The sequence below is a fragment of the Argopecten irradians genome, chromosome 9 (assembly GCF_041381155.1).
Source record: "Argopecten irradians isolate NY chromosome 9, Ai_NY, whole genome shotgun sequence".
NCBI classification, from domain to species: Eukaryota; Metazoa; Mollusca; class Bivalvia; order Pectinida; family Pectinidae; genus Argopecten; species Argopecten irradians.
In genome coordinates this window covers 29,082,576-29,206,423 of record NC_091142.1, presented here as the reverse complement: position 1 = coordinate 29,206,423, position 123,848 = coordinate 29,082,576, and the positions used below count along the sequence as shown (strand labels likewise).

The 123,848-nt window shown below is 35.5% G+C and overlaps 5 protein-coding genes and 2 long non-coding RNA genes across 13 annotated transcripts; 4 read left to right on the top strand and 3 right to left on the bottom strand.

Annotated features, from left to right (window-relative positions):
* Positions 1 to 1,806: 1,806 nt before the first annotated feature.
* Positions 1,807 to 13,930, bottom strand: LOC138332009 (cytochrome P450 4F12-like). The gene is made up of 4 exons (XM_069279925.1): positions 13,363 to 13,930; positions 11,839 to 12,011; positions 4,074 to 4,275; positions 1,807 to 3,397 (listed from the first exon to the last, which is right to left on the bottom strand). The coding sequence occupies exons 2-4, from the start codon at positions 11,998 to 12,000 to the stop codon at positions 3,258 to 3,260; spliced, it is 504 nt and encodes a 167-aa protein (XP_069136026.1). The 5' UTR covers positions 12,001 to 12,011; positions 13,363 to 13,930; the 3' UTR covers positions 1,807 to 3,257.
* Positions 13,931 to 20,704: 6,774 nt separating this feature from the next.
* On the bottom strand, positions 20,705 to 33,975 carry LOC138332006 (cytochrome P450 4F6-like). 3 transcript variants are annotated; one of them, XM_069279920.1, is made up of 13 exons: positions 32,461 to 33,975; positions 31,488 to 31,660; positions 30,715 to 30,916; positions 27,860 to 27,987; positions 27,021 to 27,145; positions 26,563 to 26,625; positions 25,863 to 25,986; positions 24,902 to 25,034; positions 23,874 to 23,997; positions 22,736 to 22,931; positions 21,581 to 21,657; positions 21,116 to 21,181; positions 20,705 to 20,844 (listed from the first exon to the last, which is right to left on the bottom strand). In XM_069279920.1, the coding sequence occupies exons 2-13, from the start codon at positions 31,650 to 31,652 to the stop codon at positions 20,727 to 20,729; spliced, it is 1,521 nt and encodes a 506-aa protein (XP_069136021.1). In that variant the 5' UTR covers positions 31,653 to 31,660; positions 32,461 to 33,975; the 3' UTR covers positions 20,705 to 20,726. The 3 variants fall into 3 exon arrangements, with proteins under 3 accessions (XP_069136021.1, XP_069136020.1, XP_069136019.1); XM_069279919.1 differs by having other exon boundaries at positions 32,558 to 33,975; XM_069279918.1 differs by having other exon boundaries at positions 31,488 to 33,975.
* An 8-nt stretch (positions 33,976 to 33,983) lies between these two features.
* Positions 33,984 to 42,352, bottom strand: LOC138332007 (cytochrome P450 4A24-like). Of its 2 annotated transcripts, none has more exons than XM_069279922.1 (13): positions 42,180 to 42,352; positions 40,388 to 40,571; positions 39,840 to 40,041; positions 39,372 to 39,499; positions 38,837 to 38,961; positions 38,549 to 38,611; positions 37,970 to 38,093; positions 37,585 to 37,717; positions 36,973 to 37,096; positions 36,375 to 36,570; positions 35,801 to 35,877; positions 35,294 to 35,359; positions 33,984 to 34,617 (listed from the first exon to the last, which is right to left on the bottom strand). In XM_069279922.1, the coding sequence occupies exons 2-13, from the start codon at positions 40,547 to 40,549 to the stop codon at positions 34,518 to 34,520; spliced, it is 1,500 nt and encodes a 499-aa protein (XP_069136023.1). In that variant the 5' UTR covers positions 40,550 to 40,571; positions 42,180 to 42,352; the 3' UTR covers positions 33,984 to 34,517. The 2 variants fall into 2 exon arrangements, with proteins under 2 accessions (XP_069136023.1, XP_069136024.1); XM_069279923.1 differs by lacking the exon at positions 42,180 to 42,352 and adding an exon at positions 40,988 to 41,099.
* Positions 42,353 to 44,995: 2,643 nt separating this feature from the next.
* On the top strand, positions 44,996 to 48,705 carry LOC138330925 (uncharacterized). Its single transcript, XR_011209624.1, has 5 exons — positions 44,996 to 45,127; positions 45,872 to 45,947; positions 46,341 to 46,476; positions 47,526 to 48,029; positions 48,419 to 48,705. It is a non-coding gene; the product is annotated as an uncharacterized lncRNA (long non-coding RNA).
* A 476-nt stretch (positions 48,706 to 49,181) lies between these two features.
* On the top strand, positions 49,182 to 50,440 carry LOC138330926 (uncharacterized). Its single transcript, XR_011209625.1, has 3 exons — positions 49,182 to 49,404; positions 49,685 to 49,760; positions 50,372 to 50,440. It is a non-coding gene; the product is annotated as an uncharacterized lncRNA (long non-coding RNA).
* Positions 50,441 to 54,089: 3,649 nt separating this feature from the next.
* On the top strand, positions 54,090 to 97,002 carry LOC138332003 (cytochrome P450 4A25-like). Of its 2 annotated transcripts, none has more exons than XM_069279913.1 (13): positions 54,090 to 54,248; positions 58,133 to 58,296; positions 58,982 to 59,183; positions 59,634 to 59,761; positions 79,039 to 79,163; positions 79,725 to 79,787; positions 80,064 to 80,187; positions 80,587 to 80,719; positions 93,832 to 93,955; positions 94,941 to 95,136; positions 95,379 to 95,455; positions 96,003 to 96,068; positions 96,463 to 97,002. In XM_069279913.1, exons 2-13 carry the CDS (start codon positions 58,135 to 58,137, stop codon positions 96,560 to 96,562), a joined length of 1,500 nt encoding a protein of 499 aa, XP_069136014.1. In that variant the 5' UTR covers positions 54,090 to 54,248; positions 58,133 to 58,134; the 3' UTR covers positions 96,563 to 97,002. The 2 variants fall into 2 exon arrangements, with proteins under 2 accessions (XP_069136014.1, XP_069136015.1); XM_069279914.1 differs by lacking the exon at positions 54,090 to 54,248 and adding an exon at positions 55,793 to 55,866.
* A 334-nt stretch (positions 97,003 to 97,336) lies between these two features.
* LOC138332004 (cytochrome P450 4A24-like) lies at positions 97,337 to 114,233 on the top strand. 3 transcript variants are annotated; one of them, XM_069279915.1, is made up of 14 exons: positions 97,337 to 100,603; positions 101,053 to 101,095; positions 101,941 to 102,104; positions 102,733 to 102,934; positions 103,561 to 103,688; positions 105,006 to 105,130; positions 108,390 to 108,452; positions 109,590 to 109,713; positions 110,216 to 110,348; positions 111,093 to 111,216; positions 112,198 to 112,393; positions 112,688 to 112,764; positions 113,227 to 113,292; positions 113,644 to 114,233. In XM_069279915.1, the coding sequence occupies exons 3-14, from the start codon at positions 101,943 to 101,945 to the stop codon at positions 113,741 to 113,743; spliced, it is 1,500 nt and encodes a 499-aa protein (XP_069136016.1). In that variant the 5' UTR covers positions 97,337 to 100,603; positions 101,053 to 101,095; positions 101,941 to 101,942; the 3' UTR covers positions 113,744 to 114,233. The 3 variants fall into 3 exon arrangements, with proteins under 3 accessions (XP_069136016.1, XP_069136017.1, XP_069136018.1); XM_069279916.1 differs by lacking the exon at positions 101,053 to 101,095; XM_069279917.1 differs by lacking the exons at positions 97,337 to 100,603; positions 101,053 to 101,095 and having other exon boundaries at positions 101,965 to 102,104; positions 102,738 to 102,934.
* Positions 114,234 to 123,848: the final 9,615 nt, after the last annotated feature.

The window sequence follows — 123,848 nt, the reverse complement described above, 5'->3', positions numbered from 1 at the left end:
AAATGAAGTTGTTTATTTCATGAAACAAACTTCAGTCAAAAAGTGACTGGAGTTATGAATTTTCACATACCGGTAAGGAGAAAACTTAAGTTTTGACGAATTAAGTCTGAATATTTGTTTCGAGAAATCGGGGCCAGATCTTTTTGTCTTTGTATTAAATTAACCCAATTTGTCATATATATCAGGCTGTCTGGTTGTTTGGTGATCTGCAATTATAATTAAAAAATTCAATTATCTCATTCATTTGATAGGAATTTTAAAGATAATTGTACACAATTTCATACCCTTGTAACTTAAATGAAAAGTGAATAAACAAATCTTCAAATCATGAATTTGTTTGCTGAAAGATTGAACTGTATAATATACAATTTGTATCAGTATAATTATATTGTATATTTTAATATGTAACCGGTAATGCTTAATTTATTGTAAAATAATTACTTGAGAGATATAATAAATCATACTTTATTATTTCTTTAATTGGTGTCATTTGTTCATTATACACGGAATATTAATTGTTTCCCCATGACTATCATTTAGCAATTGAAATGTCAGTAATTATAGCTAAATGATTCAGAGTGCTAATATTGAGGCTAAGATAATATAATTGTAATATAATGTATATATTCTGCCATATACTGGGATTCTTTAATGGTGTTACACAGTGCCGAAAAATATGGTAATTTTCATATATCAATAACAGATGATTAGTATTTTTTCAATAACAAAACACACTACTAACATCAAAGAAGAAGTAAGTAAAGTTGTGAAAAACACAGCAATTCTTTTCATTTAATCGAACAAATCACAGACAGCAGAATAAAATGACCAACTATACAGATGTAAATGTTTTATTCATAAAATATAATTATTACATTGACATTTGAAAGGACAATTTTCGTTCACTGTCACAATCATTTAATTGTTTGATAATTTAAGGGGCCGCGGTGGCCGAGTGGTTAACATGTCCCGACATATTACCACAAGCCCTCCACCTCTGGGATGCGGGTTCGAATCCCATGTGGGGCAGTTGCCAGGTACTGACCGCTGGTCGGTGGTTTTTCTCCGGGTACTCCGGCTTTCCTCCACCAACAAACCTGGCACGTCCTTACATGATTTTTGCCACTTTTCGCCAATTGTCAAGTTCATGATCTCATGGTGCTTTACGAATCGAGTCTAGACCAATATCAACTGATTATATTATAATTGCGAACCCTTGTAAACAGCCTCTCAAAAGATTTTCTAAATCTAATACCGGATGATTAGGAGATACGATTTTGAAAATGTGTCGGTAAAAGTAACGTCATTATTGCGGTTTACATAAAGTAGTTTTTCGTGGTTGCGGAAAATGTAAAGTAAAAAAAGTAACGTCATTGATTGTTGCGGTTGGGATAAAGTAGGTTTTATGAGTGCGGATTGTCAGATGAGTCCTAAATGGACGAAATGATACCATCTGGTGCAGCTTATCTCCCTTTTCGACTTATTGCATCGATTACTAAATTATTTATAATTAGGTGCCAGTCAACTGTGTATCTTTTTTACATCGTTTTTAGCACTTCCATTATTAATCCCAAACGACCAATAAGAGATTTATCATTAAGACCGAGTCGGAATCAGAATCAGAAAGCGAATTGAATGTCAGTACTATAGCAAGTATGAAGTAGAACTAAATACATTACAATGGATTTCGTATTCTTATTCGGATTCGAAGTCTTAATGAGAAATCTCTATAAGAATCATTCAATTATCAAAGGTCAATTCAACCTTTATTTATTTTTTTATTTATTTTTATTTATTTACTGTGTTATCAATCGCCTGTAGCAGTAGGGTTCTCTGTAGCGGCTACTAGGGCCTACTCTTATTACGAAGACTACAGAGTAACACAATACACATCATGTATTTTTATAACGGGTACGGGTGTGTTTCGTGAGGTGAAAAATGCTTCATGATCTTCATGATAATTTTATATAATTTTCCTGTTTGTTGCTACACAGTTTTATAATAACAAATGAAGAGTTAAAGCTGACATACCATTCTTACATATACATACCATTGCTAATATTAAAACTGATCAATACGGAACGGAAACTTAATTGATTGTCTTAGTGATAATAACATTATACGCAAACATCTCCGAAACACTCTGAGGTCATGGAAAATGGCAAATATCATCCGCCCATTATAGCTATTGAATGACCAAAAACCGCAACCCCCATTTTTTACTTTATGCAACCGCAACCTCATCCTTCAAAAATTCAATTCAGTATTTCATGGAAATTTCTTGACTCAAACAAATGTCATTCAGTCGGGGTGTTTTTAAAACATCAACACACAAATGGAAAGTGTTTATATAAAATAATATGGCTTAAAACATTATGAAATTTTGATTTGTTTACAAAAAAATCGGATTTCGATTTTTGTCGTGGAGTGTTTTAACTCCACAAAAAACATCGACAATATGCGAAACATGCCTTGAATTCTTCAATGTGTGCTACAATCCGTGAGCGACTCAGTTTTTTGATAGATTCTCTAGAATTTCGTTATTTGACAATTTCGTGGACCTACCCTCTCAATTTTCCATCACCTTCCGGTGATAACCGCAAACTCTGCGTTACTTCAACCGCAATCTCCAAAGTACGGTTGGACACGGTGATGTATGTAGATACGTTCATTCAGATGCGTTTTCGTAAGGAGCATACACAATATTCCAGGGGTACTACAACTGTCGTTACATTCACCCATGACCATCCTTTCTTGTCAAAGGGTTACTATCACAGTCGTGATATCCCTCCCTGGGTCATCCTGGATACTTCAGGGGTCCTTAAATCCACCACTGAACTATAGTAAAACGGAAGGATTTGTGCGCAACAACAGATGAGACGGATAGTTGTATGGCTTTCACAGAATATGAATTATGATCAAGAGATGGATATAACATCAGTGATAGTGACCCATGGAATATCGAGGATGAGGGTCAATTCAACGACAGTGATCGTTACCCCGGAATTAAAGAGGATAAAGGTAGATATAACGACTGTGGTAGTAACCCATGGAATATAGAGGATGCTGAAGGAGATACATGTAACAACATCAAACATCAGTTTTGATATATGACGATTAAAGCCAGCTTGGCTTTACATTTACATAAATTATAACACACATATTTCTCTTTTTTAAGAACAAGAATGGAAAGAACTCAATTAGAAATCCACTTAGTATTTTATTTTATTACAATTTAGTAGATTTCGAGTATATTTCTAAAAACTTACCAGAAATATATCGAACACATTGTTGAAAGTACCAACATATGATTTCAGGACATCGATGAGAAAGGCAGGGTTTAATAAACGTCGATTTCTTTCCCAATGCTTGCCAGAACTAACCAACAGACCATTTCCTATTTAGGCGAAAGCATAAATAATATTCTGTATTTGCATATTACAGAGTTATCTGCCCTTGCGGGTAGGTATTGATTGTGACGTCATGAGTTTGCGAGCGTTACGTCATACTTTTCCTAGAAAACGACGTGAATAGTGCTCACTAAATAATGACGTAACAATCGAAACCTACTCTCAAGGGAGCTACATGTAACTCTGTAATATGCAAAGAAAGTCCACGATTTTATTTAAAGATGCTCCGCCGCCGACAGAGCATAAACGATACCCATCATCTGAACAATAATTGGTGTTTAATCGTGCTTATATGTGTCTAATTAACACAAAAATACATATAAACTAATTTGATTTGCTTTTGGTGCATGCATAATCAGTACTTAGTTCCATATAGGGCAAAGTGTTATGGATTTTTTCGCGGCACTATTATTTTTTCAAAATATTTTATCTTAAATTAAAATAAGGAGCTCAAACATTTTCAATGGTGGTAATGGTGTGAAATAAGTTACTTTTGTAAATGAAGAAAAATACTTATTATTATTTTTGATAGGGAAAATACCTTTCGTCGGCTCTGGAGCATCTTTAAGAATTACTCTCTACATTTGATTCTTTCGAATACAAACACTGGTCCACAATTAGCGACTGTTCTATCCTCCAGCAGTCACTAACCAATTCACTAACCAAGCCAAGGAAGAAATGCGAAGTAGCCTCCTCCAGTCTGCACGGGTTTGGGTTCAGCTGTCTTGAGAAGAACCTTGGCTGTCTCCGGGTGACAGAGCGAAATCACGGGGTAGAAGAACATTACCCAAAACCCTGACAGTCTTTTCCCTGTCTCCTGGATCCCCTTGTCAACACGCCGTAGGTAATCTGTAAACTCTGGCATCTTTAAATATAATATTGTAATTATTGCAAAGTGTGGTCGTTATGAAAGTGATACAAAAGCGTAGTCGTTTATAATATGATATAAAATTGTGATCGTTAAGAAAATGATATAAAATTGTGATCGTTATGAAATTTATACAAAATTGTGATCATTAAGAAAATGATATAAAATTGTGATCGGAAGGATATTTTTCATTGACAATAGGTTGACGATCAGAGCAATATCAATACTATTGTCTTTCACTTAGGGTAGGGTTCAATGCCCAGGTCAAGCATATTGGGTGTACTTCTAGACCACTATCTTAAGGTCACAAAGCTATTTGCAACACATTGTGCTTTGTGTATAATGACCACTTTCACTTGTCGCTTGGATGGTCCTTATAGACATGTTTGACTGTCCCTTGAGTGGTCCTTATAGACATGTCTGACTGTCCCTTGAGTGGTCCTTATAGACATGTTTGACTGTCCCTTGAGTGGTCCATATAGACATGTTTGACTGTCCCTTGAGTGGTCCTTATAGACATGTTTGACTGTCCCTTTAGTGGTCCTTATAGACATGTTTGACTGTCCCTTGAGAGGTCCTTATATATATGTTTGACTGTCCCTTGAGTGGTCATTATATTCATGTTTGACTGTCCCTTAAGTGGTCCTTATAGACATGTTTGACTGTCCCTTGAGTGGTCCTTATAGACATGCTTGACTGTCCCTTGAGTGGTCCATATAGACATGCTTGACTGTCCCTTGAGTGGTCCATATAGACATGTTTGACTGTCCCTTGAGTGGTCCTTATATACATGTTTGACTGTCCCTTGAGTGGTCCTTATAGACATGTTTGACTGTCTCTTGAGTGGTCCTTATAGACATGTTTGACTGTCCCTTGAGTGGTCCTTATAGACATGTTTGACTGTCCCTTGAGTGGTCCTTAAATACAAGTTTGATTGTCTCTTGAGTGGTCCTTATATACATGTTTGACTGTCCCTTAAGTGGTCCTTATAGACAGGTTGGACTGTCCCTTGAGTGGTCCTTATAGACATGTTTGACTGTCCCTTTAGTGGTCCTTTTATACATGTTTGACTGTCCCTTGAGAGGTCCTTATATATATGTTTGACTGTCCCTTGAGTGGTCCTTATATTCATGTTTGACTGTCCCTTAAGTGGTCCTTATAGACATGTTTGACTGTCCCTTGAGTGGTCCTTATAGACATGCTTGACTGTCCCTTGAGTGGTCCATATAGACATGCTTGACTGTCCCTTGAGTGGTCCATATAGACATGTTTGACTGTCCCTTGAGTGGTCCTTATAGACATGTTTGACTGTCCCTTGAGTGGTCCTTATAGACATGTTTAACTGTCCCTTGAGTGGTCCTTATATACATGTTTGACTGTCTCCTGAGAGGTCCTTATATACATGTTTGACTGTCTCTTGAGTGGTCCTTATAGACATGTTTGACTGTCCCTTGAGTGGTCCATATAGACATGTTTGACTGTCCTTTGAGTGGTCCTTATAGACATGTTTGACTGTCCCTTGAGTGGTTCATATAGATATGTTTGACTGTCTCTTGAGTGGTCCTTATAGACATGTTTGACTTCCCTTGTGCGACTTTTACAGACAGTTTTGACTGTCTCTTGGGTGGTTTATATAAACAAATTAAAGGATACATGTAACTTGGGTGGTCTTTATAGACATGTTTGACCGTCCCTTGAGTGACCTTTATAGACACGTTTGACTGCCTTTTGGGTAGTCTTTATAGACATGTTTGACTGTCCTTTGGGTGGTCTTTATAGACAGGTTTGACTTCCCTTGTTTGGCTTTTATAGAAAGGTTTGGCTGTCCCTTGTGTGATCTTTATAGACAGGTTTGACTATCCATTGTGTGGTCTATATAGACAAGTTTGACTATCTATTGTGTGTTCTATATAGACAGGTGTGACCGTCCATTGTGTGTTCTATATAGACAGGTGTGACTGTCCATTGTGTGGTCTATATAGACAGGTGTGACCGTCCATTGTGTGTTCTATATAGACAGGTGTGACTGTACATTATGTGGTCTATATAGACAGGTTTGACTGTACATTATGTGGTCTATATAGACAGGTTTGACTGTCCATTGTGTGTTCTATATAGACAGGTGTGACTGTCCATTGTGTGTTCTATATAGACAGGTGTGATCGTCCATTGTGTGTTCTATATAGACAGGTGTGACTGTCCATTGTATGTTCTATATAGACAGGTGTGACTGTCCATTGTGTGGTCTATATAGACAGGTTTGACTGTCCATTGTGTGGTCTATATAGACAGGTGTGACTGTCCATTGTGTGTTCTATATAGACAGATGTGACTGTCCATTGTGCGGTCTATATAGACAGGTGTGACTGTCCATTGTGTGGTCTATATAGACAGGTGTGACTGTCCATTGTGTGGTCTATATAGATGGGTGTGACTGTCCATTGTGTGGTCTATATAGACAGGTGTGATCGTCCATTGTGTGGTCTATATAGACAGATGTGACTGTCCATTGTGTGTTCTATATAGACAGATGTGATCGTCCATTGTGTGTTCTATATAGACAGGTGTGATCGTCCATTGTGTGTTCTATATAGACAGACAGTGTGATCGTCCATTGTGTGTTCTATATAGACAGATGTGACTGTCCATTGTGTGTTCTATATAGACAGATGTGATCGTCCATTGTGTGTTCTATATAGACAGTGTGACTGTCCATTGTTGTCTATATAGACAGGTGTGATCGTCCATTGTATGTTCTATATAGACAGGTGTGATCGTCCATTGTGTGGTCTATATAGACAGGTGTGATCGTCCATTGTGTGGTCTATATAGACAGATGTGATCGTCCATTGTGTGTTCTATATAGACAGGTGTGACTGTCCATTGTGTGTTCTATATAGACAGGTGTGATCATTGTGTGATATAGACAATGTGATCGTCCATTGTGTGTGTTCTATATAGACAGATGTGACTGTCCATTGTGTGTTCTATATAGACAGATGTGATCGTCCATTGTGTGTTCTATATAGACAGGTGTGATCGTCCATTGTGTGGTCTATATAGACAGGTGTCATCGTCCATTGTGTGTTCTATATAGACAGGTGTGACTGTCCATTGTATGTTCTATATAGACAGGTTTGACTGTCCATTGTGTGGTCTATATAGACAGGTGTGACTGTCTATTGTATGTTCTATATAGACAGGTTTGACTATCCATTGTGTGGTCTATATAGACAGGTGTGACTGTCCATTGTTGTGTTCTATATAGACAGGTGTGACTGTCCATTGTGTGTCTATATAGACAGGTTTGTACTGTAAGTCGTCCATTGTGTGTCTATATAGACAGTTGACTGTATTGTGTATAGACAGATGTGACTTGTCTATATAGACAGGTGTGTGTGTGTGTTCTATATAGACAGGTGTGATCGTCCATTGTGTGGTCTATATAGACAGGTGTGATCGTCCATTGTGTGTTCTATATAGACAGATGTGACTGTCCATTGTGTGTTCTATATAGACAGATGTGATCGTCCATTGTGTGTTCTATATAGACAGGTGTGATCGTCCATTGTGTGTTCTATATAGACAGGTGTGACTGTCCATTGTGTGTTCTATATAGACAGGTTTGACTGTCCATTGTGTGGTCTATATAGACAGGTGTGACTGTCCATTGTGTGTTCTATATAGACAGGTGTGACTGTCCATTGTGTGTTCTATATAGACAGGTTGTTGACTGTCCATTGTGTGTTCTATATAGACAGGTGTGACTGTCCATTGTGTGTTCTATATAGACAGGTGTGATCGTCCATTGTGTGTTCTATATAGACAGGTGTGACTGTCCATTGTGTGTTCTATATAGACAGGTGTGACTGTCCATTGTGTGGTCTATATAGACAGGTTTGACTGTCCATTGTGTGGTCTATATAGACAGGTGTGACTGTCCATTGTGTGTTCTATATAGACAGGTGTGACTGTCCATTGTGTGGTCTATATAGACAGGTGTGACTGTCCATTGTGTGGTCTATATAGACAGGTGTGACTGTCCATTGTGTGGTCTATATAGACAGGTGTGACTGTCCATTGTGTGGTCTATATAGACAGGTGTGATCGTCCATTGTGTGGTCTATATAGACAGATGTGACTGTCCATTGTGTGTTCTATATAGACAGATGTGATCGTCCATTGTGTGTTCTATATAGACAGGTGTGATCGTCCATTGTGTGGTCTATATAGACAGGTGTGATCGTCCATTGTGTGGTCTATATAGACAGATGTGACTGTCCATTGTGTGTTCTATATAGACAGATGTGATCGTCCATTGTGTGTTCTATATAGACAGGTGTGACTGTCCATTGTTTGGTCTATATAGACAGGTGTGATCGTCCATTGTATGTTCTATATAGACAGGTGTGATCGTCCATTGTGTGTTCTATATAGACAGGTGTGATCGTCCATTGTGTGGTCTATATAGACAGGTGTGATCGTCCATTGTGTGGTCTATATAGACAGATGTGACTGTCCATTGTGTGTTCTATATAGACAGATGTGATCGTCCATTGTGTGTTCTATATAGACAGGTGTGATCGTCCATTGTGTGGTCTATATAGACAGGTGTGATCGTCCATTGTGTGGTCTATATAGACAGATGTGACTGTCCATTGTGTGTTCTATATAGACAGGTGTGATCGTCCATTGTGTGGTCTATATAGACAGGTGTGATCGTCCATTGTGTGGTCTATATAGACAGGTGTGATCGTCCATTGTGTGGTCTATATAGACAGGTGTGACTGTCCATTGTGTGTTCTATATAGACAGGTGTGACTGTCTATTGTGTGTTCTATATAGACAGGTTTGACTGTCCATTGTGTGTTCTATATAGACAGGTGTGACTGTCCATTGTGTGTTCTATATAGACAGGTGTGACTGTCCATTGTGTGGTCTATATAGACAGGTGTGATGTCCATTGTGTGTTCTATATAGACAGGTGTGACTGTCCATTGTGTGTTCTATATAGACAGGTGTGACTGTCGATTGTGTGGTCTATATAGACAGGTTTGACTGTACATTATGTGGTCTATATAGACAGGTTTGACTGTCCATTGTGTGTTCTATATAGACAGATGTGACTGTCCATTGTGTGTTCTATATAGACAGATGTGATCGTCCATTGTGTGTTCTATATAGACAGGTGTGATCGTCCATTGTGTGGTCTATATAGACAGGTGTGACTGTCCATTGTGTGGTCTATATAGACAGATGTGACTGTCCATTGTGTGTTCTATATAGACAGATGTGATCGTCCATTGTGTGTTCTATATAGACAGGTGTGATCGTCCATTGTGTGGTCTATATAGACAGGTGTGATCGTCCATTGTGTGGTCTATATAGACAGATGTGATCGTCCATTGTGTGTTCTATATAGACAGGTGTGACTGTCCATTGTGTGGTCTATATAGACAGGTGTGACTGTGTGCCTCCATTGTGTGTTCTATATAGACAGGTGTGATTGTCCATTGTGTGTTCTATATAGACAGGTGTGACTGTCCATTGTGTGTCTATATAGACAGATGTGACTGTCCATTGTGTGTTCTATATAGACAGATGTGATGTCCATTGTGTGTTCTATATAGACAGGTGTGATCGTCCATTGTGTGGTCTATATAGACAGGTGTGATCGTCCATTGTGTGGTCTATATAGACAGGTGTGATCGTCCATTGTGTGTCTATATAGACAGGTGTGACTGTCCATTGTGTGGTCTATATAGACAGGTGTGACTGTCCATTGTGTGTTCTATATAGACAGGTGTGACTGTCCATTGTGTGGTCTATATAGGCAGGTGTGACTGTCCATTGTGTGTTCTATATAGACAGGTGTGACTGTCCATTGTGTGTTCTATATAGACAGGTGTGTGACTGTCCATTGTGTGGTCTATATAGACAGGTGTGACTGTCCATTGTGTGTTCTATATAGACAGGTGTGACTGTCCATTGTGTGTTCTATATAGACAGGTGTGACTGTCCATTGTGTGTTCTATATAGACAGGCTTGACTGTACATTGTGTGGTCTATATAGACAGGTGTGACTGTCCATTGTGTGTTCTATATAGACAGGTGTGACTGTCCATTGTGTGTTCTATATAGGCAGGTGTGACTGTCCATTGTGTGGTCTATATAGACAGGTGTGACTGTCCATTGTGTGTTCTATATAGACAGGTGTGACTGTCCATTGTGTGGTCTATATAGACAGGTGTGACTGTCAATTGTGTGTTCTATATAGGCAGGTGTGACTGTCCATTGTGTGTTCTATATAGACAGGTGTGACTGTCCGTTGTGTGTTCTATATAGACAGGTGTGACTGTCAATTGTGTGTTCTATATAGACAGGTGTGACTGTCCATTGTGTGTTCTATATAGACAGGCTTGACTGTACATTGTGTGGTCTATATAGACAGGTGTGACTGCCCATTGTGTGTTCTATATAGACAGGTGTGACTGTCCATTGTGTGTTCTATATAGACAGGTGTGACTGTCCATTGTGTGGTCTATATAGACAGGTGTGACTGTCCATTGTGTGTTCTATATAGACAGGTGTGACTGTCCATTGTGTGTTCTATATAGACAGGTGTGACTGTCCATTGTGTGGTCTATATAGACAGGTGTGACTGTCCATTGTGTGTTCTATATAGGCAGGTGTGACTGTCCATTGTGTGTTCTATATAGACAGGTGTGACTATCCATTGTGTTGTCTATATAGACAGGTGTGACTGTCGATTGTGTGTTCTATATAGATAGGTGTGACCGTCCATTGTGTGTTCTATATAGACAGGTGTGATCGTCCGTTGTGTGTTCTATATAGACAGGTGTGATCGTCCGTTGTGTGTTCTATATAGACAGGTGTGACCTTCCATTGTGTGTTCTGTATAGACAGGTGTGATCGTCGATTGTGTGTTCCATATAGACAGGTGTGACTATCCATTGTGTGTTCTATATAGACAGGTGTGATCGTCCATTGTGTGTTCTATATAGACAGGTGTGACTGTCCATTGTGTGTTCTATATAGACAGGTGTGATCGTCCATTGTGTGTTCTATATAGACAGGTGTGATCGTCCATTGTGTGTTCTATATAGACAGGTGTGACTGTCCATTGTGTGTTCTATATAGACAGGTGTGACTGTCCATTGTGTGGTCTATATAGACAGGTGTGACTGTCGATTGTGTGGTCTATATAGACAGGTGTGACTGTCCATTGTGCGGTCTATATAGACAGGTGTGCCTGTCTATTGTATGTTTTATATAGACAGGTTTGATTAACCATTGTGTGTTCTATATTGACAAGTTTGACTATCCATTATTTGTTCTATATAGACAGGTTTGACTGTCCATTGTGTGGTCTATATAGACAGATGTGATCGTCCATTGTGTGTTCTATACAGACAGGTGTGACTGTCCATTGTGTGTTCTATATAGACAGGTGTGACTGTCCATTGTGTGTTCTATATAGACAGGTGTGACTGCCCATTGTGTGGTTTATATAGACAGGTGTGATCGTCGATTACTTACAAGGTGAAGATGTCCCCAGATTGGATGACGTTTACCAATCGACAGAATTTTCTCAGACGAAAATAGAGCACTGTTCATACGATGTTTTCTTAAGAAATTCCCTCCTTTCCGTATAAGTAACATTGCCAATATTGTAAGCAGTACCAGCACTGAGAAATCCATGGCTCATTGACCTTGAATATGAAATATAATTAGGATTAGGGGTCATCTTAATTACCATTCTGTTTGGTAGTTTTATTGCTTTTGTATTAAATCATAGAGAAGAAACAATTACAGATACGTGACACTTTTGGGATATTTCCGTGTTTGTAAACAAATTCTAAAAGTTCACTATGTCAAAATAAAGGTATTAATTCATTAACATTTTCAGGCGCACATGACACTGTCAGAACGCCATATTAGGGAAAATGAAAGTAAACAATTTCGAATTAAAGCACCATTCCACACGCAATCAAATACTCTACTTCATGTGAACTAGTTATACTTCTAAGCATGTTCATGTTTTAAATAACTACTTTATTGGAATCGGAATATGTTATTTTGACATATACAAATTGACACGTGATTGTAGCTGTTACGCACAGAATTCCTACAGATAAAACTGGCCAAAATTCAAATGTGTAATATACAATGTACCTCTGATTGTGCACGGATGTATCAGCTATATGTACAGTATAAGGAATGTTAATAAGGCGTGTTTTTGTGTACAATAATAAAAAGGTCTTTTGGATAACGCAGAGATGAAATACCATAGCCTGACGTTCATTTTGGTATAAACAATATAATAATATTTGCTTTGTTTGCATTTGCTTCTTTTTCAATTTTTTTTTAAACAAAAATTGTCCTGATGCGCCATAATTAAAACTACATGTAATTTCCCTGCCTTGGGCCCCTAGCTTACATAAACTATATATTTTAAATATATTAAATACATTAGCTACAGAGTAATTTGTGCATGTAGTTTATATGTACATTATATGCGGCCACATTGGTCTTTTTCTGCACGTAGTCACACAGAGGTAGTTTGGTTGTAAAAATGATTTCAAGATTTCAAGATTTTATTTTTAACACTCAGACACATAGGATATGTGTAACATCATGAGGAGGCATACAAATATAATTGACAGAATGGACAGATAAATTTGGTAATTAACAGTTATATATACATACATATGTGTATAATAACACCAGTCACACACATACATAATAATATTCTCATACATTTACGTGTGTGTATAGTACAATCTCAACCAAATAACGTGTGTGTCTACGTGTATTTGTTTACACTGGTACATGTACACTGTAATTACATGTGTGTTTGAATGAAACCTGACGTTAAATACATGTACTCACTAAGCTCTACTTCATATTGAAGTACATTTACATGCTTATGATGAAAGTACATTCAGAAGCGCTCCCTTATAACATGCATACCTATAATACATCATTTACTGTCAGAGGTGGCACACGTAAAACATCATTCAATCTCTCTACTATTTGACATAATAGTATACGTGTACGTACCTTGAGTTACTGGACACTAGACTTCTGTCGTCAGCTGATCGTATATACAAGTACTTGTACGTGTGTGACACAAGGTAGACGTGCGCCTTGGTAGTGAGACGTTTTTATGTGTCCCGGTACACGGATTATTTGATCACATGTGTTTTAGTATCTTGTGACCAATGTTAATGTCTATTTTTAGACGATGCAGTACGAGATAAACGACTGACTCGCACTAAAGTGAAAAAAAAAAAAAAAAAAAAAACCTCACCCCCTCCGTACACATTCAGGATGCCCTTTAACACACGAAGAACACAATGCATATTTAATTGTAGTTCAGCATGACTCCCTTTTGTAAAATAACTGGTAAACCATTCAGAATTGTCAACTTTTACGCATTGTGCAATAGCAGAGAATTGAAATGAGTATTTGTCACGGCATACACTTTTTTTTCAAACCTACTATGGATGTTAAAATATACCTTGAGATTTGACTACGATAGCATTTTCTGTCTTTCCAAGTAGCTCATCGTATGCCTCAAGACACATTTAATGCTGAAAACATTATCCATAGTCTGATTGTGAACACCCAATAAGAAACTGATTTACATCAGACCTAGGGACATTTCTCGACCTTTACCACTTTCCAAACAGTTAAATTTGTAGTGTGTAGGGAACAGAAACTAGATCTTAATGCATTTTGCCTAAAAAATTACTTGACCTGAGATTCACCTAAAATTCATTCGAAAATTACCTGAAATTAAGCTCAAATTCACATAAAGAAAACTTCAGGTCAGTTTCAGCTCAAAGTGACATGAAAAAAAATCATGACAATGTAGGTAATGGTTTTGAGATCAATTTCATATGAGAAATCTTCATGAAAATTAAGGTCAAAATTTTCAAATCCATTTCAGACAACTCTTTATTTTTCATTCAGAATCTGTCAACCTTTGACGCGGATACTTTGTTTACATTTCATTATTTACTTTCCATCGTTTTCCATAGCCCGATTCATACATTACATCAAAATGTTCGTTAACAACCGAAAATGTCTTTTATACGGTGGCTGATTTATGCCATTTCGTCTTTTCGTCTTTTCGCCCCGAAAAGACGAAAATTAAGTATCTTAATTCTCGTCTCTTTGTCTTTTCGCCCCGAAAAGACGAAAATTAACAAATTTAAATTTCGTCTTTTCGCGGCGAAAAGACGAAAAATCAATCACACGAAAAGACGAAAGTGAAGCACGCTAATTAGCGCCTTTAATTTTCGTCTTTTCGCTTCAAAAATCTCGTCTTTTCGTCTTTTCGCCACGAAAAGACGAAAATTAACAAACCTTTAATTTCGTCTTTTTGCCCCGAAAAGACGAAAATTAACAAACCTTAAATTTCGTCTTTTCGTCTTTTCGCTCCGAAAAATTACAAATTACAGATATACTTTGTAATCTTTCATATACGATAGAAATTATAATTATGATTAACAACATGTCATGTATGTTGTCAAAAGTCTCAAAATGTCTTTTCAAATAATACACAGTACATTGTACCTACTGATTGACTGTTATAATTAACTGTATTTGAGCAATTTCTTGGTACAAGTCCCTCCTTTAAACTCAAAGTATTCACGAGTTGTCTTTCATAAAAATAATTTGTTAACAAGTTGATCCGTGGTTCAAACGCTTACAAATATTACCCGCCGACAACTTTTTTTTGTGTAGTTGTGTAGGGGAGGCAACTCCTGTAAGTACTATGTTTAGCATCTTAAGTTCATCATGTCCTAACATATATACACGACAATGTTTTGATAAGCGTAATTGCTAAATAGGGCGATTAGAACACAGAAAATAAGATATTAATGAATTTTAGAAAATGTATCAATCACGCTAAAAGATTTGCGGAATGATGAATCTGTTAGTGGCACGTGGCATATGCCACGTGTGAGAAATCTACGTAACTGCTGTACAAATATACATGTTGACTTATGTTTTGAAACTTCTAATCTTAGTTATTGATGAAGATACTTGTAATAATATCAATTTAACAAATCGACTGTTATCATAAACTACTTTGATGCTTCCATATTGAACAATTAAGTCAATATTAAGATAAAAAGATTTCAAAATGACTTCCACACCGGACCGGAAGACGAAAAGACGAAAATTAAGGTTTGTTAATTTTCTTCTTTTCGGGGCTAAAAGACGAAAAGACGAAATGGCACAAATCAGCCACCGTACTTTTACCTTGAAATCGAATTAAAAACTATGTGGATGTAAAATGTTAACAAAGTATGATTGTTTAGAACAGAAGCATCACGTCTTATCGCCTTATTTCGTGTAAACCTCACCAACAATCCGAATTATATCGGTGGTCATAGGTGTGAGAGTGCCTATCACTTTTTCTTCCAGTGTATAGTGTGAATGGCAGAATTATTTTAAGTATCTTATTTCATACTTAAAAATCTTGAATGTTGTATATAACATTGTATGTTAGGAATTTTTTTTTATAAGTTGTAATAACTTTTGCCTGATCTTTTTGTCTTTTGTATTGACAATAAAATATTTTTAAACTAACCTAAATCCCCGTTAACGAACACATATAACATTAGGCTGGTGTATATTCATTTCAAAATATTTTATTGCCAACAAACATAGATCGATTATATATCAACAACTGGATTGAACAACAGGTTAGGCCTATTCCGAATTCGCATATTACAGAGTTATCTGCACTTGCGGGTAGGTATTGATTGTGACATCATGTGTTTGCGAGCGTAACGTCATATTTTTCGGAGAAAACGACGTGAATTGCGCTCACAAAACAATGACGTAACAATCGATACCTACCCGCAAGGGAGCTAACTCTGTAATATGCAAAGACGGAATGTCAGACACACTATTTTTTCGAAGTAAATTATCCTGTCAAACTAAAATTGCTGAGTGAATTTGCGACCTTCATTGGTCCTATTCTTGCTGCAAATTTTCCTGAATATCTTTTCATTATGCATAATTTTATCATAATTCAAATTACTGGCATTGTGTCGACTTTGACATAATAAAATATTTAACACCTTAGACAGCAATTAATGAAAGCGTGGCATAAATGTCTGTTGGAAATTATTTTTTCCGCTGGAAGAAATTTCACTCTAGGGTCGTTTATTGATGTCCTTTGGGTAAGTTATTGTTGTAAGTTCAGATGACCCGAACACCCATCGGTCGATATCACGATATACCCTCTAATACTTTGTATTAACATTTGGCTCGTGTAATCGAATACACAGCTCACAAAATTGATAGTAACCATCGAAATCTGCCTGGTAATACTTTCTCCATTGAAAATATTGCTGGTATCTTGTATGGTTTTTGGCGAGCTCATTAAGATACAGCCCCAAGTGTTCCGAGTCTTTGAAGTCATTTGTGTCTATGTATGATCCTGGGGGCAAGTATAGAGAATACACATTAGGAAAACCGCGAGTGATAGGGATAACATTAAGTTTCATTCTGTAAATATTAAAACTCTTTTCTGTTACATAGTCTTTACAAAGAGAATTTTCAAACGATAAGTAGAATTTATATTTCTCATCCAACAATGCGAAACCTTCGGTACGGTTCAAAGGTACTGCGTGCCTACACTTTCCGTATACGTCCACAGGATGTGATTTCTGCAGTAAGTCGACGTAATCTTCCCTTCTACCATGCGTCAGACAATGTGACACAAACCAAGCTGACAGCGCAAACCTTTTCCTACGCTTTGAAGAACGGTTTGTGTCAATGACACGACTAAATTTTGATGTCATGTTAGAAATACGTGTGGAATGGTTGAGGTTTTTTTCAAAGCGGCAATACAAATTGGGTATATCTGAGTCCCTGCGGTAGGTAACTGTCCAATTAAAGAGGCTATTCCACGCCCGGAGATTAGGGTAATATGCCATCGGCTCTCTGCAAACCAAAACCCATATTTGCCCAGGTCTCTTCTTTACTGGCGAAGAGTGCGGAAGAGGACGATGGAATATCACAGCATCCTTATCATAATAATCCGGTCCATTTCCATAGGACATGGAGCAGTTTTTAGGACATCTCTGAACTACATTATATCTTCTTAGATAGGGCGGTGGGTTGTAATAATGTATATGTATTTGTCTGTTACCTGTGGTGGATTCATCAGGCGCACTTACAGGTTCTATACCATTTACATATACAGACTGTAGTCGTTTTTGGATTTGCATGATATAAGCTAAAACTTTTCTGGGCGTGTTAGTGATTGGGTTAGATTCCAACGTATAGTGCATCACAACGATCGGCATTGTCAGAAGTAATGCTGTGTAGAAAAAAACCCTGAAAGAATTTTTTTTTTAGATATTATCATTTTAATTACAGTAAACTCTTTCGAAGTGATTAGCCCCCGTTTAAGATAGTGATATTTGGATGCCTATCACTTCTTACATTGTAGATGAAATTGAACATAACTGAGGTGATAAAAAGCGTGTATGCATTGGGCCTAACCTGGGGTATCACTACATTGACTCCTTAATGACTTTACAAAAGCATATACATCGATTCCTTTTGACTATTTCTTGCAAATGACGGTTGTAAATTAAGTCACGAAAATATGGCATAGATGGAGGCGTTCCAATCAATTTCAAAGTTCAGTACATTTACACAACCCTCCATGTTTTGGCACAATTACAACAGTTGAACATTTTGTCTCCACACGAGTCTTTATTCTATGTTCAGTGTTAAGTATACAATATGACCATACGATATATGTGATGGTTAAACTACTTTCCTATATTTACATTTTCTCTGCAATATGTCACTTTACCAAGCGAAGTTAGCAGTCATATAAGTTATGAATTTCAATCGCTTATTATAACGTCATTATCATTGTGACGTCACAATTCTCGTGATCACGATCACGGAAAACGGCTGTTCAAACGGATGTTCCATCCTTGACGATAACGAAAGATTAATTCATGATGGACGCAAATCCCTTGGTATGTCAACATAAAACTGTAACCAAATGTAAATATAAGTATTGAACGTCTTTCATTTGGCATTTATAGCCAATATGAATGCCAACTGGACAGAGGCAAATCCAACATGAAGCGCCTCATGAATTTTGCCTTTGTCCAGTTGGCATTCTTATTGAATATGAATGCTAACTGAAAGACGTTCCACGCTTTAATATGCCGTATATGCATGATGTAATTTACAACCGCTATATGTTTTGCAAACATTGATTTAGCTTTTCTTCTCACTAATTTATAGTCACTTGCAATTACAAGTGAAAGTATCGGGTTTCCCCTTTGTTTTATATCATCCAGCTCGGGGAAAGTGGTTTGAACAATTTCTGGTTCTCTCATGCGAATTTGTGCACATGCTAGCTTTGAATCTCCCTTGATATCGTGCAGGCAATTACTCATTTCTTGTTTAAGTTTGAAGAATGAACTAAAGAAATATCTATTTACGCATGGATGTGTAAATTCATAATCTAATCAACGAAAAATCAATTAAGTCTAGATATAAATATGGCGATAAATTTGCTTATATGATAGACAGATATGAACGATTATTGTCTTTTACTATCAAGTACATAATTATGTGTCATCAACATCGAATATTCAATAACTGATTGTATGAAAGAGAAGATTATTCTAATCTAAACATGGTCTTATCAAAATTCTGTACAGTGGTAAAAGGGATTGTCCTCAATGTTACACATGTCTATTTGAGCTATTTTTTCATGTGTTAACCTAAGGTTTTTTCTGGCACAACATCAAATTCACATTATAAAAATCAAAAACTTTTTCGGAAAGGTAGTGTACCTTGAAGTCCGTTTTTGTCTAGAGTTTGTTTCGAGAAATCGGGAAATAAATTCGACATTTTTAAAATAGTTCATTATATATTATGTACTTACTTGGGTGACAACGATGTCCCGGTAACCTTTGCAAGTTTCCTGAGCATTGTGTATATAAGATTGTATGTCTGCTTTCATGAAATATTGTACGCCTTCTGTATCATGTAGTATTGTTTTAATGATGAATTTAAGGAAAATGGCTTTAAAATACGATGTTCGTGCCTTTAGCTATCATAATGAATGCATGAAATACGCTATATATGGAAAGCGGAAATTTACTCGTAATACGAGTCAAGATAACAAAGTCACAAACCCTTGGGCCTTGAAATAAACAAGTTAACACTTATGTGTTAGGTTTTGGTTTCATTAGTTTAACATCATATTAACAGCCAGGGTCATGTAAGGATGCGTCAGGTTTTTTAGTGGAGGAAAGCCGGATCACCCAAAGATAAAACACAGGCCAGCGGCCAGTACCTCAGAACTGATCCATGTGGGATTCGAACTGTCGACCTAGGGGTTTTGTGGTAATATGTCGAGACATCTTAATCACTCGCCCGTGCGGCCCCTTACATTTAGTTTCACATGAAACTTTTATTTTTTGCGTTCAACAGCGTGAAATTGACGTGATATTTTCGCGAAGAAGTACACGTAATGAGGGACTAGACTGAAACCGGTGTGGCCAAGTGTTTACGATGTTCCGACAAATAAAGGAATTTTCTGCTTAATTTATACTGTACTCACCTTTAATGCATTTATTGCGTTAGAGTGCATGCTTATAGTCGCACATGTAACAGTTTTAAGCACATAGTGCTTCTGAGATAATACATTGTCATTTTATACATAGAATGTGTGTTGTCTTTATAAAAATGTAAAGCATCAGATAAATCAAGATGATTTAAATTTTCCTTTTGGACAGTTTTACCTGGATGTTTACCTGGATGTATATTGGACACTTTTACCTGGATGTATATTCACATGTGGTATTTTGATTATGCAAATTATTGTCATATATTTACAAAAATATAAAAAAAAACACCTGAATACTAGAATTTGTAAATAGAAAACTCAATTTAAGTATAAAATTATCATTTGATGAAATTTGACTTTCGAGACAACCCCTCGAAGTTCTTATCGGTGTCTGTGTCGGTAGTCAGTGTCGGGCAAAACGAGATGTGTCTAGTAGGACGTTACGAATCAAATTAAACTGAAACATCTCACAATCGTCACATTCTTTAAAGTGCAAAGAAAACAAGGAAAAAAAAATCCAACATTGTTTGATAAAGTTTAATTACCAATGAGTGATTTAGCATTTCCATACGATTTCAAATGTAAACATTTCTTTTAAAAAAGTGGCAATAATTCAAAGCAATGATTTACATCAGCTAGAGTGTAATATATAAATATAAAACATTAATATGTTACATTTTCCAAATTCTATGAAAAACAACAATAACACGTAATGTTGCGTCAAATGGATAATCTTGAATTAATGACATCAGGATAATTTGATAAAGTAATATTTTAAATAAAGTAATTTTCAAGATCCCTTCTGTGCGTTTCTCTGTTCTAATCTAACCCAAATCCCAGAATTTGACCTCTGTATCCCTTCGTATGAAACTTCTGGCGTGTGTTCATTATCTGGCATGATACGGAATCTTTGGAAATAAAAGATAACCACTTTTGATACAACATGGACATGACTTACTTATATGTATAATAAGTTAATAGCCCGTTTCTGAAATTCGATACTTAATTATCGTTTTTTTAATTTCAATTGCATGTCAGTTTAAATGCCATAGAAAAAGATTGTAATTAAACAGAAATCAAAGTGTTATTTTATATGCTTAATATCACAGACTTCATAGCTAAATTATTAATGCCGAACTTAATCTTTACCAACTGACGTCATTGATATAAATACTCTACCTTTTAACTAACTTTGCTAGCGCAACTTTCATCTCATTCATGGCAAAATTTTGGCCAATGCAGTTTCTATTAATAGGTAGAAAATACAAAACAATATATCATAATTATACACAGACATATGATAAAAAAGCATAACAAATGCATTAATAAATACTCATTTCAATAAGTAAGTAAGTCATTTTCAGATAAAGAAATCGCGAAATTTTGTATTCGCGAATAAAACTGAACAGTTAAGATCGCGTAATCAAATACTCGTGGAATATAGGCGATTCACAGTAACTTGTTTTAGGCTGACGTTTTAAATGTTAATTAAGATACACATTAATTAAAGCTGGCTAATATTAAACATTAAACTTTTATATTTCAGCTGTTTCCCTACTTTTTTTGTCGAAATTGACACCACATTGTTTTGTTTATGGATTTGCAATAAATGCATAAAGAAGTACACTTGACAAGCGTCCATACCTTGGCCCAGCTGAAAACGGTACAAAACTGTATGGGTCTCTTATGGAATCGTCCAGAAACCGGTCAGGGCGAAATACCTTAAGAGGATAAAAAGAAATGTGCAAACCGTAAATAATTCAAAGGTTTTGTCTAATTTACGAGCTTTGTTAAGAAAAAAACTAAAACCTTCGAAACAAGTTTCAAGAAATCTAATGTGAAATGAACAGAAATTCAAGAAACTTTCGATCACATGACAACAATGACCTACATTTTGAGTAATTTCTAAGCCAACATTTACAATAATCCAACATAGAATGTCAAGTCATAAATCATAGATAATGACATAAATCACAAAGAATATGCCGATTTATTACATTTTTTGTAGTAAAATATGAAGTTGTGTGATGAAAATATATTCATATTCTTTGAACGAAGTGAAAATATAAATTTTGATATTTTCTTTCCATATTGACCACCATTTGAACACAACATTTACTGTGAAAATATCGTTTTAGCGAGAATACCTTTTTTGAAATAATAAACCAGAAATATGATATAACGTACATCGTTCCTAATATTTGTTGGAACACAAATGTGTTGCATTTGATTATTTCATATTAATTTGTGTCCAATGTTTGGAAATAACTTAATTTTAGGTAACGATTTAAATTGAGTTAGTACATATGTATCGTGGCAGATTGAAATACAGTACTTATATCAGTAGGCCGAATATAGACCTAGGCAAAGGCATAAAATTGTAATTATCATAATATTCCCTTATGATGAGCAATAATTATGTTTAATCCCGTAGAGTAGAAACTTTGATATTTTTACGAGTGCGAAGCACCACTCGTCTCCGTGAAAAATATCAAAGTTTCCACCCTACTCGATGAAATATGATAATTATTCACGAAGAAGCAATATATATCCTATCTTTAACTATGCCGTCTTTGCTTAGTACAGAACTAGCTACCTAGCGGATGGGTAACAATTGTAACCTCATTACTTTGTTGTCGCAATTCACGTCGTTTTCTCCGAAAAAAATTGACGTTACGCTCGCAAACATACGCTCGCAAACATATGACGTCACAATCAATACTGACCCGCAAGGAGAAATAATATGCAAATACAGAATATATGGATCACAACGTAACGATTCTGACGTTACATTTGTACCTCTGGATCTGTCCACACATCCTCTCTGTGGTTCATGGCGTCAATTAGAATGGTAACTTGGTTGTTGGGTGGGATTATAAGTCCGTCTAATTCTGTCTCGTGTGTGGTTACCCTGGAGATCAGAGGAACCGGAGTGTACATCCGTAATGATTCCTTGATAAATAGGGATACTCGCTGTAGTGCTTGTATATCTGACCTTGAATGAGAAAACGACCATGTCATAAAATGTCACATTTGCTGATAAAGGCTTTTATCCGAAAAAGATGGCAGTACAGTAATTGTGATACCGGCATCTAAGGTCAGTTTTTTACAAAAGTTTTCCATATGATATTTTGATGACTAGTACCGTTCTGATTATCAAAATGTCCCGAGAAAAACTGTCAGTATTTCTATAATATGTTTCTTATAATATCCTAATAATTTTAATTTTAAATCCTATTTTTATAATCAATATAGAGCACGCGCAGGTATAATTTCACGTGGAGCTAATTCGATGTGTTTTAATATACAAAAAAAAATCTGTTATTGTTCAATATTTAAGTTACTATCGATTTTATAATACACAAATGTTTTATTATTCCAAATCTATGTTTGGATAATAATTTTGGTAATCTAAACACTTCTGAATTTCAACATACACATGTATGAGCGTAGATAAGATGCACCAATATATCTTTTAACATAATTTGTCGTTAAATTATTATCACATAGCCCGCTTTTGATTCACAGCATATGCCACTGGTGAAAAAGACTATAATTTTAATCCCTACTTCCTTCTTCATCTATTAATACCGATTCAAAATGATTTACCTTTCTATGTCATGTTTTTCTTTTCATACCAGTTCCCAATGACGGTTTGTTCGACTCACCGTTCTATGTCATGTGTTTTCTCACACTTCTCACAACACCTCGTCTATTTATTCTGTATTTGCATATTAAAGAGTTAACTACCCTTGCGGGTTGGTATTGATTGTGACGTCACGTGTTTACGGGTGTAACATCATATTTTTCAGAGAAAACGACGTGAATTTCGCTCACAAAATAATGACGTCACAATGGATACCAACCCGCAAGGGAGGTTACTGTGTAGTATATAAAGACGGATTACCAGTTCCCAATGATGGTTTTTTCAACTCACCATTCTATATCGTGTTTTTCTCCCACCACTTCTATCACCTCGTCGTAAACTCTCCTCTGTTCTTCCTGATTCTGAGAAAGCAGATATGTAGCCCAGCCAAGGGCAGCGGAAGTCGTGTCGTGTCCTGTAATGTTACATGGACAGTTCTTTTTAACTCAGTATACAGTCAAATATCTAAGTACAGAACATGGGACAAAAACCAAGAATTAAGTGTTCTTAATATACATGTCAAATTGTGTTGAAATTGGCTATTTGAGACTCTTAGAAATTATCCAAGTACACGTGGGGTTTTTTTAATAAAAAAAATCGCATATATTGCATTTAGAAATGTATGGTACATAACGAGATATATTCTGTATAAATTGAGTTATCTATCCTTGCGGGTAAGTATTGATTGTAACATCATCTTGTGAGCTGTGAGCGTAACGTCATGCTTTTCGGAGAAAACGACGTGAATTGCGCTCACAAAATAATGACGTAACAATCGATACCTACCTGCAAGGGAGCTAACTCTGTAATATGCAAAAGACTGAATTCATTGATTACAAACACATGTATGTACTAAAGAAACCATCCCTACCCCCCAAATACACGAATTGACACATTCATAGTACTATATTTTATTTTTAATTCCCTTTAAGATTACTGTAAGCACATAACGTATGGGGCAACATAGTCAATACACTACATACTTATACCATGTGAGTCGATTACATGTATATAGTCTTTTTCGTTACCGAAAGATTAGAAAAGAGGAAATAGAGGAATGGAATATACGAGTAAAGGATACTTTTAGCATTGCCAATAATCTATGGTGGCCGGTTAGGACCACCTCATTATCTCGCAACCTCGACTTCCAAGTTGCGAGATTGCGAGGTGGCCCTAACCGGCCACCATGATAATATTATTCAGCTGCATCTTTTTATTGTTTCTTATTTTCTTTATATCACGTAACACTGATTTAATCCTTTCCACCAAAATAAGAGATTATTAATAAAACGCAGGAACAGTTAATAATGATAACTAACCAGCGAAAAGGAATGTGTCTACTTCGTCCCTGACCTCACGGTCGGTCAGTCCTGCACCGTTCTCATCTCGAGCGGTCAGCAGGATGTCCAGGAAGTCTAACCGCTCTTTATTTGGTTTCGAAGAATTTGATACCTTGAATTAAAATATTGACAAATAAGTATATTAAGTATTATAAATCTCCTTCATGTGTGGATATGAAAGAAGGGGATATTCTATCAGAGAGTCACACGATAGTGTAAACGTGAGGCTTCCCGCAGGTTTACATTTTATGATCCCTCGGATAAAATATCCCTATCCTTCATATATCCACAAAAAAAGTATTTTGCACTTACACCTCAACATTTTTATTTCGATTTTACAATTATTATAATCCGACATTTTGAGAAAGGTTTGAAGACAACCTCGACTTATCATGGAAAATACGTGATATTTTTTATGCAAATCTATTTGTTTGGTTTCTTTGTAATAAAGCCAGCATACTTTCTTATTGATGCTCCACCCCCAACAGAGCATAAATGACACCCATCATTTGAGCAATAATTGGTTTTTAATAGTGCATATACATGTCTTATTAACACAAAAAGTAATTTAAAATGATTTATTTTGCTTTTGGTACATGCGTAATCATTCCATATAGGACATAGTGCCATCGAATCTGTTCGATTATTATTGATATTTTCATCTTAAAGTAAAATTAAAAGCTAAAACGTTTGCAATGGTGTTAATGGTGTGTAATAAGTAACTTTTGAAACTGAAGAAAATACTTAATCGCCTGCTCCTGTTTTTGATAAAGGAAATTTGTCATCGGTGGAGCAATTTAAAATGACGTTAAATGCTACCAATCAGATTTTCGTAACGTCACTTTCGTGACGCAGTGACGTCACAAGAATGTATTGCAAAGGTTACCATGTAATACAACACTCAATATTTATGTTTTATAAAAACCACATAGACACATACCAGTGAAGCCTTACGATCCCTGATGACTTCCTCATCAAACTCGTGTATGTATTTAGTATGTGAGAAATACTCTTTTCCAGCTGCTGACATTTTGAATAGAATATCTGGATACAGCCATGGCCTCCTGTTTATTCGAGAGAAAAACTATATATGAAATGATCATTTTAAGTAGATGGTGTTGCATTTTATCTTTTCTTCATTAGTTATCTATTTGGAAATTGACATATCATTAGGGTAGATCCATCCTCGATACTCCAGGGCTTCCGATCACTTACGATCTCTGCACCCCTGGACTATCTCATAGTGAAATTGAAGGCAGCTCAGCGAAAAACATTTGACCAATCACAGGCTAGCAAGTATTTCATTTGAAGACTACAGAGAGAGCGACGCCTAACATCAAAGCCACAGAGTCAACCGCAGTGTAGCGTTATACGGCTCTTTTGATGTACATCAAATGACTAAGTTACCTGTTCTATTCTATTGCCTCCAGTTTTACTATGAGATAGTCCAGGGGTGTAGAGATCGTAAGTGATCGGAACCCCTGGAATATCGAGGATGGGGTAGATCATACAATTGAAATACAAATGTATTGTGATTGCAGATTGACATGTTGACAAAAGAAGTTTTACGGAGATACTTAAAACATCCAAAGCATTATATTCTTTACAAAGTACTGTACACACTATTTCACATTACTTACAAGGCTCTGTATGTTGTTAGATACGTCAGACGCCTCACACCTTCCACGTAAGGATTCTCTTCACTGAAAATAAAATTCAAACTAATAAATGGAAGTTATTATGAGCAATAATATTCGAAAATTGTTATTTGCTTGAATTTCAGACGACGTTTTCGATTGCTCTAGATGCATACAGATACATAGTTGAAATATAATATGACTGTATAGTGTGGTTAAAAATCTATCTTAGCAACCTCTATTCCGTATTTGCAAATCACAGCGTTACCTTCCTTGCGGGTAGGTATCCATTAAATTGTGGCGTCATTCTTTTGTGAGTGAAACTCAAGTTGCTTTCCCTCAAAAGTATTACCTTATGTTTGCAAACACACAATACCTTCCCATAAAATAACTCTATAAAATGCAAATACGGCATATACAAAATAGTAACGCTATTAAAACGATCCTATGGGCTACTATACCTTTGTTCCTGTACGTTTGAATCGTAAGAAAACGCAGACCTCAGCATGATATCCAGAGCGGCAAGAATAAACGGTTCTTGAACTTCAACACTCTTTCCGTCCGATGTTTTCTTTGCCATATTATTCTGCATACAATACTAGTTCGTTAACAAAATGTATTGTTACACTAATACCGTTGTTTCGAAATCCCAAATCGACGTTAGTAAAGTACAATTTACCATCAATTAGACTCACCTTCCTGTGACTCTGACGTCATCTTTTGACGTAAATTTTGTGAGGTCATAATTATCGGAATGTGGGACTAATCGACGGTAAATTGTAATTTATTAATGTCGTTTTGGGATCTAGAAACCTCTATGTTACATACTGGTAGTTATAATTTTACTTTAAGTGAGAAAGTATAAAATCGTTTATTTCTACCAATTTCGGCTATTTTATAAAGCATTTGATTATGTTCATGATGAAGCATCATAGCATATTTCTAAATTTTTATTGCAACAATAATATTTCATCACATATTTTAGGTAAATATTTTATAAATAATATAATATATAATGCTATAATGAAAACTGTGTATATTTATGAATGTTTGTGACTAGCCCGAGATACTCTGGCCCTGACACCAGACTTAAGACATTATGACAGAAAGATGTCTAGGCCTTTGTAACATAATGTCTAAGTCTGATGTCAGGGCAAGAGTATCTCGGGCTAGTTTGTAACGCGTACCACGGTTTTGAAATGAGAAGACATATAAATATAACCAATGTCAAATTCCTTCGATATATGTCAACACAATTGTTTGAAGTTGTAAATGCTGCATAACTACTACAAATCCTTACCAGAAATATATCGAAAACTTCGTTATACAGATCTACATAGGACTTTAATATGTCGAAGTGGAAGGCCGGTGTGAGTAGACGTCGGTTCCTCTCCCATTTACGGCCATTACTAATCACTAACCCGTCACCTATAACGAACGCAAATTCATATTAGCTGCCATAGTGTTATCTGATTAGATAGATAACGTAAAACCAATACATTGAGTATTTGAATAACTATTAAAAGACTATTTCATATGTGGACATTAGGGAAAGGGATAAATAAGTTCACAGAAAACCGCAAATCAATTCTCCATCAATGAAAATTACGTGATATTTTAATTAAGGCAATCTCCGTTGTTTGTGTGCTTTATAGTAAAAACAGCATAGTTTCTGAACATAGTTGAAATTCAAAGAGAAGAATGTAATTTAATTGACGCAGTGATTAAAACAGAATAGCTATGTAATACAGCCTCAGCAGTTAATTGCATGGCATAAACCAGTATTACACCCATAGATATGAGAGATAAACCAGTATAGGCATGTAGGTATGAGAGATAAACCAGTACTACATCTATAGGTATGAGAGATAAATCAGTATTACACCCATAGATATGAGAGATAAAGCAGTATAAGACATGTAGGTATGAGAGATAAACCAGTACTACACCTATAGGTATGAGAGATAAATCAGTATTACACCCATAGGTATGAGAGATAAATCGGTATTACACCCATATGTATGAGAGATAAACCAGTATTAGACATTTGGTATGAGAGATAAACCAGTACTACACCCATAGGTGTTAGAGAAAAATCAGAATTACACCCATAGGTATGAGAGATAAATCAGTATTAGACCAGTAGGTACGGAGATAAATCAGTATTACACCCATAGGTATGAGAGATAAGCTAGTTTTATATCTGAAGGTATGAGAGATAAATCAGTATGACACCCGTAGGTATGAGAGATAAATCAGTATTACACCCATAGGTATGAGAGATAAATCAGTACTTTACCAGTAGGTATGAGAGATAAACCAGTATAGGACCCATATGTATGAGAGATAAACTAGTTTTATACCTGAAGGTATGAGAGATAAATCAGTGTTACACCCGTAGGTGTGAGAGATAAATCAGTATTACACCCATAGGTATGAGAGATAAGCTAGTTTTATACCTGAAGGTATGAGAGATAAATAGTAATAGGTTGAAGATAAATCAGTATTACACCCGTAGGTATGAGAGATAAACAGTGACATGTAGGTATGAGAGATAAATCAGTATTACACCCATAGGTAGTGAGAGATAAATCAGTATTAAACCCATAGGTATGAGAGATAAATCAGTATTAGACCCGTAGGTATGAGAGATAAATCAGTATTACACCCATAGGTATGAGAGATAAATCAGTATTACACCCATAGGTATGAGAGATAAATCAGTATTAGACCAGTAGGTATGAGAGATAAATCAGTATTAAATCAGTATTATTACACCCATAGGTATGAGAGATAAATCAGTATTAAACCCATAGGTATGAGAGATAAACCAGTATTAGACATGTAGGTATGAGAGATAAATCAGTATTACACCCATAGGTGTGAAAGATAAATCAGTATTAGACCCATAGGTATGAGAGATAAATCAGTATTACACCCATAGGTATGAGAGATAAACCAGTATAGGACCCATAGGTATGAGGTCTAAACTAGTTTTAGACCTGAAGGTGTGAGAGATAAATCAGTATTACACCCATAGGTATGAGAGATAAATCAGTATTAAACCCATAGGTATGAGAGATAAACCAGTATTAGACATGTAGGTATGAGAGATAAATCAGTATTACACCCATAGGTGTGAAAGATAAATCAGTATTACACCCATAGGTATGAGAGATAAACCAGTATTACACCCATAGGTATGAGAGATAAATCAGTATTACACCCATAGGTATGAGAGATAAATCAGTATTACACCCATAGGTATGAGAGATAAACCAGTTTTAGGCCCATGAGGTATGAGAGATAAATCAGTATTACACCCGTAGGTATGAGAGATAAATCAGTATTACACCCTAGGTATGAGAGATAAACCAGTATTACACCTAGGTATGAGAGATAAACAGTAAACCAGGTATGAGATAACATTTACCTAGGTATGAGAGATAAACCAGTATTAACCCGTAGGTATGAGAGATAAACCAGTTTTAGGCCTGTAGGTATGAGAGATAAACCAGTATTAAACCAGTAGGTATGAGAGATGAAACCAGTATTAGAGCAGTAGGTATGAGAGATAAACCAGTATTAGACCCATAGGTATAAGAGATAAACAAGGATCACAACCATAGGTATGAGAGATAAATCAGTATTACACCCATAGGTATGAGAAATATACAGATACCGAATAGCGGGTTACTTACACTGGTCAATTTTTTTGAGATTTTAATTATAAAAACAATAAAAATAACGAGAAAACCAAATTTCAGCCGTTTTAAAATCTTACTATTCGCTGTTGAGAATATATATAATTCTCGCGGATCAGGTTTTGCGGTTATAGCAATACCCGCAAAATCGCGAAAATACCATCTACGCGAAATATACCGAATATACGGTACATTTGTATCTCCATATGATAGAATATTATATTTTTTCAAATAAAGTCTGATAAAGCAAAATTATGGTAATGCTTATTAAACATAGAGGTATAGTTTGTATCAAAAATCAAATTGTATGCAAGCTAAACAAAGGTAATAAATGTGACGCAAAGATCTAGTGGAGGACGCCATTTTTTCATCACGTCTTAGAATTCTGGCGTCACGTCATTATTTACTGAAGTCACCGGTTATCAGACGAATAATGTGATATAATCCTTACCGAGCCATGGAGTGATGGTATAATAGGCTTCTCCGAATCTCTTTGGTTTGGGTTCGGATGACTTCAATAAAACCTTGGCAGTCTCCGGGTGACATGTTGTGAGGATAGGAAAGGCAAACAACATCCAAACGCCGGTGATCCTTTTACCAGTGTCTTGGATTCCCCTCCGGACTAAACGTACGTAATCGGAAAACTCTGGAATCTAATTGGGATCCGAAATGAAAATATGGTATCAATTATTTGATAGAATAAAAAATCATGCAAGCTTGATTTAATCTAATTTTTACCTTATAAATTGAAAGTTTTCTTTTACCATTAGTATAGCTTATTCATGTACAAGTAAAATCTAATCTTTGCAATTAGTTCAAAAGCATGAAGCTTTTGGGTTAAATTAAGAATTTTTTTAGCAACTTCGATCATTTACGCATTTACCATAGTCACGAGTCATGACTAGTCTACAAAAAAAAGATATTTAAATTTTTTCTGCATTCACATTATTTTGTAAAATATAAATTCGTTAATTTAAAACAGTTCTCCTGTCAGTATCAAATTACTGAACTTACGATATTACTTTACCATTAGGATACACGCTAACTCTATTAGTAAATAAAATCGTCTTATCATTGAAACAAAATCAGTCGAGGAAAAGCGACAAAATTATTAATAAAACTTGTTTTTACATTTGTTAAATGGGACATATCTTTGACCTCCTTAATGCCACCAAAACTGCAGAGCTGATAAATATATATATATGAAATATAATCAATATTTACCAAATGAAGATGCCCCCAGATCGGATGGAACTTCCCTATGGACAGGAACTTCTCAGAATTATATATCTTAATATAGATCATGTATGTTTTGATGATTGCAATGCATTTCCACAGTACAACACAGATCAGGAGAGAAACTATGGCCAGTGAGACAACATCCATCATTCCTAAGTCTGAAATTCGTAAAATAAAGGAGAATTTGTAAAGTAATTAGAATTTTGGATTTGGTGAGGTCGATCGTCGGCGACCAAGTAGCTCAATTCAATCGTTAAAGCACTCCCGCTTGCACTCGAAGGTGTCAGGTTCGAGCCCCGGTCTCCGACTCGAGATGCACCGCTTGATTTACCAGCGTGATTTTCTAAGAAAGTTGATAGCTTGAACCTGTAAATGTTTTGTGTTGTAAGTGTAAAATGTTACATTATCTAACAATGAAATACAATTTTAATACGACTCCGTCTTCATAGTCATCATTTGTTCATTCGCAATATTATGTAGCAACATCCATTTGATAATGACAATCATACGGACGGCAGTCAGCTGAATCTGTACGATGACGGGTCGTGATTTGTGGGAAGAGAGAGTGAAAAAAACATTGTTAAAACAACATTCAAACATTATACGATATTCCTTTCTATCACTTAATAAAAATGTTGGATTTACCCCCAAATACTGTCAAAAATGCAAATCGGTAAATCAAATATCTATAAATTAAGAAAATACATTAGCATGTGGAGAATCAATTTGCTTTAGTATAACAGAGAATTGATATAAATAACTTCTAAAAATATATAAAAAAATGCTCAAAATACGGATATAATTGCATATTTATACAGAGTAATATTATATATCCTATAGCAAACTATAGAGTTACAATACAAAAAATGATGATTTTCGTTTCGTTTATTCATATAAAACATGAATCCTAAAAATATATTTACCTATGAAAACCCCATGTGCTTAATCGCCATATTACCTTTTTATATTAGTGTGCCTGTGTAATATCCTTATTTCCTTCCATATATGTAGTACAAGTCAGATAGGATACATAGTAAGACGTTACTCAAACATACCTTGTGTACTTGTGTTCAGACGTAGTAGAGATCAGCTGTCAAACACAAACTCGGACGTGTAAACATGTTATCGATACACAAGTCCCTGCTTCTGTCATGTTATCGATTTGAAAAGACCGGTATCCAGTTCTGGACAAGACATCGCGTAATTATACCCCAGTAATTGTTTCCACGTTATGAAAAGTCAGTAGCTTTGAGGTGTTTCTGGTATGTATTATATACCAATAGTAAGCAAGTGCAAAGATCACAAGTGGTCAGGTATGGTGTGATTTTTCTGTGCTATATATACACATGAACTTCAAACTAATCACTGCATTGTCAGCTTTAAAGCACTGTCTAAATATATTCTAGATAATAAAGGACGGTTTTTAATGTGAGGTTTAAAATTAAAATCAGTGTAAATTTTGTGAAACTTACTTCTTACTTTGTAATTACCTAGTGTGTGTTTTCATTTTTAGCATAAGTTGATTAAAGGGCCACTACCTTTCCGAAACGGCTTTTATTTTTAAAATGGGAATGTAAAACGAGATCGATGATTTTATAGAGTCGCAAAAGTTATCAACTTACCGTTAACCATACACTTATAATCACCTTTTGAACAATTTAATTCAAATAAACATAATGTTAATTTTCATGACGCGGGTCGTTTTATGTTTTCCCGCCGTCGTCTCTAATACCGCGCGGTAATTGATTATCACTGCGCCAGAAGGCAAAACAGCGAAATGAAACCCAACTGTTGTCATACATTACGCAGCTTGATATCTTGCGTAAGCTGTATATTATTATCTCATCTTAAGTCATCGATAGATAATGTTATTAGTGAATTTTAGAAACATTTAAATTTTGCTCCGGAACGGTAGTGGGCCTTTAACATAATGTTAATATAAAGACAAACACAAAATCTAAAAGATTACTTTTATTCATTTTTCATTCAAACTTAAACATGATTATCGTCTTTGGTATACACATTCAATATGTATTCTCATTTGTTAACGGTAATAGTATTAGGAATAATTATAATTAATAAAATAGATAAAAATAGGTCACAATCTTATTTTAATGTCATGTTTTATGTCATGTTCATACTGACGAGTCAAGAAAACTTTTAAAAAGTTATTTAACTCTAAAAATAATCAGCATTTTGATCATTGTATTTACGTCTACAGTGATGTTAAATGAGATCATACCATCAAAACATGAAGACAAGTTATGATCTACATGCAGTTCATTTCTTATTTTGTCACCGATTTCTGCATGTGTGTTTTCATCTAACACACATAAAGCATATGCTGCATAAAAACATTAATTTTATAGTGCAGACGCGTTGTAACTTATGTCGAAAGAATATCGGTAATAAGAAATAACAATAAAGAATAAATATTTCGCCCTGTTAATCATCTTTGTATTACATGATGACGTTATATTTCGCCCTGTTAATCATCTTTGTATTACATGATGACGTTATATGGTATTTACAGTGCATTCATATCCATCATATACATGGAATTATTAGCAGTAATGTAACTCATACATAGAACAATACGTTAAGTTTGAAAAATTGAAATATAAACCTACTAAAAAAACTCGCGTGTAAAAGACACTTAGACAAAAATATAACATAAAATTTTGAGTGCAGTTGATCAGAAATCATGACAATTTGTAACAGCGGTAAACATGAACCAGAGAAAAAGAAGAATAGAAAAAAAATCATTTTAGTTCTACTTTGAAAGGCATGTCAATTGAATAAAAATCAGTATTTGAGAAAAAATACAATGTCATTTACAACCAATTGTGATGTCTTCATACGTTATACAATGAAAAGAGAAGAATTCATATCAGTGTATCATACTGGTAAAAGTCCAAACGCAAGAAGAATTCACTGGTAATTCACTTGAATAATCACTTTATCATGAAGTATTTTATTTTGGTACAAATGCTATGGGTTAAACATTGACACGACTTAACGCTTTTCAAGTCTTACATGAATTCCATTTTTAGAACGTGTGACAACTTCATTTGTAGGAATCGGAACATTGTCTGGATCCGGGAGTATTTTGAATCTGAAACGAATATTTAAGTGATAAAGAAAAAAACGGATGATATTTTGTTTCTATCTTAGAATGTGTTTCATGGAACAATTTCAAAATCATATTATCTGAGAACATAATTACATATTTCTTTTCAAATACAATAGATAAGTTTCAGTAAACACTTAAGCTTGTTATCAATATATTTGGCACATCCTATCACGGCAGAGTCACAGAAGAACGAAACAAATGTTCGGTAATTTCATATATCAAATGCACTTGAAGGGAATAGTCGATTAATGAAAACCAGTTCAAATGCGTTCATAAGCCTTCCAAACGTCATTATATATCAAAATGACGGTCAAGTTCTGCTAACGTTACTGTGTTCGATTTTGACCATTGAAATTATGTAAAATTAGCACAGTTCTAAGAATAAATTCTGAAAGCGAGGCTGCGTTTAGAATGTCAACACAGACATAGCTAGCCGGTAGGACGTTTTAGGATTCCTATAATATAAATTAATTAATTCGCATGCAGAGCGATTTTGATGGGAAATTTTATTTTTATTTACCCTAAGAATTTATACTGAATACATCAACACCATTTTATAGACTTTAGCTTTCCTTTGCCCGACTATTCACTTAAATATCTGTTTATCTTTTGTGTAATTATTTTATCAAATCTTTCACATGTATAGCGTATAACTTACCGTTGTACCAATCTTGCAAGAGCAACTTTTTGTTCATCCAGGGCAAAATGCTGGCCAATACAATTTCTGTTGCAGGAAGAAAAATTAAAATGTTTATATTACAACGATACACCTCAAAGTTCCATAATCTACATTGTATTTAGTTAAATGTATTTCGTTAGATGGTCTATTGCTAATCCAACAGGTTTTTAACATCCTGAGCGGTAACACCTTTGTACTTCCATATCTGTGTTTAATTGTATTAACTGTATTAATTACGTTTACAAAACTAACGGGCCTAACGGGATTAATTTCTATCATAGCACGCCACTTAAATGTACGTGCTATACTTCTAAAGCGTTTATCGGTTGGTTACCGATAAATGGTTCAGTAGCTATTTTAAAATTAGTTTTCTTTTATCAATGAAATATTAATTGTTGTTAATTCAACATAGCCGTCTATAGGATGTGAAAACTTTCAAATCAAGTTTTGTAAAATAAGGTATATCAATAACAGTATAATACCTACCTTGGCCCAGCTGAAAATGGCACGTAACTGTACGGATCTCTAGTCGATTCAGTAGCAAACCGGTCAGGTCTGAACTCCTGAAAAACATCATGTAAAATATTTCAAATGTAGGTTTTTTCAGTAACATCGGTATATTTATGTTCTAAAGCGGATGATGCATATACAGTGCTATTTCAGGTTTTAAACAATCTTACAACAGATTAAAGGGTTATTTTATAAAACTTTAGTTTCTTCGTATAGGATATCGTCTTTCAGGATTTACATCTTTTATATGATAATAGTATTATAAAGTGAAAGGTAAAGATTGTGTGAAAATACTTATATATTTGCATATATTAATTAAGGTTCCAGTTAACTACTTATTAAAACGTATCACAGTGACATCTCGTTAACTCGAAGTTGGAGTCATGCTTTAAAGTAAACGGACATAAATATACGGGTTGGAATAAACAAAATACTTCGAATTATGTCGGTTGTTCGAGTTTTTCAAGATCGAGTTAAAGAGCAGTTTAATTAATTGCTCTACAGATAAATAAAATCGACATTGTGTAATAGATGTATTCACACTGCCTACCTCTGGCTTGTCCCAAATTTCGCGATGATGGTTTAAAACGTTTATCATAATCGTTACTTCTGTATTAACCGGAAGTGTGACGTCGCCAAGGTTCATCTCGCGCGTGGTCACTCTAGCAATCATAGGGACGGGTGAGTACATTCTCATTGTTTCCTTGATGAAAAGTGATAGCCTTGTAAAGGTTTGAATATCAGACCTGAATAAAATACAAAAAGCTGTTTAATTTTCTGATCCAATTATAACTGAATATAAGAATAAGAATTATCTAAGTGATATCAAACTCTAGAAGTTTTTGTTTTATGCACAGAACTTATATAGCGGCGATGATATACGTTTTATTGCAATGTCAAGCAATTTTTATGCTGCGATAACAAAACTTGTTCGTAAAACATGGACAATTTTCAGTCCTCCATCAATATATATATACACATATAGATACATTTTTACACAAGAGGAATAATCACCAGGCGTTTTCACATCTTTCATTGATATCATCTTGATAAAATAGAATATTTGTCTAGCAAAGTTTAAACTATGAAAATCATAACTATAACTTGGCAATAGCTAATACAGATATGATATGTCATTGACAACTAACCATTCCACATTTTCTTTGTCTCCTAAAACACTCTGAACTTCTTCGTAGACTTTCTGCTGTTCCTCAGGGTGACTTGCTAAGGCGTAGATCGCCCATCCTATTGAGGAAGCTGTTGTGTCGTGGCCTGAACATTAAAATCAAGGTTTAAACATTTAGCGAAAAAGTATAACTTTGGGAGGATAAACCAAATCGTAAATAATTTGCTACAATGTATGGATTTAGTTGATTTTGGTCTTATATTCTATCATCCACCACATTCATCGTCATAGTAATTTATACATGTATTCTACGACGACTTTCAATATGGATTGCAATTATATTCCAATGCCGGCATTCGTTATTTCATAGATGTTTTATTCTAAAATGCTTTATTACTAAAAAACAAACAATATATTGGATATCAGTTTTATAGATAAAATTTTGCAGCAAAATAGTTTGTTGTTCCTTTGAATGTGCATCAACTCTAGCAAAATCTTAATCATTCAATTAAGGAAACATCAACATCATTTTCAAACACTCATCAGGAAGTGTTACTTGAACATGCCATACGTATAAAACATTTCACCACGATGACAATAAAATGGGCGGAAGTCAGTACACTGTAGAACATACCCTCGAACAAAAAGGTGTCTACCTCGTCCCTGACCTCAATATCAGTAAGCCCAATGCCCTGCTCGTCCCGGGCTGTCAACAAGATATCGAGAAAGTCCAGGTGTCTCTTTTTGAGAATGGATGGGTCAGCCGCCTATGTTAATCAGACAATAACTCGTGAGGAATATCTGTATCGTTCTAATTACTGAGGCACAGAGAAGCTGTCGCACCACTTCAAAATCATTGTTGACTTTTTTATATCTATTTTTAATTAAACGTTATTTATTTATTTATTTATTTATAATTCATTTATTTATTTATGCATGTATTTATTTATTGTTGTATAAGAAAGTAAACTTTTAGCTTTGTGATTATGTCTTTTTCTAATTCCATTTAGAATACATACCAGTGATTGCCTTCTTTCGCGTATGACCTTTTCGTCGAAATTATGCACATATTTTGCATGCTTGGAATATTCCCTTCCGAGGGGTGACAAGTAAAATGTAAAATCGAACATTAACCAGGGACGCCTACAAGCCCAAACGAAATAAAATGCAAAATAACGTAACATGTTGCATAATGAATGGATCAGAATTAGAATTTCACTTCATATTAATTTTGTATTACACACTACAAATCCAAATTCACTCACGCAATCTGTTATAAATATATTGTATTCTGCAAAAGTGACAAAATATCATTGGCATTGCGCGCTCAAGAAAGATGTTGGATGTTCAGTACCATGGTAGTCTTGTATTCACCAGCCATAATTCAATATCCTTATATCAATTTCTCAAAAGTGTCTGAGTAATATTTCCTAGAGATTATAAGCGTAAATCTGTATTTGAAAATTTAATATTTAAAGCACAAAACTAATGTATCGTTATAGTTTTGTAATTATGTCATTTTAGTGTTGTCTTCAATCCTGTACACTTAAAAATATTTGACCTAATATATAGCATAGATTCCGTTATACGTTACTTACAGTAGTCTTTCCTGTGATATGTATGTAAGTCTTCGTACTGCGTCAACGTATGGATGGTTTGAACTGTAACATAAAGCAGATATTCAAAAATGTTAAGAGTACACGCAGAAAATTTTTTTTGGAGAATAAATGTCATGTATAACTATATGTATATGGTACATTGTTAACAACGCTGTTACCATCGCAAAAAATACGGACAACTTAAATAAATTTGTGCATGTTTTGGCACTACAATCGTTTGATTTCAATACTAAAATCAGGTCGAATTTTCGAGTTACATGTACCTACCCCTGTTCCTGAACTCTCCCTTCGTAAGACACAGAACATCGTAGCATGGTATCAAGCGTTGCTAGACCGATCATCTCATATATCTCTATACTTTTATTGCCAGTTGTCGCTTTTTCTAATTTGTCCTTTAAAACAGGTGAAATTGATTCATAACTAAGTTATAATTAAAACTAATTATATTTTGATTCAAATTTAACAACATTTTATGACATTTATCGATGTTAAGTTGCAAAGGACAGCTTGTATTTGCTTGTAACTTTTCCTGTTTGTTTGTGTTTTCAAAGAATTTCATGATGTATGAAAAATGCACAAAGCTAAATTTCTTACGTAGGCCTTCATGCAAATTATTCAATGGTGTAATAGGTTTTCCCCCATGACATAAAATCTTTGAAGTTGGATGCCTATCAAAGTTTATCGAAAAAGACAAATAAATGTTTTTTTACAGATATAGGGTATAGGCGATCTCACAATAAAGAATATAGATTTAAGTTGCCTTCATATAAAGTAAGGATTTAACAATCCATATGACTCTTACCAAGAAGATGTCAAAGACTTTATTATAGATGGATACATATGGTTTGAGTACATCGAAGTGGAAGGCGGGCGTCAACAGTCGTCTGTTCCTCTCCCACTTCTTACCATCACTGATCAGTAACCCGTCACCTAATGTTGCAACACAAAACAATCATTATTATTTTTATCAAAACTTTTAACAGCTTTAACTGTTTTTTCTTCGCTGTTTTAACCTTTTTGTGATATCAGCCATTCACCTTGTCTCTACCATTTAACCCCCACCATGCTCACATTTGCCATTTTTTCATACTCAGCCTTATCATACTGTCAAACTACCGCAAAATCATCAATGTTCGTAAATATGAAACAAAAGGATGGAATTCAGAAACATACATCTGTTCAAACCACCGGAAACTTATCAATAAGCACTGCTAATAATTTGGTTACGTTTCAGAAATATCATGAGTAGCAAATGCTGGCTGAAACCTACCTAACCAGTCCAGCAGTGGATAGTAAGCTCCTCCTACACGTTTAGACTTGGGCTCCGAAGACTTGAGGACGACCTTCGCTGTTTCAGGGTGGCAGACAAAGATCAGTGGGAACATGAACATTATCCAGAAGGATATTACCCGAGCTTTTGTTTCTCGAATTAATTTGAAGCAGATTTCCGTAAATCCATCGATATGTTCAATCTAAACAAGATAGATAATGAATATGTTGTATTAAGAAAGTAACTAGATTATTTTCTTACCTTCAATTTAAGATAATACAGGGGTCTTGACACCCTCCAGATTCAATTTATATAGAAAGGAATAACGTGCAATTTCATAAATTCCGTGACTTGAACATACAAGACAATTTCGTCTGAGATCATGATATAAATATTACGACCTTTGCATGTGAAAAGTGGTCGTTTATTTAAGGATTAATTTAGATTTTATCTTATGCCGGCCCGCATACTGGTCATAATGTTATTTTAAATTACAGCTGAAGCAGCTTTAACAGTAACTATTAATTGTTAATGAATGCATCACATACCAAATGAAGATGGCCCCATATTGGATGAAATTTGCCGACCGATTGGACATTCTTCTCGGAGTATAGTTTGATGTAGGTTTTGTATTTCTTTATAACAGCAAAGGCCTTCCATATACATATGGCCGCTAGCAGTGTACCAGTGATTACCAAGTAGGCATCCATGATGGTTTATGGAGTTCAGGCACTAGAATGTAAAATATATATACACAAATATCCGTTATTGATTAGATTGTAAACATTATTCACTGCTTGACCAGTATGACATCCTATCTATTTAAAGTAATGAGGTCAGAGTTAGTCGTGACGACAAATCTGATCTGATAACAAGTATTGGTCAGAGCACTCGACCATTCATCTGACCGTCCTCTCACTATATCCCATACCGTCTGTCCCCTAGCTGCATATCCTTTCTCCATCCGTCCCTCTCTCCATTACGTCTGTCCCCTAGCTGTATATCCTCTCCCCTCCCGCATATCTCCACTACGTCGTGTTAATATTTACCCACGTATACGTAATGATTAATTATTACTACCAATTTCGATAGTTCAAACGTGTTACATCAGTTTAGCACTAAGCGATATAATACAGATTGATACTCACCACAATGAAGGTTGGTTTCATTAACTTCAGTTACGATGTACAGATTTAAACAAACATTACCTAAAATACAACATTAGAGTAGGCCACTATTGATAGCGGTCCGCCCCCTATATCCCCGCGTCTAAATTGATAAGATATCACAGTGGTTATAATACTTGAGCCACTCTCCTGTCTAGTTTTGTTTCTGCTGGTAGTATCGTTCGTTTTACTCCATTTCGAGATTCTACAGGGCTATTGGGACATATTTTAAACGTTTAGCGTAGCTCATTTTCGTGTTCACATCTTAATATCGTAACCGTTTTTTAATATGCCGCTTTAAATTTTATAAATGCACGTGACCGGGGACCATTTTCTACCCTGGCCTACTTTAGGGACGACCATTTCCTGAATGCGAGATGGCTGCTGCATGCGGGAATACACGTGCGAATAATGCACGTGCCTCGGACTGTTGTGCGATTACTTTTCGAGAGTTGTAAGATTTTCGTCTACGTTGTATATAGTAAGAGTGTATACTAGCGTATATGCACACTTCAAAACCACACTCTCTACTGAATAAGAGCGATGTCCGTTTCAATGGGTTGACATTGTCGGGATTTTAAATAACTGTATTGAAAAGATCTACTTTTCTAAAGTATCAATAAACTTGCTGTCAATAATACTGTAGGGCCAGACTAATACGTTGTGACAACGACGGTGTGTCTTGAGCAATTCTATTACCTTATTTCTAAATATGTCGAGTCTATACATTCATCGCTAGACACATATTAATGATACTTTATACGGTATAGATTCTGAGTGACAGAACATGATCTCATTTGCACAGACCTGATAAGGGCGAAAGGTCGACTGTTTGTCAATAATTCAGGTTCATAATCTAGGTCGTGAGCAGCTGATTACCAGTAGATAAAATGTACAATGGTCGTGGTGTGATGACGATATAGCATTCACCACAGTATAACCACATACATGTACTAACTATCAGTGAAGCCATACCCCTGTTATTTTATCCTATACATACTTTTACATGTACTAACTATCAGTGAAGCCATACCCCTGTTATTTTATCCTATACATACTTTTACATGTACTAACTATCAGTGAAGCCATAGCCCTGTTATTTTATCCTATACCTACTTATATGTGTATCATATGTTACCTTTTCTCCTTCGGAACAATAATAAGCTGAAATCACCTTCACTTAATCGTAAAACTCGGCGCACCTGTTAGTTGTCTTCACTCGCTTAATGCTGCCACGCAGTTGTTCAGTCAGAAATCAATTATTAGGAATTAGAGACACTTTACACACTTCGACTCTTTGGCGGTCTTTATCGATGTACAGTGTAATGGTCAGTACAAGTAGGTTATGTATACAAAGTGTGTATATACATATGTAGCACGCATACTGGTTTATTAAATGCCAATACGTCGGTTTTGATATACCAAAACGGCGATGGCAAAGTACGTTAAAATTTGACGTGAATTTTGTGACGCCAAGCATGGTCACTTATAGTTGGAACTAATCAAAGGCTAATTGTAATTTATCCACGTTGTGTTTGTATCTCGAAAACTTGGTGTTTAAACACTGATTTACTGATCGCACACTGATTTATAATATTCCGATTAAAAGACTGTTTTTGCTACTAAAATAGCTCCAATATTTTTTTTGAACTTACTAACAATTTGTTTTCAAATATAAAACATACGTGCGGATTAACATACATAGAGTAAATATGACCTTGTTTGGGTGAGTTGATGTGTGTCTTTGTTGGCATGCTTCAGCGAGATAGTGCTATAAAAATTGCAACAAGACACATCGCAAATACACTGCAGTCTCACAAAACATACACACAACTCTCGTATATATAGAATGTTATCCTTAAATGATTGTAGCTGTAATCCCTGGACATTATGTCCAATCAACCAATGACAATACTCAAAGGCTTATCAATTACAAAGTGTAACTATTTAGCAAGCTAAGTAACCATAGTAAGTATATAACAGGCGTGTGTATGAATTAATGAGGACTTCCTTATCTAGTAGAAATAATCCGCTATGAAAGCTACATCAAGCCAGAAAAATAAAGCAATGTTGACACTGCCGTATATCCTGCGCTATTTTATCTGTATGTAATGAAGTTCAAGGCAAGTGACCGCAGTTGACCAAAGACAAATACATAAGGCAACTTGTACTATCTTGATAGTAACAGCGGTACGCACTATCAGCTTGGTCACAGTTATCGTCTTTGTGGTATGTGTGGTTATGTGGTATTTTTTGTGATATTTTGGAGTCCGATATCCTAATAACGTACATGTATGTAAAGGTAATATTTCTTTATAAAATCTATACATGTGCTTTCCAAGAGTGTTATCTGCATTTTAAACTTACTGAACTCTTTTTATATTTATAAACATTGCATTGTCTGCAGTTATATGCCGTGTTTCCTCTGAATACGCAGGGTGTCGGAAAAGTAAGTTATTGCTGTTGAATATTGTTGTTCACGGGAATATAGAACAGTGTCGGATTTGAAATGATGTCGGAAAAGTTAGGTATTGCTGTTAAATATTATTTGTGATTGGCATACGATAGTGCCAGATTTGACAGGATGTCCGAAAAGGCAGGTTTCATTGTATGTTCATAATCAAGAATAATTGGTGCAATTTAATTTTGTCCAGGAAGTGATGATATTAAGGAAATACAACTAAATTCTCAATTACTGTAAACCAGCTTTCACGTCCGATTTACTTTCCAGATTCGCGATCGAAGTAAATACATGAAACACCTAAACATGTGGTGAGATATTTCCATAAATTTCTTTTAAAATGGAAATCGCGATTTTTTGTCGCAAAAGTACGTTGGATCACAGTATTGTTAAATCTGCAAAGAAATAAACTCAGACTTGAGTCTTTTGCTATACAATTTTTCATTTCAGAATACTTTATTGTCGGATGTTACAGACAATCAGAATTGGGCAACAGTCAACATGCCTATATACACCTTCTCCTTACATATTAACAGTACACACAAATCAATATATACAAAACTGTATTTTTATCTAATGATGATGATATCCTAATAAAGTCTATGTTCACACGTTCCAGACAGTAGCACAGCTATGGATATCATCCTATTCATCCTCGGAACCTTGCTTGGGACAATTTGTCTGTGGAAAGTTTTGGAGGTGGTACAGAAATATAGACTGAAAATAAACTTATACTACAACAAGAAAATCCAACCAATCGGGAAGTTCCATCCAATATGGGGACATTTTCACCTGGTATGTAGAAATATTGTAAACAATTTTGCTTTCAATGTTTTTGCGTCTGTTCTGGATGGAGAATGACCCTTTTTGTTTTAGGAAGCGACAACTATAAATATAGCTAGTGTGTCTATTGCTTGTATATGTATGTATAATAATACCGTGTTAAAACATGTTTACCATTTAACTTGTCTTTGGTGATTATGAAACCTGTCCTATATATGATTCGCATATTACTACATATTATGATATTGTTCTGTTATGTAAATGTTTTATTCCATATTTATACCTATTAAGAAATGTCTCTGATAAACCCCATAGCAGATAATAATTGTTTATTTCCCATCTTCTCATCAACCCTCTTGATTCCGATTAACTTTCAATTTCATACTACTTTTCATAGCTCATATTTCTTTACACATTATTTATAAGAATAAGTTACTAATTTTAAGTTCAAACCACCGAACGTTGGTTCTCTATTCACTCACTGTATCTTTATTATCTTGTGATTTGTGAAAGTCGTTTCCGGAATTTTGTTATTATTCTAATTCCATACTGATTTTTCTTTTGTAGGGTGTTCCAGTGATTTTCATGTGTAAGGTTTTCCAGTGATTTCATTTGTAACGGTTTTCAGTGATTTTCAACGGTAAGGTTTTCCCGGATGTTCCATGACAATTTGAATTTCCTATGAGGCTGTATGTGTTAGTTTCCAGGCTTCAACCGTGTCATTGACGTGTGTGCCGAGGTGGTAGCTCAAACAAAGACAAAGATCATCTGTTACTGGATGATGTGGTTCTATCCTGTCCTCAAAGTCGTTCTCCATTCCTCGGAACCTAAACCGAAACACCGAGGAGGGGCGTACTTCAGTTTACTAGACTGGATAGGTAAGGTACATTCAGATCCATCAGAGTTACTTCCCTTCCTTTCACTCTGTCAGTGAGATTTTATGAAACTCGCCAAGACTCGCAAATATACAAGTAAAAAAAATAAGGCTCGTAACATAAAATCACATATGAAATAAACACTCACCATCATTTGTTTTCCTTGTTTATCAAAACCCTCGTTAGTTTCTTTTCAATTTAATCTAAAGCTCGTGATTAATTTCAACGTTTAAAAATCATGAATTCGAGCTTGTTGAACATGATAAACAACTGTTGCTTGTTGGGGGCTACTTTTTATCATATTTTATCGTGTATCACAAAATTTGTACATGTGTTCGATAGATGCATAATGAGGAAGACTACATTTTGTATGACGATGTCAAATGTCGACAATGATATTCTCTATTACACCCTGTTTGATACATATATAAACGTGTAAATTGTTTAACTATATGCGTTGTTATCCTGTTATGATAATCCGATTACTTTTTGATATTGTATTTTATTGTTTTAATGTGGCTTTTACATAGATTTGTATAAAAAAATTCAAAATAAAAAAAAAACTTATTATTTTATTAGCGTCTGATGCTATAAACCTTCCCTATTTTACTATTTATGGAAATTTATGGTTTATTCAATTTATTTCTAATTGAATTATTTGACTTTAATTGTATTATATTTGTTGCTTTGATAATTGAATAAGAATCTATGTTACTCTCTCTTAAGTACATTTGGTTTTTGTTAAAGGTGACGGACTCTTGATTAGTTCAGGGAAAAACGGGAGAGAAACCGACGCCTTCTTACTCCGGCCTTCCATTTTAATGTACTGAAACCCTATGTAGACATCTACAATGACGTTTTTGATTTATTCATGCTAAGATAACATTGACAGTATAACAAATCGAAATTCTCGAAAATCAAAGTAGGTTCAAGGAAAGAATTTGCAATACACATCAGTGGGGATATCCACAAAGCCTTGAATCATAGACTCATTATCCGAGGTCCAGTTGGCACCTAATTAATTGTCTCCCTTTTTCATTCCACTGTTTATCAAGCAACAATAGGAATGGTTATCATAGTAGTAATTTTTTTTAAAATATTAGCATACCGTACAGCGTACATTCGAAGAGTATTATTTATTGATAATTCTTCCTAAATTACACTATGCGATATCAAACGTCATTTTGTTATATCATCAATACTTTTCTTACAAAAGGTTACATTATATGTAAGTTGGATAAGGCGACCTCTAGCGGTAAAATTGTGGAGATATATGACTTGGTGGGATTGGCTACACTTGACACTATGATGGGATGTTCTGTCTCCTACAAATGCAAAATCCAAGAAGAAGGGTATGAAATATTTTCTTTCAAGAAGAATATTAGAATGTATAAATGATAACCATGTACAAATCAATCGATACTACAGAATGTCATCAAAAACCTTGTTCCCGGTTTGTTAAGCCCTCATTGCCGACACTCCAGGGATTACTTTAAATGTTTGATATCCACTCCTAGATTAATTATCTTAGAGTGATACCGAAGGCACTTCAGGAGAAAAAAACTTACCAATTACACACCTGCACAGACATCAAATAACAGTACAATGTTGTTGGCTGTGTTCCTTTGAAGTTGAGTGTAGTTCTCCTTGTCTATCCACAAAACAAAACTCTGCAGGCCTATGATTGATCAGTTTTTTCTCCTGACCTATCTTCAGTTTTACTAAGAGATAGTCCATGGTTGGATATAGCGATTGTGAAAGTAACCCCCGGATTATCGAGGATATTTATCCCCATTAATGTTCCAATAATGGAAAACAATCAAAACGAATATAAAGTCTGTTAGGCATGCTAAATGTGTCGATGTGACCTATGCAAATGAAACGAAATGGAATGTCTAATTGGTTCATTAAACTTTATATTCTGTAAATCGAACCATCCGTTTGTCGAAGCTACATGTACCAGGCAACTGGGATATTTGTCGTTTGAACGGCTTTTGTAAGTTTTTGAAAAGTCATCCATTTAAAAGAATTGCATAATTTCAAGGCTGCCGGATTCCATTATTTTATGCATTGTGTTGAAGATATTAAACTATCCATTCAGGTATTTCTGCAAAACACACATTTTATGTTTTTGTATAAGTAATGTTAGATAGTTTGTAAAATAAATTTAGATAACGTTATATTCGCTCATTATTTTGCAGATCGTATATCATCACTTTTATAAAATCAAATGGATGGATATGATGTTTGAAACACCCAAATTGATCGCGATGAAACTAAAGTAACCATTATCTATTTTAATGTTTTGTTCCTCTACTTACAAGTTTATTATATTGATTGATAAAATGAGGAACTCATTTTTTGTCTCAGTTATAACCTCTGTGAGTAACCATGGTTACAGGTCGCCATGGTTAGGGATGGATATCACGTACCACTTATCTCCAACAGGAAAGCAGTACTACACATAAGCAAGATACATTTACGACTTCGATGAAAAAGTTATCCGCGAACGAAGGAACACTTTGGTGAGTACATATACGTTTTTTTTTTTTTTTTTTGTTTTTTTTTTTTTTTTTTTTGTCTGTTTCTTTGTTGTTTAAAAACCATACTTAAATGCCGCATAACCTGTCTACATAGGATGGTTGCATTGTTGACAATGTTAAAATCACAATTAATTCCGTTCAATTTGTTTCCGGTGTTAAATATTATAATCAATGCCATCTCGTACATTGAGAGATAATAATTTAACTAGTTACCATTATATTTCATCAAGGACCAGATCCGTCCCTCCTCAAAAAGCGCCATCTTGATTTCCTTGACATCCTGCTGACAGCCCGAGACGAACATGGTGTTGAACTGACAGACCGTGAGATCAGAGACGAAGTCGATACTTTCCTGTTTGAAGGTAAGTTTTCACTGTTAACATTGACATATCGTCGAAATCCATAACATAAAATAATTGGTCATCAAATAACAAATGGCGAAATATTTTAAATAATATGCAGTCAAACCTGTCTATAAAATCCACCCAATGGACAGAAAGAAAAAAAAGGTTTTTACTACTCAATGATAGCGAGAAAGGCTTTGATAAATTAAAAAAAAATATATAACAGACAATTTAATTTTATTAGCATTCAGAAAGAAACATATCGATTTGTTTTAATAATCAATTATAGTATTCCAATGTCTTTTAATAACATGCTCGGTATTCCAGTAAAATCGTTAAATGCACCCCTGGACAATCTTTTGGTAATATATATACACATAAATAAACACTATGTATTTCCAAATCAGGTCACGACACCACCGCCTCAGCTATGACCTGGGATATTTACTCTCTCAACACCAAGACGAACAACAGAAAGTTTACGAGGAAGTGAAGAGAGTTTTGGGAGATAGACAGAACGTAGAATGGTAGGAGACCTAACAACGAAACACGATAATACAAATTTAGTTGTTCAATTTAATCTTCTTTAATTAACTTTTGAATTACTACCCAGTCATCTTAGCTAAACTTTATTTTCTCGCTAAACACAAAGAGGAACCACAGAAAAGTTACGAGGAAGTGAAGAGAGATTTAGGAGATAGGCAGAACGTAGAATGGTAGGAGACACGTGACGTGAACTCTGACTTAGAAACTGTGGAGGACACAGGGAAAGAACGCTAATCATCGATGTGTTAATGGCGTTTTGATATATATTATCACATATGACAACTGTTTATAAATTATTGTGGCATGCTAGTATTAATAATTCGTTTAAAGTTTTTTAAAAATAACAAAAATACATGTTAATCTCGTTGACTCGCACTGGTAAATATATCTCGAAAACCACACCTTCTTAATAACATATAGACGAATTTAAAAACCTAGAATAAAACGGATAGATAAATTATTGCCCAACCACAACATAAGATTTATATCCACTATATTCTACAATTTGATAACAGTTCATTGCTTAAATATTTACTCGAAGAATGTTAGTTTTCATTGCATCATTTGAGTCAAACAGATTGAACATACACATAGCAGCCATATTGAACAAAGTAGCTTCTTTTTAAAATGTCTTATACTGATATTACAAAGGTCTGATATCCAGCAATTCAACAGACTGTCCTTGTTCATGAAGGAGTCAATGACAATGCACGCACCAGTAACCGCCATTGCCAGGATCACAACACGTGACATGGAAATAGATGGCGTTAAACTTCCGGTCAATACGGAAGTCAATTTTATAATCCATGTCCTTGACCACATCAAAGACATCTGGGAAAATCCACAGGTAGGAAAGTATGACGATAATCAGGCTGGAAGTAAAATGACTATTTACAGTAGGATGATAATGCAGCATAGACACATAACCTCTCGACATTTTTCAGTATATTTACTCAAGGGCCAATGCAATAAGATTTCCCCGGGATTAAAAACTTTTCCTGGAATCATTTTTATAAGCATGCACTACTGTAATTTGTGATTGTTTGTTCCTTATTTGTACAATGTAAATGTATCATTTTATTGAAAACTTTGGCCATCTTTAACCCCATGTGTCTCTCGCTTGGCAGAAATTTGTCCGGATCGCTTTGCTGACGACAAAGAAAGAGACCCTTATGAATTTGTTCCATTTTCAGCCTGACCAAGGTACAGTGAAAATTTCCTTATCTCTCCTATTATTGAATTGTTAGATTATGCTAATTACGTTTCGTCTTTCTCTGTTGGCGTTACAATTTAAATACATTTTCGCATTTTACGTACGCTTAAAGATGCTCCAACGCAGACAGAGCATAAACGATACTCATCATTTGAGTGATATTTTTGTTTACTATATAGCATGGAAATGTATGAATAATTAACACACAAAAAATAATGTTAAATACCAAAAACACATGTACCTGTTTTTGATGGAGAAAATATGCTTTTCGTCAGCGAGTTAAGAAGTTACTATTAAACTTGATCACATGAACAAAGAAAATTGTTATGAAGTTTTATTTTCACTCTGTGTTGAAATAATATCTCAAGTCTCTAGTTTTCTTTTTGATATGAAAAAGAACAGAAGCGACCTAGTCACTAATTCATTTCAACATCCTTCAGTAAAGTGTAATCAATGTTATTGTTCATAATTAGACCCTTCAATGTTACTCGCTAGAACCCTGAAAATTATGTTTGTAAATAAGAGGGTACAGCTATAGCTATTTCAAAAGATTACATTTCTTCTTTATTGATGTTTCACGCGTTCAAAATTTATATTACAGAAATTACATTGGCCAACATTTTGCATTAAACGAAGAAAAAGTAGCCCTAGCGAAACTGGTTCAGCGGTAAGTACATCATTTCTAATCATCACATCACTGACGGCTTTCACTCTTCCCGTAAAAAGTTAATTAATTACACTATGTAATCAAGCAAAGGAATTAATATTTACTTACAAATTAAAGTAACAGGAACTATCAGAAGATAAACATTTGATTTTAGTTTTAAGTAAGTAAGGTAACAAGTCAATACTTAAAGAAAGTGTGATCCAAATTTCAAGGTGATGAGCAGCTGACATATTTTTGTCTTTCACCAAAAGTTAAACATTTAGTATTACATGTATATTTTATTTATTTAAAACCCATCGCATTTCACGACAATTGTATAGAAAATTGTCAATTTTGAAATGTGAACCTTGGAGGTAATTCTATCATGATAGTTACACAAATAATAAGGCATGTTACACATTTATGTCATGTATGACTTTGCCAGATTCCGGATATTACCAAATCCCGACCACGTGCCCATTCCGAAAAAGGAAGTTATGACCTTCTCAGAAAATGGAATATATATCAAACTAGAAAAACGATGATGATAGTTTACTTGGAATACAATAAAGCTATGTATTGTGAGCCAAATATAAAGCCATTCATGAGCTTTGAACATAATTCATATTTTCGTGAAAGAGCTCGAACATTGCTTCAGATGATGAACGTATGTGGGGAACGGTTAAAGAAAATTTCCAAACACATGTGGATTTATTTTGATGACTGACTCATATTTAAAGATGTTCCACCGCCGACAGAGCTTAAACGATACTCATCATTTGAACAATAATTGGTGTTTAATCGTGTATATGTATATCTAATTAACACAAAAAATAACATGAAATAATTTATTTTGCTTTCGCATAAAGCACATAGTGCCACGGAATTTTTCGGGATGCAATTAATTATTTTTAATATTTTTATCTTGAGGTAAAAATAGAAGCTCAAACTTTTCATTGGTGGTAATGGTAAAAAGTAAGTAACTTGTGTAACTGAAGAAAAATACTAAATCGTCTGCTCCTGTTTTTGAAAGTGAAAAAATATCATTTGTCAGTGGTGGAGCATCTTTAAGGAAAATGCCAAATAACGCCAGTTTTTCTAGCACTAATTATATATAACGCGTGGATATTTTTGTCAAGAGGTACAACATAGGAGCATTACTAATCACAATAATCATGATTATAACAAGTTATTAATGTTCATAACCCATATTCGAGATGATATGAAGAAATAAAATTGAAAAACAAAAATCACCATTGGTCATTATTACACGAAATCATCAAGGTCAGTATTGACAAATGAACACTTTTGTATCAGTTATTTTGAGTTTAGAAAACAACACTTTCTTACATTTATATTTTTGTGAGGTGATGTCGATGTATCATGAAACGTTCGATTTTCTGGAATATTTATACTTTCATTTCGGCTTCGCAGTAGAATGTTAGGCTCTGATAATAGTATACCATTACCATGTACATAACCATATTCAACATCGGTTAAACATGAATAGGGAGGCTGAAGTTAGTTCCTAGTTTCGAGTTCCGTTTAAACAAACGGAACTCGGTACCAGTTTCGAGTTCCGTTTAAGGATTGATTTAAAAATAAAATTTAAGAAATTCAGTTCTTGTGATTGGAACATATTAAAAATGGTGTTTGATGAGTAATTTGTAATCGAGTCAGTTTAAGACGTTTTCAACTTACTCCCGTTTCCGAGTTCCGTTTAAGTAAAACGGAAAATGGAACTTGGAAGTTCCGTTTTATTTAAATCCGTATTACTGTCCACGAAATGATTTGAAAACTCAAATCCGCGAAAGAAAGATACAATTATTAATATGTCCATTTAAGTGTTACACAAAAAAGAACATACATTACTAATGTTATAGACGATTGATATAATACTGATGAGGTGGTTAAATTACACTGGATCATAATGAGGAAGGACTACATATGTATTTCTAGGCTTGCCACAAGTTAGCGTAGCAAACTTAAATCAATGGTATAGGAAACGGGAGGCGGGGGAGAGGGAGGGTGTGCGTGCAGAGGGAGGATTTGCCCTCCCATCATTTTTAGAAAGTGGGGAGGGAGGTACACAAACAAATCGTTTTGCCACACATCCCTCGCAATTTTGGTCGTTTAAAGTTTAAAAAACTATTTCATGACAGTTGTGTCTAGGTAAAATATCTTTCAGACTAGCTATCGGCGACCAAATCATTATTTTACAAAAAAACGCAGTGTTACTACTGGAAGTTATATGTAGTGGTAAGTGTTGGAACATTATTTCCGGAATCATTTTCTCTTTCACCCCACAGTTCATTCAGACCTTTACATTACAGTGATATCGGGAAGATGTCTGCAGCGACTGAGTTTAAAATTTGCATGTCGTTCTCACTTTCGCCCTAGACATCGTCCTTAATTCTGACCTAGACATCGTATGTGTACATCTATGGTAAACAGTCCACATCTACGGGAGCCCATTCAAACTATACATGTATTTGGTCATAATTTTGGGCGGCTGGAGACATTTTATTTCATCCACTTCAAATTTTTGGCAGATATTAAATGATTTTTTTAGATATATATGTCCAAATAATGAGTTTTAGGCTGTATCAATCAAAAAGTAAAACCGTCGAAACTGAAATTACAAACATTTCAGTACACGTAAATGGACTTAAACGCCATCTCACAGATATGGAATATTTTCTCACATGCTATATCATTAAATTAGATTTTACTTGTATTTCCTTTCTTTTAATTTACCTCTATGGAACAGACGGGTCCCATATTGAGACTTTTGATGAAGTACGAATAAACTCTAAGGAATATTGCGTACATTTATTGTTGAATTATCATATTCATATAATGCAATCATGCTTGAAAAAATTTTCAAATCTAATCGAACTTTGGATCAGTCCATTAAGGGTATAGTAACGTTGCTGTCACTTCTGATTGATCGAAACAATGACGCAATTATTTCATTTAAAACATGTGAATTTTGAAGAGATTATCTATTTGCAGAGTATCGATTTGAATAGACTTTATGTTACGGAGATAATAACACAAAGATCGCACTATAATCTGATAATAAACCGCTTCACTGTTGAATTACAGTACGCTCAGATTTTTGTGTTACATGTATATCTCTATAACATACAAAAACTATTCGGGTTACAGCAGATAACTGAAATATGTGTGAGATGTCGCACCGTGTGACGTATTACACACGTTGACATTACATTGTACTTGTAATCGTTGTCCATTTGCAGTTACTATCACCATTGATCTCACGCATAGAAGTATGGACGACTAAGATGAGCTTTACTGAAGTGGCTCAAACTGATTTCCATACATATCGTGCAAATTCAGGTCAGGTTTTATCATGCGGCAAGCGACCTCCAATCGACAAAATCTCGCTTTGGTAAACACAGTACGTCGACTGGAGACATTTCGGTTTCTTTGAAGAACTTAATGTTATTTTAAAATATATAGACTATTCAATGGGTTTTAAATCGATTATTCATAAAGATAAAACCATTAAAACTGACATTAAATACGATCCAGTAAACGTTGGTGGACTAAAATACCATCTCACACGTATGGAAATAAAGTTTATATCACAACTGAACTCACTCACAAACGCATGAACTTAACTGTTGTAACCCATACTGATTTCCATACATATCGTTCCAATTCAGGTCAAATTTTATCACGCGGCAAGCGACCTAGTATATCCAATTGTCAATAGCTATATGGACACATATTTGTTCAAACTCCCTTTGGATTTCTCTGTGGTATTGGTATTGACCAAGTGGTCTTGGAGTTCAACATACTAAAGGTAGGTTATTAGTGCATGTAAGTTCACTCTTCCGGTAATACTTCTTTCATTTATTATAATGTAAAGGAATTGATTTTGAAATACAAATGTGACGTAATCTGGTATAACACTAAATACACTATCATCCGTTTAAACTATTGCTGTTTTGCATACCTGTATCACGTCGAAGACGTAGGTATACAATAGGAGCATTTTTGAAAGCTTTTCTATATGCAGTTACTGTGTCATATAATTTACAACCGACATATGTATGCTTTTGTAAGGCCAAGTATTGTCAAACAAACACCAGTAGTGTCTGCTATAGACTGTCGTAAACATGCTGATATGGCTATGTTTATTTGATGACAAAAATATTTTCCGAAACTGAAACGTACAATTTGTTCACGTTTCGCATATTTTGTCAAAATATACAAGCTAGTCAACAAATTAGGAGTCGACAGTAATAGGGCTATTTACAATAAGCGGTATACGGATGCGTATTTGAAGGGGAGCGATCATTATTTATAAAAATTGATGAATTTTCTCAATCTATAATAAAACTAATGTTATTGTAACTTATTTGTATTTGATTTGATTGTTTGTGAATATAATAGCGTGTGTTGTTCAACTGACGGGCGTGATACAGGTTGTGATGTCCCAGCCACTGTTGCAGTTTTTTTCACAGTACAAATATTTTATTCCCCCAGCTGTGTATGATGTGTATATGTATATACACATCGGTAATTTGGTGAGAGCTGCCAGGGTTGGGGTGCCCTGGGGTCAACTCCCCGAACAATAATGTCCTCGCACAGGAGGGCTCTCGCACTGTTGCAGTTTGTTGCGGAGCCACAGGCCTAGTGCTAGTCACATATTGGGTTTCCAACCTTTTTATTTCTTCGACTTCTTTTCTGTTAATTTAGAAACATTTTTAAATAATTTCACCCGTAGCCTTTTAGGAGCCAGTACAGGAATCCCCTTCACCAGTGTTGCAGACCAAAGACAATTCTTTATAAAGTCAATCCAATATGTTGTACGCGTTACGCGATGCCTTTTGTGAACCATTGAGGTTAACCAACGTTACTGAACTGCGCGGCCATATAACTTATTCATAAGTTGTATATTCCAGCAGCGAGCTCCGGCCTATTTAACTTTTATTTTCATTATTCTTTTCTTTATATTTTTGTGGATTTGATTGTATTCAATATCCTCTAACGGGGGAAATAAAGCTTGATGATGATGTTAGGCAAGCCATATGCGCTATTGATCACGTTAGTTCGGTCCAACTGCACCAATGAAGTGAGTTTAGAGGTGTGCATAATGTTATCATTTTAAACGGGTATAACCTTAAACGTGTATTCATTTTTTATGCATATTATTATAATCTATAATCAACGAGCATAAAAAACAGTTTTCAAACACTTTTTATGCATATTATTTATGTATTCAAACATCAACCATGTGACGGAAACGTGATCTTAAATATGCCAGTATCATGTATGAATATTTCACACAAAACTTAATCACAAGTAAAATGAAATATAAATATGAAGTACTATTTTAGCTTGTAGAGATGTGATACCACAGCAGCTAAGAGTAAATCCCTATTCATCGCTATATCCATCGAACTTTTACGTGTCAGGTATGGTCTGCGTGTCTTGTTGTGATAGCGGATTTTTTTTTATTTTGTACCCTAAAACACGCTTACTGTTGCTCACTTAGGCACTGCATTCTGTCACATTGTATGTACTGTATATCTACGGTGGATAGCTAGACACTTGTATGCCTATAACACTATGAACAGAAGCTGAAGCCTATCTTACAAGGGTTAAAGTTTACCTAATATTAGAAGAAGAAAAAAAAACGTTTTCAAGAGTGGTATTGGCCAATGGTTTGCAATTTTTGAGGTCCGATGAATATTCAGAATCGTGATAGAATTACCGCATGTTATGATCCTAGTTTTCGAGTGCTGTATAATAAGCATATTTATTAAAGACTGTTTGGTTTGATACAAGTCAATAGGGATTTTGATTGAAATGAATAGTGGACGGTTACGTGTTAATCAGTGTAGGTTACACAATAACATAACTGGGGTCAAATTTACCGGAGTCCAAGCGGGAGTTCCTGGAGGCAGATTAGTGAAAGTTTACACCAAAACAAAGGTTGAAGTCTATCGAGATGGTTAGTACAAATTATGTACATAATAACCATCTCTGAATCTGTTTTCAAACTAAATAATATTGTGTTTCTGGTCTGATACTAAAAAGCTAAACCTGTGTTCCTTAGTGACCTCCTAACATTAACCGGAGTGCTATCCCGATCAATCACCGTTACTCTAGGAAAGCAAATGTGAAAATGCAGTCATGTATATGAAATTCAATAAAAGTCCAGGGAATGATGGTTTAACAGTCAATTCTACAAAACATTTTGAAAAAATGGCAAAATTAACAAGGATTTTTGAGTAACATGAAAAACTTGTATATGAGAAATCGACCATTTAAATTTACGAAAATCGAGGACGTTTTCACTTTTGAACACGTACTATAAAATACCTGCTTTATGATAAAGATAACTGTGCTAGTTGATCAGTTCTGATAAAAAATATTTATAGGAATATGTTTGTTGGGTACAATATTAGACTAATCTAAGACACCAATGACTTTCATAACAATGGTGAATGTATACTATTTTTAGATTTGTCGAAGGACTGTAATATTTTTGTTTTTCAAGTTTTACGGCCCATCGACAACTAAGGTCATTTAGGGCCAAAAAATTACAAATCTTAATCTTAAAAAATATTAACATCTGTCGACAAAACTGCATAAAGAAGAACATTGCATTAAAATGTGTTTTAAGATAAAAATGTCAAATAATTGAAAATAAATCAATATTACAAAACACATGACGACATATTTCATACACATATTAGATAAAGGTATTGTAAAATACTTTACAGTGTCACTAAATAAAATAATGTGTGTGAATCATCTGTTGGTGTGTATAGTTATAAACATGTTAATGTGTGTCTTCCTATGTGAAATCCTATGTATGAGATGTGTGTGCGTTTTGTAAGTAAGTGTGTGTGGATGTGGTCATCTCCTGATGTGTATAGGTATATAACTGTTTACGGTATGTATTTCAATTCTCATTGTATCAGATGTCTGTGAATGCATGTGTGTGTTGTATAAGTTTACAATCTTTATAGGATGTACATGTATCTGATGAGTGTGTGTACATGTGTGTGAGTAAGAATGTGTGGGTGTATGCGGTTGTTGGTTGTGTATACAAATGTAGGTATATATAAATGTGTATGGTATGTATGTGGATGAGAGAGAGAGAGAGCATCTTTCGTGAGGGTATGTGTGTGTTGTATTATAATTAACCCCTTTTTAGTGAAATACAAATTGTCATGTGATATCGCGATATACAATTCTCGCTTGATTTCGCGAAATAAAAATTCTCGCGTGATTTCGCGAGATCAAACACGAATTCACATATTTCTTGAATAAGTGTAAAAACGTATACAGCATATGAATGGACGACTTACGACAGAAATCCTTCATCCCGAATATTCCGTTTTTGCATCTTACAGAGTTAGCTCCCTTGCTAGTAGGTATCAATTGTTACGTCATTACTTTGTGAGCACAATTCACGTCGTTTTCTCCGAAAAGTATGACGCTACGATCGAAAACACATGACGTCACAATCAATACCTATCCTCAAGGGCAGATATCTCTGTAATTTGCAAATATAGAATAATATATGTACGCGAATATTTCAATATAACAATAACGCAAAATATTGTTAACTCGAAAAGAATGTGGTTAACAGTAATATAGAAACACAATCATAATCATTCAGCATTCTACAAAATACATTTAGTGACACAATTTGTTTTTTTCTGTTAGATATGGACACCATCCTTCTCGTCCTCGGGACCTTGTTAGCGGCCATATGTCTACGTAAAGTCATAGATGTGACACAAAAATACAGAGCAAACATTAAGTTATATTACGAAGAGAAAATCAAACCTGTTGGAAAGTTCCATCCAATATGGGGACACCTTCATCTGGTACGTATATCTTAAAATATTTTCGAGATTTCGTATTGCTATGGTTGTATAAATTTGATTCTTTAATATCGAAAAAAATGATTTTTCAAACTACTTAAATATAATTTCCCTGTTTTGTCAAAAACGCGAAAATTTGACATGCAAACATTACTTGTTACACTGTATATCCTAGACGGGCCACTAATCTCTATAAAAGCATCACTAAAATGTTGCTGGATGTTTATTTTGTCCCTGTGATATGTCTTTCATACTATGGGGAGATAATCTAGTATCATAATTGTGCTGAGAAAACCTCACCGATAACTTAGGGTCTGATGACCAGTCTTGGTACATTCATTTGTCAATGTGATATGTCTGGGTGGGATACTGTTTCATCTTGCCCTGATACAGAGTTACCTCCCTTGTGAGTAAGTATACACAGTGACGTCATTATATTGTGAGCGAAATAAAGGTCTTTTTGAGAAAGTATTACATTACGCTCGCTAACACATGACGTCACAATAAAAGCTACATGCAAGGGTAGATAATTCTAATATACAAATACAGAATACTTTGTGTTTTATACATGGAGATTTGTTAACATTCTGTAAATCATTTTCACATTTTCATTGAATATTGATGATAATGAGATAAGTTGTTATTTCCGTTTTCATCCAATTGTCTCTTACAACAACTTATGTTTTAGTTTTCAGATTTCGACCACCTCTTTCATATTTCTGGCGACATCGCCGCAAAAACAAAGACAAAGATCACCTGTTACTGGATGATGTGGTTCTATCCTGTCCTCAACGTATGTCACACAGACACAGCTAAAGTCGTTCTCAAATCCTCGGAACCGAAACCGAAACACCGAGGAGGGGCGTACTACAGTTTGATGGACTGGGTCGGTAAGTGAAGTAATCCTTTTATACTGGTACTGTATATGCCACTCAAGACAATGGAATAAGGGTTCATCTGAGTTTGATTAGGGTTAGAGTTGCATCGCATTCTATTTAACATGAACTATTCGTGTGGACTTTCTTTTGTGGTTTAAAGCTTTGCTATAATTTCGTGGATAGAAATATTCGTGGTTATCCGATGCAGCAAAAGGGACAATAAATCTATCACATTAAAACAAAATGTGCTGTTTTTTATTCCTGGTTTCACATCAATCACAAAAACAACGAGTATTTCATGTTATATAGTATACAATATGGGAAGACATATAACCAAAGGTATTGTACACGACAGGTCCGCTTCAGGTCAGAAAATGTGGTGTAACTATAGAACCTATTTCTTTGTCTACATCATAGCGTTTGTATTGCCGGTTTTGTACCTGATATTGCTTTACACTGTAGGTGATGGTCTATTGCTCAGTGATGGTAAAAAATGGGAAAGAAACCGACGCCTTTTAACACCTGCCTTCCATTTCGATGTACTGAAACCCTATGTTGGCATCTACAATGAAGTATTCGATTTATTCAATGTAAGTGTACATGTATGCTCACTAAATCCCAGATCATTAAAAAGCATGCTTCAACAATCTTTATAAGTCACACCACGGACCTTCAGCGGTATTATATAATTATCTCCTTTCTTCAGTAATGTGTATCAGTGTGGGTCCGACTCAAACATGGTATCGGAATTAAATAAGAACCGCCAGGTTTTGAAGATTAACGAAAAAATTACTTTTATGTTCACTCTATTTTGACTAGATGAAGGTGGTGAATATAATGTTCCTTTTAGATGTAGATGGAGATCCCTGAGTAAAGCAATCAAGTCAGTATGTGCGGCACCGTGCCAAACGACGTCATAAAGTTTATGCAGTGCACTAAAAATTATCATATTTTGAAAAAGAATATTGACAAATTATACAAATGAGCTTGAAGTGAAATTTTTTTTCTAAAAGTATGCCAAATTTGGTTAAAATCCATACTTGACCGGCTCCTTCTCTCCCACAATCTCAGACGTGAACATCACAAGTGGAATGGGACCAATTCACATACCAATTAAGAACATTTGTACGTGGCTATTGTTTCTATTGGTGATGACATGATGTTTAAATATTGCATTATACCTCAAGTTAGTATCCTGCATTCTGATTGGTCGAGTGATATTTGTCATTTAACATTATTATACCTCAAGTGAGAATCCTGCATTCTGATTGGTCGGGAGATATTTGGTATTTCACACTATCACACGGCAGGTAACATTAGAACAATAAGAAACAATAGACACGTTCGTAGCAACCCCCTAGCAACGGGTGATAGTGTATTTTTGACAGTGGAAAATATTAACCGCCCGAAAAAGATGCGCACTCATTTCTTTTTTCGACGCCATCTTTGTTTTTTGAAGCGACGCTTCAAAATTTATCTTGAGCTATTTAGTAATAGTTATGCCAAATTAGTCTATTTGTCAATAATTGTTTTTCATATTAAGGACGGAGCTTTCCGTTCACGCCTTTTCGCTTACCGTCAAAGCGCTATATGTTGGATTTTATGAACTCGTCGGTGATTAGGTGAACGGAAGACATACGATTTCAAGCGTCTTCGTGAAGTTGCTAATGTTGTAAACAGACGACGGGACGAAACCAAAATTCCTTGAGATTTACGAGATTTACAAAAACGTTGAGATTTTTACAAACGCAGGAGACAAGACAACAAGAATTTTTCACTAAATGCTTATTGTGAGTATTCTTTTTTTTAGAATGCAATGATAGTTAGCGCTACTGAGTAGAAGCTGATATGCTATTCTACTGCCGACGTGTTCGACTTTTGCTAAAATCAGTTAAATGTTTCAATAGATTGCAAATACTGGGAAACTAGTGTTTTGTTTCTAGACTATTGGCTCCGCCTCGGGTGACAGTGATATCCTCGGGGTGACACTAGGCACTGTCACCCTCTAATGCAGGTAGTATTTATATAGTGTCACACGCGGCAGTTAGCATTAGAACAATATGAGACAATTGACACGTTCGTAGTAACCCCATAACAATGGGTGATAGTGTATTTTGACAGTGCAAAATATCGGCGCGTCGATTTACCCCATGCTACCCCATACCCCATACTACCCCATACAACCTCAAATTGGACATTTTATCAAATAAAATTCAATTTTGTAATTTAATAAAGCTAAGGTACGTTATTTAACAAACACATTATTTGGGTGTCATTTGGTTTAAAGTAAAATAGTCTTTCTACCGATGCAAATCATAACTGTTTGTAATAAATGATTTTAATAGTATTTAGTATGCTTTATTATTATTATTATTATTATTTCCGACCGCATTTTAGCTGTAATAATAGTATTAAATGGTCATAAAAAGGGCCCTTTGGTGCGTACTTTAGAGTGTATTTGTTAATGAAAGAATGGTGAGTATTTTCGTTTTGTTGCTGTAAATGAAAAAATAATGTCCCTGAAAAGTGCAAAATATTAACCGTCCGAAGATGTGCACTCATTTCTTTTGTCGACATCATCTTCGCCTTGAGTGACAGTGACATCCTCGGGGTGACACTATATAAATACTACCTGCATTAGAGGGTGACAGTGCCTAGTGTCACCCCGAGGATATCACTATTATTTTATTATACCAAAAGTCTAGAAGCAAAACTAGTTTTCAAGTATTTGCAAGCCATTGAAACATTTTAACTGATTTTAGCAAAAGTCGAACAGTCGGCAGTAGAATAGCTTATCAGCTTCTACTCAGTAGAGCTAACTATCATTGCATTATAAAAAAGAATACTCACAATAAGGATTTAGTGAAAATTCTTGTTGTCTTGTCTCCTGCGTTTGTTAAAATCTTAACGTTTTTGTAAATCTCAATGAATTTTAATTTCGTCCCGTCGTCTGTTTACAACATTAGCAACGTCACGAAGAAGCTTGAAATCGCATGGCTTCCGTTCACCTAATCACCGACGGGTTCATAAAAACCAACATATAGCGCTTTGACGGTAAGCGAAAAGTCGTAGACGGGAAGCTCCGTCCTAAATATGACAAAAAATATTGATAAACAGACTAATTTGGCAAAACTATTACTTAATAGCTCCAGATAAATTTTGAAGCGTCGCTTCAAAAAACAAAGATGGCGTCGAAAAAAGAAACAAGTGCACGAGTGCGCATCTTTTTCGTGCGGTGAATATTTTGCACTGTCAAAAATACACTATCACCCGTTGCTAGGGGGTTGCTACGAACGTGTCAATTGTTTTCTATTGTTCTTATGTTACCTGCCGTGTGATAGTGTAAAATACCAAATATCTCTCGATCAATCAGAATGCAGGATTCTCACTTGAGGTATAATAAAATATAAATACTACCTGCATTAGAGGGTGACACTAGGCACTGTCATCCTCTAATGCAGGTAGTATTTATTTTATTATACCAAAAGTGTAGAAACAAAACTAGTATTCATGAATTTGCAATATATTGAAAAACTTTAACTGTTTTTAGCAAAAGTCGAACAGTCACCGTCGGCAGTAGAAAAGCATATCAGCTTCTACTCAGTAGCGCTAACTATCACTGCATTATCAAAAAAAGAATACTCACAATAAGCTTTTAGTGAAAATTCTTGTTGTCTTGTCTCCTGCGTTTGTTTAAATATTAACAATTTTTGTAAATCGCAATGACTTTTGGTTTCGTCCCGTCGTCTGTTTACAACATTAGCAACGTAACGAAGATGCTTGAAATCGCATGTCTTCCGGATCCGTTCACCTAATTACCGACGGGTTCATAAAAACCAACACATAGCGCTTTGACGGTAAGCGAAAAGACTTGAACGGAAAGCTCCGTCTTTAATATGATTTTTTTATTGATAAACAGAGTGATTTGGCAAAACTATTACTAAATAGCTCCAGATAAATTTTGAAGCGTCGCTTCAAAAACAAAGATGGCGTCGAAAAAAGAAACGAGTGCGCATCTTTTTCGGGCGGTGAATATTTTGCACTGTCAAAAATACACTATCACCCGTTGCTAGGGAGTTGCTACGAAAGTGTCTATTGTTTCTTATTGTTCTAATGTTACCTGCCGTGTGAAAGTATACAGTTATTGAATGGGTATGAGGAAAAAAGCACTTTTAATATCCCCCGAGACATAAACTATTTCCCGAGGCGAAGCCGAGGGGAATAGTTTGTGTCAATGGGGACAATAAAAGTGCTATTTCCCGAATAAACCCATTCAATAAGTGTTTTATTATACCGTTAAGAAAAATGCTATAACAACTTATCATATCTCAAACAATAACAATATTTTATTGATAAAACCATAAACATAACAAACAACTTTTTAACACAAATACGTTAGTGAGTGACTTGTCATTCTACTCTGTAATATTAATTGCAGTGATTTATATTGAAGTGTGTCGGAGTTTGACCTGTTGCTGTTGTACTTGTCTGCAGTCTGTTCGTTGGAGTATCAAATGCATTTGATGCATTAAGTTCATACGCTGTTATATCTGCCATAATCCCTTCAAATTCATCACCAGAAAAGTCAGGAAGTAGCAAATCGGACCACCTAGCCCGCCATTATTATCCATAGGTCGAACACTACCCTCACTTTCGAGATTGACATTTTGACACTGTTTCGATGATTTTAAGGGGATCACATTTTCACTTAATATGTCCGAAAGTTGACGTTTTTCGCTTTCACGGAACGGAAAATAGTATTTAGATATGTTATTCTGTTTGATCTCCTGACAAGAATGTTGAAAACCGCATCAAAATCGGCCGCTTCAGTACCGAAATACAGCCCTCCGAAGTGCTCGATTTTTACCTGTATATCGACTGCTAATCAGGGAATCGGCCGCTCACGCTGATTTGAGGGATAACCGGATGTGACGTCACGAGGACAACGGCAGTGAGGTGTTTGGTAGTGGGGTTATAGCAAAAAAGGGGACATATATGCGGAAACATGTATACGTTATTTATGTTTCTGGTACATTTAACTAGAGATCTTATCTCTGTTTTAACAGCTTTCTAAATTATCAAACCTCGGGAATATTTCATTTTCATAATGTGATCTAAAAAGAGACGAATTAGAAAAATGATGGTTATATAATTATTCATTTGAATATGTTTCTGTATAAATAAAAATTCTCTCTAGGCCTATGGATTTCAACAGAAATATATATGTATATATGTTTCTGATTTCAAGAACCAACATAACGAAAAGAAAATGTTTTAAATGTATTTCATAGTTCAATACACGTAGATATCATAGATATAAATTAGGATGGGAGTAAAAAATGGATATCCGAAATCTAGCAACTATCAGAAATATCAAAATTTTGACATTGAGCATTATATTTGCATTGTTCTTTCTCGACATGCCATTTGTAAATAATTTTGTAGTTTTTGTTATAAAAATACATTTACGTGTAACCAGAACATATAAACAAGACAAATGTATTATGAGTCTTTCTGAAATATATACTGTACATCTAGTAATTGATACACTTGTTATATGTTATGTTAGAACGGTATATTATACTGTAAACCAGGGATTTTTAAGTGTAAACAAATATTACATTATACAACAATTACATGATGGTCCATCGCTAACTTACCTGTGATCTTACTTTTGACAGCTGACGCGAGCTAATCAACAAAGCGTGACAGGTCACTAAACACCTTTCTTACGTAATCTGGTTAGCCCCCTCATTAGTCTCGGTTGACCACGCGGTTTAGTTACTGCAGTATACAGGTATAGAGATTAAAGCAGCACGACATTGGCTATTCGGAATGACAGTTCTGTTTTTGTTCTGTACTTGATATCTGCTACTTAGATTAGACTTGTCACAAAGACATCTTCAGTCTCATTGTTTTCGTCTGACCCGTGCATGATTTATTTTTCAATTAAAGACACTAATGAATGAACTTGAGCGAAATATCAGCAAGTCGTCGAGTGTACTGTATTATATGTAAGCTGAATATATTTCGTCAAAAAACAAATAGATCGATTTCAGATGTAGATGCATTTACATACATGCAAAAAATTTTGTTTGGAATCATAACTTAATCGTATGGGCAGGTTTTATAAAAAAAGTCAGATATCTGTTAAGCGGGTTTGACCAGTAGACATTCAAAGACCCGAGTCGGGCTTTGGATAACATAATCAAGAATCATTGATATAATATTCACATATATGTGGTTCCAACCACGGCAGATATACAACGTACGTGGATTATTATGAACATTTTATTGTGTAAAATTATGCAGTAATTGCGTAGAGATGTTCATTTATCTAAGACAGGTACATCAATATACATGTACATGTATGCATGGCATAAATCCCTGTTTTCAAGCGTTTTTCAAACTCATATCTGTGATTAAGGATAATGTTAAATAGGTATCGGACATGAACACAGGTATTTGTGTCTTCAAAATCGATATTTACAAACAGATAGTTTATATTAGATGGCAGACACCAAAAATCGCCTCTCTATCTTATGCGAGTAGAATACTGTAGGTCCCGTTGTCCTCGTGACGTCACAGGTCAGGGGTCCCGAATCGGGGTCAATGGCTTGGGGCTTCAGGTGTGTTTTAGAGAAAAGTCGCATTATCTCTAATACCATAATCGCTATGAAACTCGTACTTTCTCCATTCTAAATTTTATCCAAAGACGCATTTATCAAGCCTTATATACCAAACTATTCCGTGTACACTTTAACCTCTCACTATACGATCGAATAGAGTTCTCGGATTTGTGTCCGCTTATGCTCATGATATGTCTTGCTTCAACACCCTTTTGATCTAGTGCTTTGATACAAGTTGCTCTTATACAGTGGTTTGTGTATTTTGCCGAGAGGCCTGCATCTTTACTTAATTCTGCCTTAAAATTGTTTAAGGTATTTTTACCTACAGGGCAGTTATCATACCAAACACCCATGTCGATGCTAACACTTTTCCTTGGTCGTTGCCAAAAGTTTTCATTGAGAGGATTCAATTTACTCAAGTATTTTTCAACAGTAATCACTGGGCAATTTGGATTTCCTGGAAAATATGAAAAAGAGAAAATAATTAAATACAAAAGTACCAGTATAACCAATCAGAGCTGATTCAAATTTCATTTTACAAGTGAATAATTAAAGTTATCCACAGTTTATACTTTAATTATCAAATTTCAAACTTTATCAAACGGATGCATTATCTAAAAAAGTTACAGTACCTTGTTGATCATACATTCGTCTCTCTTTATCCTTATTTCTCAGGTCGTCGCTACGGTGATTTTTTGTTTGACGACTGTTGACAGTCACATATCTCCCTTCAGCATCAACACTGATCTGAAAATCGCTTTTCTTAATGTCTCTCAAGTTTTCTCTGCCCCTATTACAGAAATAATAAAGATACTCGAACGGTGTCCTTTTCTGTAATCCCTCCGCAGTATTGGTAGAAAACCTCCGCAGTATTGGTAGAAAAAACGTCACTCTGATACAACTTCTCCATGTCCTTCGAATCTATTGGGGTTTTGTGTTTTGTGCTTTGTGTCGCCCAATCCTGCCTTTTTTAACCGCACCAAGACAGACTTAAACATTTCGTTGGCTTTCTTAAATTGCTCGCCGTTTATTATGTCCTCATCTCGTTTCTTCATAAAATGCTTCTGTAAACCGTATCTGATGGTAATCATCGATTTCTTGGTATAGTGAGAACCATCAACTTTTTCAACTCGGCATAAAACCTACGCAATAACCCGTTGATATTTTCATTTGTTCCACATTCCACGTCATCGATAGTGCCCAGGGATTTTTCTCTTACGTAGTCCTTTAAAATATTAACTGCTGTTTTAACGACATGCTGTGTATTTGCGCTGTTCCCGTCGGTCACCAGTTTTTCGAGAGATTCCTCGTCTAGGTTGTCGAATCTGGAGGCCATGTTGTAAACAAGATGTGGTCTGCAGCGTCAAATCTAGATCACCTAAGCGCTTGGTGTTTTTTTCGTTGGAAATGAGATACAGTCAGAGAGGTTCCGAATGAAGTACTCCCAATGCGTTATCCAATCAAATTCATGATTAAGCAAAAATCCGCGAAAATTTGAATGTAGGTAAATTGCTCATTTTCAGGTAAATAGTTCGAATGACTATTTACCCAGTAAATAGCGGTTTTAAAAGACAGGATTACGATTGGATTTTAATAGCATTTCTATTCTCTACTCTTTATATAGTGAAAAAGGAAGCAAAGGTATAATAATGTAAAATACCAAATATCTCTCGACCAATCAGAATGCAGGATTCTCACTTGAGGTATAATAATATGAACTGTTACCCTCCGATAAGGTTATATTTATATGATATCACGCGTTAACGTCATTTTAGTGAGAGATAATGAAGACTTCATTCCATCACCACTGGAGATACTAGTCCCGCACAAACGTTATCAGGTATCATGTGATACACAAAACATGCATTATATAAATACTACCTGCATAAGAGGGTGACAGTGCCTAGTGTCATCCCGAGGATATCACTGTTCGCCGAGCTCGAGGATGACAGAGATATTCCGAGGGGTGACACTCTAATTCAGGTAGTATTTATTTTATTATACCAAAAGTCTAGAAATATAACTAGTTTTCAAGTATTTGCAATCTATTGAAACATTTTACTTATTTTAGCATAAGTCGAAAACTAACCGTCGGCAGTACTCAGTAGCGCTTATTACCATTGCATTGTAAAAATAATGCTCACAAAAAGCATTCAGTGAAATATTCTTGTTGTCTTGTCTCCTGCGTTTGTTAAAATCTTAACGTTTTTGTAAATCTCAATGAATTTTGGTTTGGTCCCGTCGTCTGTTTACAACATTAGCAACGTCAAGAAGACGCTTGTAATCGCACTAGTCTTCCGTTCACCTAATCACTGACGGGTTAATAAAAACAAACATATAGCGCTTGGACGGTTGCTAGGGGGTTACTACGAACGTGTTTATTGTCTCCCATTGTTAAAATGCTAATTGCCGTGATAGTGATAGTGTAAATTACCAAATATCTCTCGACCAATCAGAACGCATGATTCTCTCTTGAGGTATAATACTTTTAAAATATCGTTTAACCTTTCCGGTCGTTTCAGTTTTGCGTACAGTATCTTTACTATCACTGGTAGCCCTGTTCTGTTAATTTTCGTTCTTAAACTGTTATTTTAACCATATTCGTGATTTTTTAAATATTTATGTTGGTTATATCTGTTTTACTGTTATTATAAATTTTTTAGTTATCTTTAACTAAAGGCATGTTATTATTTTCTAGCACACGTTATATTTTTGCTGCTGTGTTATCTCTATCTTTGCATGCGTTTGTCTTTTTTAAATGATGTTAGATTTAGTGGCTGATGTTATTATTTATTTTGCATTGTTATTCATTTCATTTCACGTGTTAGTGTCAGCAATGATTGTTAATGATTTTGTTTCCCATGTTATTGCCAGAATGTTACGTGATTTTTATGTGAAACTTTGTTAGCATCAACAGAACATGTGATTTTTTACGTGACCACGTTACGAGTATCGTTGGAAACGTTATTTTTTTTGAAAGCGTTATTTTTTTCGTGGAAATACCACTGCCTATTGTTCTCATTGACCCCCTACGGCGACAGCGCAGTGAGGCGGCGGGCGAGATTCGCTAGTGTGTTGACCACTCACCCATAACGAGAGCACGGCTCCCAATACATAGTCGACTGGCGGTATCGATGTCACAGCGTGCCCCGAAACGTTATATATGGCATTACGGCACGTAAAACTCTTCATTCAGGTTCACTGTCACTGTATCGCTACCGTATCGCATGTGCTGTGCAACTGAGCATGGAATATATATAGTTTTCAGTTACTTTATTTACAGTTCTAGCTAAGTCTCTGCGAAAAAAACCCTGTGTAAATAGACCCTTAGTACTAGTTACTACATGTTACATCCGTATTCTTAGGTTAGTAAATTTCCTAATTCTTAGGTTAGTAAACGTCCAAATTTGTCAAGCTTACCAGTCACTTCTAGTTTTGTTCAAGTACCGAACACAAATGCGGTCACTCCACGAGCTAGCTTTGGACCATATCAAATCGATAGGTTGCATCATCAAGGTCACTATGTCATCGCCAAATATCAGCTCTAAAACAGTATGAGACAAATCTTCATGGTCGTATTAGAAGTCCCCCTTCAAAATTATGAAGATAGACGACTAAGCCCACAGAAAAACAACAACTCCCAGGTCATTAAAGGGCCGCTTGTTACTGAAGTCGGGTCGGAATAAAATGAATTGAAAAAATTGTCAATTCAAAATTCAGCGAGAGAAGTGATGACAAGGGGCGGAGTCAATTAATACCAATCAAGGTACGCTTCTTATGTGATTGGGTAATAGTATTCATGACATAGCCCATGAGGCACGGTGACATTTTTCATAAAGAATAATGTTCATTTTTCAGACAATTTTAAACATTATAGCCAGTCAGGTGATACGACTTCTTTAATTGACTATTTGTAGACTTCTTTCAATTAACTGTACGGATAAGCAAAAGATGTAATGTCGTCCACGTGTTCTCACAGCATGTCATCACTCAACTACTGTACTAAACGATACTGATTTAACGGAGCAGTGGTTTTAAAAGTAGTATGCAGTTTTGACAAAAACAATAATGTATTCATGGACTTTATGCAGCAGATTTTGGACCTAGAAGATATGACGAATATGGACTCACACAATTTTTTTTTACCGTGGAAGGAATTTTAGCACGCATGAAGATATTTATGGATTGTATCGATTGATCTACAAAAAAAGTACAGCTAAACGACCCATGTCATTTGTTTTGATTATTCTCATTAATTTGATGTGTTTTGTCGATGTACATGAAACAGTAAATGCTTTTGAAACCACTTTTTACCTAATTGTTTATAATCGGTCCGCAGGTTGAATCATTTAGATTGATCAAAGATCGTATTAAACTTGAAATAAAAAAAAAATGAACAAATGAATTTTGTATATCAAGGATGCATTAAAAGGACCCCATTCAATCTGAGGACCTCAGTTATGGAACACCAGCGCAAACCCAGTAATGATATATATTATTCTATACTCGGCCGTTATGTCTTTTGGTCAAACTCACTTTACAAATTTCTTTACTATTCATAAAATCCATCGACTTATTGCGTTACGTGTTATATTGTATCGTGTGCATTTATGGAACTATATTTCTGGTTATATACATATTTTTAGCGTGAATTGCCTGGTTAATTGTATATATATATAATATAAAAAAAATAATAATCGATTTCTCACAAAATTGTTATTTAGCAAGAGGGATATTTAATCCAATCTATCACTAAAATTTCTCTTTTAACCTCATGTTTACGGACCATGGACAAAGGTTGGCGATTAACCGCCAGCGGCAACTCTCTAAATCCATAACGAAAGTCGGCGAAGTCGTACCCAGAAAGTTACCTGAGAACTCATACGGTTGCGTGGCTTGGCATGTAAATCGCCGCGGGGTTCTAGCGTGACCAAGACAACGGGGTCATACCTCACGAAAACACGTGGAAAGCCCACCTGTCGTGCTTTTGATTCACAGACTTGCCTAACCAGTGTACGGGTACTCTAATATGTAATTAATCCATGTCACTGCAACTCAGAAGATACGTTTCAAAGATTTCATTATAGTCTCCCAGATTAATTAAAACTAATATCATTACCAATCACTAAAATATGGAAAATTAACAATACTTATACCGTACTACTATCATAGCTTTTTTTCACATCTACAAAAATACCATCATTTTTCTAATGAATAGAGACACCTTCTTCAATAATTGGTCATTACAAATACCTATAAAGCCACCCATCTTATGAAGACTGGGATTACTATAATAATACTGTGGGATATATTTAATACGTATATATTTTTATTTCTTCGTGTTTACATACAAAAAGATAGTGAAATTCATCCCCGATATTTTCATTGCATAAATGGCATATTCTTTCACGTTTCTCAACATTACGCCATCTTCCAGTCTCAATTGGAATTTTTAAATTTGATGTACGGAATTTAGTTATGTATACTCTATTAATTTCCGATAATTTTATAAGATAATTTTCAAATCCAAATTCTTTTTTTATGTATTAGATAAGTCTGTCTCTTGAGGAGTTTTCCACACCTGAGAACATTTTTGTATAAACTGATCTTGAAAGCGCTGTTTCATAAAACTTTTATAAAAACTGTTAACCATTTGTACTTCATTGAGGAAGATATTTGACTGACCAGATTCGTCAAAAATATTTTTAATGAAAGATATCCATTAAAATGTGTATATTCCTTCGAAATGTAACTTCGAGATTAGTTTATAAAGTATGCTACTTAATTTATTTTCATTTTGTATAAATCTTTTCCAAAAACACAGCATTGTCAGTTTGATATTTACTTCGAGTGGGAATCTTCCCAGTTCCCCCATACACCATAAAATAGTAGTCGAAGAACATGTACCATAAGTACACATGTACCATAAGTACGACTACACAACTGTGTGCTAATATTATACAATACTATTTATTTTATCTAATTCTTATCGGAACACATCGTCGTACCTAAATGAATAGTCAAGGACTCCAAAACCAAAAACTGTAACTAGATAGAAAGTTTCTTTTTAATGTGTTAAAATCGTTCATATATCTGGGTTTAGTGTAGTAGATAAACAAAGACGTTCTGTTGGTAACTCGATTTGGTCCACAGTCACTGAAATAAAACACACCATATTACAGTTTACGCGTGGCTGAACACGTGATGACCAGGTACTGATAAAATTGACAGGAACAGAAAGGTCGTCATGGTTCACGCTGGGTGGATAGTTATTTCATGACGGGGAGGGGTGTGCGGTCTGTATACATGGGGCGGTGGCGTTTGTGTGACATGAGTGAGTCGAGGATGCAGACATTTCTTCGATATTTTTAGAAATTGATACTGATTAATACGTTCATAAAAATCACCAGAACTCAACTGTATGTAGTAAAAAAAATCTTTGTATCATTACTAAATGATATGTCGAGCAATTAATTACGCCCCTAATTGTTTTCTAAAAGGTATTGTTCATAGACGGCACTGATTAAGATCTACACTTAATTCATTAATATTAAAATATGATACTTATAGATAATACTTGTACATATGTTATCTGTAATTTGATGTATGGATAAGCAGTAATAAAATGCAAAGTTTGCAGAGGTATCACTATTTTAATTACTGATCAAATTAGGAACATAGTCTAAACCAGACTGACAGATGTTGTATTTACGCAATGACGCGCAAGCGTGATATGGGTCTGATGAAATCCATTGTTAAAGGATTTGTGCAGTCAAAAATGATAATTTCAGTTTATGCTGGAAATGGCTTTATTAAGCCGCGAAGGAACCTCTCCGTGCCGCGCGCGACCGGAATAACCTGTAAACCGCCGATATCGAGGTCAAATTTTCTGACCACCCGATTATGCATATTTTCTAGCTCTAAACCGTGTGACGTCATAATAGTCCGTGGCTTATAGCTGTACTATAACTGATGTGCTATCACTTACATCGACGGTCACAGGGAAAGCCGATCAAAGATTTTTTTATGATTACTTTTGAGTGAAGTAAATCGTACAATAACTTTGGCTCGAATATAAATAACTAAAAGAGTGAAATTCGATGTTTCAAGACTCTAATTTATGCCCTAATAGCAGGTATCTTCGTGTAATTATGAAAGAAAATCCACACAGAAATAAAAGTTTCAGATTTTTTGTCAAGGAGTTCAGCAACGAATCAGCTTTAATTAGATAGTATTTTTCTGTAGTCTGTATCTTTGATACATTGTGAATTGCAAAGTTTGTGACTGTAAAATGAAATTTTACGTAACAATTTAAGAAATCCTTGATTAAAGCATCAAGGATATGATGCTTGACATACGTACACACCGATGATTGATCATTACAAACATTGTATTGTGTGTTGCTAACCGAATAAATCGAGATACATTTATTGCAATACCGTAAAACATTTCAACATGTGGTAGACAGAATTTACTTTTGATTTTATAAAAGATCAAATAATTGAGATATTAAGCAAAACAAACTATTTTTTTCAGACGTGCGGTCGCTTCCAATTTTTAATGGATATACGAGTAGATACACCGATATTATAGTTATATAATTAGCCATGCCTTTGGTTTGATAGTTATGTAATACCTTGACCAGGATGTTGTTTACCTGTACACAACGCCATTCATCGAACTCACCTGTAATTACCTGGCCGCGGGCAATTTGCTATTCGGTGGACTATATCGGGTATTTGCTATTGTCTTACTGTCAATCAGGTTAGGACATCCGTTAATTGGATTGTGATTTGAATTATGGAAACCCCGTACATCTATGCTCTAGGTTTTTTATCGTCACTTCCATTTTTAAAATGAAGATGTACAAGCAAATGGAAATAAAATATACCTGATCATACCTAGGAATATATATTACATACACATATATATGTCGTACACAGGTAAAACAAAAATGGAAGGTGACTTATTCAGAAACAAAAATGGTTCTAAGAACTATTTCAACTAAAGGTTTAACCTTAAAAATTATTCCAGTCTAGTACTGTAATTACGGAATCGTGGCATATATCAATCTTCCATAATTTCTAAGGTATTAGTAAAAATTCTAAGCATGTATTTTCACCGTTTCGAATCTAAATGTACATGTATAGTCATACAAGAAGGGTTACAACATTATCACACTAAATATACTTATTTAAATATCACTTAGTATATTTTTAAAAAGGCACAAGATATTATATCTATTTATAATGCCTGTATACAAGTAATTTCAATTTTCATTTGAACAGTTTATGTGGTTACTTTTTGGATTATACGATAAATGTTCATATATCATACTATTAAATCTCGGTATGATATACAAAACGGTCGACAATGAATATACCATTTTAAGGATTTAGTATAATTTTGAAGTGCAATCTACACTTAAACTGTAATTTAGGAACATATATCAGAAATACCATTGATGTATTTCTGCTTCTTAGTAAACGCTATGGATAAAGTTTCAAAGGTAACAATATATTGTAGATATAAATATTATATTCGGTATAAGTTCGGTACTGTTACTCCAATATCACATAACTGATAACCGTCCACATTTTATTTTTACTCAAGAACTGTGCCGTGTTTGCATCGTTATAGCAGAAGTTTGAATAAAAACACGGATTCTAGATATATTCATGCTAAATTTTGGGATTTTACTGTAAAAAGATAGTGTTACATTATACTGTTTATATTACACTGAAATGTACATCATATGCTATCTAAATCTCAGTCCAGACTGATCCGAACATCATTTTGATATCGCTATCATATTGGACTGATTATCTAATTTTCCCAAGATGTTCTCAATGGGCTGCAGAACCTGGAATGGAAATATTAAAGGGACAATTCACTCAGGCTAATTCTTTTATATAACTAAGAAGCAAAATATAGCATTATTGTATTGTTCTACATTTCTTATGAAACATATAACACAAAACATTGACAAATTCCACGACATTGTTAAGTATTTTAATTAATATCGTTGAAATATCAAATCGTTGATCAATACGATTAAGCAGGTACAATACAGACGCTGTACCCATACCCGAGCCAAAGTCACGAACGTTAAACAAATGAACTACATAACCACTGACAAGGTGATAAATGATTTTTAGGCAAGATAATTCATCTAATAAGGTAAACAAACTACTGTCATAACGCTTTGAGCAGTTCTAGACAAAAGTTGCATTACTCTACGAGCAAGGGACAGGGTTCGGCATACAAGAAGTTTTACCACAATGTGTAATGGCGGACAGCGAGCGAGTTTGAACATCTACACACATGTCACAACCATGGGCTTCTCAGGCATATCACAGTAAAACCGACTGATCTAATTTCCATAAGAACTGGGTTTTTTCCGATATATGTACAAATTTTAATGTTCTCTTAGACTGAAATGTCCCTTTAATACATTCCTATAATTCATGTACATAGTTGTGTTTCTTAAACCGTTCTGAAATTCAAAATAAATAAAAAGAAGTAATTATTGTTTGTTTGTTTGTTTGTTTGATTAATTAACGTCCTATTAACAGCTATGGTCATGTAAGGACGGCCTCCCATGTATGCGGGGTGTTGCGTGTATGTTGTGCGATGTGCGTGTTTTGGGAGACTGTGGTATATTCATGTTGTGTCTTCTTGTATAGTGGAACTGTTGCCCTTTTTATAGTGCTATATCACTGAAGCATGTCGCCGAAGACACCAAGCAACACACCCCACCCGGCCACATTATACTGACAACGGGCGAACCAGTCGTCCCACTCCCTGTATGCTGAGCGCTAAGCAGGAGCAGAAACTACCACTTTTATAGACTTTGGTGTGTCTCGGCCAGGGGACAGAACCCAGAGCCTTCCTCACAGGGACGAACGCTCAACTCAAGGCCAAAAGTGAGGTGGGTGCCAAGGGAGGCATTAGGAAAGATAAAGTCAGTTAGAAAGAAGAGAAAAGATAATATCCTAAATTTAGTCGCCTTTTACGATCATGCAATAGGGGCAGTAGGTACAATTCTAACGCCCTACCTGCAGGGCCATGTGTTTGTAATGCACTAAAACAGATTGACAATTAAAATGTTTCTGACAACATGAATTTTGACACGTGTAGTTCCACAAAATTTAAATGTTATAATTATCTGCATTTTTTGCGTGATTTCAATGTAGATCTAATGTCGATACGTATAAACCCCAAACCCCATATACAATATATGAATCAAAATTTATGATAGAATATTACATGTCTACTAAATTACAGTAAAACTATTAAGTCTCTGGTTTAAATACTTGTAGATGACTTGTGTGCACATTCTGAAGATTTAAAAACTATACATAACGTAACCACCCGCCCAGCTAATCCCGTACTTCGCTAAGATTTCAACCAATTTGCAACTCATAAAGAGAAATTTTTACGTCTATTAGCAACTTTCAATGTTAATGTTCATTTTCAATATCTTTGTCTATAAAGCGTATACAATTATTGTCGGTCATTTTCTCGCTTCGTGCTCCTACTAGTGTCGCCTAATATAAGCGCCCCGGAAGTCGAGCCTCGTAAGTCAGGGCGCATCACGATTCTGTTAACCTTCTCCACCGTGTATAGGTCTAGTGTGAATTCCTGTCTAAACAGGATAACCACACTAGCAGACATGGCGAGAACCTATAAGTGCTGTGACCTGTCACTCAGAGAGGGAGGCAGAGAAAGAAAGAAAGAGAGAGGGAGAATTAAATATGTAGAAAAATGTTAATCGCTAAGATGAATACAAGTATGTGTTACTTTTTACACTACAGTCTTTAGAAAGAATGCATAAATCATTGAAAAAAAGTAAGAAATCTACACGAAAGTTTTACCCTCATTAAATATACATAATTATCCACCAGCCTCCGCATCCAGGTGAAATTGTACAGGGTTACGTTGTTCATCGCGGTTCTCACAATTACGCTTTCGTCCCGCATTGCTTAACATTTTATAAGAAAACGAAAGTTCATGACAATGCTATTTAATAATTAAAAAAAAAATCAGAGAAACGTAGCAACAATCCCCAATCGCTGAAAAGACGTTTTTGAAAATCACAGGTAGGTGTGTCGAGCGCCGTATGCAAGCATTGATAGTGATGAGCTGCGCTGCCTCGCAAAGGGTCGATTACGCCACGCACCAAATAAGTCTCGTTACCACAATACATGTCCTTACACCGAAATGCGGATATCTAGGTGTCCGGCAACTAATGACTCCGAGTGTCTTGAAAGGAGAACACACCTCATTTTATCGTGACACAAATTCTTTGATAGTATAGTATAGTTTTCCTTTAGCTAGATGACTCTATGTCGCGGTACCATTTTTCAATAATCTTTGTTGAAGTTAAAAGTTAACGGCTTAAGTTAACAAGCCGATTCCAAACAGTACATAAAACATTAATGGTAACGGCCTTCTGGCGTAGATAGCAACAGAGAAAAGAAAAACTCTGCTTACAATTAATTAAATGATAAAATTGCTTTTTTATTTGCCGTCAGCATCAACGTGGGTTCTGTTGTGATCACGTCTTTTATACATATGTAGCATATTAGTATATTGAAATACTAAAATAGTGTCCTCCGCCATCTTATACTTGTATACATTGTAATGTCATATTATAATGACAATAATTGTACTGTTCCCTATATGCTTGTTATGCATTTGGATGGAATAAAAAACTTGGAACTTGTAGATAATAATACTTGACGAAAATAAAAGATCCACGACTGCTTGACCCGCGGGCAATTTTCACGGGTCGCTGCGCATGTTACATGTCCCTGCGCGGTAGCAAGTCGGATACAATGGAATTTGTTTTGACAGTGATATTTCCCTTTTCATAACGTAGACAAAACGTACAATACAGTGTATTTAATTAAATAAATGCATGTCAGTTTGCATCATGCGTATTGTAACTGTATTCAAGGGACGTGCATTTGATATTTATTTGTGTCTTCCCTGTACGATACGACATATCATATAGAATTATAGTAGATTTTGTAATATTCATTTTGAATATATAGCACGTGTTCCAAAATATGCCTCAAATAATGTTGTGATATATATAAATCAGCCATTCAAGAAATGTAAACAATTTCGTTAATCAAAACAGATTCCATAATATGCATAACTTCGACAAATAATTTTGTTAATCAGCCATACAAGAAATGTACACAATTTCGTTAATCAAAACAGATTACGTACGTTATCAGAAACATATCTTTATATTATATTTATAACGTAATAATCAATAAACTTGAAATACACAATATGTTTAAAAAAAACATCAAATCTCTGTACAGTGTAGTTAAACTATGACCGATTCCAAGGATTTAAACGTCCTTGCCGATTTCAACACAACCCTAATATGTCAGGAATTTTCAATAAGTTTATACAGTGAATGCAAACTTTGGAGAACAAGAACTGTAAATATAGTAACTGAAAACTATATTCCATGCTCAGTTGCACAGCACATGCGATACGGTAGCGATACAGTGACAGCGATACCGCCAGTCGACTATATATTGGGAGCCGTGCTCTCGTTATGGGTGAGTGGTCAACACACTAGCGAAGCTCGCCCGCCGCCTCACTGCGCTGTCGCCGTAGGGGGTCAATGAGAACAATAGGCAGTGGTATTTCCACGACAAAAATAACGCTTTCAAAAAAAAATAACGTTTCCAACGATACTCGTAACGTGGTCACGTAAACAATCACATGTTCTGTTGATGCTAACAAAGTTTCACATAAAAATCACGTAACATTCTGGCAATAACATGGGAAACAAAATCATTAACAATTATTGCTGACACTAACACGTGAAATGAAATGAATAACAATGCAAAATAAATAATAACATCAGCCACTAAATCTAACATCATTTAAAAAAGACAAACGCATGCAAAGATAGAGATAACACAGCAGCAAGAATATAACGTGTGCTAGAAAATAATAACATGCCTTTAGTTAAAGATAACTAAAAATTTTATAATAACAGTAAAACAGATATAACCAACATAAATATTTAAAAAATCACGAATATGGTTAAAATAACAGTTTAAGAACGAAAATTAACAGAACAGGGCTACCAGTGTATGTTCCTTATGGTTCCGTGGATATACATCCTGTGTATAAACTGATATCGTTCCAAATTCAGCAAAAGTTCGGATTTCAGTTTATAATTATGTTGCGTTTTTACGATACAGGATAAGTTGGAGAAGGCGACCTCTGGCGGTAAAAGTGTGGAGATATATGATTTGGTGGGATTGGCTACACTTGACACCATGATGAGATGTTCTGTCTCCTTCAAAGGCAAAATTCAAGAAGAGGGGTATGTGTGCCCGGTAGATATTCCATCCAAACCATCGTTTTTGTAAGGTTTCCAGCGATTAAAATTAGGTCAATATATCATAATATTATATTAGTCTGTCAATGTTGATTCGATAGTTGTAGTATAATTTCTATGAGAATAGACACCCCAAAACACAGAGTTTATGTCTTATAGGATTATTCTTTCAGAATTCCAATTAAATGGAAATATTTGAGTACGAATTATCTTAATTGATTTTATGTCTTGGAGATAAAACACAAATCTCACTGTAATATAAATAAACGAAGCGGTTTCTGAGTATGCTACGATGTTTTTGTTGTATCTCCATAACATTAAAAATCTATTTATTTCGGGATCCTTTTTTCAATGCATTAATTACGCCGTTATTTTCAGCAAATCAGAAGCGACGTTACCAACTTTCTTAAACTTTATGAGCTGATAAAGAAATTAGTAAATGTAAGCCAAAGAAATTGCTTATAACAAACAAAAGTGAAGTATAGCTTGATATGCCTCAAAAACATAAACCGTCAAATTACATATGTCAATAAACTTTCTTTACAGATCTAGCCATCCTTTTGTGGAGGCCACAAGGCGACTTGGATATTTGGCACAAGTCAGAGTATTGTAAGTATGAAAACTGCACAAAATATAAAAGAATTTGTTTTTTGGTTTAGATTTTGGCTTTATTTCAACATTTTTAATTTTTTCATATGCCTTATAGAACCAAATACCGTTCTAGACGAAAAGTAGGTTGAATGTTTTGAGTTAGCTTATTACTTCTACAAATGCATGCTAGTTTTAATTACTGTTTTTGTTTTACTTTGAAAGATTAAATAACAGTTAATGAAACATGAAAGATATTATTTTATGTTTTTTTTTTACTTCTTTTTTTTTCTACAGATCACCATGGTTGTGGCCGGATTTTATTTTCAGCCTGTCGCCCACTGGAAAAGAATATTATAAATACGCAAAATATATACATGATTTTGATGAAAGGGTTATCCGAGAAAGACGAGGAATATTGGTAAGTCGAGCATATGTGAGCATGAAAACAACTAAAAACTGATAGAGAGCATCCACATATTAATTAAGCGAATAGTAAGGTAGGCCTAATTATTGAAAAATATCTTTCAGGCAGACAAATATTTTATGCAAAAACCATTTGTATGTAAAAGAAATTTCTATCATAATTGAGCACTATTTCGGGGATAGATGGTGTCTCTTGTTGTATTGCTTTTAATCTCCACTTATGATATACCGCAGTTCATAGGAATTAAATTTCAATATTCAACATTTATCATTGATTTCAACTACAGTGTACTTACAATTCCAACAATTTATGTTCCTCTTCAGCGTAATATAATATAAGACTTGAAAATAGAAAATATTAAGTAACTTCATTTGACGTTTCTTATTGTTTAAGGAGACAGACTCGTCCGTCCTCAAAAAGCGCCATCTTGATTTCCTTGACATCCTGCTGACAGCCCGAGACGAACATGGTGTTGGACTGACGGACCGTGAGATCAGAGACGAGGTCGATACTTTCCTGTTTGAGGGTAAGTTTACATGTAAATTACTAGTAATACCAATGTAATACAAGTATTTGTATAAACCAAAATTCAAAATCAACAAGTGTACGTGATATGTAGTGACGTAAAACCAGTGTAGCAAAACATGGATGATTAGTTAATGAGAATAACGAAATCTGAGAATGTATTTGAGACAATAATATTATACAAATATAGCATTTCGATGAGGTCGATACATGGTTATATCGACCTAAGAAAAAATATTGACCGAGGACGTAGTCCGAGGTCGATATTTTTTCTGTGGTCGATATAACCATGTATTGACCGAAATCAAAATACTATAATTGTTTTATTATTTTTCTGGATTTTTACCATTTTGAAATGAGTGTGAAACTAAATATGCATCTTGTTGTATATTCTGCTTCGTGATGACATATACAATCTTATGATTTTGTAACAAGTTTAATTTAAAAACAACATATGAAAACAGTATCAATTGATGCACTTCACGCTTTTGTTACACCCGGTGCATGCGTGTTTGTAAATTGCATACATGTATATGTACTCCATTATTAGCCTACCAGCGGTAGGGTTTTAGTAGTACGAAATTCCGAAAGAGATGGGACCGATTTTTTCTTATTCAGTATACCCTAAAGAGCCCCAGAAAAAAAATCCCCATTCCCAGGTGGTGTGAAAAAAAATTCCCGCGCTCTTTAAATTCTGACACCAATTTCTTCATAGAAAAAGGGGGGTAGGGGAGTATATGTTAGTACCGTGTGGCCATCTGTGCTTCAAATGTGATGAAATTTTGTTTACATGTGCGCAAGGTATACTAGAACAATATTCAAAGAAAATAATCTGATTCTTAGGTGATTTTGTTTTAGAAATTCAATCATCGTTAGTCAAAAATAAAAATCAAATACAAAATTCTGAACTACTGTGAGCGAGTCGCTAAATATAACAATTATGAATAAAATCCCGCAAACTATCTATTTTTTCAGCAATTTACGCTTATTTGGAATTATGACAAACACAAATCAGCAAACGTCTATAATATTCAGTTAAGTTGCATGTTCTAAATACCTTCCTACTTCAGAACGAATCGTCCTCGCGATCATCGCCAATGTCGACAGGCTCTCGATTCTCGCAATCCTCGCCACGACATCCACCACATGCCTCGACACACCGTAGTCCATTTTTCTTGCAAGAACACAGATTAGTTCTGCATCTGTTCGTTGCACTTTTGCACTTGCAGCGAACATACTGCAGAATCTCCGGTGGAGCTGGCGGAAGGTCAGTTTGGATGGGTTGCAGACCTGTTTTGACTTTTTGCCAACCAAACTCCAGTGGATTTAGCACGTCTGCCAGCTCAGACCTTGCAGAAATCTGCAGGTGTACACGAAGCGCATGGAAATGTGCAGCGCGGCATGTTGGTGGTAACTTTTGTGGCTCCAGCTTGGAACAAGTTGCGATCATTCTTTGTAGACGTATGTAGCGAAGATAGCTCAAGTCCTGGCTAGCATCGCCATCAAACACAAAGCAGAACAGTCGCACACCTGCGTCTCCGATTTCACTCCCTGTACTTGTTCGTGAGCTAATGATCTGAGCTAGGTTTTGTACCTCCAAAGATTTTGAAAGGGTCTTAAAAAACTGTACTTTCCCTTGACCATAGCACGCAGATGTAGTGTCACAACCTGACCAAGCATGGATAAACAGTATTTATTTTTTCTGTGCTGGTGTGATGTGCTCACAAGCTTCCTGTATGTTATACAACTTCACTGCTTCTTGTTTTCCTTTCCGTCCTTCTCTCCGCAGATATACCTGAGCCATACCATCACCCCAATGATGAAGCAGCATAACAAAGATGTCTGTGTCCTCGGCAACGACAGTCACACTTTGTGAGTTGCGTGCAAAGGAGATTGCCTTGTTTACGATCATTGTATCGGCATCACCTTTACTGATATGTATAGAATGATTACGCTGCTGTAAATGCTGTCCAAGCATTTTAATGAACTCAGTCTTATTTTTAGCATTGTTAAGAAAGGCGTCTTGCTTATAATGGGATTTCATGTCAGGCCTTGGAGAGACTGTAGCTGATGTTTTGGATGCGGTCCGTCTCGAGTGCTCGTGGTCTTTGGTGTTACACTCTTCGTACCCATCGAAAACAACGGTAGTAAGACCAAATTGTCACTCGAGATATGATGAATATTCGTTTACGATCTGCTCGTAAGTAAGGCCCTTTCTCCATCGTACCCGGTGTAGCAGCCAGCCGCCATCCACTACGACAATGGGTTGCGGATCAAGTTCATGCGAAATGCAATTGCCCATGTCTTTCCGTATAACCTGTGCAAGATCTGCTTTGTCTGCTTTCCTCATGAATCCATCTTTGAAGAGGGCTGGTGGAATTGTGCACATTTCATGGGACATATATTTCTGGATGTCTACTTCCATTCGTTTACTAATAGCACAACACCTGAGAAATAAAACGCTGGGGTCTATCGAGACACACTTGTCTTTAATTCGTACACTTGGTTGAAGATCCTGCAATGTGCGAACTTGCTGAGACCGTTTTATCTTCGCATCACTGTAGGTAACTCCATCTAGTGAGGCCTGTATGCTGGCACCAACCTTTTCAGCTTCATGACAATTAATTCCATCACCATCAGATGCCGTCAAACCAGTCGAAAGGGAACGAAGCTCTTCTATTTCATCATCAAATGGGTTATGGTCATCAAACCAAGAGAGGATATTTCGAAGGTCGATTGCGTCACGTTGTTGACGTGATTTGCTCAGATCTATATGCTGGTCGGACGTTTCACGATGTTGCTTGGTGAGGGTAGTCATTGCCTCGTGGATCCCTGCCCTCTGGTGCATTGTAAAGACCCATTGATGCCTTACGCTTTCGGTCATGCCACGTCCATGGGAGAGACCACCTCTGCTTTTTAGGGAACACATAAGGACTTGTTCGATCGTTAGATCTGACCAAAGTTCATTTAGTGGATGCTGGCTCCGCTGTACAGCATGACGTCCTTTATCGGTGAAAAACTGATATAGCAACGGATGTTCGTCAGGGAGAGCACGCATTATCTGAACGTAGAGCCGGAGACTTTTGGCGTAATGTAAATGTCCAGTGGCCGCAAACAGGTTCAGAAGATTTGTACTGGCATTCAGATGCCCCTCCCATGATTTTGTACGCTCTGCCAAGATAAAATCGTTGATGACATGAATATGGAACAGGAACTGCACCCATAGTTTAGCAGTTTGGGATTTAGATGATAGTGAAGCCATGACATCTTGTAGCAGAATGTCAAGCTTTTGAAGACTCTGTGAATCGGCAACAGATCCCAAGATATTTTCATCACATTCAGAAGAGGTTTTCGTTCTAGAACGAAATGTTAACACGGCTAAATAAACCTATCAACCTGCTTATTTTCGCGATTTGAGTAATAAGGAAACCCAACGATATTTTTTGCTGAAATTTTGAATGTAAGCTAAACTCGTCGTGATCTATCGATTGAAGTAATCACCTCAGCTGTGAAAATTCAAAATGACGAGATATTTTGATGTAAAACCTCCAAAATCGACATTTTGACCACTGGTTTCTGTTTAATTCGTCCTAGTAAATTAACTAATAAAGCTGACATGCTAGAACTTTACATATAAAAGGTCCTTGCATTTCTGAACAAAACGGTATTTCTGATTTTTGGAAATGTTATATACAACGGCCACAATACAGCCTTGAATATTGGTGGTATTTCGCAGGTTCTCGGTAAATTTCCACAACAGACGAGATATTTCGGGGTCCCAGGCGCCTTCCTTCGGAGCTATTCTGAACGATTGGACCGGCAAATGTACCATTTAAAAATAAGTGGTATTTTTGAAATTTTCTGTAGAAGTGACTAAACATTATAAAATGAGTAAATAATGTATGCACAAATCATCAAATTTATGTTACAAAATGCACCCAACAAGTGCAACAGTGAAATGAATCTGTTTGTACGGTGTCGAACGCACAAAATCATGGCGCAGACTATCGCGCCCCCTATAAGGAATGTGTATTGTTTGTATCCGGTTGAGTAAAAACGTTGAAGCCGCCTTGATGTTCAAGTTAAATCCGGCATTATCAGGTAAGTAAATGTTCATTTTACTCGTTATAGACATCAATATCATTATCGGTGGATATTAGTATTATCAGATATATTTGATTGTTTTTGTAGGCTTGCAAATATAACGTTAGGTACTGTTTACAGTCTGTTTATGATCACCATCGCGAGTGACTGTTTGACATCAGAACCATGCATGTGTTCTAAATCGTGGCTTAACAGCACGTAAACTGATAACTGTGCCGACTTTGAGGCAGATGCCGTTTGAATATATGTATCTCCTAATATATTGTTTGAGCATATGATTAAATTGCTAGTAGTTAAACCATAAAGTCATGCACATATCGTTTCGGTAGTGCGTAGGCTCACATGTACATGTACCGTAGCTTCGTTACATGTCATTTCGGTACATGCGGAAGTCTTTTCGGTATCATAAAGTGAACATGGCGAAATGACTTTCAGAAGGTACCGAAACGTCTTTAAGTAATCTGAATATTAGACAACTAAAGAAAACAAACCAGAAAAAAATAAAAAATGGTAATAATGTAGTTTGACAATGGATATGATTAACATTATTACATGTAAGCTTAGATACGGACATATGTATGCACTGCAGTTTTACATGACACATAATAATTGCTTAGGCTTAAGTTACTGTACAGACTGGGTGGGTGAGGTCAATAATGTTAATGAAAATTCATTTCACAATTTTTTGCTGTGTTGTGTATAGTGATAGACAACTACATTTGTACTGCGTAATAAATAGGATGCCGACAGGAAGCATCAGATTGACCCATGTTGTGAAAATTAGCATACATGTATAATATCACTCTGACCCATTTTGCAATGTTATATACTCGTACGGTCATGTCATGAATGTTGTAAGACGAACGTTATTGTGGCGTCGTAGATATTAATGACGTCTGTGATGTTGTATGATTATCTCGGTTGACACATCGAATCCAAGCCTGATTTCGCCACTCTTACATAAAACAGAATTGAAACTAAACAAAGTAATCCCAATTTTGACCCACAGCTTAAGCCCTGGCTATTCTCTCAAGGATTCAATAGGTCTAGAATTAAATAAACAATGTTCAAGAAAATTTGTAAGATTTTTCCTTCTAAAGGAAGTTGTTGATATCTTCTTGGTGCCCCTGGACTCTGATCTGGTGGTCATTTATTGAGGTCAAGGTGCGCTTCAAACTAAGCACCATGGATGCCCTTTTTTCCTGCAGGGGCGTAGGAAACCGGGGGGAGGGGGGGCAAACATGTCTTTTTGCCCCCCCATTTTCGCCGAGTGAAATGTTCTAAAAATGCACATTTGAAAGAAAAAAGGGTCCTCCTACACATTTCTGAACTTTTCAGAAAATGTTTCGCAGCGCGGCGCGTTTCCTAAAACGTTGTAATGTTCAAACCTTTGATAATGAAAATTCAATACACACGAACAAGACAAAAAAAGTCCATCAATGGAATATACTATTTCAAAAAATGCTACTTAAAAGATTTATTTGTTTATATGTCTTAGCAAGACAATTAGTTGATTATTATTTTGAGTTAAACAACAATGTGCTGATGGAGTGAATCCGATATGTTCAGATCGAGCTGGGTTGCATAATGGTAAGACGACACTCACAATTATCATTTCTAAATGCAGGTAACTTTAAATCGAAAAATTATCATGTTAAGAACGCTTAAAAATCATCAAAATACAAAATCGTAATATTTTTTCTCAGGGGAAGACCCTCGGACCCCACAAAAGCCATAATCTCGTGCCTTCTGCAAATTCAACAAAATGCATCGTAAAACTCATCTCAGCCATTCTAAATAGTAAAACTTTTCCCCCAGGGAGACCCCTGGACCCCCTCAAACACCAATATCTCGTGCCTACGGCGCTCGCAAATTCAACAAAATACATTGTAAAACTCATCTCATCCATTCTAAATCGTATTTTTTTTCCCGGGGAATGTGATAATTTATTAAACTGATTTTCATATCCTTCAGCAGTATCAAGGATTTAAAATAATTTAATTACCTGGTACCATATGTGTTCCAATTCGGATGTACAATTCGGATGTAGAATGGAGTTCTCTTTTTATATTAGTTTAACGTCCTATTAACAGCCAGGGTCATTTAAGGACGTGCCAGGTTTGATGGTGGAGGAAAGCCGGAGAACCTGGAGAAAAATCACCGACCAGCTGTCAGTACCTGGCAAATTCTCCACATAGGATTTGAACTTGTGACCCAGAGGTAGACGGCTTGTGGTAATATGTCGGGACATCTTTACCATTAGGCCACCATGACCCCACGAATAGAGTTCTCATAAAAGGTCTCATAAATGTTATGATAATTAGAAAGATTGGCACCTAATATAACCCATTACTCTAATTGCCGAACATGAAATTCCAATTAGCATTATACATTTCCAAGGCATTTCTTGATTAAAGCATTATATTGTTAAATATCTTATGTAAGTATGATCAGATGTATGTATACCATCAAGGGTTGAAAATGACAACTGACTTACTTGTAAAAGGGTACGTGGGTTTTAAATTAAAAACTTTATTTTCTTTAAATGTTCACATGAACAGTTTTCATTGGGATTAGATAAAGGGAGGTAATTGGCTTATTATTTTTTAAGGTATATTTTCTAGCAAAATGCTCAATATCACTAAAAGAATTGCGAAAACAGAGAAATGTATGTTTTGTTATGGATTGAGTATTCGGTCAGACCAATATTGTCTATATTTTGACATTTTTTTTATCTACACGAGGAAAAACAGTTTCTTATTGAAAAAATGGGGGTAGCAGAGACTTTTACATGATTATTCGTGATGTACATGTATAAGTACATGATATTTTTCAAATCTTTGATGCTATGTCATTATGAAACGATATAATCCATATTAAATGAATTCTGGTTATTTTAACTTTATTATAGCAGTAGTTTTTTTTTCTCTGTTAAAAACTGTTTAACATTTCTTGTTCTATAAAATGTATGTATTTGTAAGAGATTGAGTGCCAGCCAGGCGATATTGTCTATTATTACCTATTTTTTACTTATTTTTCGATAAAATGGGGGTAGCTAGCAGAGACTTTTGCATGATTATTCATGAAAATGCATATTCCAGGCAGCAATAGCAATTATGATGAACTCCTTTCTTAATTGTATGTCATAGGAACAATTATAAAATGCCATATTGAAGTTTTATGTCTCCCTTTATTTTAGAAAATAGCAGAGTAATAGCCTAATCCTTCTCCATACGCCAGGGATTACTATCACTGACATAATATCTACCCCTGCACTTTTTCATAATTAACTGATCGCCAGCTGTCAATCAAACCGCATTGTTTGTTCCGACATTGAATAGAAACACGTGTGTTTGGGGGTAGAGGCGTAGCTATATTACACCTGGCAATCAGTCAATGAAACTGCAGGCATCAGAAGACACAGGTAATTAGATCATTTAACGTACATCAGAGGAATTGTATAATGTGGTTCACTGTACATATGTGTTGGTTTGAAGTTGGGTGTCACTTTCTCTGTAATCTTGAAAGGAAGTCTATGCAGGACTCAGTTTTGAGGTCACCTGAGATGACGTCTCCAGTGACCTAATCTAATTTTGCAGAGACATTTCATGGCAAAAGGTCAATCAAAATTGTGAATTATATGGTCCCCTAGGGACCTGAGATTTGGGGCCAAAAGGGGTCAATTAGGCTCAAATTTTAAACTTCAACACTCTTCTCCTAAAATTCCGGAAATAGTGGAATCAAATACTCTTCATAGATGGAATCACGTGGGGAGGGGGTCACGTTTACTATAGTTTATTTAGATAAAACACATTTTTGAGCATTATTTGGTCATTTGTAATAGAAAATGAATCAGAATTATCAGTATGAAATGGTCATTGAATCATATTAAGATATTTTCCATAACTGACTGAGGGGTGGGGCTAAAATGGGCCAAATAGGATAGGCTTAAACTTCAAAAACCTTCATCTAAAATTCTGGAAATGGTAGAGTCAAATACTCTTCATAGATGGAAAGGTTTTAAGGTCCTATACAATAATCATGAATTATATATGAACCTGGGGTCTCATGTTTTCCCCTCGGGAGGGGTCAAGTTTACTATAGTTTTTATAGGGAAAACACATTTTTGAACATTATTTGGTCATTTGTAATAGAAAATGAGTCAAATGTTGTCAGAATTATCAGTACGATATGGCCATTGAATCCTATTAACAAATTTTCCATGACTGACCCCCCAGGGGCCTGAGGATTGGGTCCGAAGGGGGTTTCTTTTAATTCATAAATGCTTTTTAAAGATTTGAACCAACTTTGCAATGTTCTTTCTGTATCAGCACTCAGGTGACCATCAAGGTCTCTTGGGCCTCTTGTTTTCTTCTGAACTGCATCCAATTTTACTATGAGATATTAGTCCATGGGTGGATATTATGTCAGTGATAGTAACCCCTGGAGTATTGGGGACGTAGCCAAAAATGATTTCTGCAAGCCTGTGATTGGTCAGTTTGTTTCTTCTGAAGAGGCACCAATGTTACTATGAGATAGTCCAAGAGTGGATATTACGTCAGTGATAGTAACCCATGGAGTATTGAGGATGTAGCTTAAAAGGATTTTTTCATTTTTTTAATTACATTCATTTAGTGGTGTTTTCATAGACAATCAATTAAATTGTATCTTTCAGGTTCACTGCCAGTATATAACCTTGACCTTTATTCAAAGTCACAGGGGTCGAATAGACTAAAATCCTTAAATGACTTCAAGCTCTGGTATATTTTTAGGTCATCTGACCCGAAGGGTCAGGAAGATCTAATGTCATCATGCATCGTCCGTCATCGTGCGCCGTCCGCAGTCTGCAGTGCGAACAAATGAATGACCTTGACCTTCATTCAAGGTCACAGGTGTCAAATATGCTAAAATCTTAAAACGTACTCTTATCAAGAACCAAATGGCCCAGGGTACTCATATTGGGTCTGCGGCATGCTGGGATGAAGGGCTGCCAAGTTTGTTCAAATAAATGACCTTGACCTTCATTCAAGGTCACAGGGGTCAATTAGGCTAAAATCTTTAAACGACCTCTTGTGAATAACAAAGAGGCCTAGAGATCTGATACTGGGTCTGTGGCATGCTAGAATGAATGGCTACCAAGTTTGTTCAAATGAAGGACCTTGACCTTCACTCAAGGTCACAGGGGTCAAAATGGCTAAGATCTTCTTCTCAAGAACCAATGGGCCCAGGGTACTCATACTGGGTCTGCGGCATGCTTGGATGAAGGGCTAACAAGTTTGTTCAAATAAATTATCTTGACCTTCATTCAGGTCAAATAGGCTAAAATCTTTTAAACGACTTCGTGTGAATAACGTAAAGGCCTATAGATACCTGATATTGAGCCTGTAACATAAATGACTACCTTGAGACTGGATATTGGATTTACAGCATGGTGGGGATCAAGGGACCTTCATTCATGGTCTAATTCATTAAATATATCAGGACATGGACTTCTTCTAATAAAAGAGGTTTTTTTGATTGCCTTAACTGTGTGCCACTACTTTATTCTTTATTCTTGTATTGTGCTAATAGTTAGATGACCGTTAGGGCCCATCGGCCTCTTGTTCATAACCTAATGGAATTGGTCCCGTTTAAGAGTAACAACAAGAGTTATCTTCCCTTTCTCTTCTCTTCATTTCATCCGCGACACTCCTTCAGGTGTCGCCCAACTAGTAAATGAATTGCACGTACCGCGCGCGTTATTGCCTTGCCGCTCATTATATGAACGATTGCGTTTGGGCCGTATACCTGTGCCAATGCTTCTTCGATACCAGAACCTTTCATCAACTGAAATGCGCTCTCGACTGCACTCATAAGAGTGTGGAAGCCACCAAGTCTAATTACCACTGACTTTATTCTTTTCGACAGTACAATGTCAACGGCTTTTATAAAGAGAGGTTGGTCGAAGGTTAGTGTTGTCTCTTGCAGACCCATGCGTTTCACCTCGCTATCGACAAAATCAATCACTGAAAACAAACAGCTGTAGTCACTTGGATTTAGATCGATGAGCGGCAAGATTGTGACCACATCAACCTTCACTTCATCGCCATTCCTGAATGCCATTTGCATGAACCGGACCAGTTTGTCCAATCAGGTGTTGGTTGCAGATTTTTCTGCACCATCAGAGCTGACTTCCATAAGACATTGGAGTAGTATGAAGACCCGGGAATAACATATGGTCGGAGAGAAGTAAGCATTGGACTGAATCGATGCGACGCTAATCCTGGCAGTGTAGACTGAATATAAGGGATAATCCTGATACCCCTGTCATGCACCAAATCATCCACATTCATTCTAGTTACCCGTTTTACATGACTCTGGGGCAGGCTGGATACGCGCTTTTCCCACCGAATAACCTCCATGCCATGAAAGGTACCTGACCCATCTATAGTGGCAATGTTCACATCTGCATTGTCAGCAGCATACTGAACGAAATCAGATTGAAATTCTAGACTTGAAGCAGTTTTATCATGTATGATAGAATGCTTGAACAATGAAATTTCCGTGTAGGACGATGAAAATCCTAGTGAGCTCAATTGATCAATGAGCCATTCAGATACAAAAACATGATCCATTTCCACTCCTAGTCCAAAAAGAATGGGTGACATTACTGATTTCGGTCTGACACCCTGAGCGATGACATGCCCTATCCCAACACGCTTTAGGTCATTGCTCATCAAAGTATCTATCAATGTCAAGAGACATGGCGTCAAAAACGACCGTGCTTTCTCAATGCTGTGGATATCCTCTGCGTTTGGATATTCATCTTTGGTATAGTCATGTGCCCGTATCTCTTCTCGGATCAACTTTGCAGCAGTGGTTACAATACGTTGGTACTCTTGTTCTTTATTCTTAAGTCGTTCGTCGTACCATCTCTCACTTATGATCTCTCACTTATGATGAAGCCTGCCATGTCTCTAAAACAAACAACATCTAAAACGTTTGACTGGAGATTACACTTGCACAATAACAAACAAGAATGACAATAAAGTAATGAGACAAAACAATTAGTGAAATTTTGCTAGAAAATATCGCTTTATAACGTTATGTGCGTTTGCTCCGCGCTTTGTATGAGAAATCGAAGAACTCACGAGTAATGTACATTCACCCGACCAGATTTTGCTAATTCTGGTCATTTCGACCAAGTATTATACCTGCTATCGAATACAATTCTTCATTATAAACAATGCTTTTCACCACAAATAAAACCAATGTTGTGATATACACACACAGAAACATACTCCATATTTAGTATTACACTGGAAAGTAAGGTTTGAATTGAGGCCGAAACCTATCGCTTCCCAGTCCCTAGATTTCGGTCATTTCGATGAAAAATCTGCACGTGCAGTTAGTTGGGCATAATTTTAAGCAATTACAATGTTTCTGTTAATCAATGTAGATTTTATTAATTATATTTTAAATTATGACACGCACATGCAAAAATTTGTTTTAAAAAAATCGAAGAGCGGTGGGAGGGGGGGTGCTGGTTCCCGGGTGAGGGGGAGGCTGGAGGGGGCTGTGTGAATTCAGGGGGGACTTAGCAAATATTGTTCAGATACTGTGGTGTGTTTTCAAACTAAATATTGAGGTCTTGAACATAATGTTGTAATTATTTGATATAAATCGCTAGTAGGAGTAAACTAAAATGAATCGTTTTACCAATCTGACCACCCTAATTCAAACCCCCAGAAATTTTTTCCCCAACACCTAGAGATGGGGATTTTTTTCTGAGATACTACGATACCTATAGATTATGAAAAACCATAAATGAACTCTTTCGGAATTTTGTCCCGCTAAAGTCATTTTGGGAGTTATACTGGTAGACTATATACCTGTAGCTCCATGTCTTAAGGACACAGTCAATTAAATGTATAGTTTTTTCTCTGTTGAAATAAAATAATCCACTTCGACGTCAAACATATATTAATAGATTCAGATTGACATTAAGATACATTCTCTTATGCTTAGTACTCCATTCCGTAAAATAAAAATCGTATACACACAGTGGGATTAGCCTAGGCCTAATGTTGTAACTAGCTTAGGTGGAATTTAAAAAATAAACATCAAACGTATTCACTATTCAATGGCTCCAGATGCTTAATGAATGTTATTCGATTATTTCCTACTCTCCTACCGAGTTTTTCATTTGGAAATTTCAAATTTTGAACTGTAGTTCAGCTGGAAGTCATCATCATCTTTGATAGAACCCGAAACAATCAACGTCGTCTGTCACATTTTGTGGTTACGCTTCAAACTCGGGTCATCAAAGCGTTTGTTTCAAAGCGCCAGGAACATGAAGCGTTTTAGTAACGTAGACGATAACGTTATCTAAAAATAACCGTGCAATATACTTTTTCTATAAACCACTTTCGGAAAAATCGTGCAATATAGTTTTTTATCGGTGATCACGTGGCGTGTTTTTGATCAATGAGAAACGACAAAAAAATCCAGAAAAATAATAAAATAAAATAACCTTTTCAAAAATCGATTCTGAGACACCCCGATACATGACAGTGTGATATCCAAGGGAGTGTAACCATTTGTGTTCGTTTGCTCTGTTGGTTAACTGTCATTGGCCAACCCTTACACAAGGCATGGAGATTGACACACGTGCGTAGCTGGCCTCGGATACATCTCCGCGGACAGGAGAATGTCTGAACAATTCTTTAAACACAGGACAAGTATACTTTTTGAATATTTATCTGATGTTTTTAACTATCATTGTCAGCTGTAACGATAATTTAAATTATATGATTATAATCACCGACAGTTAGGGCATTGATGACTTCGTGACGTCATTTCTGGGTAATTCCGTTGAATTGTGATAGTCAGTTGTTGCTAGGATTGCTATAGATAGTTTTCTGCTCGCAATTTTGTAGTCAATTTCCGTGAGGCTAAATGATTTTCAATTAATAAAACAAATCAATTCATAAACGATATTAAATATGTATTTTTTTTATATCTAAACAGGACACGACACCACCTCCTCAGCTATAAGCTGGGAGATTTATTTTCTCTCTCAACACCAAGAGGAACAACAGAAAGTATACGAGGAAGTGAAGAAAGTTTTGGGAGATAGACAGAACGTAGAATGGTAGGAGACCTAACAAATGCAATAATACTTATCTTTTTTTTTTTTTTTTTTGCAATTATCAACCCATGCTCGATACTCGAGGGGCTACTATCACTAACGTTATGCTCACCTATGGACTATCTCATAGTAAAACTGGATGCAGTTAAGTAGAAAAAACTGACCAATAACAGGCCTGCAGCGACATCTTTTGGAAATTACAGAAAGAGAAACACCTAACTTGAAAGCAATTGTCAACCACTATGTGCCGTTATTCAATTCATTCCATGTACATTAAAGCACTAAATTTCCCGTGTCTTCTGTTGCCTCCAGTGTTACAATACGATAGTCTAGGGGTGATTAATGTTAGTGATAGTAACCCTTTTTGTATTGACGATGTCATTAACCAGTGAGTCTTAGCTAACAATGTTAAATTCATACAGGTCTTTAATATTGATGTCATGAGGGCAATACAGGCCATAAATAAACGAAAATTATCATAATAAGACCATCATCACCTTCACCTACATGTACCAGCATGTCATTTTATGAGCTCGAACAGCTCGATATAATCATACCAAGTCTGTCATTATTTACAAAACAAATTGCAATGTGTTCCGTAACTTTTATTCTAAAATCATGATTGACATATTCTGTTAAAGTATTGTCATTTTGAAAGCGTACCAGTGAGGCGGAGTTTAATATTTCATGTAAATATGGTGTTAAATCAACCTGATATAATCAGATATTATAAGTTGTTGCAACAAATAGTTCATGTAGGTTTATATAGTATTGTACAAACCTGATAAAATCATATATATCAACCTCAGCGGTTGACCAAGGTTGTTACTTCAGATTTTACAAAATAAGTAGTTGCAGCAAATATTTCTTGTAGGTATGTTGTTATAGCAACCTGATAAAATCAGACATTAGTGGTCGACCAAGGTAAATATTTCAGACTTTACAACACAAGTTACAAATATACAAATATGAAATTATCTTTGATCAGGTCGGATATCCAGGAGTTCAGCAGGTTATCGTTATTTATGAAGGAATCCATGAGAATGCGTGCACCAGTGCCGGGCATAAGTAGAGTGACCACGCGAGAGATGGATATAGATGGAGTTAAAGTTCCGGTTAACACAGAAATCAATGTCCTTATTCATGTACTTAACTACAACAAAGAGTACTGGGCTAACCCCGAGGTAGGAAAAAGGATTGTTAGAATTCATAAGCGATAATAAAAATGCATGTCATTTCATCAAAACCAAGCACTACGGAAATACTATACGATGCCTATTTTAATAAAAACAAGTATTGTACCCGTGTACGACCAATGCAATGCATAAACTTGCATAGCTTATGTTATATAATTATTGATTTCGACGTCATATGTTTGCTAGCGTAACGTCCTACTTTTCTGGGATTTTTTTCTGATTCTTGACAGGAATTCCGACCAGATCGCTTTGCTGACGACAAAAACAGAGATCCATATGGCTATGTCCCATTTTCAGCAGGGCCAAGGTACAATATACTCAATGTTTCTGCAATTTTCAATTTCACGTGAAAAGGCAAATTATCCTATTGATCGGATATTTTTAGTACAATGAATAAGATTGTAGCCTATATAGCTAATACTTAATAACCCAATCTTGCGGTTTCATATGATATACTTCTAACGCGCAGCGACAACCGCGAAAGATGCGAAATTTCCAATAGGACATATATATATATTTGTGTTTTAGATCACTTGATTGTGCTAAAGTTCTTAATTATTGATAGTTTTATTGTAAGCACACCGTGTTATTAACATAAGTGCCTACACATTTATCTCATTGTTTATTTAGTACAAAGCCGAAATCGAAAAAAAATCAAAATCTTTAGCTAAAATGTTGTCAGAAAAAAATGTTAAAGAGTAGGTTAAAAGAGCATTGTCTGAATACGAATAGAATGGTCATAAATGAGATAAGCCAAAAACCATAGACATGCATGGACAATGCTTAAAGATAACCAAACATTTTGTCGGGTGTAACCTTATGTAGATAAGTTAATGTTTCACTTTTTACTTCAGAAATTGTATTGGACAGCATTTCGCATTAGATGAACAAAAAGTTGCCCTAGCAAAATTAGTTCAACGGTAAGTGAAAGATTACCATTTACTTGTTATTCCATAAACGAGCATTCCTTTGTTTAATTTTAACATATAAGTTCAATTTCGTAAAATGAATGATAGATATCCAATTACATTTACTGTAAACTTACTTATTTTAGCTGTAGGTTTATTTAAAACTTCTCAGGCTAACTCATGTACAGCGCTAAATTCCGTAAAAGTAACTGGTATTTATTTTCGTTATAATGAACCACCTACATGTAAATACGCTATTTTATGTTCACGCTAATAATTCATAATTTTGTAATTTTCCTCAGTTAGGTTAAAATAAGTACATTTACACGTGGTAAATATGCAATTGACTAGCCACATAGGGTTAACTAAATATGTCCTGTCAGTTATGGTCTTATTTATGTTTCAGATTCCGGATACTACCAGATCCCGACCACGTGCCCGTCCCAATAAAGGAAGTTGTGACTCGCTCAGAAAATGGAATATATATCAAACTAGAAAAGCGATAATAATAGTTTACTAGACAGTATAATGAAGCTACATGTATGTATTGTGAACCAAGTAATAAGCCATCCATTAGCTTTGAACATAATTTCGATAATATACGTTTGTGGTGAACACTTCAAGAAAAAATCCAAACACATTTTGAGTTATTCATATTAATTTGTTTTGATAACTCTGAGACAATGATATCAAATAAGGAAAACATCAAATAACGCCAGTTTTTCTAGCAATACGTTATACGTTTACGCTTGTTGATGTTTAATATGACAAATTCCTGTAGAATGGCCTACCTGGATAGAATTATTCTAGATGTTTCTCTCCACAGAGAGTCATAATGGTATATTATTGTCAGAGCTAAACAATCATCATGGTTGTAACAAGTTATTCATGTTCAAAATCTATAATCGAGATGATTAGAAGTAAAAATGAAAAACAAAATCAACAATGGTTTTTATTATAACAAATCGTTTAGTTCAGTATTTCCGATATCGTGGTCTTGGTTTAAATATGAACGAACAAATGAACACTTTTGTGTCACAAGTATCACTTTGATTTCACGAAACGTATAGCTGCCACCATTAATTACACTATTACTTTCAACGTGAAGAAATAAAGATCAAATAAACAAATACATGAGCATTATTTTAAGAAATCATCAACGTATTCCTACCATTGTCTTCGTGGTTTGAATTTGAAGGAACAAATGAATGTAGAAGGATCATTTTGATTGCAGTATCGTAAAACTACCACTTCCAACGTGAAAATAAAAACAAAAAAACCAACGACAGTTGTCATGAGACAGTAATTTTGAGTTTAAAAAACAACACTTTTTAACATTTTTAATGTTATGCGACGACGTCATTGAATTTTGAAACGCTCAATCTTCTGATATCTTTCTACTTTAATTCGGCTTCTCAGTATTATGGCATTAGTATTCATCGGAGTGGCAATGGCTAAGCTGAAATATTAGGACTCCATAATAGTATACCTTTACCATGTACATAATCATTATTCAACGTCGTCTAAACAGGAAATTTACTGTCTATAAAATGATTCAAAATTTCAAAACCGCGAACATTTAAGTGTTACACGAAAAGGAACATGCATTACTAATGTTGCTGTCGAAAGATATAATACTGATGAGGTGGTTAAATACACTGGATCATAACGAGGAAGGACTATTTCTAGACTTGCCACAAGTTAGCGTAGCAAATTTAACTCAGTGGTATAGGAAACCGGAGGCGGGAAGAGGGAGGTGATTTGTGCAGAGGGAGGAATGCCCTCTTATCATGTTTAAAAACAAGAGGTTAAAGGCCACGAGGCTCTCGTTAAAATGGTAACATAATGTATTCGCCACACACGAATAAAACAATTTATATGTACAAAAGCATGCCATAAACTATTTCATACCTGAATAACGCAGGGACATGGTGTAGGGACCAGCTTCAGATGTCAGAGAAGCTGAGAAGCCATCAATCAACTCTATTGAATTTATTAGCAACTTGACTGGTTAGGTTGCTACAATTTGTATATAAATATCCTACATTAAGGGCAGTATATGTTTTGTGAGTTTGCATACTTAATCCTGTTATTTAAGGATTAAAGTATCTTTCTGGTGGTTTTATCGAAGGATAAAGTTGAGTAGGGTATCGATATTTGGAATGGACCGCGAAGAGGAACCACAAGAAAGATACTTTAATCCTTATATTTACAGTCTTAACTATCATTTTCATAGCTCAAAATTTACCCTTAATAGTGTTTATGGCATTTATAAGACTACAATTGAATTTTATCGTTTGGTTCCGACAGGTATTCGGAACAGCCACTCGAAGTGGCGGAAGTTCCCGCCAATTTATCAATGAACATACAAATAAAATGAGTTCCGTCTGATGAAGCATATATCTGGGGTTTTCCCGGTATGGAACTATAAATCGTTTTATTTATCTGTTGTAAAAAAACACCATGGTGCAAAGCCGTTTGGTTTTAGTCTTTTACTTCGTATGATTACACACGCTTACACAATTCATAACGTGGCGGGATATTTAACGTAGTTGTGACGCGGCGTCCGATTCAAACCGCCTGTGTTTGTTCAATTTTGTGATCACTTGAGTTCTACTTAATCATTTCACGTTTGAAATAACTTGAATACACTGATGTTTACATAGTTCCATGTCATTATTTCCGGATTCTGGAGATTTTGAAATGTATCGGACGTCGTTTCGAGGAACATGTACAAACACAGGTAGGCCCACTACTGTAAACGTTTACCGCTCTCAAAATGTTAGCTTATATTTATATTGTTGTTTCAAACACTTCAATAAATATTTGAGATATCTATTACAAGTATTGTAAAGCTACAATTGAAGGATTCCGTTTCATTGATATTTCGAAACACCCAAACGCACATTGTGTATGTAAGGCCTACTCTCGCCAATTCACAGTAGATAACGTACAGGACTTGTCTGTCCCCGAGGTGAAAAAATGCATTATCGTGCTAGGTCGTTTTGGTTAAACTTATGCAACTGAAAGACTGATGTTGTCCTGACATATCTTATCCATTTGCGTACAACCAAATGTGTTAAAAATACAAATAGGATGTAGATCTAGCGAACAACACAGACTCACCGACACACAACATGTAAACATTGCAACGTCATCGGAATGTGCAAAACTGTACATTGTTCAACATTGTTTATTTATCATACGCACAGAAGCGTTGCTCAAAGAGGTACGGTAGTAACATAAACAATGTAACTTTTCTACATTTGTATTTACACACACGTACATGTATATGTGTTCAAACCTATTTTGATACATGTACATGTTCATCGAACGTACGTTCGGTACTGAAAACACCAAAAGTGTCTGATTTGGACCATCATAAATTCATCCGCGCGGTTCCAAATTGCGCGTGACATACTCAATCTATCGAGAAATAAAGTTGAGTAGCCTTTGGTTGAAATCAGTGAGGTTTATACTATCAATTCACCAGTGACTGTAAATATAACTAGGTATAGATCTCATTTACGTTTATATACAATACACCTGACATTACATTAACTGTTTAGTCTCTGTCTTTTATTCTGTATAAAGCTGAAAACCTAATTCAACCCCAACAGAAAGATAGACCCTCCAACCTAGAAACAATGGTAACGGAATGTATTCATACTCGCCACACATGTTTCTGACCAATTAATTTCAATATTGTGATAAACATTTTATCACAATTTATGTGTACAAAGTCACGTCATTAACTTTTTCATGCCTGCTTTGTATTTTGACATATCATGCCCGGTAATGGAGGTTACAGGAATTTCGGGCAAAAAATTAATGCCATCCCAGAGATGGAGACTTATAGTCTCCACCAAAGAGCGCAGTGTTACTAAGTTATATGCAGTGTTTAGTGTTAGTGTTATTTCCGGAATCCGGAAACAAGCACAGTCCACATCTACGGGAGTCCGTTCAAACCGTATATGGTCATACTTTTGGGCGGCTTGAGAGTTTTAATTTCACCCACTTTTAATTTTTGGCAGATATTAAATGTTTGTTTTTAGATATATACGTCTAATTAACGGTTTTTAAACTGTATTAGTCATGAAATTAAAATCGTCAAAACTGAAATTACATACATTGCAGTACAAGTTGGTGTACTAAAACGCCATCTCACAAACTTGGACTGTTTTTCTCACATATGTGCTATCATTAAACTAGATTTTACTTTTATTTCAATGTAGAATTGTCTTCTCAGATTTTTGTGTTATATCTCCATAACATACAAAAACTGTTCGGGTGACAGTAGCTAACTGAAATGTGTATGATATGTTATACCGTGTGACGTATTGCACAAATTAACATTACATTGTTACTATCACCACTGATCTCACTCACAAACACATGAGCTTTACTGTCGTGACCCAAACTGATTTCCATACATATCGTGCCAATTCAGGTCAAGTTTTATCACGCGGCAAGCGTCAATAGCAATATGGACACACATCAGTAGTATTGGTATTCACAGGGTAGTCTTGGAGCACAACATACTAAAGGTAGGTTATAATTGTATTAAGTTCACAGTCTGGTAATACTATTTTCATTTATTATAATGTAAAGAAAACTGATTTTGAAATACAAATCCATTGTGGCATAATCTGGTAATAACAATGATAAATATTATCATCCGTTTAAACCAGTGATATGTTGCATGCCTATATATCACGTGTTGGGTGTACGTATACATTAGGATCATTTTCGAAATGTCTTTCTGTATGAAGTTTGTGTGTCATATAATTTACGACCGCCATTTACATGCCAAGGTCAACAAGGCTCACCGTGTATACTTTCTGTAAGGTCAAATCCGGCCAAACAAACACCAGTAGTGCCTGCTATAGACATTTGTAAATGTGTTGATACGATTATGAATATCTAGTGACAAAAATATTTTCCGAAACTGAATCGTACAATTTGTTCACGTTTCATATATTTTGTCAAAATATAGGACAAGATAATCAACAACTTAGGAGTCAATAGTTACACTTAAGGTAAGTCATATGCGCTTTTGATCAACTTACACTGTTTTAGTCCATACTTAAGGTAAGCCTTATGCGCTTTTGATCAACTTCCATTGTTTTAGTCTAACTGCACCAGTGACGTAAGTTCATAGGTGTGCATAATATCACCAGTATAAACGGGGGATAACCCTAAACGTGTATTCATTTACATGTAGATTATTATAATTTTTAATCAACGAGCATAAAAACCAGTTTTCAAACACTTTTTATACATACTATTTATGAACTTAAACATCAGCCATGTGACGGAAAACGTGAGCTTAAATATACCTGTAATATGAATAAATATTTCCGCATAAAACATTGACACAGGCAAAAGAAAATTGAAATGTGATGTACTATTTTAGCTTGAAGTAATGTGATACCATAGCGCATCTCAGGTCAGTGTAGATAATTTTTTTTTTTATTTTTTTTATTCGCACAATGAGGTATATATATGAAGGATGAGGTATATATATTAAGGAATAGTTTGACGTTAATTTGTCTATTATCTATTGTTGTTTTGATTTATCTAAAATTAAATCGCCGTCATATCAGCAGCTAAGGTGATTCCCTATTCATCACTATATCCATCGAACTTATATGTGTCAAAGGTATGACTCTGTATGTCTTTTTTGTGATAGCGTATTTTTTAATCATGTACCCTATTTGACACTTACTGTCGATCCCCTAGGCTAATTGTAAAAACGTATACCACATGTGAATGGACGGCTGTCAGCACGGTCCCTTGGTGTACAGTAATATAGAAACACAGACATAATCATTCAACATTCTATAAAATACATTTAGTGACACAATTTGTTTTTTTCTGTTAGATATGGACACCATCTTACTTGTCCTCGGGACCTTGTTAGCGGCCATATGTCTACGTAAAGCCATAGATGTGATACAAAAATACAGAGCAAACATTAAGTTATATAGCGAAGAGAAAATCAAACCAGTAGGAAAGTTCCATCCACTATGGGGACACCTTCATCTGGTACGTATATTTTTTTAATGTTTTCGCGATTTTGCATTGCCATGGTCTTATAAATTTGATTCGTTAAATATTGAAAAACTGCTTATTAATAAATGTAATTTTCCTGTTTTGTCAAAAACGCCAAACTTTGACATGCAAAACTAACTGGCTATGCTGTATATCCTAGACGGCCATTAATCTCTAGAATAGTAAAACATCACTAAAATTTGTCTTGATATTTATTTTGTCTCTGCGTTATGTCTTTCATACTATGGGGAGATAATCAAATTAGCATTGTGCATCCGGGTGGGATCCTGTTTCATCTGGCCCTGATACAGAGTTACTTCCCTTGTGAGTAGGTATACATTGTGACGTCATTATTTTGTTAGCGAAATCCATTTCTTTTTCTCCGAAATGTATGACGTTACGCTCGCAAACAAATGGCGTTACAATCAATACCTACCGACAAGGGCAGATAACTCTGAAATAAGCAAATACATAATACTTGGTGCTTTATACACGAAGCTTAAAGCAAACTGTAATTCTCTATTTCCTTTTCATTAAACATTGGTGATACTAAGATGAATGTTAATTTCGTTTTCCATCTATGGTACCTTTTTCAAATATCTCTTATCACAAGTAATTTTAGTTTAGTGATTACAACGGCCTCATTGATCTTTGTGGTGAAGTCGTGGCAAAAACAAAGACTAAGATCACCTGTTACTGGCTGATGGGCTTCTATCCTGTCCTCAACGTATGTCACACAGACACAGCTAAAGTCGTCCTCAGATCCTCGGAACCGAAACCGAAACACCGAGGAGGAGGGTATTTCAGCTTGATGGACTGGTTAGGTAAGTAACGTCATGCGTTTTACACTGGCACTGTATACGCCACCCAAGAGAATAAATTGTATCGCGTTCTTTATAATATTTCTACATAACAAGCATGCCATGTTACATAGGTACTTAATGATCACATTTCATATGAGATTTTATGAAAAGAGTCTAAGAAGTTGGCGAGCAAAACTTATAATTTCGAGACAGGTTTAATAAAATCCCATAAGAAATTAACATTTTAAGATACTTTTTATCACATTACTACAAAAACCTACATTTCAAAGAATCTCACTTCAAAATGTATTGCGAAAATCCAGCGGAAGCCACCATTTTTTCCTGCCGTCCTCGAAATCTTGTTTTTGTCTTGACGTCACAGTGAATTCTCAGCCAATGAGAGTCGTTCCAGATCATATTACACTAGTGACATATGCAAAAATATTACACGGCCAGATCACCCGATATCAGGCTGATTATGTGATAGAGCAATGCAACACATAATCAAAATGTATCGTACACGACAGGCCCGCTTTAAATTTAGGTCATAACTGTGCTATAACTAGCGCTTTACACAACCCATTGTTTTAACTACATAATAGCTTTTGTATTACCGGTTTTGTTTCTGATTGTGCTCTACACTGTAGGTGATGGTCTATTGCTCAGTGAAGGTAAGAAGTGGGAAAGAAACCGGCGCCTACTGACACCCGCATTCCACTTCGATGTACTGAAACCCTATGTTGACATCTACAATGAAGTATTCGATCTATTCAATGTTAGTATACGTGTTTGCTCACTTAATCCCAGATCATTAACAATATCATACTATGGGCCTTCAGCGGTATTATAAAATTGTCTCCGTCCATCAAATGTTTTTGACTACGACATGGTATATTGTACCGAAATTTTAAAACAAGAAACGCCAGGTTTTGGAGATAAACGATTTTTTTACACTCAAACTATTTTGACTTCAGTTGGATGAAGGTTATCAATATAATGTAGATGTAGGTCAATCGGAACTTTTCGGATGTGATAGGTGTAAGAATATCTAAGAAAAAGTAACTTTTTCGTCGCCCAGAACATCTAATTACGCCCTAACTGCGCATAAGAAAATTATAATATTGAAATGTTGGACTCGCATTTTGAGAAATTTAATTTAAAATTTCTCCTTCGAGACGGAAAATACGCACCATCAGCAAACTGACACTTTCGAGGGGTTGTATCCTCGGTGGCAACCAGTCGTTATGAAAATAGTTATTAGTTTCAAAATGGATGCTCTTGTGTCACTTTCGAGGTCAATGTATGAGAGTGACATCCGAGGAGTTCCGATTGGATGTAGAGTGCCCTAAGTAAAACCGTCATTCTTAAGCCAAAACGTACATGGCATTGCACCAGTAGGGAAAAGTACATACTTGGCTGTCTCCTCTTGTCCCGCAATCTTAGACATGGACATCACAAGTCGAATGGGACTTGTTCCAATACTACGTGATACCTGATAACATTTGTGCGTGACAATTTTTTTTCTATTTGTGATGGAATGACGTTAAAATATTTCTTTACACCTCAAGTGCGTATCTTGCATTCTGATTGGTCGAGAGATATTTTCATTTCAAAGTGCCACACGGCACTTAGCATTAGAACAATAGGAGTCAATTGACACGTTCGTAGCTACCCCCTAGTAACGAGTGTATTTTTAACAAGGCAAAATATTAACCGCCCGAAAAAGATGCGTACTCGGGTTTTTTTACGCCATCTTCGTCTAGGGCGACAACGATATCCTCGCGGTGACACTAGGCACCCTCTATGTAGGTTAAAGTTATATAATATCCCGCGCTAACGTCATTTTGGCGGGAGACTACGAAGAGTTACGCCCCATCACCACTGGAGATACAAGTCCCGCACAAACCTTATCGGATATCCTGTGGTACACAAAACATGCATCTAAAATTTCTTTAAGCCTTTCCGATGGTTTTAGGTCTGCATATCTTTACCATGTTAATTTTTGTTCCGTAGATCCGGTGTATAAACACGTTCCAAATTCAGCATAAAAAAGTTCAGATTTCAATTTATAATTATCGTTTTTACGAAACAGGATAAGTTGGAGAAGGCGACCTCTGGCGGTAAAAGTGTAGAGATATATGACTTGGTGGGATTGGCTACACTTGACACTATGATGCGATGTTCTGTCTCCTACAAAGGCAAAATTCAAGAAGAAGGGTATGTGCTAGGCAGATGTTCCATCCACTCCATCCTATTTGTAAGAAGGTTTTCCAGTGGTTAAAATTAGGTCAATATATCATAACATTATATTAGTCTATCAATGTTGATTCGACAGTTTAGTACTAGTGGGGGAGGAGAAATAGGTTCCAATGTACCCCTCTAGCAGTTTTTCGAAACATGAATTTTTAGGACCGGTATGATGTTAATTTTCATTTTATGCTTGTTGCCATTGACAACAAATGTCCCATGAGGGTCATATGGCGGCCATCTTGGATTTCAGTTATCAAAAATGGTCAAAATGACACATTCGTATATATGCGCATAGATAGAGAACCAAACAATCAGAGGCAAATAAACACATTTTTAATATGATTGAAACATCCTGAATACGATTAAATTATATTAATGACGTTACGTCTTCTCATTTTTGTGAAATGACGGGAAAACAATGAAATTTTCAGCCCTTTTCCCCTTAAAAATCGATAAATGTCATAATTTTATCACAATAAATATGTGAACACATGTGTACTATAAAAAGAGAGAAGTGAATAGATGGATATCACTCCTCTTACGGTCTGAGGCAAGAGCGGGCAGGAAGTCAAAAGTAAAAACCTTAATGGAGACCGACACCAAAGGCTCATAAGGAGCCCCTTTCAGTAACACAGGTGCTAGACTTCCACTGTGGAGCTAACTGCCGTACCCTAGACATGTCCAGATTGAACCCCCCAAATCAGGGCAGACAAAGAGTTGGAAGACCCTAACTCTGGTCTACCATGAGAATACAGTACACTGGAAATAGCCATGCGATAGCCTGCAATAGTACCAGAGGCAAGTTTGCGTTCCCTAAACAAATGGAGAAGGGAATCCGCAATCATACGGACAGAGGCCTTGACCTGATCAATATTCCTGTCGATACACCAATCACAGAAGATCTTCCATGACTGGTAGACGGCAGGTGAGGAAGACCTTATTGATCGGGCGATGCAAGCTGACACGTCTTAAGAAAAGCCTGACAGAGCGAGGCCTCCTGAGATAGCTTCCACGTTCATGAATGGATCATCCGGGACCGAGGCTGGCGCAGGAGAAAACCAGAGGAATATCCACCTACAGAAACGACAAGAGCTCCGGAAACCAGGATTGTCTCGGTCACATGGGCGCTATCAGAAGGAGGGGAAATGACGCTCCCGAAAATTCTATTAGAACCCTGCCCAACAGGTTGAATGGAGGGAATGCATAAGCATGTATCCCCTCCCTATCCAGAGATAGAAGGTCCACATCCCAAGTCATTTGGTCTGGCACCGGAGTTGTTCATGGAAGTGGCGAAAAGGAGGTCTGTTCCAAACCTAGCAGATGCCCTCGAATATCGGGGGATCTAGCTGCCTTTCTGTCACAACCGGCTTGCGGCGCTTGGAAAGAGTATCCGCCAGAACATTCAACCTGTCTTGAAGATGCTTGACTAAGAGAGTTAACCGCATTTCTTGACAGAATAGAAGAACACGAATGGCGAGGGCACATGCCCCTCACCCTTTCTCTCAAGATACGCGACAACTGTAGAGTTGTCCGTAGTCATACAAACCACCTTGGAATGTAGAATCTTCTGAAAAGCCTGCAGAGCCAACCGAACAGCCCATATCTCCAGCACGTTGATGTGATCGGAGACCTGATCCCCAGACCACTCCCCCGACTGGCAACGGCTGTCGAGGTGAGCACCCCCCCTCCCAACCTGTCATCTGTGAACAAGGTCATGGTGGGAGATGACTTGGACGGAACCCCTGTAGAACATAATCTTTCCACCATCGAGCAAACTCCTTCATGGATTGGTTGAGAGGAAGCCACGCCCCCCATTCCCTGCTGGCAGGCACCCAGCTTGCGAGGAAGAACATCTAGAAAGGTGTTGATGTGAAGTCTCCCTAGGGGGACTACATCTGCCGAGGAGTTGATATTACCAGAAAACTGAGAGACCAACGCTGGACGAATGCCCAGTGAAGAGTAGGTCAGAGCAAGATCTTTGGCCTTCTCGGAACTTCTCCAAAGATGGAAGGGCAATACCCCGAACTGTGTTGAAACGGTTTCCCAGGAAGACAAAGTACTGAGGAGAAAAACCTCGGACTTCTCTCAGGAAGGAATGAAATCGACTTTGAGCAAACGTTTCAGGACCAGACGGCCGTTCCGCTCCAACGATTCCTACACTAGGTGGATCATGAGGGAATCGTCGAAATAGATGTGGACATTTATTTTCCTGGAATACTGAAATCCTACGCCAACCTGCAGCAGCATGATGAAAACCAAAGGAACAGTCGCGAGACCGAAAGGTTTTAGTTTTGTGGTAATGAGCTGTGCTATACCATCGTGTCTTCAGGAAAAAAAATCAAGGACAATAATCACAGTGGTACGTTTCGTTCTGGCACGTTCTGAAAAATTCTATGTTTTCCAGTTGTTCACTAAAACAGAGTCGATTAATTGGGGCCGCGGTATGATGTCTCTACATATTGCCACTAGCCCTCCACCTCTTGGTCGCTTGTTCGAATCCTTTGTGGGGCAGTTGCCAGACATTGACTGCTGGTGGTGTTTTTTTCTTCTCTGGGAACTCCGCCTTTCCTCCATCAATAAACCTTGCTCGTCCTTAATTTATTCATTTTAAGGATGTTTTTTTTTCATTTTCCTTTCGGGGGGGGGGTTCCCTCTTTTCCGACCTCATTGATGCATCTATCTTTTTATGGTACTCATGTGTTTACACAAAGGTAAGTGCAATTCGAAATGATTGTAACAAGGTGTTTTGTTAATCTTTTTTTTTCAAAATATGACATTTATCGATTTTTTAGAGAAAAAAAAAGCTGAAAATTTCATTGTTTTCCCGTCGTTTCACAAAAATGAGAAGACGTAACGTCATTATTATGATTTCTGTTTGATGAAGATATATTACAAAAATCTAAGTGTAATCTAAATAAAGAACGCTTTTCATGATGATAATATACTAAAAAAATTCTATTATATCTATTACACAAAAAATCTTTTAAAACTATTCATTTCGGGATTCTTTTTTCAATGTATTCATTACGCAGTTATCTCAGCCAATCAGAAGTGACATTACAAACAGAGACGCCATATTTTCCTTGAGCTTTAAGGACTAATAAAGGAAATTGATATTTTTAAGCTAATGAAAATTATTGTTACAAGCCAAATAGAATTACAGTTTAATATAGCTTTAAAAAATTAACAGTCAAATGAAATATGTCACAAAAAACTTTCTTTACAGATCTAGCCATCCTTTTGTAGAGGCGACAAGGCGACTTGGGTATTTGTCACAAGCCAGAATATTGTAAGTTTCAAAACTACACAAAATACAAAAGGCTCAATTTCAACTTCAGTTGAAGTTATTATATCCGTTTGCCTTATAGAACCAAATGATGTTAGAGACGATAAGTAGTCTAAATGTTTGAGCGAGCTTACAACTTCTTCAAATACATACTAGCTTTAATGGTTAGTCCCCTGTCGGTGAAACGGGAGGGGAGTATAATGTTTGTTCCCGTCTCTCTGTCTGTATGTGTGTCCGTCCGTCCGTCTGTCTGTCTGTCTGTCTGTCTGTCTGTCCGAATTTGGTTTCAAGAAGAGAACTTGAGAAGGAATTAGTGGATTTTGATTAAATTGCACACAATAGTAGCATATTAAAATACAGCTTGGGATTGATTTTGGGATCAAAAGGGCAACAGCACTGTTACTAAAAATAGATTGTTACATAAAATTTTAGTTTCCAGACAATAACGTGAGAACACGTCAACAAAATTTGTTTTATTCATACAATGGTAAGATAAAATAGCTTGATTTTGGATTTTGAAGTCAAAAGGTCACCTACAAAGATCACTGCTACCAAAAACAGAATGTTTCAAACATTGTAGTTACAAGACGATAACTTGAGAAGAAAAGAATGTGTTCAAACTTCATACAATGATAGCAAATGAGAAAATAAAGTTTGTGATAGAAGTTAAAAAAGTTTAGTTTCCGGACGATAACTTTAGAACACATCAACAGAATTTGTTCCAACTTCATTTAATGGTAACATAGGAGTTAACACAGCTTTGGATTTAATTTAGGGTCAGAAGGGCAACTACAAAGGTCACTGTTACTAAAAATAGATTGTTTCATAAATATTATTTTCCGAAAGGTCACTGTTACTAAAAATAGATTGTTTCATAAATATTATTTTCCGGACGATATCTTGAGAATATATCGACAGAATTTGTTCAAACGTCATACAATGAAAGTATAACTAAACAATAATAACTTGCCATAGTTTAGAAAATGTAATTGACGGCAGGGGACGTGTGTTCCTTACAGCACTTACTGTAAGTTTGATTTTTTTTTTTTTTTTTTTTTTTTTTTTTTCTTTGACAAAATGAATAACAGTTAATGAAATATGAAAGGTATTATCTTATTTTTTCATTTTTTTTTAAAAAAGATCACCATGGTTGTGGCCGGATTTTACGTTCTCCCTGTCGCCGACTGGAAGAGAATATTATAAATACGCAAATTATATACACGATTTTGATGAAAAGGTTATCCGTGAAAGACGAGGGATATTGGTGAGTGGAGCAAATATGAGCATGAAAACAGCTAAAACCTGATAAAGAGCAACCACATATTAAACCGAACAGTACTGTTGACACGACGCTTTATCACAGAAGATAAATACAGTGTAGACATCGTTGATGGCTGCTGTTTATTGTGTTTCCTTTACTCTCGTTAGTACCTTCTCAAAGGTAATACAACCATTGGGTTAAGCGAATGGTCAAGTCGGCATAAGCATCGAAAAATGTCTATCAGATTGGCAAATATTACATGCAAAACCATGAGTTCATGAAAGCAATTTCTACCATAATTGAAAACTTTTTCGGGGATAGGTTGTGTCTGCTGTTGTATGCCTTTTAATCTTCACAAATGATATACCGCAGTTCATAGGAATTAAATTTCAATATTCAACATTTATCGTTGATAATTCAACTACTGTAACAGTGTACTTACAATTCCAACAATTCCTAAATAAAAAGATAAAGTCCCTTTATTGAGTGTTTCTTATTGTTTCAGGAAAAAGATCCGTCCGTCCTCAAAAAGCGCCATCGTGATTTCCTTGACATCTTGATGACAGCCCGAGATGAGCATGGTATTGGACTGACGGACCGTGAGATCAGAGACGAAGTCGACACTTTCCTGTTTGAGGGTAAGTTTACATGTAAATTACTAGTACATAATATACCAATAAAATACAAGTATTTGTATAAAGTAAAATTCAAAATCAACAAGTGTACGTCATATGTAGTGACGTAAAATCTGTGTAGCAAAACATGGATGATTGGTTAATGAGAATAACGAGAGCTGACAATGCATTTGAGATATACAAAAAATATAACAAAATAATTTTTCAATTTTTAATAATCGTTTTTGAGACACCCTGATATATGAATAGTGATATTCAGGGAAGTGGAACCATTTTTGGTCGTTTGCTCTATTGGTTACCTGTCACGGCCCAGCCCCCTATATACAGCACAGATACTGACACACGTGCGCCTTTCTGAAAATCACTGAGCTCGGATACATTTCCACGGACAGGATAATGTCTTATACACAATTCTTGAAACACAAGTATACTTTTATATTCTTAATTTAATAATTTTAACTATCATTGTCAGCTGTAACGATAATAGTTGATAATATATTTGAAATTTATATAATTATAGTCACCGACAGTTAGTGCCCGGATGACTTCGTGACGTCATTTCTGAGTAATTGCGATGGAGAGTGACGGTTAGTTGTGGATATATCCTTATGTCACTTTGACTCCTAGAGATAGTTTTCTGCTCGCAATTTTGTAGTCAATTTGCATGAAACAAATGATTTTCAAATAATAAAGAAATCAATTCATAAATGATATTAAATATGTATGGATTTTTTTATATCTAAACAGGCCATGACACCACCTCCTCAGCTATAAGCTGGGAGATGTACTTTCTCTCTCAACACCAAGAGGAACAACAGAAAGTTTACGAGGAAGTGAAGAGAGTTTTGGGAGATAGACAGAACGTAGAATGGTAGGAGACCTAACAAATACAATATTACTTATCATTTTTTTAACTTTGCAATTATCAACCCATCCTCGATACTCCAGGGGTTACTATCCCTGACGTTATTCCATAATTCCGGGCGCCATAAAACTTTTTCAGACAGATTTTTTACTCGAGACTGTGTAAAATCATATACATGTACTTGCGTAAAAATCTGTCTGAGAACAGTTTTATGGTGCTGGGTCCTGGACTATCTCATAGTAAAACCAGAGGCTGTTAAGAAGAAAAAAACTAACTAATTACAGGCCTGAAGAGACTTCCATCTTAAAAGTAACAGTTAACCATAATGTGCCGTTATTCAATTCATTTCATGTGCATTTAATGACTAAATTACCTGTGTCTTCTGTTGCCTTCAGTGTTACTATTAGACAGTTATAAGATAGTCAAGGGTTGAATAACGGTAGTGATAGTAACCACTAGAGTATTAACGATGTCATTACGTAGTCAGTCACCTTAGCTAACATTGTTACATTGATACTAGTATTTAATATTGATGTCACAAATGTAATGCTGGTCTTAAATAAACGAAGAAGATTGTCATAATTAGATTGAATTTTTTTTTATTTGTTGATATTTACAATTTCACCTACCTGCATGTCATTTTATGGGCTCGAACAACTCGATGTATTAATACTTATACTATAATTGCCGTATTCTGCTATACATTGTACGATGGTCATTTTGATAGTTACTAGTAAGGCTGATTCAAATATTTCATGTAGACATGGTGTTATATCAACCTGATATAATCAGATATTAACCTTTGTGATTGACCAAGGCTAGTATTTTAGATTTTATAATGTAATATTTACAGCAAATGTTTCATGTAGGTATGGTGTTATACCATCCTGATAAAATCAGCCAACAACCTTAGCGGTCGACCAATTTTAATAGTTCAGAATTTACAAAATATTAAGTTAATACAAATATGAAATTATCTTTGATCAGGTCGGATATCCAGGAGTTCAGCAGGTTATCGTTATTCATGAAGGAATCCATGAGAATGCGTGCACCAGTGCCGGGCATAGGGAGAGTGACCACACGAGAGATGGAGATAGATGGCGTTAAACTTCCGGTTAATACGGAAGTCAATATTCTTATTCACGTGCTTAACAGCAACAAAGCGTACTGGGCTAACCCCGAGGTAGGAAAAAGGATTGTTATACAAATACAATAATACTGGGTTGGTTTAATTTTATAATCGACTATGGTTTGTTAGAAATCATCAGCGATATAGATACAGTCCCATAGCATTTCATCAAGAGAAGGCACTACGGCGATACCATACGATGCCTACTTCGAAAAAAGTATTGTAGCCGTATGCGACCATTACAATACATCGACTTGCATAGCTAGATTATATCTTATTGATTTCTACGCCATGTGTTTGTGAGCGTAACGTGATACTTTTCATGGATTTTTTTTCTGATATTGACAGGAATTCCGACCGGATCGTTTTGCTGATGACAAAAACAGAGATCCGTACGACTATGTTCCATTTTCAGCAGGGCCAAGGTACAATATACACAAAGTTTCGACAAATTTAAATTTCACGCAAAAAAGCAAATTTTGTTATAAATTGGATATTTTTAGTAATATGAATTTGATTGCAGTCTAATACTTAATAACCTGATCTTGCGATTTCATATGTTATGCTTTCATGCGCTGCGACGACCACAAAATTTGCGAAATTTACAATTGGAGATATATATATATATCTATGTATTAGATCATTTAATTGTGCTAATGTTCTTAATTATTGATAGTTTTTGTAATCACACTGTGTTATATCAACATAAGTGTCTACACATTTATCCCATTTTTTTATTAGTACAATGCCAAAATCGAAACAAAACTACGGTATAATACTTTTAGCTAACATTTTGTCAGAAAAAATGCCAAAGAACATAGACCTGAACAAACATTTTTTCCAGTGTTTTCTTCTGTAGATAACTCGAGTTTTACTTTATACTTCAGAAATTGTATCGGACAGCATTTTGCATTAGATGAACAAAAAGTTGCCCTCGCAAAATTAGTTCAACGGTAAGTAAAAGATCACTATTTACTTGCTACAGTTGTATTCCTTGTTAAGCATCCCTTTGCTAATCATCGGGAATTACATAATATAAATGCTACATGTACTGTAAACTAACTTATTTTAGCAGTAGGTAGATGTAGAACTTTTCACGCTTTCTTTGAAGCGCTATTTTATGTACAGCGCTACATTCCGTAAGTAAACATTTACTATTTTATGTTCCCGCCATTAATTCATAATTTACAATTTTTCTCAGTTGCGCTAAAATAAGTACATTTACAAGTGGCAAATATGGAATTGAGTGGTCATTTAGTGTTAACTAATATTTCATTTCAGTTATGACATTATTTATGTTTCAGATTCCGGATATTACCAGATCCCGACCACGTGCCAATCCCGAACAAGGAAATTGTGACTCGCTCAAAAAATGGAATATATATCAAACTAGAAAAACGATGATGTTTGAAGTGAATGCATTAGAATGATATAATCTTATTCAGAATACGCATGAGTGACTTTTGCACACAATTCATATGAATTAAATTTTGCTTCAATAAGGTTTTTAGATCGCCTCTCGAAGAAAAGGGCTTATGGAATCACAATAACAATGTTGGATTCAAATTGTTGTGATAGGTATGGCCAATCATTCTTAGGAAAGGAATACTGGGTTAAAGAGGCCAATGGGTCGAAATGACCAAGTTAAAGTTTTGATGCAAGTGTTGAAATATTGCTATCCATATTAATTTTTAACAATTTTGGTTTTTATCGTCATGATGGATATTGTAGATTCACAAGAGGACCAATGGGCCGAAATGACTAGGTTAAGTTTTTAGTGCAAGTCAAAAGGCGAGTTTTGCTGTCAAACAGCTCTTCTTTTATGATAAGAAATAAAATCTATGTTTTAAATTTGCCCTTAATAATAAATATAATAAATTCATTTTCAAATCTGGTTTTTGTTATTGTAATACACAAATGGCCCATTGTCCTGATGAATCATCCATATATCTGCATCGTGAGAACGAACTAACATATGTAGTCTCATATACTAGCAATACAAGATTGGCGAAAGACAGAAGAAAACCAAACATAAAAATCAACATTGTATTGTAATGTATTTCCGTGTAAATTTTGTAATCATATAAAAGATCATTAGTTCTATTTTATTTAGAGTGTAATATAAACATAATTTGCACGGTAATATTACAAAGAAACAATAATTTTCAAACACGTTTTTTGTCTAAGTGTTAACTCGAAATGTTGTCAAGAGCAATGAAGAACGTGAAACTAGTATCGCAATACGGCGGTTTCGAGATAGTGACATTGGTGATTCAGACCTCACGTTAAACTATATCATATACTTTTTTTTTTTTTTTTTTTGGAGAATTGTTTTTCTCGTGATTTTTTTTATTAGTTTTCAGCATAATAATACAATTCACAGTACAATAACAATGAATACAGTACACACAATGGACAATTCTTATTGGTACATTGGAATTAACATACTTGTAGCTATGACAGGAATAAGTAAAGATTAAATTTAGTCTAATATCAACTATTTATGTCAATGTATCAGGAAAATACAAGATAATTAATTACCGCAACTTTAATTTGGTCTAATATCAACTATTTATGACAATGTATCAGGAAAATATAAGATAATCAATTACCGTAACATTACTTATATATTGGGCTACTGATCAAATGTTTTAATTTTTAGGTCACCTGAGACGAAGTCTCAAGTGACCTATTCTAATCGCCTTTTGTCCGTCGTCGTGCGTTGTGCGTCGTGCGTCGTCCGTCGTATGTCCGTAAACAATTTACATTTTCGACTTCTTCTCAAAAACTGCTGAAGCAATTTCAATGAAATTTTGCACAAACCTTCTAAGGCATAAGGCCAATCGAAATTGTGAATTATATGGTCCCCACCCCCCAGGGAACTATGGAAGGGGCCAAAAGAGGTAAAATTGACTAAAATTTCAAAAAATCTTCTTCTCCACTCACAGATGTGATAGAATTAAATACTCTTCATAGATAGAATGTTCCTAAGGTCCTTTACAAAAATTGTGAATTATATGACCCTAGGGTCTCAGGTTTCCCCCTGGGGAGGGGGTTACGTTTACCATAGTTTATATGGGAAAACACATTTTTGAGTATTATTTGATCATTTTTAATAGGAAATGAGTCAAATATTGTCAGAATTATCAGTATGAGATGGCCATTGAATCATATTAACCAATTTTTCATGACTGACCCCCAGGGGCCTTAAGGGGGGGGATCAAAAGGGGTCGAATAGGCTATAACTTCAAAAATCTTCTTCTGAAATTCTGGAAATGGTAGAATCACATACTCTTCATAGATGGAAAGGTCTTGAGGTCCTTTACAAAAATTGTGAATTATATGACCCTGGGGTCTCACGTTTCCCCTTGGGGAGGGGGTCAAGTTTACTATAGTTTATAAAGGGAAAACACATTTATGAGCATTTTTTGCTCAATTTTTATAGGAAATGAGTCAAACTTGTTTAGAATTATTAGCCTGAGATAACATTTTAATATTATATCTATCTTGGTCCTGGTCAACCCCTCGGGGTAGAGGGGCGGGGCCAAAAGGGGCAAATAGGTTAAAACTTTAAAAATCTTTTTCTTAAATACTGGAAATGGTAGAATCAAATACTCATCATAGATGGACAGGTCTTAAGGTGTTTTTTGAAAATTGTGAATTATATGACCCTGGGGTCTCAGGTTTCCCCCTGGGGAGGGGGTTAAGTTTACCATAGTTTATATAGGGAAAGCACATTTTTTTAGTATTATTTGATCATTTGTAATAGGAAATGAGTCAAATATTGTCAGAATTATCAGTATGAGATGGCCATTGAATCATATTAACCAATTTTTCATGACTGACCCCCAGGGGCCTTAAGGGGGGGGATCAAAAGGGGTCGAATAGGCTATAACTTCAAAAATCTTCTTCTGAAATTCTGGAAATGGTAGAATCACATACTCTTTATAGATGGAAAGATCTTGAGGTCCTTTACAAAAATTGTGAATTATATGACCCTGGGGTCTCACGTTTCCCCCTGGGGAGGGAGTCAAGTTTACTATAGTTAATATAGGGAAAACACATTTATGAGCATTTTTTGCTCAATTTTTATAGGAAATGAGTCAAACTTGTTTAGAATTATTAGCCTGAGATAACATTTTAATATTATATCTATCTTGGTCCTGGTCAACCCCTCGGGGTAGAGGGGCGGGGCCAAAAGGGGCAAATAGGTTAAAACTTTAAAAATCTTTTTCTTAAATACTGGAAATGGTAGAATCAAATACTCATCATAGATGGACAGGTCTTAAGGTGTTTTTTGAAAATTGTGAATTATATGACCCTGGGGTCTCAGGTTTCCCCCTGGGGAGGGGGTTAAGTTTACCATAGTTTATATAGGGAAAGCACATTTTTGAGTATTATTTGATCATTTTTAATAGGAAATGAGTCAAATATTGTCAGAATTATCAGTATGAGATGGCCATTGAATCATATTAACCAATTTTTCATGACTGACCCCCAGGGGCCTTAAGGGGGGGGATCAAAAGGGGTCGAATAGGCTATAACTTCAAAAATCTTCTTCTGAAATTCTGGAAATGGTAGAATCACATACTCTTCATAGATGGAAAGGTCTTGAGGTCCTTTACAAAAATTGTGAATTATATAACCCTGGGGTCTCACGTTTCCCCTTGGGGAGGGAGCCGAGTTTACTATAGTTAATAAAGGGAAAACACATTTATGAGCATTTTTTGCTCAATTTTCATAGGAAATGAGTCAAACATGTTTAGAATTATTAGCCTGAGATAACATTTTAATATTATATCTATATTGGTCCTGGTCAACCCCCTCGGGGTAGAGGGGCGGGGCCAAAAGGGGCAAATAGGCTAAAACTTTAAAAATCTTCTTAAATACTGGAAATGGTAGAATCAAATTTTCGTCATAGATGGACAGGTCTTAAGGTGTTTTATGAAAATTGTGAATTATATGACCATTGGGTCTCAGGTTTCCCCTGGGGAAGGGGTTAAGTTTACTGTAGTTTATATAGGGAAAACAAATTATTTTTTAGCATTATTTAGTCATTATAATAGGAAATTAGTCAATTGTAGTCAAAATTATCCCTATGTGAAGGCCATTGAATCTTGATACCAAATTTTCCATGACTGATCCCCAGGGGCCTTAGGGGCGGGGCCAAAACGGATCAAATAGGCTAAAACTTCAAAAATCTTCTTATGAAATTCTGGAACTGGTAGAATCAAATAGTCTGCAAGGTCTTAAAGTCCTATACAAAAATTGTGAATAATATGACCCTGGGGTCTCATGTTTCCCTCTGGGGAGGGGGTCAAGTTTATTTTAGTTTATATAGGAAAAACACATTTATGAACATTATTTGCCTATTTTTCATAGGAAATTAGTCAAACTGGGTTAGAATTATTAGTCTGAAATAGCATTTTAACATAATTTCCATATTGGTCATGGCCGACCCCCAGGGGCCAGAGGGGCGGAGTCAAATGGGTCAAAATGGTAATTTCCAAAATCTTCTTTTTAAATTCACAGATTTGATGGAATCAGATACTCTTGATAGATTGGAAGGTCTTAAGGCCCTTTACAAAAATTTGTGAATTTCATGGCCCTGGGATCTCAGATTTTCCCCTGGGGAGGGGGTCAAATATACTATAGTTTATATAGGAATAACACATTTAGGAACATTATTTGCTTAGTTTTCATAGGAAATTAGTCAATCTGGGTTAGAATTATTAGCCTGAGATAGCATTTTAATATCATATCCATATTGGTCATGGCCGACCCCCAGGGGCCAGAGGGGTGGGGCTAAAAGGGTTCAAAATGGATAACATTTCAATAATCTTTCTTCTTAATTCACAGATTTGATGGAACCAAAAAATAATCTTCATAGATTAAAAAGTCAAATTTATGAAATCACTGACTGACTTCAAGGGCCTGATGGGCAAATATATAGTGTTTGTATGCATGTCTTTGTTTCATTCTGTATCTGAACTCGGGTGACCGTTAAGGTCCATGGGCCTCTTGTTTTTTTTCCAATTGAAACCTTGAAATGTATGTATGCATCTCTGTATGTTACCTGTATGGACCATTACAATATACAGAAACAGAAAAAAGCAACCTGTATGGACCATTACTATTTTCAGTCTACTCATGCATGTACCTGAATTATAATTAAAGTATTTGGGTAAGAAGCTTATTCTTTAGTTACTTGTGTATCATCCATCAGTTTATGCCATCCACCCCATCTATGAAGAAAGGCAGAGTAATTATTTCTTTCATTGTATAAATACTTTTCCACCTTATAATAACAAATGTTATGGGATTTTAGAACATTAAAGTTTACATACATTTTATTTAGTCTACATTTGTATACATATTGTTTAAAAAGAAGTAGAACCATGTTTAAAGCAATATACTGTTTACCTGGCAGGCCAAGTAGAATTGAAATTGGAGACAAATTGATAGTTAGAGGAGTTTTTTTTCTTGTATCCAGGAATCTAACTCATGGTATACTTTTCTCACTCGAGGACACTCATAAAAAACATGTAATAAAGTTTCTTTCTCTTCCCTGCAGAAAGTGCACATGACAGAATCTAAAACTTAAATCTATATAAAAATACATTAGTTGGCAATATATGATGTAGAATTCTGTACTGCAGCCGTTGTAACTTTGTATCTTGTGTGACCTTAAAGTAATCCTTATTTATTTTCCTCCACCAAGTATCAAGTTCAAAGACACAATTCCATTTTAAAATATATTTTCTTGTGATAGAGGGCTTACATGAGCTTTTTGTATATAGTTCTATTACCAGGTTTATCTTTCAAAATCATATAAATAAACTTTGGATACAATAAGTCATTGGGTGTATTCAAACCTTCTTTAAGGACAGGAAAAACTTTAGTTATTGCCTTTTTCAAACCCTCATATAATGTAAATGGTGGATGAAAGATATAAAATGCAAAAAATTGTGTATGTATATTTACCATAAGCATCCAACAAATCTCTAACATTAAAGATACCAAGGTCATACCATTCTTTATAGAAGACACATACTACGGAGCCCGCGAAGGGACATGGAAATATGTTTATTAATCCGTGCACACGGTTTGTCAATCCGTTCGCACGGGTTACTAATCCGTGCACACGGTTTGTGAATCCGTGCACACTGTTTACCAATCCGTTCACACGGTTTGTCAATCCGTTCGCACGGTTGACTAATCCGTGCACACGGTTTACCAATCCGTGCACACGGTTTGTTAATCCGTTCGCACGGAGTACTAATCCGTGCACACGGTTTGTCAATCCGTGCACACGGTTTGTGAATCCGTGCACACGGTTTACCAATCCGTGCACACGGTTTGTCAATCCGTCCGCACGGTTTACTAATCCGTGCACACGGTTTGTCAATCCGTGCACACGGTTTACTAATCCGTGCACTCGGTTTGTTAATCCGTTCGCACGGATTACTAATCCGTGCACACGGTTTGTCAATCCGTGCACACGGTTTACTAATCCGTGCACACGGTTTGCCAATCCGTCCGCACGGTTTACCAATCCGTGCACACGGTTTGTCAATCCGTCCGCACGGTTTACTAATCCGTGCACACGGTTTGACAATCCGTCCGCACGGTTTACCAATCCGTGCACACGGTTTGACAATCCGTCCGCACGGTTTGTCAATCCGTCCGCAATCCGTCCGCACGGTTTACTAATCCGTGCACACGGTTTGTCTATTTGATATATTATCAAACCGTGACGTGCACATTGAACATTGAACCATCGACTACCTTCGTGTCAATTGATTATAGAGGGCACGGCGGCAACATGAGGTAAGGAAAATCTACAGTTTTAATTAATGGATAATACAATGGAGACATATAAACATGTATCTTACAAAACGTTTAATGTGCTTTTAATTGATGCATACAGATTATTGATTATTTTCAATTTGTAAGTATGAAGTAAACGACTTGTTATAAGTATGCTTAGAAGTCGATGTTAACATTTTAAATAATTAGATCACAGAGTAAAGAGTAATATTAAAAAATATGTTAAAATAACAATGCATGTGTATATGTACTTCATCTAATAGACAATTTTTACTTTATATTCCAGTTGACGGCAATTCAAAAACAAAGACACGTGCTTCCATTACGGGAAAAAGTAGTCAAATATTATTGTGTAACTCAACGGAGAGACGACATACTGGTGGTAAAACGATACCAAAGTTTTTAAGAAGAATACCGGTTGACTGTGTTTCAATGTGATGCTAAAATGGCTCTATCTAAAATGACATTGATTAGTTAACCATATTATAAATTGCCCTTAAAATAATGTCACGCTCGTCTGGTGATCAAGGATAAGATCAGACAGGGCTATGTAAGGACGAGTCTTATCGAGAGAAAAAATAAAGCCAGAGTATTGGGAGAAAACCCATCGATATGTTTCAAAATCCTGACAACTGCCCCACTCCACAAAGGTTTCGAACTCAAAGGTGAAAGACATCGCGCGACTGTCACTAATTGGACCAAAGACCAATAAACACTGCCATTCAAAAAAAATGTTTCTTTAAAACTGAAGAAAAGATTCATTGAGCTGTTTTTTCGTCTGACGCAGTGATAGTCAACTAACTCACGATGATTAGAACGAGGCGGAAAGCATAAGACGACCCGCGTTAACGTTATGAAGGTGAACATTTTATTTAAATTGTTCAGAAGATGATGATAAGTGTAGTGTTAATAACTTTTGCAACTCTACAAAATTATCAGTCTCGTTTTATATTCTCAATTTTTTTAAATTAAAAGGTGTTTCGAAAAGGTACATGTTTTGGGGTTTTATGTCAAACGGGATATTTTCCATGGATTTATTGTTGACTTTAATAAAAAAAAACATGTATATACGATGACTGATACACAAATGTATCTCATTATTTTACAAATGATAGTTGATTGATTATCACAATAAATCGATTTGTTTTGGCTACTTTTTCGCATTTTTGTTACACGTATAATCAGTGTATGTATGCTGATCTGTACAAATGAAAATACTTACATTAGCAACATTTAAATGAGTTGTAACATGGTCCGTCTTCATATAGTGGTGAAATACATGTACAATAATCTAGACACAATACATTGTTTGTTTCTTAACATCAACTTGTACATGGATTCGTTCACTTTTAAAATTGTACAGTTGTCCTCGTCCGAATGTTGGAGCTCAAAGGCATCTGCAAATTAATTAGTTTATAGACATGTATAACCATTTTCAGTCGTTGTATAGATTTATATAATAAATCGGCTGGAATCATACTCTACATGGTGTACATGTATAAGACAAATGTAAGATTTAGACCTTTAAAACGTATTGTGGTAGACACAGGTCATACAATGTTTTCCATACTCGAGTTCAAGCTCGTAACTTTTAACAAGTAACTCACCCTGTGGAATATATTCTGTATGCAACAACAACGACTCTTGTAACCTGTATTTCTATAAACTGTAACTAATTATCAGATCCCTGTGTTGGGCTTACTGACGACTGGGAACCAATCTGACAATGTGACGTCTAAAGACGATATCAAGTTTGGTAATATGATGCAATGTTAAAAAGTTCAATTTATGGAAATAACGGAGCCGAATTTTTTGTTTATTTTTTATCCATATATATTCACACACTATCCTTGTCCCAAAATCCCCATTTGAGAAGGAAACCCACATAAGAGAAGAAAGAAACTTTTATTTCCGTAACAGATATGCCGTTTTTGGTCAGGTGATTATATTGGACGTTAGTTTATCACTTGAACGCTTGCAAATAAAGAGCAACAGCACTGAGCTTCTGTCGGATGAAGATCACGTTCGTCGGATCTTAAAAGGCTTTGAATCGCTTGATTATATAATGAGCTGACTTCAAACATCGCATTCCCGCTGATGAGATTTTTTTACAGTGGATAAAAAAAAATGGCGGCCGCAAACTGAAGCTGTCAATGTGTAGGATTGAATTTTGAAGAGTGTGTTTTTTTCTTTATTTTCATGTACGAAGGGCTGCGACCTTATAAAGTATGGAAGGCCGTTTCAGGATAAAATACCAAAACTACTTAAGTACATAACTTTAACAACTTAAGTAACTTTTATGTCCACTTAAGTGTCTCTTTTTCACACTTAAGTACATCATTTTCGTACTTAAGTGCTAAAATACGTACATAATGTCAATTATGTACATAATGGTCAGGTTTTCTCGCACTTAAGTGTTGAATCTATAATGACATTATTGTTGAACTTCATTATGTGTTTGCCTTTGTCCATTATGTTCCCTGTCAACATAATGAAAAATATTGTACATCACATAATTGCAAATATTCTCTACCATTTCGTCCCAAGTTTAACATATCTACTTAAGTACTTCATTGTTTTATCCAATTTCTACTTCAGTAGTTTAACCAATGTCTACTTAAGTAGTTTTACATATCTACTTAAGTAGTTCATTGTTTTACCAACTTCTACTTAAGTAGTTTAACATATCTACTTAAGTACTTCATTGTTTTAACCAACTTCTACTTAAGTAGTTTAACATATCTACTTAAGTACTTCATTGTTTTAACCAACTTCTACTTAAGTAGTTGAAAATATCTACTTAAGTACTTCATTGTTTTAACCAACTTCTACTTAAGTAGTTTAACATATCTACTTAAGTACTTCATTGCTTTAACCAACTTTTACTTAAGTAGTTTAACATATCTACTTAAGTACTTCATTGCTTTAACCAACTTTTACTTAAGTAGTTTAACATGTCTACTTAAGTACTTCATTGCTTTAACCAACTTCTACTTAAGTAGTTTAACATATCTACTTAAGTACTTTCTTGTTTAAACCAACTTTTACTTAAGAAGTTTAACATATCTATTTATAAGTACTTCATTATTTTAACCAGCTTCTACTTAAGTAGTTTAACATCTACTTAAGTACTTCATTGTTTGAATCAACTTTACTTAAGTAGTTTAACGTATCTACTGAAGTACTTCATTGTTTTAACAAACTTCTACTTAAGTTGTTTAACATATCTACATAAGTGTTTTAACCAACGTCTACTTAAGTAGTTTAACATTTCTACTGAAGTGTTTCAAACCAAAAAAATATGTCTGTTAATGGTTACCCGACCGACCCTTATTTGTTTTACCCCCGACCCTAATTTTTTCACACTTTTCTACGAAAAAAAAAACCAGTCGGGATTTCGATCTCAGATACTAAAAGAAGAATCCTTCCGACCGATCGACTATATTTTTTTGCAAATGTAACCCTAAACAGACATATGTTTTTTGGTCTAAGAAGTTTAACATATCTACCTTCGTGTTTTAACCAATGTATCTACTTAAGTACTTCATTGTTTTAACCAACTTCACGCGTGCCCAGAAACGATTCAATTCAATTCAACCAACTTCTGCTTCTCATTACTTTTGCACGGGGCGAGTTGGTTCGTGGGTGTTTTCTAGATGATTATGTAAAATGTACTTAA

Excerpts from the sequence above, each read along its gene's own strand:
- LOC138332009 (XM_069279925.1), bottom strand. The coding sequence starts at position 12,000 with ATGGATTTCTCAGTGCTGGTACTGCTTACAATATTGGCAATGTTACTT. Across the intron at positions 4,276-11,838 it reads TCTGGGGACATCTTCACCTT|ATGCCAGAGTTTACAGATTA; the intron begins GTAAGTAATCGA and ends TTATATTTAAAG. Across the intron at positions 3,398-4,073 it reads CGCATTTCTTCCTTGGCTTG|GAAATGGTCTGTTGGTTAGT; the intron begins GTTAGTGAATTG and ends TCGCCTAAATAG.
- LOC138332006 (XM_069279918.1), bottom strand. The coding sequence starts at position 31,652 with ATGATGGATGTTGTCTCACTGGCCATAGTTTCTCTCCTGATCTGTGTT. Across the intron at positions 30,917-31,487 it reads TCTGGGGGCATCTTCATTTG|ATTCCAGAGTTTTCCGATTA; the intron begins GTAAATATTGAT and ends GATCCCAATTAG. Across the intron at positions 25,987-26,562 it reads CTAACAACATACAGAGCCTT|GAGGCCATGGCTGTATCCAG; the intron begins GTAAGTAATGTG and ends TCGAATAAACAG.
- LOC138332007 (XM_069279922.1), bottom strand. The coding sequence starts at position 40,549 with ATGGATGCCTACTTGGTAATCACTGGTACACTGCTAGCGGCCATATGT. Across the intron at positions 37,097-37,584 it reads AGACACCTTTTTGTTCGAGG|GCCACGACACAACAGCTTCC; the intron begins GTATGTTCTACA and ends TTTAATGTTCAG. Across the intron at positions 35,360-35,800 it reads CCATTTTCAGCTGGGCCAAG|AAATTGTATTGGCCAGCATT; the intron begins GTAGGTATTATA and ends TTCCTGCAACAG.
- LOC138332003 (XM_069279913.1), top strand. The coding sequence starts at position 58,135 with ATGGACACCATCCTTCTCGTCCTCGGGACCTTGTTAGCGGCCATATGT. Across the intron at positions 79,788-80,063 it reads TTGGCACAAGTCAGAGTATT|ATCACCATGGTTGTGGCCGG; the intron begins GTAAGTATGAAA and ends TTTTTTCTACAG. Across the intron at positions 93,956-94,940 it reads GATAGACAGAACGTAGAATG|GTCGGATATCCAGGAGTTCA; the intron begins GTAGGAGACCTA and ends ATCTTTGATCAG.
- LOC138332004 (XM_069279916.1), top strand. The coding sequence starts at position 101,943 with ATGGACACCATCTTACTTGTCCTCGGGACCTTGTTAGCGGCCATATGT. Across the intron at positions 105,131-108,389 it reads GGCAAAATTCAAGAAGAAGG|ATCTAGCCATCCTTTTGTAG; the intron begins GTATGTGCTAGG and ends CTTTCTTTACAG. Across the intron at positions 111,217-112,197 it reads GATAGACAGAACGTAGAATG|GTCGGATATCCAGGAGTTCA; the intron begins GTAGGAGACCTA and ends ATCTTTGATCAG.